The 128,203-nt window shown below is 41.3% G+C and overlaps 1 protein-coding gene and 2 long non-coding RNA genes across 4 annotated transcripts; 1 reads left to right on the top strand and 2 right to left on the bottom strand.

Moving 5' to 3' along the window:
* Positions 1–15,922: 15,922 nt before the first annotated feature.
* On the bottom strand, positions 15,923–69,943 carry LOC106613879 (uncharacterized). 2 transcript variants are annotated; one of them, XR_001330573.2, is made up of 6 exons: positions 69,634–69,943; positions 42,526–42,783; positions 34,741–34,847; positions 23,346–23,426; positions 19,700–19,784; positions 15,923–16,303 (listed from the first exon to the last, which is right to left on the bottom strand). It is a non-coding gene; the product is annotated as an uncharacterized lncRNA (long non-coding RNA). The 2 variants fall into 2 exon arrangements; XR_001330574.2 differs by lacking the exons at positions 19,700–19,784; positions 69,634–69,943 and having other exon boundaries at positions 42,526–42,864.
* On the bottom strand, positions 37,056–39,029 carry sox2 (SRY-box transcription factor 2). Its single transcript, NM_001141718.1, is given in 2 exon segments — positions 37,056–38,613; positions 38,615–39,029. Coding segments are annotated over 2 exon segments (948 nt in total). The 5' UTR covers positions 38,794–39,029; the 3' UTR covers positions 37,056–37,844.
* Positions 69,944–73,622: 3,679 nt separating the features above from the next.
* LOC106613880 (uncharacterized) lies at positions 73,623–80,679 on the top strand. Its single transcript, XR_001330575.2, has 2 exons — positions 73,623–73,731; positions 80,185–80,679. It is a non-coding gene; the product is annotated as an uncharacterized lncRNA (long non-coding RNA).
* The last annotated feature ends 47,524 nt before the right edge of the window (positions 80,680–128,203 follow it).

The following is a 128,203-nucleotide window of genomic DNA, read 5'->3' as shown; positions in this document are numbered from 1 at the left end:
CTCTTTCGTATCAACCAAGATCCACAAAGATTGGAAAGCTGCCGCGGTCATCCCCCTCTTCAAAGGGGGTGACACTCTAGACCCAAACTGTTACAGACCTATATCTATCCTGCCCTGCCTTTCTAAGGTCTTCGAAAGCCAAGTTAGTAAACAGATCACTGACCATTTAGAATTCTACCGTACCTTCTCCGCTGTGCAATCCGGTTTCCGAGCTGGTCACGGGTGCACCTCAGCCACGCTCAAGGTATTAAACGATATCATATCCGCCATCGAGAAAAGACAGTACTGTGCAGCCGTCTTCATCAACCTGGCCAAGGCTTTCGACTGTCAATCACCACATTCTTATCGGCAGAATCAACAGCCTTGGTTTCTCAAATGACTGCCTCACCTGGTTCACCAACTACTTCTCAGATAGAGTTCAGTGTGTCAAATCGGAGGGCCTGTTGTCCGGACCTCTGGCAGTCCCTTTGGGGGTACCATAGGGTTTAATTCTCGGGCCAACTTTTTTCTCTGTATATATCAATGATGTCGCTCTTTCTGCAGGTGATTCCCTGATCCACCTCTATGCAGACGACACCATTCTGTATACATCTGGCCCTTCTTTGGACACTGTGTTAACAAACCTCCAAATGAGCTTCAATGCCATACAACACTCCTTCCGTGGCCTCCAACTGCTCTTAAACACTAGTAAAACTGCTTTTCAACCGATCGCTGCCCGCACCCGCCCGCCCGACTAGCATCACTACTCTGGACGGTTCTGACTTAGAACATGTGGACAACTACAAATACCTAGGTGTCTGGCTAGACTGTAAACTCTCCTTCTAGACTCATATTAAATATCGCCAATCCAAAATTAAATCTAGAATCGGCTTCCTATTTCACAACAAAGCCTCCTTCGCTCACGCCGCCAAACATACCCTCGTAAAACTGACTTTCCTACCGATCCTCGACTTTGGCGATGTCATTTACAAAATAGCCTCCAACACTCTACTCAGCAAACTGTATGCAGTCTATCACAGTGCCGTCCGTTTTGTAACCAAAGCCCCATATACCACCCACCACTGCGACCTGTATGCTCTCGTTGGCTGGCTCTCGCTTCATATTCGTCGCCAGACCCACTGGCTCCAGGTCATCTATAAGTCTTTGCTAGGTAAAGCTCCACCTTAGCTCAGCTCACTGGTCACGATAACAACACCCAACCATTGCACGCGCTCCACCAGGTATATCTCACTGGTCATCCCCAAAGCCAGCACCTCTTTGGCCGCCTTTCCTTCCAGTTCTCTGCTGCCAATGACTGGAACTAATTGCAAAAGTCACAGGAGTTGGAGACTTATATCTCCCTCACTAACTTTAAACATCAGCTATCTGAGCAGCTAACTGACCACTGCACCTGTACACAGCCCATCTGTAAATAGCCCATCCAATCTACCTACCTCCATATTATTTTGATTTACTTTTTTGCTCTTTTGCACACCAGTATTTCTACTTGCACATCATCATCTGCACATCTATCACTCCAGTGTTAATTTGCTAAATTGCAATTACATCGCTTCTATGGCCTATTTATTGCCTTACCTCCTCACACCATTTGCACACACTGTACATAGATTTTTCTATTGTGTTATTGACTGTACATTTGTTTATGTGTAACTCTATGTTGTTGTTTGTTGCACTGCTTTGCTTTGTCTTGGCCAGGTCGTAGTTGTAAATGAGAACTTGTTCTCAACTGGCCTACCTGGTTAAATAAAGTTGAAATAAAAAATAAAATAAAAAAACATAAAGGTTGCACGTTTGAATCTCATCATGGACAACTTTAGCATTTTAGCGAATTTGAAACTACTTACTACTTTTTAGCTACTACTTAGCATGTTAGCTAACCCTTCCCCTAACTTTAACCCTTTAACCTAATTCCTAACCTTAACCCCTAACCCCTGTCCTAGCTAACATAAGCAACCTAGCTAACGTTAGTGTTAGCCACCTAGCTAAAGTTAGCCACAACAAATTGGAATTTGTAACATATATTAAGTTTAGCAAATTTCTAACATATTGTACGAATTGCAATTCGTAACATATCATACGAATTGTAATTTGCACAATATCATAAGAAAACGATAATGGAAATCTACAAATTAATACATACCATATGAAATGAAACATATCATACTATACTGAACAAAAATATACAGTGCATTCGGAAAGTATTCAGACTTTTTCCACATTCTGTTACGTAACAGCCTTACTCTAAAATTGCTTAAATAGTATTTTTCCATTTATAACTAAAATCACAATTACATAAGTATTCAGACACTTTACTCAGTACTTTGTAGAAGCACCTTTGGCAGCGATTACCGCCTCAAGTCTGGCTATGACGCAACAAGCTTGGCACAACTGTATTTGGGGAGTTTATCCCATTCTTCTCTGCAGATCCTCTCAAGCTCATCAAGGTTTGATGGGAAGCGTTGCTGCACAGCTATTTTCAGGTCTCTCCAGAGATGTTTGATCGGGTTCAAGTCCGGGCTCTTGCTGGGCCACACAAGGACATTCAGAGACTTGTCCTGAAAGCCAATCTTGTGTTGTATTGGCTGTGTGCTTCGGGTCATTGTCCTTTTGGAAGGTGAACCTTCGCCCCAGTCTGAGGTCCTGAGCGCTCTGGAGCAGGTTTCCATCAAGGATCTCTCTGTACTTTGCTCCGTTCACCCAAACATGCTGAATGGGTGACAAGTCTGTTTTGTATGCAGGCCATGGAAGAACTGGGGCATTTTCAGCTTCCAGGAATTGTATACAGATCCTTGCAACATGGGGCCGTGGATTATCATGCTGAAACATGAGGTTATGACGGCAGATGAATGGCACGACACTGGACCTCAGGATCTCGTTGCGTAATCTCTGTGCATTCCAGTTGCCATCGATAAAATGCAATTGTGTTCATTGTCCGTAGCTTATGCCTGCCCATACCATAACCCCACCGCCACCATGGGCACTCTGTTCACAAGTTGACATCAACAAACCTCTCGCCCACACAACGCTATACACGTGGTCTGCGCTTGTGAGGCTGGTTAAACGCACTTAAAAATTATTTAAAACAACGTTGGAGGCGGCTTATGTTAGAGAAATGAACATGAAATGATCTGTCAACAGCTCTGGTAGACATTCCTGCAGTCAGTATGACAATCGCACGCTTCCTCAAAGAGAAATAAGCTTTTTGTGCGTGTGGAACATTTCTGGGATCTTTTATTTTAGCTCATGAAACATGGGACCAACACTTTACATATTGTGTTTATATTTTTGTTCAGTGTAGTTAGTGTCCCAGATTTACATTTATTATGTTAGTTGTACCTCGTGAGTCCAGGTTGCATCCTGCCAAGAGGCAACACATTTATTCCCCTTTCTATCAAATTAGTTAGGAGAAAAACATCCTAGTGTTGAGCAGAGACCCCGTTCTGACATAGCTTTTCAACGAGATAAGATCTGAGTCAGAATAAAAGCGAGGGGAAAGGCCAATCCCTCACAGTCATCTTGCTGCGATTAACATCAGGATAATTATAAGTTGTATAGCTGGGGGAAATTGGTTCTAACTAAGGGGCCAGCGTTAACAGTACTAAGTGTCTTGTCCATTTGGATTTTAATTGCCAATACTGAGTGTTTCTTTTTTTTCCACACAGACATTCCGAGCCTCTTCAAATTTTGGACCACTCAAGTAAAGTGATACATTTTCAAACTGTAATTCTTCTCTGGGATTTATTGCCCCCCCCCCCTTCCATTCGTGCGTGTGTAATGTAGAAAGGAGCACATGTAATGAGCTTGGGAACTGGTTTTGGTAGTTTTTTGAGAAGTAGGGAAGAGGAGACGATCATGACAGGCTTACTGTGCACACAAGCTACACGTCCGCTGGAGTTTTCCAGCAATCTCCACTAATCTGATGAAACAATGCGGTGAGGTCTACATACTGGCTCTGTTAGGGGGGGCTTCCATGGCACCATTTCAGGGGTGAAAGGTCATTAAAAAACCATGGAACTGTCATGCTCCATTACTACCTACAATGACAGAGGAGTGCGGGATAAAAAAAAAAAAATCTAACTACCCCCTTCCTGCAAATCCACCCCACCCCCCAGTTGCTAATCTAGTTTTGACCCATTACAAAAGATAGTACTCCCAAATTGTAAATATACACTTTACAAAGCTACAAAGTACTATCAATCATTAAGGTTGCTGGATAGATTGAGGGGCATTATAAAGCTTTGCTTACGTTCTATGTAGCTTTCATATTATGCTTATTTATTGCTCATAAATGAGTTTTATGTAGTTAACAGTAACATTAAAAAGCGACTGAATTCACCGATACGTCATGTGTTTCTCTGTTGTTCATTAATAAAAACAAGGTTTCAGCAAGTCACTTTACAAATGACCTCTACTAACCTGTACCCCGCACATTGACTCGGGTACTGGTACCCCCTGTATATAGCCTCATTATTGTTATGTCATTTTCTTGTGTTACTTATTTATTAAAAAAAATTATGGTTTATTTAGTAAATATTTTCTTAACTCTCTTGAACGGCATTGTTGGTTAAGGATTGTAAGTAAGCATTTCACGGTAAGGTCTACCTACACCTGTTGTATTCGGCGCATGTGACAAATAACATTTGATTTGATTCGGGGTGTGGTTCGATGCAACAGTTACTGATGTTTGTCCCCAATGACAAGTCAGAAACAAAGCCAGTATCACATCCTTAAAATAGTCTGAATGAATCTAAGATATCTAGCTATTGTGTTTGCTACAGTATTTCTTGAGTAAACGTGTTGTGGCGTGTTGTCTTATGTAAACAAAGTCAGGTCCTCTGTGCTGATGGGCAGGTCTGTCTCACTGTCTGTGTGTTCTGCGGAAGGATTGGATAGAGCGCAATCACCACAGCTGTGTATCCCATGTTACTGGGCAAGGGAGCACTGTCAAAATCAAAACCCAAGTAAGTCATGACAAAGTCACTTTATGACAAAATTATCCTATTTACACTTTGTAGTTTGTATCAGAGAAGCTATTGTCTACAGTATGGGTTAGAATAATTAAGAGACCCAGACAGGTGCATACACACACAGACCCAAGTTTCACACCTTTCCACACCCTATCAATCACCATAACAGGCCTTGTTGCTTAATGTCTTGCTAGTCCATGAGAATATGGTGATGTGACGTGTAGTCATGGTGTTCAGGTCTCAGGCCTGGAGGAAGACAGCTGGGGTTGCTTTAGACTACAAGGTGGATCCCTCACCCAGCTACTGTCTCCTTGGGGGAAGACACCTTACCTCTCTTGTTCTTGAAATGGATCCAGCTGTGTCATTGGGTCACAGAAAGATGGCAGAAGAATTTTAATGCTCAGATGAGTCTGCTGGAATGCATGCTAAGCACGCAGCTGATCTGATTCTCTGATGAGTGATTGACACTGTAATTGACACAATGAAAGGGGGATAAACACTGTGTTAACTGTAGAGGAGTGAACCCAGGGCTTGACTGGAGGAACACTGTCTGTGGTACTGTACGTCTTGTAGCATCTTGTCATTACAGTCGTTTCATGAGCCTGCATCGAGCATGGTGGTATCCAGATAAAGCGATTGCATGCAAAAACACACAGGCGGATAGTGGGCCCCCTGTGATAAAATGGTAGCCAGTGGGTGGGTGTTCTGTGGCATGATCTCTTGTTTGGTCCTGGTCTGCTGCTAAAGCTCCAGTGAGTAACTGGCTGGACCAGTCCCACTACTTCTGGGCTGTCTGAAGCTTTTGTAGCACAGCAGCACTCCCCTCCACGTGGGCCACTTGTCACGCTGCTCCGGGCCTGCCTGCCTGGGGAAAAACATCTCATCATTCACAAAAACACAGCTGAAGATAAGGCGCAGCTCGAGAGAACTGTGTGTGTGTGAGCGTCAATGTTTTCTGTCGAGAATGATTTATTCTAAAATGTTACAAGATCGTTCATTACTCGGTTTTGTGCAGATGTTGTGCTTTTTATTAGAACAGACAAACTTTGGACTGGCCCAAATGGTTTGATTAACTAGCAGATTGTCCTCTTGTCTAAAGCAGTTCACATCTATTTAAGGTGGCTGAATTTATAGCCCAGTTAAGAATTCAATTAAGCAATGACAATCTGCTGTAGAATGAAATCACAGGAATGCGACCATCTCATCCAAAGTTCAGATTTAAGCACTTGACTGAGCGGGCAGTGTCAATGTAGTGTCTGTGTGCCTCGCTCAGGCGTTCCGCTGCCTGGGGGGGGTGTGTGTGCGACAAGTGTGTGTGCGGTATACCTGGATGGGCCGGGTGTCTGCTCAGACAGACAGCAGGTGGAGGTGAATATGTGTCTGGGAGTTCCTCGTCCAGACAGACAGATGCATTCAGCACTCTTTTCGGGGCAGCAGGCTATCACAAGGCAGGGAGGTACATGTGTTTCCAACTAGCAGCAGTAAGCCTCTTCAGGTAACCATGTGAGAGGACAGAGGAGTAGACTGAGAGGACATGGTATTACCCACTGTTTGGGGGATTTGATTTGTGTGACTATGAGTTGTTACTGTGTGAGAGGACTACAACTTCCGCTGTGCTGATGACAGTCACCACACAGGCTGAGACAGTGATACTTTGTCACCCAAAGCCTTTAATTGTGTCAAATCAATTCAGTCATGTCTGCTTCTCATTATTAAAACCCTACTATAGCATTTGAGTTACCAGCCAACCGTTTTTGGCTCACATTTCATCTGCAATCGCTTACACAAAATAAAAATAATTTGGCCTCTAGTGGCCGTTATAGTGTAGTCATTTGGCCTAGTGATTGATCCATTAGCTGGAATTCACTGTTTACCTTTTGGATTGTAATCGGTGCTCAGGCTCTACCTGTGATTTCTCCTCTGATTGTGCAAACGTCTAGTATTTTCAGTGCTTTTAAGCTTTCTGTCTCTCTGCCCAGCGTATTAGCTCTAACATTCCATAAACATAAACATTGTGCCCAGTGTTGCCCAAGCAGGATTTTTTCTGTTTGAAATCTGAGTGTCCACAGCTTCTTACTGCAAGTTGTAATGCTGGAGTTAGAGTGTAGTAGACGTGTGACATTGAACATGATATCCAAGACTTTGATCTATCCTCTTAAGACTGAATTTTTCACACATTAATTTCATAGATGTCACAAATTAGAAATAAACATGTGCTTTAGCCGTGTAATTGTGCAGTACATAATTTCAGAGGTTTGTTTTAGGTTATTATTTGAAGATGATATCCGTTGATAAATGAACCTCTATAAATATAAAGTTAGTGAATCATTTAAATGCATGTAAATATTCCCCCAAAATCCCTTTAAAGTAATCCGAACCATGCCAAATGAAAAGATTCATTATAAAATGATCAGCTTTAGAACATTCTAGGATTTTTTACTTTGCGTGTGTAAGAGAGTGCGTGTCAGTGTGTGTCTGTTGGAGTGTGTGTTATTTATGTAAATCGACATGCCATTTTTTATTTCAGTAAAACTGACATCATTAAGAAAGCTGTAATCCTGGAGAAAAAAAATCTACAGATATTGGCTCCATTAAGGAGTGTAAATGTGTGAAGTGCGTTGTGGAGGAGGGATGAGACACTTTTTTAAACTCCCAGAGCAAATGAGCTGGCCAGATAATTCAGTTAAGGGAGATATAATTACTTCTGGTTTCCTGCGAGGCAGAATGGAGTTGATGCAGAGAGATGGAGGCCAGGGTTGCATTTCAGGCCCAGCAGCCAGCCAGTCAGTGTGTCCCGGGGACTGGGCCCAGCGCTTGTTTGAGGAAAGATTATCTTGACAAATTGGATAAACATCTTGTGCATGACAGGATGCTGACGGAGGGTCGGCTCTACGTGCACACCTGGGGAGAGTTTGCTTAGTGTGTGACCAGGGTGTGCAGCTCAGCTCACCCAGCCTGCTGCTGTTTATCCCAGACAGGTAACAACAGGCTCAAGGGCCCAGGCCTCTCCAGAAACACTCTATGCAGATTTCAGATATATCTCTCTCATTCTCACTCTCTCTCTTTCCCTCTCTCTCTTTCCCTCTTGCTCCCCCTCCTCCCTCTGTGTTTTTAGCTGCATCTGAGAGGGACTGCAGACTGCAGCTTAAAGAGACAAAGAGAAGAGAGCAGGCAGCCTATGCTGTGTTCTGTTGCAGACAGGGCCAGCCATGTGAGGCAGAGAGCAGTAGGTAGATGGATCAGGGTTTGAGCAGAGAGCAGGTTAACACAGTGACTGACTGGCTGGATGGTCCCTTTCCCCTCACATGTCCCACCTCTGCCCGGGCCGTCTTCCGCGGCCGTCAGTCAGCGTAGGTGAACTCAGCGAACATGTGAAACTTTATCGCAGGACTGAGTGTGTTGAAAATCAGCCACTCAGTGACCACAAGCTCCAGAACAGAACACCTTTTCACTGTGACCCCCAGGGCTCTGCTACTGAGAAAACACACAGCGGGATGAACATGCTAGAAAAACACACACAAAACTCCCCCATCAAATATGGTTATGTTGTGAATTATTTATTGACATGTTATAAATTATAGACCATGGTTTTTGGCACCGCTCATGGTTCACCATCACTTCTGAAAAGTACAATTATTAGTCATTTAAAATGGAGCAAAAACACAGTAATGATAGTAATAATTGTAGATTTATTTCTGTGAGAAAACAGTGGCAGTGAAATGGATAAAAGTGGAGATGACACTGTCTCTCTCTCTCTCTTTACTCCCAGGCAGCCTGACGGTTAGACTGTGTTGAAGAGTGTGGTAATGAGACAGGTGTAATATCCTTACGATTCTGTCCTGGGGGAACTGTCTGAGTATGATTGATCAGATTCATGGAGAAGGGGCCTCACACCTGAGATCATCTCTCTCTTTGTAATCCAGAAACCTTGCAAGGATATTCTATTACCTGCTAACCCAGGAAATCTCTCTCTGTGTCTCACTCTCTCTCTCTCACTCTCTTACTCCCCCCCTCTCTCTCTCTTACCCCCCTCTCTCTCTCTTACCCCCCCCCCCTCTCTCTCTCTAACTCTCTCTGTACAGTATGTAGAGCTGGCTGTCCTAACCACACATCCCCTTCTGGAGTCGTGTGGAGGTTAATTTATCTAATGCCATTCTCGTAGGCGCCAGACTCCGTTTTTGACAGGTCCATCTTTTTATAATTTTACACAGGATTTAGTGATTTCCTATCTCCCAATGTTATTTCCACTGTCTCTATGGGGGGTAACTTGACTTAGCGGATTTAGAGCCAAGTTTTCTTAATTAACTATGTAACCTACTTTGCCATGTGTACAGCCAGTCCTTTGGCTCTCAGATCAGTTCAAGGAACACATTACTCTTACTCTTTGGCACTACAAGGTCAGCTGCTTCAGTGGAGATGACAACATGAAGACCAGTGGGCTCTTGCTCATCATGTGTGCCCAACAGCCACACCAGCTTCATGTCACTTTTAGCTTTCAACTAACTGTGCTCTCTCAGTATAATTATTGTCATTGCTGTGCCCTCCCCCATCAGTGGTCCTCTGTTAAGAAAGTAGAAGCACCACTGTCACAGACCAGCCAAGCATGCATTATAGAGTCTGTGTTTTCCCAACTGGAAGACACCATTCAGATAGGCAATCAATTCCAATCCCCTAACCATACAACCCCTACACCACCATCACCACCACTACCACCATTACCACCACCCAATACAATGAGGGCAGTCTGTGCTTTACTAAAAATAATCTATAAGCAAATAGCTCTCTTTCTGCATGTGAGAATGTGTGAAAGGGCCCACTAATCAAGTTATAAAAGAGTTGGAAAACAAGTGCAGAGGAAATAGAAGGCAGGCCTCATAAAAGAGCTTTGTGTGGCGCTCTGTTTCCCTTCTATCCTCTGAGTGTATCATAGCTGACATTTCCACTCTCATTAGTGGGATTCCATGAATGGGACCTCAAGGACGCGGTCGCTCAATGAGGGGGGAAGGATGGCAGGCTCTTTCCCCTGCATGTTTTATCTCATACCAACCCCCAGCCACATTCCACTCTAATGGACCTGAAAGTTCTGTCCTGGTCTGTCCTTGTCTGCTCTGTTCTGTTCCCAACCCCAGCCCCAACCAACCAGGCCTCTGGGTTCCGGGTTCCATGTCTCGGTCACATTGTTTCCTTCAAATGGTTAAAAATCCCCAAGAAAAGTGCCTGTCTTTTCCCACTGGCATTCGAGGGCTAATTTCCAGATTAGGAACAGGAAATGTATTTAATCCCTCCCGGCTTCATTCAATTCAAGAGGGTCTTGTTCTTCATGCTTAAACGCTTGCTAACCAAAGCTTTATTTTAAAAAGTCAATCGTAAAGGACAACCAATCGAACATTATTAGGTCCCAAAAATATAATGGATGACATAAAAAAAAAAAGAAGGTTTGACTTACCATAATATTTGATGGTCTGTTGTTTTTTCGGTCGGTGATAATTAGAGCCTACCCTGATTAACACAGATGGCTATAAAAATAGTGACCGTGTATAAGCTTTCTAAAAAATTAGAACTCTAGAAAAAATACAAGAAGCAGAATTTCATTTAAATATTATGGTTATTTAAATATTATTCCAAGAGCAGCTTGGACACAAGTGGCGTGAGAGAAGAAAAAAAACTCTCCCTCCATTTCCATCATAGATTGCTGGGAATGGGATGAGCAGAGGGCCGAGGTGCTTGTGTGGCCTTATGCCATGTGCCATTTAATTTTCTCCCCTGTGCTCATTCTTTATAATCTTGGCTTGGCCCGCGCTAGAACCCAGTCCCCAAGTATCCAAAAACACGGCCTGGCAGGCTCCAGTTCTCTTTAGTCATCACTTTCAAAGGCCCAGTCTCAACTGGGAAATCATCTCTGATTGTGTGGCAGAGAGATGGAGAGCGATATACACTGAGTACAAAACATTAACAACACCTGCTCTTTCCATGACATAGACTGACCAGGTGAAAGCTTTGATCCCTTATTGATGTCACTTGTTAAATCCACTTCCATCAGTGTAGATGAAGGGGAGGAGACAGGTTTAAGAAGGATTTTTAAGCCTTAAGACAACTGAGACATGGATGGTGCATGTGTGCCATTCAGAGGGTGAATGGGCAAGACAACATTTTTAAGTGCCTTTGAATGGGGTATGATAGTACAGTAGGTGCCAGGCGCACCGGTTTGTGTCAAGAACTGCAACGCTGCTGGGTTTTTCACGCTCAACAGTTTCCCGTGTGTATCAAGAATGGTCCACCACCCAAAGGACATCTAGACAACTTGACACAACCGTGGGAAGCATTAGCGTCAACATGGGCCAGCATCCATGAGGAACGCTTTTGACAACTTGTAGAGTCCATGTCCTGACAAATTGAGGCTGTTCTGAGGGCAAAATGGGGGGGTGCAACACAGTATTAGGAATATACAGTATATATTATAAGAGGAAAAGGCAGAGAGGTTGTCCAGTGAAGACATGGTTGTTCTGTGTTGGAACAGGTTGGTGTCCCCAGACATGTAGTGATCTGGTAGACGAGCACGTTTGAAGTGAACCCCTGATACTGCTGTACGGTACCAATCACTCTATTAATCACCAAACCCATGGTGATTAAAAATCACCATTAATTACTAGATTGAATTAGTCAACTTCCCTCTCAGATACTCTTCTCTATTTATAAAACTGTTTTTATGAATCACTGTGAACAACTCAACTTTACTAAACACAATAAAAGCAGGATCATAGTCAAATATGATTTTTTTAAATTAAATAGTCAACCACTCAGAATAAGGATAAAAATACATTTGTAGCATAATTTAGTGAAATGTATACATGAATCCTTTTATATGCTTTTTACTGGGTTTGCAATGTAGCCATAATCTATTTTTGTGTAGTGTATGATATAATACATATTGCTTGAATATGATTATGGTTTATGTTTATTCAACAGTACAATAGGTGTTGGTAAATGTTGTTGTGATGACTTTATAGGTTATCTCAGGCTCCTATGAGATGGATGGCCATCTTTGTTTTATTGACTTTTGTGAATTTTGAAATGTAAAACATTGGGACAAAGATGTATTTCAGAGCTCTGTATCCTGGGCCCAGTTTGGCACAGTTGTGATGAATGTTTGGAGTAAGGGACTAGCCGGTTCCCATTCATTCAGTTTGTATGCAGCACCAGAAAGCAAGTAGCGCTGGGGTCTGAGTATGATCTGTTGACTACAAAGATTCTTGTCACACGCTACACAAGGCCCCTGACAAGCCGATTTCGCCGAGCACTCAGTTCTATGTCAACATGAGGACAACTGTGGAGGGAAGCTTTCACTTCTTCTTTTGTTTATGCATGATTACACTCACACATTTTAATGAGTCCATTTAAGAATGTTAACAAATGTTTCATTAGGTAAAGCATTTGCCGTACATGATCAGGTTTTCAAGTGGGAACAATGATACAATATTTAATAACTCAGACGTTTTCTTGTTATGTTGAGAAACCATTGTGTGTATCCCAATCCTTACACAAAAGGTTTCAACCCCTCTGGACAACTGTACTATAACCAGTACAAACCAGTAAGTCAAAAGATGGTGTTTGTTGTTGCAGCTGAACAAAAAAAGTGGTTCTAAGTGATTGGCTGATCCTTGTGTCCCATGCAGGACAATCGTCCAGTCAAAAAGAGAACACAGTCGGCCTGTGTTGGCCCTAGTAGTGAAGATCCTACTCTGTTCACCCTTGCCTGGCTGCCCGCTGCATGGACCCACCGCACTCAGAAGAATGTGTCCAGTCATCTCGCCACTGAAAAGGCCACATGTGCAACTATCAAGATTCCTTAATACAGTCAGAAGAAATGTCACTATTATGCAAACATATTGCTTCTTTATGGACTACTGGCTGAACTGTACAGTACACTGTCTAGCTTATGTTGATGCAATAATGTGTTGATTTTTACAAATGTATTTCTGAATTGTGTTATGATTCTTAAAGGTCCACTTCAGCCATTTTTATCTCAATATCAAATCCTTCCTGGGTAACAATTAAGTACCTTACTGTGATTTGTTTTAAATTAAAATGGTCAAAAATAAACAAAAATGGCTTCTTCGCAAAGAGAAATTTCTCAAGCAAGAATTTTGTTAGGACTGTCTGGGAGTGGTCTGGGTGGGAGAGAGAGAGAGGTTTGGCAGAGAGGTTTGGAACTCTCTTTCTTATTGGTCTATTAACTAATTTACCGCCTGGTGATGTTAGCAGGCAGGCCAAAATGCCATCCCACCAAAACATGATTCAATTTCAGGCAGTCTTTTCAAACAGCTTACACTAAAAGGGCATTATCATAATTGTCACAATTTCACACTATTATTCCAACCTCAGTGTGGAAATATATATAAAACACAGGACAATAAATTTTTAAAGGCCCAGAGCAGTCAAAAACATAAGTTACTTTGTGTTATTTTGACACAATTCACTCTTAATGTATCTGTTGTATCTAATATCACCTTTAAAAACAGTTGTAATTTAAAACTGGTCGTGTAAAACTATAACTATCCCAGTGACTTTCTAACATATTCTGAGCTTTTGCATATCCATCTCCTTTGTTGTCCTCTGTGAAAGTTATGCGTGTTCTTACTGCTTACTGGTGGGCTAGTATTTCTACACATTTTATAGCATATTCTGGTTAATGTATGTGTGTGGAAGAGGGCCCAGAAATGGCAGGCAAAGCTACTGGGCTGATGATGATTTAAGTGTTACACCCTCTTGTTGATTCTTACCTAAATGAAAAGTGCTGTGAATTGATCCCCTAAAAACTAGAATTGGCCTGTTGTAGTTTTGGCTGGAGGCTGTCTGGAGGAAGGTAGGGAGCACAGAGGGAGCACATAGGGAGCACAGAGGACCTGGTGCTGCTGGGAGAGAGAGGGGAGCAGTTTGTGGTTCTGAGGCCAGTGTGCCCAGGGACCCTACTGGGGAACCATACACCTGTCTGTCTGTTCTCAACTCATTTGTATAATGCTGGATCATGGATGAAATTGAGTGTTCGGCAGTGGGATTGAAGTTTTAATTCTGGCTGTGCGCTTTGGGGCAGCTGTTCTGCCTTTCCCCTTCCAATCAATTAGGGCAGAGACAGCAGAGCCATGCTGGAGAAAAGGCCTGCTTTAGCTGTGGCTGGCTGTCATCTAGCTACCTGGGAGAAGTACTGCTGCCACCATGCTGAATAGGAATAAAACAAAGGATACCGTCCAGTTGAGCTAGCTACTGTTTGTCCTCTAATCAATAAATATGTTGTGATTATACGCTCGAGTGGACAGAGGAGGAATGTCAGTGAAACGAGGCAAAGCAGCCAAGTCTTGAGAAATTATAGAATGTGATTGCACTGTGCAACAATAATATTGTAATAGGCGTTCATGACTCGAGGGAGGTCATTTTTCAATTAGCAGTATCTGTAGCCTGCAGCTAAAGGATCAGATGTTTTTACAACATGCCACTGTTCCACCAGGCATCTGTCAGGTGGAAATGTAAACGCCTACAACAGCCGAGCGATTGGCTTCACATGCAAGGAGACTGACATGCTGCAGAGAGGAAAAGAAGCATGCAGACTAGACCGCACAAAGCAATCCTGATGGGTGGTCTGAGTGTATGCCCAAGCAGGCCCCACAGGAACCAAACCCACTCCTCTGACTCACTCTGTACTCTGTACTCTCATTCCAACTCTCCACCTCAGCCAGGTATGGATGTGGGAATGGGGAGTGGAGTCACCTCCGGCTCACACACTTTGCACAGATGAAATAGGAGTATTTAGGTGTATGTCGTTCATGCTTAATGTCTCCAATATGCACCAGTCCAACAGATTCAGGCCAACGGATGAGTCACAAAGGCTTTGATGCCGCCAGTGTCACAACCACCGCATGGTAATACCCCTCTTTGTTTTGTAAGTGCTGCCCTGGTCAGAACTGGCTGTGTGTGTGCCTGGTTTGTGACTATGTTTGACCTCTCTTTGGGCCGTGGCTAATGCAGAGTTTGGGCTCCTGAATGGGGCCGGGGTCAGTGCCCAGTGACACATGACCTGCCACGGTTAATTCCAGCAGAACAATAGGCCCGGCCCCAGCCCACATCTCATCCCATTACACCTCCATGCCAAATGAATTGTTTGTTTTTGTGGGCTGCTCTCTCCTGACCTTTCGGCCCACTTGTTTTAATAACGTTCAGTTTAAACCTGGAAACACAGGATTCACTCTGTGCTGAACACAGATGGGCCTTCGATTGGTTCTCAAGGGTCTTCCTTAGTGTCATGATGCTGACCATCTCCTGGGCTTGACTTGACACCCCCAGAGAGAACGCTTCCTGCTTGGGTTCTTCTCAGAGGATATTCAAGTGTGAGTGAGGAGGTATATCCACTTACTGTGTGGTTCCTGTTTGCTGATGTACACAGTAAATACTTGAGAGAGATATCTGTGAATGATATGGCTAATCAATAAGCCTAAATGGCCACACATACCCACTCTAGTTGGCAGTGATGAATGACCGGTAGGCAGTGGAACGTGTGTGTTTTAAATAAAGGGGATGAATATCCATGGCTGAAAGCTGTCCTGGGAGCTTGGAGAAAAAGGAGAGCGAGAGAGGGCAGACCGTTTCATCACCTGAGGGTTGCAGTGATACAACATGAACAATATACGATAACACACACCATACTGGAGGATAGAGTTACCCCACAATGTCCTGAATTTAGATAAATTATGACCAGAAATGGTGTTATCATTTACACGGTAGAGGCTAGCCTTATTCAGATATTTACAGAGGCCATCTGTAGATCTCTAAACCTACAGCGGCAAATGGTGTGTGTAGGGGGGTATTCTCTGTCCTGGAGGGCTGGAACAAAAACCTGCAATTACCTTCCCCAGCTCTGGTTGTGAACTCCCTACCCCAGTTTCCAAATATTGTAATGCTCAATATTTCTACCAAATACACCAATACATTTATTGAAGATATGTAACATCATGAAATATAATACATCAACGGACGATACAGTTCATATCATAAGCAGCGTAACCTCTATTGGTAAAACGTTTCACTGTTTCAGTTTAACCGTTTCAAAATGAACCATATGATCTGAGAATTGCACAACAGGTACATAGTTTTTGTCTTCACAGAGACAGATCATGCCATCATGTTTGCAGCAGAAGCAGTGGTGTCTAGATGGGTTTCATTTGACTCATCTTTCCTTAGGTCCTGTCTTTGGAGCGGTCATTATGCTCTGGAGGTCAGGGTTACAGCAGAGGGACCTCCATCACCCACTCATCATTGGATGTGCATCAAGAATGTCAGAAAGACACCTGGGAAAGAGACATGTTACAGGTATACTGCACCATAGGATTTCATGGTTGAGGTCTTGATGCCCTCCAAGTAAAAGCAATGTACAGTCATTAATTTATCTGGATAAAAGGGATTCATTGCCTGTCCTTATATTTTACCTTGTGTAAATTCATGTTTTTCCCCACTTTATGTGCTGGTTACCATAATGCCTTTCAGATGTACTTTTAGTGATGAGTAATTTTTATTTCCCTTTTCTTGTGTTTTCTTTTTTAGTGTAAAGCGGTGGCAGGTAGCCTAGTGGTTAGAGCGTTGGACTTGTAACTGAAAGGTTGCAAGATCGAATCCCCGAGCTGACAAGGTAAAAATCTGTTGTTTTGCCCCTGAACAAGGCAGTTAACTCACTGTTCCTAGGCTGTCATTGAAAATAAGAATTTGTTCTTAGCTGACTTGCCTAGTTAAATAAAGGTAAAAAAAAAAAAGCCCTCGCTTTGTATGAAATGTGTTATAGAAAAAAATATTTAATTGATTGATAGGGACAGCAAGCAGTGGGTTTGCCCCACCAGCAGACGGCGTATCATCACATGGCACATGCTGCCTCACCGATGGATCATGCTTGGCACGGGGCAGGGTGGGTGAGTGGGTGGGTGAGGTGGGTGGGGGAGGGGGTGTGTGTGGGGGGGGGGGGGGGCGGGTCCGGGTGCACAAAGAGGCCAGGTCCCCAGGTGTGAGTAATCACCTGTCTCCCAAGTCAAACACTGATTGGGAATTTGAGAGCCTCTTAGAGAGAGAGGTGTTATCTCTGTCTGACCCACTGGCCGACTGGGGACCACAAACACAAATGCACAAACCAGTCATATCCTTCCTGCAATGATGGGGAAATGACTGATTTACAGACCCTGGTTGTGTCTACATTCAGGCCTGCCTTCAGCACACATATTGTACTGTATGGTTTATTCTGCCAGTCATTATTTGAGTTGGCCTTATATACATAAGGGAATATAATGAATATAAACCTTTCCCTGCAGACAATTGGATAAATAGTAGTTCATGAAGTGGCACTACAGTTTGTAGTACTACACGTTACTGTACAACATACAAAACACTTCTACTGTAATTCACAGCACTTCAGCAGCCCTCACTGAGGGGAATACTGTTCAACATCTAGTCAAATATGCCCGGCTTAAAGACGCTCTCTGGAGTGTGTTTAGAAAATTAAGGGCCTGGATTTTTTCATAATTGTCCATTTTATCATTTTATTACAGCTAGCTTACTGTGATGGGCTCCTATTATCATTTATGAAATACAATTAAAGCGTGACTTATTTCAGGCCCCACTACAGTGAACTGCATGTGTCGGCTCTGCTATATTTAAATAGCATTAAGTAATTGGAAAAACACAAGAAGGGATGGCAGAACATGTAACCAAATGGCAAAATTGTCTTTCTGGATTTATTTTCCCCTCCATAAATATTCCAGAGGTTCCTCTATCACACCCAAGTTTAAAGCAGAGAGGAAATAGTCTTTAACTGATACAGAAACTAATTTAGGACAGCTTTTCCAAAGAGATATGCTTTCCACTGAGAATGAACATTTGGTCAAAGCCGGCACCTTCAGTACAAAAAAATGCTAATGAAGTTGATCTCTTAGCCATTCTAAACTAATTGCATAGTCGAGATTACAAAGCATTCAGTCAGTAAAAAAGGGGTTATTAATTGAAATGGTACCATATAATGCTCATATTCTCCATAAATATGTAGATGGTAATCGGTGGAGGTTGGCTGGGTTTAAATGACACTCACTAGCTGTCGGAACAACCCTCATTCACTAGGCCCCTATGAGGGGATGTAGCTAGGTCTCACTGCACATAGCAGGCCTATGTAGGCAAATAGATAGGCTTCATTTGCATGAGGAAATGACTAATGGTGCAACTGCTTTTTTTAGCATGCTATAAATATAATTTAAACATCATTACATAAGCTGTAGTCCAAACGCCAACTTTACACCCCACTTTTTTAACAGGAACTAATAGCATGTGCTGCCTATGGACATAAATGGCCTCATGGATGCCAAAGTATTGACAATAGTGACAATAAGTATTCAAAGTATCGCATCTTTCCTCTAAACAAATAAAACAAAGCATTACAAAACTACAGTCTTGTTCACTTTCCCCCCCTCCATTCTCTTTCGCTCGCTCTCTCATTTTCTCTCCCCTCAAAAAAATACAGAGACAACGCCTTGAAGCTCTCTAGTCACTATTGTGAGTGCCTGTGAGTTCTGTTTGGCCTCATTGTTCTCAGTTAATCAGCCGTGGTAAATGTGGAGCCCTCCAGCTCATTAGGATTCTCAGTCCCTCGGAGCAGAGCGGAGGTGACCATGGGAAGTTCCTGCTGGCTGGGTCCAGCCTATCCTGGAGAGAGAGAATGGCCTGATGAATTACCTGCCTCGGCCCGGACACCTTGTGAGTCCACCCCCCCCCCATGGTTCAAGAGCTCCAACTCTCCCTTTGACTGTCTGTGGACAAGCCCTGTCTGTTCATCGCTCATCCCCGCTCAGTCACAGCTCAGTCCTCGGGTTTCTCTGTGGGACCGTGAGCAGAGGAGAGCACACCCCAGCACTCCCCTCCTGTCTCTGCATCCCCCCTGTCACGCACTGTTTACAAACACTCACTATCTACTCCCATCTTGGCCCAGCACAGTGTGGGCGGAAGAAGAACACAGCGTGTTCTCTACTTATTTCCCATGCAAATATGTTTTCTTATATGTTCAGAGTTGTTTTTGGAGACGGAAGTGAGTTTATAATGTTCATGGTTTGTCTAAGTGTAGAAACAAATTTTCCTAATTTTCGCAATCTCTGAGTAAACTGTCAACTTCAGTACCTGCTGATGTGAATGGGACAGAAACTCCACAATTGAAGGCCTCCTCGAGCATACCTGTCACGTTCTTCAAAAGGACGGGACCAAAGCGCAGCGTGCATATAGTTCCACATATTTTATTTGAAAGTGAAACTTAAAAGAGGTTAACAAAACAACAAAGACCAAAATGACCATGCCGTTCATAGCACACAAATGCACTAAACAAAACAATATCCCACAAAACACAGGTGGGGAAAAACGCTACCTAAATATGATCCCCAATTAGAGGCAATGATTACCAGCTGCCTCTAATTGGGAACCATACAACTCACCAACATAGAAATACAATGACTAGAACACCCCCCTAGTCACGCTCTGACCAAAACACCATAGAGAACCAAGGACTCTCTATGGTCAGCGCGTGACACTTCCTCTCCATAGCTTGGCTGTTCTGAGACAGTAAACCAGTTCTGTTGGTATGAGGTGAATGGGAGAGCAGCGACCGGGCTACTATACTATAGAGAGAGGGGGTTGAGGCTGCTTGACAATAATTAGAGTTGACTCACCCTTTCCCTGGTTATAATCCGCTGGATATACTGCACTCATACAGGTGTCCAGAAAATCCAATTATCACAACTATGGCAGGGAAAACTAGAGGGGAAAGACAGGAGACAATCTGAACTAGAGATGTCATAGCCTTTTATTTAAAAATATATATATAAAAAACAAATACTTTTGATTAAACTGCCTGGCTGCACATAAGGCATTATTTTATATATCTTATCTTGGATGTGTGTGTGTATGTGGGTGTTTCATGTCCATACAAGAGCATCAAAAGTATTTAAAGTAAGAGAGGAGGAACCAATCTCCTTGCAAGATTCAGTAAATACAATAATAGTAGAGGGTAGACTTGCAAGCATGTAATGTGCTTTCCCCCTGCTGTCGTTAGAAGAGGAGGAGGGTATATGTGCTTCCTTCCCTGCAGGGTCCCAGTATTCCCCCACTCCCCCATCCTCTCATCCCCCCAGTGACAAAGGCCTGGAGCCCGGGCCACTCCTCCAGCTACCGGCCTCCAGGAGCACCATGCTGGGGTCTGTGGGAGGAAGCCAGAGTGCCCCCCTACCCCCTCTGTCCCCCCCTGTCCCTCTCTGCTCTGTCCTCCCAACCTCGTGGCCCAAACATGTGGGCTCAAATCCCGTCAGTGCGGCCAGGCGCACGGCTGGAACAAACTCTCCCGACAGATGGAGTTGGCCTCTCCTCCACCACATTCTCCTTTAGAAGTCCTGCATCTCCTCTCTGACCTGAGTGATGGCTGCCCTGTGAGAGGCAGATGTGTTCCCATACTACCAACGTTGTTTTGAAGTCAAGAAAGATCCCAGATCACTACATTCCTGCACAACAACATTGACAATGTCTACACTTAGTTTGATACATCATGGTTTTCCTCCCAATGACTTGTCTCTATGAGGGCTGTAGGTTACAGTATTAGGAATTAGTTAAAGCCTTTTCAATACTATATTACAATCCAAAGTACATAGATGTTTAATCAATCATCTGAAGACAATGGGATGTGTGAGCAGTAAAACGTTAATCTTCAAACATGACAAGTGGACAAAGCGCCATGTGTGTGAGCGTAATGAGTCTCGACATACCCATCCGGAGTTTGGTCAATAAAACCAAGCATCCCAATGGGACTTCACTCTATTTGAATTTCAACAACCGTTGAACAAAGCAAATATGAAACTCCAATATTCAATCATTGCACTACTTGAGCAAAAGTAACAAATCCTGGTTATCCCTTTCTGGAAGCAGCCTTCATAAAGCCATCTTCCTACCATCACAACAATGTCGTGACAATGTAATGTAGACTTTTTAACTGAAGATTCCATAATGGGTTTCACGTCTCCAGCTTGTGTCCTTAACTAACATAAATAGACTAGGTTTTGCCAATTCCACTGTGTCCCTTAAGATGCTCTCATTAATTTTAGATTGGGTCTAAATTGAGTCTTACTCTTTGTGACCAAGGTTTTAAAATTAGATTAATTTCTATTCAAATTGTGACTTGTCCTGAAATAACCATCCTAATAAGAGATTGATTATTTCCATTTCAGATATGGTGATATTCCACTGTGCTTTACAGTAAATCACCTCGTATTGGATCCGCTCTGCCCCCATGTTGCCCCATCAAACTGAAAGACTGGAGAAGGCAAGTGCTTCACAGTTAACGTGGCTGGTGACACAGACACATTAGGTTGTTGACTTGAAATAGACATATTTTACGGGCCTTAAACCTAAAGAATGTCATTGTTCCTGAGCACAGGCCAGCTGCAGCAGAGGACCAACACTGCGCCACCACCGAGGAGGTGTGAAAAAAGGAAACTTTGTGTTTCCACCACACAAAACTCTTATGACAAAGCAGGAAATAGTTCACAGAGACATGCCACATTCCACAAGGGCCCAATGCGTCTTTCTCTCGGCACTGTGTGTGACAGAAGTAGGGGTGGAGGGACGCTTTCACAATGCCTGGGGACATTAAGGGACTGAGAACTGGGATGTGTCCCCGTCTGAAACGTCACTACCAGAATAGGGTTCAGTAATGTACACTGGTTTTCTTTACATATGTAGAGAAAGTAGGGTGGACGTAGGAACTCAGTGGTTCCATGATGTGTTGTACCGGTTTGTTAATGAGGGAAATCCAAGCCAGGTGCACAAGAATAGAATGGGCACCAGGCTTGAGGATACTAAAAAGTGACAGATACTGTAAATAATTTTTAAATGATCGAATAGACATGGATTAGGATCAGATCTGGGCCCAGTTTCCCAAAAGCATCTTAAGGCTAAATTCATCGATAGAACCTTCTTAGGAGCATTGTTAAATCGGCAAACTATTCTCCTAAACCATCGTTGTTAACTTTGCACTTGAAAACGCTCGTAATCTAATGCCTGCCTCAGACCACTCCTAGAACAGAGAAGTGCGTCGTAAGTGATGCTTTTTTGCCCTCACTTTGTACACAGAAGATGTCCGCGAAACATAGAATCACATGGTTAAGCCATCTCTCTGTGACCGCCAATAACTTCAGAAAAAAGTTGACTACAAATACAGTCTTTGCAATTGATACAAACAAGCGACGTATAAAACGATGCTTCAAACGAAAACAGAGATGACTGGATTCAAATATAAACCGTAAACTATAGGCCTATTTCAATCATATTGAAATACATTTCATGTTCAATCAATTGAGCTCTATTTTGCTACTTTTAGTCTACTGTCTGTAATTTGTCTCAATATATTCCATGATGTGTAGTCATGCGCAGTGATGTGCCAAATCTGTGATTTTATGCATTTTTAATGAGAAGCATTAGAATAAGCCACCTCAATATTTGCAGCCGTAGGCGGTAATATCTTTCTAGTAGCTGATCCGTCGTCAGTATTGTGAAATAATTATAATAAGGTAAAATTTCAATGGAGAAAGCTGAACCGAGAGCAGCTCTTTCTCTCTTTCCATCCCATCAGTATCGACACATGCTCCAACAACGCACTTAGCGACCGTTCTCTCTGTGTGGTGTTTTGGGAAACGCATGTTACATCTTCGGCCGTTGTAGGTAAGATGCATTGTTAAAACACGTGTAACACGAAGCTTCATTGCTATCGGGAAACCGGGCACTGATGTGTAAATTGATCAGTAGACTTTCTTCGGTCTCTTTCCGGCTGCGTTTACACAGGAAACCCAATTCTGATATTTTTTTCACTAATTGGTGTTTTGACCAATCAGATCAGCTCTGAAAAAAATCTGACGTGAACAAATCTGTAATTGGTCAAAAGACCAATTAGTGGAAAAAATATCAGTATTGGGCTGCCTGTCTAAACGCAGCCTCTCTCTGAGTAATTACCACTCAGCTGTTCTGAAGAACAACCAATGGCAGTCTTCCAATGACTGTTCATATTCTTTGTGCCACGCTCAATTTGGAATAGTGATTGTTGGGTCTGCCACCCTCTCAGGGCATTGGAGAATGCAACCAACCAGGAAAAACAAGCATGGCCAGGCTTCTCAGAGGTAATGGGAAAAGTCTGAATATTTCTCAATGAAGGAAGAGAACACTTATTTTTAGAGGGGAGGAGTATTAGTAATAGTAGCTGTGAGCAATAAGGTGTACCAAGGTGTAGCAATGGATGACATGCAACCGGTCTCTTCTCTTCAGCCCCAAACCTACCATATCTGGTGAGGTATCCGTCTCCTGGACAGACAGGTGTGTCTTGGTCATATGGATTTCAGCAACCTCCTCTCACCTTTTCTGTAACAAAATAAAGCACATAAACAAATTCTTGTTTACTATGTGTTACATATGTATTTAGAACACCATGCATTGTATCTGGGAGCCTTTAGATCGAGGAAATATATTTTTCAGGCAAATCAAATCTAATTTTATTTGTCACATGCACCGAATACAACAATATTACAGTGAAATGCTTACTTACAAGCCCTTAACCAACAATGCTGTTTTTAAGAAACAATAAGATTTAAAAAAATATTTTGTAAATAAAATAACGTTTTTAAAAAAGTAACATAAAATAATAATGAGGCTATATACAGGGAGTACGGTACTGAGTCAATGTGCGGGGTTACAGGTTAGTCGAGGTAATTGAGGTAATATGTACATGTAGGTAGGGGAAAAGTGACTATGCATAGATAATAAACAACGAGTAGCAGAAGTGTAACAAAAAAAGGGGGGGGGGGGTCATTTGATGAAATGTTCAGCAGTCTTATGGCTTGGGGGTAGAAGCTGTTAAGGAGCCTTTTGGACCTAGACTTGGCGCTCCGGTACAGCTTGCTGTGCGGTAACAGAGAGAACAGTCTATGACTAGGGTGGCTATATACAAATTAATCACTTTAGGGTTGCCATTCCAACATGAAGTCCCCATTTATCTAGTCAAAAGGAAACCATTGTTTCCGCACCAAACACTGAAAACAAATCTCTGTAGAAAGTTTTTGAGCGAGCTTGTATAATCACACAGAGGGTACGAGAGACAGACAGGCCTGTACCAAGACAGACAGTAGGGAGCAGAAAAGAAAGTGTTGCCTTGTGTTGGACTACATACTGCAGCTGCCTCGCGTTCTTCCAGTGGTTTAATACACATGGGCATGTAATGAATGGGGGCCGCTGTGTTACTGTATGTTACTGTAGGCATCTCGCTCCTATAACCCCACTACAGGCTGATCTGAGGGCTCCACTGCGAGGAATAGCAATCATAATTCTTCCCCATCATAAAGAGGACTTGTTGGGGATCCGTGTGGTCTGTCTGTCTCTTACAATACCCTGCCTTCAGGGCCTGCCCATGGCCAATGCCAGCCAGACCACGGTGTGTTCTTTAGCTTGGCAGTGTCTCTGAAACACAGACTGTTCACTCTCCTTGGAGTGGCTCAGAGGAACTTTATTGAAGATGTAGATAAATAGGTTCAAGAAGGTTAAACTTTTTAATGGTAATAATGCCAGGGATGAAGAATATCCTTATTGCAATGTCCCCAATTCCTTTCCAATGCAAAATGTTTAGAAATATACAGAATTGTACTTTTGTTATTAGCTCCAGACCAACAAGGATTTAAACTATATGCTGAATTATGAAATCCTTTGACTTTTAAGTAGATTTCCCAGAATGCATACAGACATGGTTAACATGTTTTCTTTGAGTGCTTCTGCTTCAGACAGCATGCTAGTTATTATTGTGCCAACATGACTACTGAAATCACCATATGTAATTCTAACTTGCAAGGAGAACTGCAGGTGGCTTTACAGTGACTTAGCCAAAGCATTAACCAAACAGAGGTGTGTGTCTACTTTGAATATCAGTTTTTCTGTTACAGTTGGAGCACAAGTGGCGAATCACAAGGCTCATATAAGATTTTCAGGAAGTCACAGCTCTGAACGTGACCGATGAAAATGAGTATGGTATTTTCAAGATTTACCCAGTTTGAGCCACTTGATCACTGTTTGTATACAATGTACCCATAGAATATCACATTTTTTTCATACAAACGCATAGGCCCTATACTGATTTTGTGTGTTGGATTGGAAGTGTCAGCGAATTGACCATAACACTATCAAAAACCAACTTCCTTATCATTAACATTTCTCCCAAATATTCTCCTCATATAGGTAAAGCCTATGTATTTGAGTGTGGAGGAGATGATGAATAAACAGGGTTGAAAAGCAGAAGTCCTGTTGTGTGTGTGCACTGCACTCTGTGATGGTGCTCTAGTATGTTTGTTCCAGTGAAAGAGGGGCCATGTTCAGCCCAGACTGGGCCCCCATAATGCTGCAAACGCCATGGATTTGGAGCTGTCCTTTGTTGTCCCGGCATGCTGACATCACATACTGCTGATGGGCCGAAATCCCTCTTTCTCCAGCACCAGCACTTTTGAAACAAAACTGCCATGACACTGATGAGCAATGCCAACTTGCCAAAAAATCCCTCATTAAATCACACACACTGGCACCCAGTCACCTACACACATGCACGCGTGCGCGTGCGCATACTCACACAGACACATACACACACACACACACACACTACGCCCAATAAATCCAAAAGGTAATCAGAAATATATTGCTGCTGCCACAAAAAAATTGTTCATTAAGCCTCTACAAGTGGATCTGGTACTTACTCTGTTGTCGCTGATGCCAACTCTGTTTCTGCACACTACCCTGTCCTTCACCAAACAAACATCAGCAGGAAGAAGTGAATGTGTAAAATCGCTTTTTCACATTTTAACAAACAAATACTGAAGCATTACTACAAACAATGTCTAGTGGCAGATATTATGTTGAAGACATAAATGCTTTGTATGCTTGTGGCCATATTGGTATATGAATGTGATAGCAGAGAGAAAATGTTAGGTTAGCCATTTGCATGGAGTTATAAGACACAGAGAATGTAAGGATAGCTCTGTGCTTACCATGCAGTGTTTACAGAAACATTTGCATAGGAACACACATGACGTAGTTCTCTTGAAGGGAAGATTGATTAGATATGAGGCTAAATAAAGCAAGAGAGATTCTCCCTCTCGACTGAGTTCAAGTTTACACCTATTGCTGAATCCATTCAGTTTGAAAATAATAGTGAAACACGTCCATTGTGCTAACACAGGATCACTCCATGAATGTCATCTCCAAATAACAGAGCGAGCGTTTTTCCAGTTATACGAATGGCATGCACCTTGCAGCACTCTCTTCCCTATGGGTACAGGAAAACGGCTGGGATGATACAAGCTCTCAGAAGCATCGCATAGGTCCCACTCAAACACAATCAAATACAATCAATCACAATAGCATCCTCAGGCACTCAGACTAGTGTCCTCCCTCTTTCTATCTCTCTCTCACTCACATTCACACACACACACACACACACTCGCGCACACACACACACTCTCTCACACACAGAACACCCTCTAGAGAGTAGCAGTCTGTTTAACGTGACAAATAGCATCATTTGGGAGCCCATGGGGCATATCCAGGACCAAAGAGACAGCAGATTGAAATATCCTGTGAAGAGCTGCCCTTTATTCACACATGCTCCTGTGGGACTCGCCTTGACAATTTCAAAATCACTGATAAAGTTGACACATATTTGCAGGGCCATGAGCACCTTCACCCTTCACCCAGGGAGGTAAGCCATATCCTCAATCCACATGGAATGACATGTAAGCAAGCTAAACTTTGTCATGGAAAAGCAATGGTTTCAAAGTCATAAGCATACGTGACCATTCTAAAAACATTAAGTATTAGCAAAGGTTGGATATCTGTATTTCACTAACTTATGTAAACTTTAGTTATCATTCAATATAGACATGTATCAATGTAATTGATCTACTAGACAACTCAATATGAAAACAATTACTGGGGGGGGGTATTTTTGTGGTTTACTATTTTTTGTGGGGTTTTTTATCAAGTAAAGGGGAAAATGGGGACTTTCAGAACTGCATGAACACCCTGACAACTCTCAATCAAACATCACTACTAAAAAATACTGTAAATCCTCCCAGTAGATCGGTGAACTCCAGTGACATGTAATGCAACAAACCGACACAATCTTGAGCTGATTAAATAGAACAGCCGCTCTGTGCTGCACACACACACACACACACACACACACACACACACACACACACACACACACACACACACACACACACACACACACACACACACACACACACACACACACACACACACACACACACACACACACACACACACACACACACACACCAACTCTCTCCTAACTGCTGTTCTGAAATCTTTTAATGGACACTTCTAGCACACACCCATCGCTGAAGAGCAGTTTTAAGGCCTCCCTTACTGAAATCTGTGGAGATCTGTCAGTGCCAACTAAATTCTCACCCAAGTTGTCAACCATGCCTCTGCTAGACAGGGTCACAGGGTTAAAATCGATTTCACAGGCCACCTGGAGAGCCTAGGCTGCAAACTGACTCAAAAAATGTGTATCAGACTTGCTTACCACCCAGGGCTAGGCCAGGGCTAACACGCCCACTAAAAAAGTCCCCAGCCCAACAGAAGTTGGCACAGGCAGAGGCTGGAGCTGTTGACCCTGCAAGCTGACCTCCTCAAACTTCAACTGAATTGTTCTGGCAGTTTCCACGGTGACGAGGCACTCCAAGCTTTATCCTACTTACTGAAACAAGAGGGACTGTAATCTACTGGGCAAAAAAGTTGCATCTCCTTATTTTCAATGAATGCCCATTTTATACGGTACCTTTTGCAGTTTATTTTGTTAATAGTTTGGATTTCTTCAACTGTCTTATATTGACAATCATTTATTATTTACAAGATTATAATTTATATATTTATAATAATGATAAAAGTCTTGTAATAATGGCTGTTGTTGTGGAGGAGTAGGCAGTTTTTGTGCTTTTTCTTGTAGTGTCAATGTGGTCAAGTCCCTCTCTGCCTCCCCTCCCCATGTATGAATAACTGTTATTAAATTCCATTGCAGTCTTTCAATTTGTACTGTCTAAATGTCAATAAATGTAGGCTGAATAAAAAGCTATCTGAGTCACCCAAATCTTTGTGTTTACTGATTGTTCCTGTCCAAGATTCCAAACACAATTTCCACTCACACTACTTCAACGAACTGGGGTATCAAAAGGGGAATTTACAAATACAGATTTATGCAATCACACTAATCTGAAAGAACATCAGTGTTGCTCTCTTATTAAAACCACAATTTCATATAATTTCCACTTATGTAGACTTATTCCACCTGTGTGCTACTTTTGGACAACAATGTTTGAGATCAATTCATTTTTAAAGTATTGTTTTGTATGAGGAGTTTTCAATTCATGAATTAAAGTTAAATTCCCTTTCTGAATTGAAAACTGAATTGACCCCAAACCTGATAGACAATACTCTATTTCCAAATGTTGTGTGTGTATTTTTTATGAGACCTTATAGAAAGCGAGGACTGAACTGGTTTATTATTGAGCAGCCCTCTCAAACTTTTTACTCAGAATTTCAGAATAAAAAGTGGTTTGATACTTTACTGTATCCCATGGAATGCAACAGAAATCGCCCAAGGGTCATCCTTTGAGCTGCTTCTTACACAGGCCTAGAGTTCAAGACAATCAGAAATATTGTACTGAAAGATAGGCTTAGTCCTAAACAAGATGACTATTAATCAAAAACTGCACTTTTCAAATGTTACCTTTTCCATTCCCTGTCACCAAGTTGTGATTCGATCGATTGATCCATTTAATTAATTTTCCCTTTCTCCTCTCGCCTGGGGCAACTGTGTGATGGAGTGATGTTCTGATTGCGGGTTTGGATGCACGCGCAGTAGAAGGTACTCATGGTTTAGATGTCCCGCTTATCATCAAGCAAAACGTCACATAATCGATAAGAGCGTTCTAGCTGTCTGGGATCTTCATCTCTTCTTGAAGTCGTAACTTGGTCTGACACCCTGCCAACTGTGTGGCCTCGCTTCATATGGCCATACACTTCATCAGTTAAGCAATGAGCCATGGAAATATAGGGCATTACTTCCTTATGTAGACCAACAACTATGGAAGGTTATACAACAATATGTTTACTCTCTCTCTGAAAAATGTATCTTGAAGCAGACGATATGTTTTTACTTGTGGTAGGCTAGGCTACATAACTCGTTTCACTGCGTTATGCTAATGATTGGGGCCTATAGCGCAGAGACAGTGAAATCTCATCCAGGCGCTTTTCTGAGGGAGATGTCATTTCGCAGGGAGGACACAATGACGAGCTCGGGAGTGACAGAGCTCTGATCTCCGCGATAGGGAGATAGCCACCTGATTTAAAATGGTTCGCTTGTTCCCCTCAGTCACTCGATCAGCGTGTGAACTCTTCTTATTTACAATCAAATGCAGTGCAGAACAGCATACCTCCAACCCCCTCTGTCTCTTTGCCCTATATTTAACTAAACCCCGCAACAGGTGCAGCTCCCAAAACCCAATAGTGTAGACTTTTATAACAAATAAAATAATTGTTCATTATTATTCACTGTCTTTTGAGTAAAACGTAATGTTGCGTTTGCAACAGTGGACGTTTAATAAGAAACGGAAAAAATGCATTATGAGAAATATATGAATAGCCTAATGTTTCCCAGAAGTGAGTGTCATCCTCTCCCAACCAGGGCGCTGTTTACCCCATGCAGACAGACTCTTGTCGCATCTGAGTCATGCCTCATTATCAGTCACAGAAAAACGCCTTGGATGGTCTCTAGAGACTTTTTTTAATAGACCCACTTTTCCATTCCAGAACGGTTTCGGCAGAACGGCATGAGAGAGACCATTCAAAAACGGAGAGCCACAGAGCAGTCTTGAGTATTATAATTAGGGTGATGCAATCCATGGAAATGTATGGATTCAACATAATCGACTTTCCAGTACTGGTGGTAGTGATAGAATAGGCAAGCAGTTGGAGGATATAATTTACTGTTGGAGGGAAGTCATCCGTAATTTAGTATATTTAACACAACCATTTTGAATGATCAATGATTAACCGTGAACTCATTACATTTTTCAGTCTCTGCTTTATATTTTTTTGTACTTATAGAGGCGCAAGTTATAGAGGATATTTGTTCGATTGTGTCATACACTCACATAATCTCACACTGGGAGGAATAATTCTGCTGTTGTTTATTATTAAGACCAACAAGATGTCATTTTTATGTCAGAGCAGGCCTATTTAATTGAGTTTTAATTAACACATTTATGTCTCTAACTCCACTGAATAGGCTAGGCCTACTTAAATCATGGTATCCAATATTCTCGTTTTCCTATCGGGAAAATGTGTGCGTTTTTTAAATATGTAGATATGTGATCATTTTATTTATTTTGTCAACAAACCCACGTGCTCAATGCGTGTAGTTCTCCAACTTCCATTGAAATGACTCGGGCATCATGTCTATGGAAATATAAAGGGCCGTTGTGGGGCCCTTTCAGTGCTCAGACAAACTTTGTATACCCTTTATTCTAAAGCATACAGGAAATGAGCCGCTAGCAAACGAGCTGCTGTCGTAGATTTATTTCCAGAAACAATCTCGATCTGACACAGGAATAAACAACATATTGATAAAGTTGGACAAGGCTAAACTTTTCTAGGCCTACAGTTCAAACTGTTTGCCTAGCTACATGTCTATATGCTTATATTGAATGATTGAAATACTGTATCTAATGATTCTACTTTTTTTGAATTTGTTATTGACTTGTCTAAAATCCCGAAATGGTCTTTCCCAGGTGTTTATAATGTGATCGTTGATCAATATGAGGTGCATGAAGCCTGAAATCGTGAAGGAATTAAGTAAACAATGAGTCCTGCTGTTGGGGAAGTCAGTGCATTGTTGTCGACAGAGGGTTATATAATACCAAATAAGTTAACAGGTTAGTCAAATTTGTCACCATTTGATGCTTGTTGGCTAAACCTGTGCTTAAAAGGGGCTAAATTGAAGATATTAGGGGTACCCCCCCCCCACACCCACCCACCCACAAACACACACACACAGTTCTTAGAAAGTGGTATGTCAAAAGATAACTTACAAATGAAAAGTGAACAAAGTACTTTTTTGTTGTAAGATTTAATCATGCATAGTGTTCAGCAATGATATTTATTAGGCAAAAGCAAAACCTAATCACAACTGTGTTTGGTTAAAGGCCTGAAGGGAAGCATCAACACAGCAGCACAACTATTAAAAGCTGTCTGAAACAGACGTTCTGCTCACCACCCCGTGCACTCAGCTCCTCGCCTAGTTTTTATCCCAGGCTGTCAGTGGTCCATAAAGCTCGAGCTTGATCTGCATCTTACTGCACACCCCTGCTGGCTGCACCGCTGCATCAAAGCATATATTGTTTTAGGCATAGGGTGAACAGACCAATAACTGTGGAAACGCAGAAACACTTGTCCGACTATTGTTGCATTTTTTACATTTTACATTTTAGTCATTTAGCAGACGCTCTTATCCAGAGCGACTTACAGTAGTGAATGCATACATTTCATACAATTTCATACATTTTTTTTTTTTTTTTTTTCTGTGCTGGCCCCCCGTGGGAATCGAACCCACAACCCTGGCGTTGCAAACACCATGCTCTACCAACTGAGCTACAGGGAAGGCTGCGCATGGGTAAACTTTGTTTCCGCACAATAACAGCCTAACCAATAAAGTGCTACGCTTTCACTTTTCGACACGATTAAAATGTATTCAGCCTATCGTGTAGTATTCCGTCATCACTGGTTGCCTGACAGACTGCTGTATACATGTGTCAGTAAAAACCAGTAGCCAGACAGATACAATGTCCCTGAAATGAAAGTATTCCAAGTCCGCTCAGCCTTATTTTCCTTGACACAATGACAATGTTGACAAACAAGATATATATTTTTTTACTTTAGCTATAGGCAACCTTTTAAAGTTTTCGTTTAGACTCTTTGAATGGGAAGGAGGCAGTGGGCAGAACAATGCAAATAATGTTAACGTTTCCCTTCCTAGAATAAAGGAATTCGAGTCACAAATGGTGAAGGCTAGAACGGACAGTGGACGTGTCTTCTGCTCTACTAAGTTCAATATCTTTGCTGTTCACTTGTAGTGACCATGCAGCTATTGAAATCTCCACAATTAGATGTGCATTGTTCCCTTCCCAACAACACTGCACAGAGAAAAGGTATTCACTGTCGGAGCCAATCCAGCGAAGCGTTTGACGTTATTAAAAAATAAAGAGATGGTGATTTATATTGTTGTTCAGTAAAAGGGCCAATTATCAGCTTATATCCCGTCATTGCAAGTGTATTAACTTGAATTAGTTATAAAAAAACTATGTATATTTAAGTTTGAGATGCCACTTTTAGCATGTCCCTCTCTAAAACCGGCCCCATAAATGGTATTTAAACTATGACATGCTTTTCATCATAAAAAGCATAATCTTCCAATATTACAGCAGTTCGTTTTTTTTTTTTTACTGCATCCCATCATTGGAAGAGCATGCAATATGCTGTTAATAACCTGATTAGTGCAGATATGTTCAATTCAACCAGCAACAAATACTCTCAACTTCTCTCTCAAAAGTGTTAGTTTGATCTTTTTTATATTAAAACACAAAACAACTGGAGTCACTGAAATAGTGAAACGTGAGAGACCAACTGTTGTATCTTATCAGAGCTACGTACCGCGGTTTGATTAGATTTATAGGCAAGTGCCAGCGGCCTCTATAGCAACTTGAGTACAGTGGTATATTGTATTTACTGGCACACTGGTAGGCTACTAATCCATTGAACTGTCGTCCCTGTTCTAATCCCGTCTCTCCTAGAAACCAGAATATGTAATGAGTTTAGGGCCACTGTTTTACAATTTAAAACCCACCATCAATCAAATTAGGGCGTGTCCACAATCGAAAACAACTAAATGGCCATGGTGATGATTATGAAAAAGAAGGTTCGACATTTTACTGTTATTAACATCCCACCGGGCACAGACATCAATTCAACGTCTAGTTTTGATTTACATTTGGTTGAGTTGTTAACTAATGTGAATTCAACGTGAAATCAACAAAGAATGTCACCATGTAATTGGATTTTGGTTGAAAGTTGGCTGAAAAGAAGACGAAATTCCGTTACATTGATTACTTTTTTCGAATCCAAATTAGTCTTCTACGTCGATTCAACGTCATCACATTGAATATTTTTGTTGTTAAAATGACGTGGAAACAACGTTGATTCAACCAGTTTTTGACCTGTGGGATAAGATCACACCACATCAATCACACGGAAATAACTTGAAGAATGTTTTAAAATAATGTATGATGTTTTCAAAGCACACATTTGCATATGGCTATAAACCTTTCATTATCAAACATGAGTGATAAAAACAGAAAAAGTGATCATTAACAATCTTGAGAGTAATTCGGTCCCGCACTTGTGTAGGCTATGTCGGTATATCTGCTGGCGAGCTGGTAAGGCCTGCACTGATATGAGAATGTATGAGAGGCGCAGAGATGATGGCATGCTGGCTGACAGTGTGTGGTCTATTGAACAGAATGCGCATTTTGGCCGCGCAGAGAGACCCCCATCCCCCTGCTTCCCTGCACCTGCACTGGATCAGGGAGCGACTGCCATTCACCCCACGAGAGACTTAAAATAGATGGCATATCTGACAGATTTCAATTCAACGAATCTCACAATGCTACATCCCCCCACAGAAAGCCGTCCACTACAACCCCCAACTCTTCAAACTACAGCAGAGAAAGCGAGAAAAGTAATTACTATAGAGAAAAGTAGTTTTCTTTGCAGTGTAGTTATTAGTTAGAACGTTATCAATGGATAGGCCCAATGATGTGAGTAACGAGACATAATATTTTCCAGCAGAAATAGCCTAATAAGTTCGTAAAAATATCAACAACAATACAACAACATCAACAATACTAATAAGTAATCCAATATAATCTTTCAAAATCTATTATGCCACCAATCGAAATAAAGGTGTAGGCAAATAGTAATAATCGTAGGCCTATTCTTGTTGTCTATGCAATTACTTTAATCCAGATGTTTTATTCAATACATAATATGTTATAAGGACACACTCTCGCACGTGGTGTCCAACAAAATATTACCCAAGGAGAAAATGAAATACTCTATTTACCATAGTACATCTGACGTCATTGCTCCGTACTATCAGTAGGTTAAATCTGGTGACTGATTAGGGGTTGGATTAGTAGCCTAGTTGGCGACCATTACTTGTGCGCATATTCCACTACCTCTGGACCAGAGAACACTATGGGACACACCTCTCACGTTTGTATATAATTTATCAAACGATACACATTTTATTAACTACAAAAGTTGTATAGCCCTACAAATATTACATAGCCTATTTCTTATTAAAATTGAGGTCTCTTGCCGTAGGCTATATCTTGCTACCCATATGAATGAGATCTGGACACTAGAGATTAACATGTGTTTATACACGTTGGGCCCTCATATGTTATGATAATTACTTTCCAGGAAGAGCGTGTCATTTCACAAAGATATCAAAAGATAATATCTGAGGGGTTTTACTATGAGCAAAACATAGCGCGCTTACCACCTGTTGCTGTCCAAATAGCTGCGGCAGACTCTGGGCGGACGGCGGAAGAGCAACACCAGGCCTTTTGGAACCATTGGGTCCTCTTCTTATACAGTGCTGTTATCCTAAATCACACAAAACGATATATTTAGTTGTCAATGTTTTATGAGTGCCTATATCCAAGCATATGGGAGCCTACGTCCAAGCATTCAAAACATGAAAGGATTGAACACAAACCAGCAGTTTTAATATAGGCACGCCATTGAGCGCTTTGAGATTAAATCACGCAATTGAAAATAATTTTAAACACTCCTCTTTTATACTTTCCTCCTACTGTGGTGAGCCAACAGGGGGATTCCTTGACTGATTACTGCTCCTCCAGGGAATAGAAAAAGCATTATATCCCTTATTCAACGTGTAGAAGACGAGAGTCTCTCAATGGAAGTCCAACACAAAAGTCTCAAGTTCAATAGGTCCAGTAGCCTAATAGAATTGCTAGTTCATGCCCTGTACCTTATCACAACTACTGGGAATATAGTCGACACCTCTCTACGAAAACGTGCTCCGTTTATATTTTCATGCATGTTTTTCACTTACGTGTTTGCAATAGACTTTAAAGGTAAAATGCATATAGGCTATCAAATGTGTATTTTCTCCCATTCCCCCCCCCCCCCCCAAAACACTAATGAAACTACAGCTAAACGCTCATACTTCAATATTTCACATATGATGACATGGGCCAATCCTGCTTCCATTAAATTTAAATAAAAACCCTTACACACTCGACCTTTAAAAATCCTAGTTTATGAAACATGTTCAGCTATTACAACCAATTCTACTGCTTGTATAAATAATTAATTGAACCACTGCTCCCTGACCCCTTGAAAGTCCGGTAGGGACACGTTTTGTCGAATAATACTTTGAAATGAGCCCTCGTCAAATATTCATTTAGCGGTTAATGTGAGCTTCTCTCCCCTGAGACCTAGTGTAATAGAAGCTTCCCAGCCTTGGCAAGCAACACTGCAAATCTACCTCTACAGTTCAGGAGGAAAAAAATGGTTTAACATCCCCAGATTTAAAACGTTGTTATATTCAACGCATAACCTCATCTAAGGCTTTTTTTAAACAACAGATGACAGTGCGAACACTTCAGGCAGGATTTTTTTAAAGGTTTGCCCATCGACCCATGGACATGAACTGTGTGAACCCTGGTTATCTTAAAAGTATTATTTGGAATAAACAGTGAATTCAATGGCCACTCGAAGATGGAGCTGCAGTATTTAGGCCTCTGAGTGAAAATTATTTGAGCTGTTTGGGTCTTTTGATTCTTTGCAGAAATACTTTCCATTTGATTTAATCATTAAACAGGCTACATTTAGTGTAAGACAGTCGAGCAATTTGATACTAAACGAATAATCAAATGAATATGGAGCGACATGAAAAATGGTGTTGATGTGGTGCATGCATGCTTTCAAGACAAGTAGGCCTATAGGCTTGTAACAATATTCCTATCTGTAATATAACATATTTATTTCGTTGTTGCTCAGTGGGTCTATCTATGTTCATATATCAAGAGCCTTTAATATTATTACATTTTAAATTATTGATACTACAAACATGCCTTTATGTTGTCACATTCAAACTTTGTTTTCTGATCCATGAGAGGTAAACCTATTTCAAATCAGTATAGGCCTGTTTTAAATAATATGCATGCCCCGAACAAACCTGTTCTCAATTTGAATTAGAATTAAAATAAATCAAATGATGAGTGTTTTGATTATGGAAAAATATAAAATGAACGAATACCTTGGTGAGAATCTTGAACATTTTGGGCGAATAATCTTCACCTCAAAGCATTGGTTTACAGGCAACAAACTTTGCACGATAGTCCTTCGTAATCCTTAGGCGCATAGCTCCTTTCACAAAAAAATGAAAACGTCGTTAACCTGAGTCTTTATCATCTAAAGATTTAAAATGACAATGGCATGCATGCGTGCACATGGACACAGAAGCAACCACACAATAAAATTATTTGCTATGATTTTGTCTTTGTTGATAGTTATGATGAAATATGATTTCAGATTTAGCACATTATAGCTTTATTTTATTCCTGTGTTTCCTTGGATTGTAAAAAAAACCAAAATATAATAAATATGACAGAATATGAAAGGCTATCAAGTTCTTACATATTATGTGATTAATAAATATTGACGCAACATGAATAACATAAATGCAATACAAAACATGGACAATCCACAACAAATTGAGCGTGGATGACAATCTTAGCTAATGAATTAAATGATAAATAAAATCAAAACTCATACAATTTCAAGTATCCAAATTTCAAAAATTTATTCATTTCAAACTGCATATTGAAAAAACTCAGCTGAAATTGTAACTGTTATAATGATGATATTAGTTCGAATATATATACATGAAGTGTTGGCAGCTGCGTACAGGCCAACATTTAAAATACAACTACGGGAATGAAATTTGAAATAAAAACTTAAAATATCACAGTAAATATACATAAATCGTACAAATCATTAGAAAATAAAGAACACAAACTTTATACCTCTAACAGATGAAAAGTGGGAGACAAAATATAAATTAACAATTATGCTTAACCTGCAAGGAAAGGTTTCTGCTTCTTCTTTTTTTAAGGAAATGAAAATGGTTTAGTACTAATGACCCTCAAGGAGAAACATTTACCTGCTTTGCTTTTACTACCGCTATTCCAATGTTTGCAGTTTTAGAAGCATCTTGAACTCAATTTCAATTCTGCCATTTTCTTTGCTGCAGACTTTGTGATTATAAAAATGTAACCTCTTGTAGTTTACAAACATTACATCTGATTGTTATGTTTCTTTGATAAATACTGTACAAAAGGTGATTGCAATAATAAAACATCTGATTGAGACTCTCCCACTTTCTACTTTCCAAACTTATACATCATTGAAAAACTTTTGCAGAGTTCCTACCGTTCCTCTAGAACTTATCTTTAGAATAGAAAGACAAAAAAGTTTTATGTTCTTTCCTTGAGTTCTATACAACATTTCCCACCCCAAATTTTCTGTACAAAAATAGTCCAGAGTAGTCCAGTTTCTCTTATAAAAGTTAATTTACATATGTGATAATGGGAGTGTGCCATTAATCGTCGTGCCGGGTACAGGTGCGCTCTGGTAATGTTGGGACATGTGGAGTCTGCTTTGAGCAGTTTGCTCCGGCACCTCAGCGCCCGGTAAGTACATACTGATCATGTCCCGTAGGTCTCCTGTCTGACATGGAGCACCCCTGGAGTGAGACGACGACGTGACTACGGGGGGACTGGAACTGGACTCTGACTTGACCACCGAACCCATGGAGCCCAGAGTCATTCCAGGAGTGCTCTGCTGTGAGTAGGACATGCTATACGTGGGTGATCCGTTCATGTAGGTCTGGGAGTTAGTCATGGAGTTGTACTGAAGTGCGCTCATGTCATAGCGGTGCATTTGCTGCATCTGCGCGTTGTTGTGAGCGTTTAAACCAGGGTGCTGCCCGTAGCCAAGCTGCTCCTGCATCATGCCATAACCTCCATTTGTCCAGCCGTTCATATGTGCGTAACTGTCCATCCTTTGATTAACCCCGCCGCCCAAGCCTCCCCCTACACCCACTCCCGCGCCCATGCCATTGCCGCCCGGTGCAAGAAGCCCACCTGGCAGAGTGTACTTGTCCTTCTTCATCAGCGTCTTGGTTTTCCTCCGGGGTCTGTATTTGTAATCCGGATGTTCCTTCATGTGGAGAGCCCGGAGACGCTTCGCTTCGTCAATGAAAGGTCGCTTTTCGCTCTCAGATAGAAGCTTCCACTCGGCCCCAAGTCTTTTGCTTATTTCCGAATTGTGCATTTTTGGGGTTTTCCTGTGCCATCTTTCTTCGTTGTCCCCTCGACCAAACCATGAAGGCATTCATGGGTCTTTTGACTCGGTCCGGACTGTTTTTCTGGTTGTTTCCAGATGAATTTGAATTCCCAGTACCCCCAGAATTTGTCTGGGGTGCGGGGGGTTTCAGTTCAGTTTCCATCATGTTATACATTATTAACAGATTTTTATTAAATTTGCCCGACCAATTGAAAAAGTCCAACTCAAAAGGTAGTTAGCTGGAGTTACCTTGTCGTTTTCAGTAACTTTGTAGAAATAGTAAACGTCTTTTTGCTTTGAGCCAGTAGGTCCTGTTGTGTCCACAAACTTCTCTCTTGGTCTCAAAGAATCAACAAACTACTTTTCCCTCTTCGCCAGAGCCTTGACAACTCCTGATACTTTTTGAACAAGTTAATAGACAACCATTCATGTGATGAGGGCTGTCAGGGAATAAATGCCTTTTTACCTGACCAATCACAGAGCGACTGTTCCCTCGGCCAGGATTGTGTCTTTTATTTAGCATAAAGGGGCGGGGTTACTTGCGGTCAGTGGTGGAGCACTGAGGCAGAATCTGCTGTTATCAACCAATAGGCCTAAGCTATATATTTATTATTGCAAGTGCTTTAAGTGGAAACATTTCACTAGGATGGCAAACTTTAAGTGCTTCCTACTGAAAATCGAAGGATTACAAGATCCAGAAATTATACAGTAGGATACATTTAATTATGTTGTTAGGTAAACAGCATATTGGACCAATTCAGCTGTTTCAATTTATATAGGCTATTATTTTTAGCCAACATTCAAAAGTTGCTGAGAATAATAAATAACATTTTAAACTTAATTAGATATTACATCTTTACTGAATCAAATGTAAATATCTTTATATCATGTTTTCTCTTTGTAGGCTATATCCTGATATAAAAAAAATGTTCAACGACTAAACAGGGGCAAAGCAAATGGGGGCATAAATCAATCAAAACTTAAACATACAAATATCCTAGCCTATATTATTCTATCAAGTTTGCTTAGAACAATCACTTTATTACCATTAGGCCATAGTAACAGTTGTAGTAATAGTTGTAAATATAGAGGTCTAGTTGTAGAGGCTATAGCCATAAGGGTGATGTTATTCCTTTTCTGTTAGTAATTACAAGTAGTGTAGCAATCCATGAAATAAATATTAGTGTTTTCAGTTAAGTTAACATAAAAGGAACCGATCAGCAAGTTCAGCTCGGTTTTTACATTGAAAAGGGGATAGGTAAGCTTAGCTGTTTCCCCATTGTTGAAAAGGATGAGCTTCACTTGAACTGAAGTTGAATGCTAAAAAGAAAACGGAGACAAATAAGTTGCCTAGTTTTGTTTCGGGTGTTGTCAGTACATTTGTTGTTGAAATTCACTTAGTCGTAGGACATTTGAGTAAACAAAAAAAGTTCACTCACTAACAATATGACCAAGAGTGGTCACTACTTTAATGACAGGCCAAAATAACATGCACTTTTGCCCATAGGTTTTCAACCCATAACATCAACAATTGGCATTGTTAAAACTCCTATAGGATAGATACATGTTTTAAATAGGCCTATACAATTGTTTTTATTTGTTAATGATCTGATGGTTAATTTACATTGTAGATGTGAGCTACGAAAGATGATAGAATATGAGAAGCAAAATACAGTAACAAGCCGCTATGTATCCAGTAAAAGCACGTGTTTATACATATATAAATTCACACATAGGCTATATCCAAAAGGTTAGGTATGAGCCACACAGACGTTGTTACATGCCTTCAGCGCCGTCTGCTGGCGAAATAGACAATAGCAAAAACACATTTATGAACCTGAAAGGCGTCATGGAACACTGTTATTGCCTAATACACTCATTTATTCTGTTGTGCACTGTAATAATATAACTTGTATAAGCTACCAACTACATGTTTAGTATACTCATTTGTAGGCTACATTCCCGCTTATGGTAGAACATTTGGCTATGAATGACGCTGTAGACCCTGGAAAAGCATCAAATAGGCCAATACATAAATGTATCGAGAATCTGGACACTGTATAGACTGTATTTTTAGGACACATTCTTATGTCTTAAACATTTCTTAAACATTTCAGTGATATGCATCTACAATGCTTAACATATAATATTACATAAAATTATATTTTAAATACAATAATTATAGGCCTATTTTGTATATTTCATCAAACCAAACATCACTACTTATTTAAATTATATAGACATTGGTACATAGTTTATTACCACAATATTGAAAAGTTTAACATTTGAGTAATTGGGTGAGATGTGGCGATAGGTAGGCCTAGGCTACAGCAGAGCAGGCCATTATAATGCAAGTTAGAAATAGCCCTCTCTATCTGCATATGGGTGTGTTCCCCGCTATTTGTAATCTGCTTATGATAATGTGAAAGAAACAGCGGGAGTCTGAAACATCATGAAGAATACTTAACAGGAGTTTCCCTGCATTTGTAAAAAGCAAACCGACAACTAAGAGAATTGCGGGCAAACACCATTTGACCACTCTTGAGACCAAACCAACCTCTACTTCTGTTTGCAGCATATAAACCATATTTGTAATGAAGGCTGGACGGAGCAAAAGGCACGATAACAAATGTATAGGGTATTTTATTTATGTATAAACTAAAAAAGAAAAGCACTGCAATTCATGGCAAATTAATTTCGTCATTTTTAGTAAGAGCAAACATTAAATTCAGGCCCATCCCTATCAACTCTTGAACATAATGAGTGTGAAAATGTCTTAAAGGGGGAATTTGTTATAGATCGTTTTTTTAAAGCCTCCCCTTCTCAAAAATGTAGTCACTATTGCTCCCTTTGGACACCTCACCCGATAATAAACCAAGCCTGCCATAATAACCCTTAGGCCTATAGCCTAACTCATTACGCAATCTCCCATCACACTTTCTCCTTAAAAATCAATATTTACTCAATATAATCCAACATAACCAAACCAGCCCTGATATTGCTAATTGGATGTAATATGTTTATTTAATAAATGGGTTTAGTTTTTCAACAGATCCTTCCTTTTCTCAGCGAGCGAGAGAGCGGAAGAGAGAGAGACTTCAGGTAAGAAAATATATAGAATTATGAATCTCCAAGCTTCATATTATTGTCCACTAGGGGCCGTGCCAGTGATTGGAGAGCAGTACACCACAGAAAATATTACCTATTGAGCACTCAATACATACAGCCTATGAAATACCAAAGGGACAGGGAGTGGACGTTAAAGAGTGCAATTTTGAAACTAATATTCTTCGACTTGCTTAGCTTAAGCAAAACAATTATTTTAATGATTTTTCTCTAATTTCGTATATTTTTCCTTAACTCCAAACTCGAAATCAGTATTGTAGGTATAGAGTCAGAAATTTATAAATATATTTTAAACATTTACTTTGGACCAACCCTGTTTCAATAGGCCTATTTATGATTGACAGCCTAATCTCAGCAAGTTGGCCAGAATAGTTCAAATCCAAATGAAACATTCTTGAAAATTATTGAGATTAGTTTTTAGGCTAAAGATCAAACATTACTTCTGCTGAGAAATAAGGAGAATTTCAAACAAAATGTCCCAAAAATATAATTGGAACATTCTAAACCAGTCTACAAAAACAAAACAAAGCCAGTAGCCTACAAAAGAAACAAACCAAAAAACACTTACACGTTGCATAGTTAGAATATAATAGAAAATCTACTTAAAATCTAATGTTTGCGAGTGTTGAGCAAGCTTTAAATTATGTCCGATACATCAATGGAAAAAGAACCCACGAACCACTGAAGCTCATAATGCGATACTCTCACACTGCTGTGCACTGCATTCGCGCATGCTGCTTTTCACTGTCCACGGACCACTCTAGACTGCAATGCTACTTACGTGCCAGTTTGGGTGTTGTCCTCATCTTTGGGTGATTGGCAGAAAAGAGGATGGAACATCATCTGTCCGATTCAAGAACCACTCTTCAGCCGCCGGAGAACTCGCTCTCGCTCGACCGAAACAGCTGTATGCTCTCTGGGCATCTCTCCCTCTTTACTAGCCCCCTAGTCCGCAGATTTTTCACAAGAGCTAGTGCTCCTACTTCAGCGTACTGCCGCTCATGCTCCTCGCTGAACGCTGGTCCTTTGCTCGCTACCCCTGTAAGAAGAAAAGCCGTTTATGGCTACACACAATCTGAAAGGGGCCGATTTAAAACGAGAAGAATGCATCAAGAACAACAAAAGTCAGTTATACCAAGTCTGCTTCACCCCCCCCCCCCGGTACACCGCACATAATGAGAAGCTAAAGCTTTATATTTTTTCAGTGGGTATTCAGAGATAATTTGAAGCCATTGTTTCTGGTACAGATGGTTCTTTTTAATACAATAACACTGCTCTTTGTGAATTCTACCCACTATAAAAATCTAAAGCGTTCTCCTGAATAACCATTTTGTTCTCGCTTGTATAGGGCCAACAAAAGCTGCCGTGAGGTAATGGGCTTGGTTTATTGAAAGGCATAGAATAGGGATTTGATAAAGATTTTTTTTCTTTGCAGGAAGTAGGCTTCATTGCAATGTCAAGAGAAACTAGTTGAAGAAAATGTTAGCTATAGGTTGGTTATTATTATTATTAACATACATTCCCCAAAACGACCATTCACAAGCTGAATCCTTAAACTGCACAGAAAACGGATGAGAGTGATTTTTTTTGTTGAGAGATAGGCTACAATAGACAATGATAAAATGAACTGTGGTTAAGGATTTTGAATTAAGCTTAAAAGTTGCATATATCAGTGGGTTTAAAATCTCAATAGTATTCTTACCATGGATTTCACATAGCATCATTTTTTGTGTGAAGTGAAATGATTGAATTTAGCATTCAGGGAGCATAAGAAGGTATCTATAGCCATTTAAAGTAACAGTATTCAATCTGCAGTTGATGCCATTTGTAATTAAGCTATAGGTAATCAATAAAGTGCTTAAGGAGTTACAAAGGGAGCACCGAAGTTTAGCCAAACAAAACATATTGCATATCACCAATTGTTAGCGCTGGAATTACTCTCTATGTCACCTAGGCTTTGGCTTTGGCCTGACTCAAGGTCTTTATCACTCCTGACAGGGAGCTGGGGGAGAAAGGAGGAATCTCAAGACAAAAGGTCTCAGCAGGGAAAGTTGTTAGTCAGTGGCTCTACGTTTGTCTACTTTTCTATAGGAATTACTGGCTTCCTCTACCTTCCTATAGCTCTATACTGACAGTAATCCACTCCAGTGGCAGCAAGGGCTTTGTCTTCTCATATAACATGGTTCACCATTAATCTCTAAGGTGCTGCTACAAAGGGGTGAGCAATAATGACTTCAATCAAAATTCTACCCCTGTTAATTAGCTTGCAAGGTGCACCCAAGAAGAGGGAGGGAGTTGAACAGATTATGTAGGGGACGTCTAATAACAACAACAAAAACAGTAATCGGGTGATAGGATTATTATGGAGGAGTTGAGTGACAAAATGTTCCACTGCCTCCGCCTCATTTTAAATCAGTGCAGCTAACAGTAATCTGAAAATGTTTCATGTCTTTCTCAAAACTCACTTTCAAAGCACTTTCCTTACTCCCCATTGAGAGTCAAGGAAAAGTATCTTGGCTTTAAGTATTATTGTCAAGCGGATTAACAGATTTACTGTTAGTAATGTGCTTTGCCATAGATCGCATTATTAACTTTTATCTCCAAGTTAGAATCAAAGTCAAATGAGTCATACAATGGATGTCTTTGGATGATTTTAATTGAAACTATTTGAGATAAAAATGATACAATGCAACAGCTCGTTGTTTTCTAGGCAGAGTCTAATAACAGCTGGGCTGAGAGAGTTCACTTAGATAGTGTTTTGAGCATCACAGATTGCTAATGCATTTCAGATGAAAAACTGGGCATTCATATCTGCAACATGGGCTTTTCATTTCCATATGCATGAGGCCACATTTGCGGCGCCTGTTTGTGTGCGTTTATTTTACACAACTACAGCCTAATGGGAGGATGACACTCAAGACCCCATGCTTTTCTCTTTACGCGAGACACTGAATCTGTAATCAATGAGAGAGTAGTCCTCCAAAAGCACACAAGGCCAGAGACCTGTCAGTCATGTGTCACATTGATCCCTCATGTGAACTACCATGGCAATGAATAGAGAGTGTAAACCCATGCACACTCATTCACTATCATACTCACAGGGACCAGTTCACTGTGGACAGCTCTCATCACATCAGGGGCTAGCTACTCAGTGCTCACTGCATGAAATAACTCCAATGTGATTAAGGTAGCATAATCAATAATTGGTTGATAGGCAATATGATGGTTTGAAAAACCAGATGATCTTTGACATGAAATGCTAAAGCTCTAGAAACTCTAATCTGCTTGTCATACAGAGCAGATATACAATTGTGTAATGTTAATGCACTACTCAAGGAAAATGTGGAGAGAAGATGCATTTTTCCTCTCACTTACCAAGGAACACCAATGGGACCCTTCTCATTCACAAATACATGTTTTTAATTTGTATATAATCTATATGATACACATATCTACATATTTGATATGGCTCTTTCCCTTCTAAAGGGGACACACACACACACACACACACACGCACGCACGCACGCACGCACGCACACACACACACACACACACACACACACACACACACACACACACACACACACACACACACACACACACACACACACACACACACACACACACACACACACACACACACACCAGCTGAAAGGAGAGGATTTCAAGACAAAGTAAACCCACCTCGCACAACCCTCTGCCAAAAACCACTGACATACACGTCAACTGTGAAAGTCTGAGCACAACACAAGTAAAACAACACTGGTAACTATTCACAGGAAGTGCTCTAATGCATAGCACAGTAATAACCTAGTGACAAAACACCTGTCATAATATGCTGTGACAGACTATAATAATAGTCATAAGCATTATGAATAATAACCTAATCCTATTAAGTTGAAGATGTGTGATACTTATGAATTGTCATGAGTTATGACCCGGTATAATTTCTATGACAGTGCTATGGTTGCACTGTCAAGTCATATCATCAGATAATCTGCATTTTCCCAGGTATAGAAACCAATGCTGTACATATGCAATGTCAAAAATCTCAACTAAATGAAGCATGGTAATTGCCATAGTCATATCAACAGCTACACTATGTGACACAGAGTACATAGACAGAGTGATAATCACCTGACAATAGGGTCGAACCGGCTTGAACCTAAGAGTAATTTTTTTTTAGCAACAACCCACATGGAAAACAGTAGTGTAGCAACAATAGCAGAGAATAGGTGGCGGTCCCATCAGATAACAAAAGTCCGCACTGTAAAACACACATAATAGATCCAGCTAAGTGGCAGAAGTGACGATACGCTACCACAGCGCTTACTACACAGTTACTCTCACCATCAGACTACCATTGGTTTTGTTTACTGGCCAATTTGAGTTAAAATAAAGCTTTGCTTCTGCTGACTGCACATCATTATCCATGAGACTATAATCCCAGCAGCAAATCCTATAGCTTCCAGAGCCAGGGCCCTTTGTTTGGGATTACTGACAGTTTAGCCTATAACAAAGAGAAATGAGGCGTTCACCTCATCCTCTGTAATTAAGTGTGGAGAGTAATTTAGGTGGCAAACCAAGACACCCAAGGCAGCATAGGATGATACAGTTTAGACGCTGGCCACATCATGTCACACAGACAGTGATACCAAGCAGAGTACAGCAAAAATGAATGAAATGAAATGTATGTATTCACTACTGTAAGTCGCTCTGGATAAGAGCGTCTGCTAAATGACAAAAAAATGTTTAAAAAAATGTAAAGAAGATAGCAGACCCACTGGACTGGACTGGATTTACAGTGCATTCAGAAAGTATTCAGACCCCTTGACTTTTTTCACATTTTGTTACGTTACAGCCTTATTCTAAAATGTATTATTTAAATGTTTTTCCTCATCAATCTACACACAAAACCCCATAAAGACAAAGCGAAAACAGGTTTTTCAATTTCATTTGAAATTTATTGAAAATAAAAAACAAAAATACCGTATTTATATAAGTATTCAGACCCTTTGCTATGATACTCGACATTGACCTCAGGAGTATCCTGTATCCATTTATCCATTTATGTTTCTACAACTTGATTGGAGTGCACCTGTGGACAATTCAATTGATTTGACATGATTTGGAAAGGCACACACCTGTTTTTATAAGGTCCCACAGTTGACAGTGCATGTCAGAGCAAAAACAAAGCCATCAGGTCGAAGGAATTGTCCGTAGAGCTCCGAGACCGGATTGTGTCGAGGCACAGAACTGGGGAAGGGTACCAAAACATTTCTGGAGCATTGAAGGTCCCCAAGAACACAGTGGCCTCCATCATTCTTAAATGGAAAAAGTTCGGAACCACCAAGACTCTTCCTAGAGCTGGACGCCCGGCCTAACCGAGCAATCGGGGGAGGTGACTAAGAACCCGATGGTCACTCTAACAGAGCTCCAGTTCCTCTGCGGAGATGATAGAACCTTCCAGAAGGACAACCATTTCTGCTGCATTCCACCAATCAGGGCTTTATGGTAGAATGGCCAGACAGAAGCCACTCCTCAGTAAAAGGCACATGAGAGTCCGCTTGGAGTTTGCCAAAAGGCACCTAAAAGAACTCTCAGAACATTAGAAACAAGATTCTCTGGTCTGATGAAACCAAGATGGAACTCTTTGGCCTGAATGCCAAGTGAGGGATCGAGGGAAAGATGAACGTAGCAAAGTACAGAGAGATCCTTGATGAAAACCTGCTCCAGACCACTCAGGACCTCAGACTGGGGTGAAGGTTTACCTGCCAACAGGACAACGACCCTAAGCACACAGCCAAGACAACGCAGGAGTGGCTCCGGGACAAGTCTCTGAATGTCCTCTGAGTGGCCCAGCCAGAGCCCGGACTTGAACCCAATCAAACATCTCTGGAGAGACCTGAAAATAGCTGTGCACCGACACTCCCCATCCAACCTGACAGAGCTTGAGAGGATCTGCAGAGAAGAATGGGAGAAACTCCCCAAATACAGGTGTGCCACGCTTGTAGCGTCATACCCAAGAAGACCCCAGGATGTAATCACTGCCAAAGGTGCTTCAACAAAGTACTGAATAAAAGGGTCTGAAAACTTATGAAAATGTGATATTTTTAATTTGATTTTTAATACATATACAACCCAAAAAATCTAAAAAACTGTTTTTGCTTTGTCATTATGGGGTATTGTGTGTCGATTGATGAGGGAAAAAAGATTGAAGGCTGTAGCGTAACAAAATGTGGAAAAAGTCCAGGGGTCTGAACACTTTCCAAATGCACTGTAAACTACTGTACAACCCCACATCTTTAAACCAGTTATCCATTTAGTTCCAGATATCATCACACGACAACAATTAAAAAACACATTCTGGGACAGACAGAAGATCAAGATGTGTATGATATTGAATATTTTAATTAAAGCGTCAACTAATTTGTCTTACACTTTAGAGGTGAACAGGCAGGTGCTTCAGATGTATCAATACAAGGCAGAATTAATGGGATTCTTTTCCTACATTGGTTTACCATTTGTTTGTTCATTATGACATGTATATACTTTTCCCACTTTAAGCCATGTAACAAAACATCCCCAACACATCCATGAAAACACAGCATAGTTTGCCAGTAGGATTTCCACAGGCCAGTGGGACCTCAAGTGGTGTCCATCTAAGCTGTTGACCGTATCCTCCATCCATTTGGGAAGAGCTCCAGACAGCCTGAGGAGATGGGGCTGGGGGCTGGCGACTGGCAGCTGGCTGAAGATGCCGGGGTGGGGAAAGGCACTAGCCAGTCATAGGCGGGACAGACATAGCTCCCTCCACTCAAGTCGGCAGGCCTAGCTGGCGCCAGGCATGGAGCGTTAAGCGAAGTCCGGGCCGGGATAGGATAGGCCTCTCTGCTGCTCAGGCCAGGAACATGCAGATACAAGTATGCTCCAGACACAAGGCTGGACCGCCATCTGACAGGGCTGAGCTGCCTTTGATAGAGGTGGAAAGCTTTGTTTTGATGGCCGTCCAGGGCTCTGAGTCAAAATGGCTATCTTGTGGTGGACTTTGTGAAAGCCGGGGAAATCTGGTAAAAATAAAGACTATTCCCTTGCTACTGCACACACACAAAAATAATGTTTTGTGGTAAGTGGCTGGACAAAGAGAGCCTTTAAAGGCATTTAGTATCCATCTGCAGAAAAATACCAATGCTCACTATCACTCATCTACTGCAAATTCTCTATTTCAATTATGAAATAGTTCAAAGTGCCTAAATGAAATGTTTATTTTGGTGTCCCCTCAAAAATTGGTTCAATTGTCATTTATAAAAATGCCCACATGTGCTGAAGATATCTATTGATATAAAAAAAAAGGTTACTTCATGGGGTACTTTTTATATGAGGTTACACCGAATTACAGATATTATCAGTTTTCTTACAAAAACATATGATGTCATAGGAGCCTGAATAAAGAAGAAAAATGAATGCATCCACATACAACCACCTCATCTACACTTTCCTGGAAATTCAAAATCATATACAAAGAAAATGGTGAATGAAACTTGCATATGTGATGTGAGTTGAATGAGGGCCACCCTGCCCTGCAGTATGAGTCCAGTAGTAGCCTACAGACAGGGCCAGAGAGAGAGAAAGATTTGTTTGTTTCTTAAGCGTCTAAAGGCAGGTTTATACTCCGGTGGAATGTCTGTAGACTGTCCCTGCGACTGTCTGTTTCCTTGTTGCACAGACATGAAAAAAGTTCAACTTTGACCCTGTCGCTGCCTCCGTTGTCATGGGTACATGGGACAGGCTGTGCACAGGCTGTGGCTGGAGCCACTGGAGCTACGTAACCATGACAACGAATCTAACCTTTTCAATCAAACGCCTGGTTAACAGGTAGCTGGTTAACATTAGCATACTACATAGCTAAAATACAGAATACCTACAGAATACATATAAACATACATTTAACATTATGTAGGACTGTATTTTTGTAGAACGGCTGTTAAATGCAGTTATGGCACATCCTTGTCTCTATGCAGTTGAGACAAATTACTATAAAGATGCTCGGAAAGAAGTTAACTCCTGGCTAGCAATTACTAGCCAGATTAATTCAGCCCATAAGTAAACTGACGTTAGCCGAGCTAGCTAGATAGTGAAGCCAATTCTTGACTACTTAATCTATGACGCATCAAACAAACAAACAAATATATGTTTAAATAAAAATTGATTGCTCTAGCCATTCACATCCGCATACAGTTGAAGTCGGAAGTTTACATACACCTTAGCCATTTAAACTCCGTTTTTCACAATTCCTGACATATTATCCTAGTAAAAAAACCTTGTCTTAGGTCAGTTAGGATCACCACTTAATTTCAAGAATGTGAAATGTCAGAATAATAGTAGAGAGAATGATTTATTTCAGCTTTTATTTCTTTTATCACATTCCCTGTGGGTCAGAAGTTTTCATACACTCAATTAGTATTTGGTAGCATTGCCTTTAAATTGTTTAACTTGGGTCAAACGTTTCGGATAGCGTTCCACAAGCTTCCCACAATAAGTTGGGTGAATTTTGGCCCATTCCTCCTGACAGAGCTGGTGTAACTGAGTCAGGTTTGTAGGCCTCCTTGCTTGCACACATTTTTCAGTTCTCCTCACAAATTTTCTATAGGATTGAGGTCAGGGCTTTGTGATGGCCACTCCAATACCTTGACTTTGTTGTCCTTAAGCCATTTTGCCACAACTATGGAAGTATGCTTGGGGTCATTGTCCATTTGGAAGACCCATTTAGATAGATACTTCTGTACCTGTTTCCTCCAGCATCTTCACAAGGTCCTTTGCTGTTGTTCTGGGATTGATTTGCGCTTTTCGCACCAAAGTACACGCATCTCTAGGAGACAGAATGCATCTCCTTCCTGAGCGGTATGATGGCTTTGTGGTCCCATGGTGTTTATACTTGCGTAGTATTGTTTGTACAAATGAACTTGGTACCTTCATGCATTTGGAAATTGCTCCCAAGGATGAACCAGACTTGTGGATGCCTACAATTCTTTTTCTGAGATCTTGGCTGATTTCTTTTGATTTTCCCATGATGTCAAGCAAAGAGGCACTGAGTTTGAAGGTTGGCCTTGAAATACATCCACAGGTACACCTCCAATTGACTCAAATGATGTCAATTAGCCTATCAGAAGCTTCTAAAGCCATGACATCATTTTCTGGAATTTTCCAAGCTGTTTAAAGGCACAGTCAACTTCATCTATGTTAACTTCTGACCCACTGGAATTGTGATACAGTGAATTATAAGTGAAATAATCTGTCTGTAAACAATTGTTGGAAAATTACTTGTGTCATGCACAAAGTAGATGTCCTCACCGACTTGCCAAAACTATAGTTTCAAGAAATTGTGAAGTGGTTGAAAAACGAGTTTTAACGACTCCAACCTAAGTGTATGTAAACTTCTGATAACTGTATGTTACAAAATCCACCACCACAAACTAATCTAGCCCATAACAGCTGCAGCCTACCTCAACAAGATTAACCCGCTAACTGGTGAATTGCATTGCCTTTACTTTTTATCAATGAGTCTAGCCTGTTACTAACTGTAGGGTCAGAGTCAGTCTTTCCCCTGCTTTCCCATTGGTAGGCAATTCGTTTTTTGATTATTGGGGATGGCAGGTAGCCTAGTGGTTAGAGCATTGGACTAGTAACTGAAAGGTTGCAAGATCGAATCCCCAACGTAAAAATCTGTTGTTCTGCTCCTGAACAAGGCAGTTAACCCCTACTTAAATAAAGGTCAAATACATTTTTTTTTTAAATGATGTAGGAAGGGAGTACAAAAAGTGATTGGAGCCTGTCGAATGTTGCCGGTGGCATTTGTAGGTAATGCGAGAAGAGTACATGAGTGTCTGTTTTCATCTCCCTAACGAGAGTCTGGTATTCTCCACGTTGCTGTCTGCAACTGTTAAAAATTATATATATATATCATAAGGAATAACGTTTTGAAGTGTCAGGAAATATATATACACATTGTAGAATAATAGTGAAGACATCAAAACTATGAAATAACGCATGTGGAATCATATAATAACCAAAAAAGTCTTAAACAAATCAAAATATATTTTATATTTGAGATTCTTCAAAGTAGTCACCCATTGCCTTGATGACAGCTTTGCACACTCTTGGCATTCTCTTAACCAGCTTCATGAGGTAGTCACCTGAAATGCATTTCAATTAACAGGTGTGCCTGGTTAAAAGTACATTTGTGGAATGTCTTTCCTTCTTAATGCATTTGAGCCAATCAGTTGTGTAGTGACCAGGTAGGGTTGGTATACAGAAGATAGCCCTATTTGGTAAAAGACCAAGTCCATATGGCAAGAACAGCTCAAATAAGCAAAGAGAAACAACAGTCCATCATTACTTTAAGACATGAAGGTCAGTCAATACAGAACATTTCAAGAACCTTGAAAGTTTTTTCAAGTGCAGTCGCAAAAACCAGCAAGAGCTATAATGAAACTGGCTCTCATTAAGACCACCACAGGAAAGGATAAGCTAAGAGAAAGGATAAGAGGATAAGCTCATTAGAGTTAACAGATTGCAGGCCAAATAAAAGTAACAGACACATGTCAACATGTGTGAATCAGGCCTTCATGGTTGAATTGCTGCAAAGAAACCACTACTAAAGGACACCAATAATAAGAAGAGACTTGCTTGGGCCAAGAAACATGAGCAATGGACATCAGACTGGTGGAAATCTGTCCTTTGATCTGATGAGTCCAAATGTGAGATTTTTGGTTCAAACTGCCGTGTCTTTGTGAGACACAGAGAAGGTGAACAGATTATCTTTGCATGTGTGGTTTCCACCATGAAGCATGGAGGAGGAGGTGTTTATTTATTTTTATTTCACCGTTATTTAACCAGGTAGGCCAGTTGAGAACAAGTTCTCATTTACAACTCCTTTTTTCTTTTTTTTTTTAAACTTATATTTAACCTGTTAGGGCTAGGGGGCAGTATTTACACGGCCGGATAAAAAACGTACCCGATTTAATCTGGTTATTACTACTGCCCAGTAACTAGAATATGCATATAATTATTGGCTTTGGATAGAAAACACCCTAAAGTTTCTAAAACTGTTTGAATGGTGTCTGTGAGTATAACAGAACTCATATGGCAGGCAAAAACCTGAGAAGATTCTGTACAGGAAGTACCCTCTCTGACCATTCCTTGGGCTTCTTGGCTCTGTTTATTGAAAACTTAGGATGTTTGCTGTAACGTGACACTTCCTACGGCTCCCATAGGCTCTCAGAACCCGGGAAAAAGCTGAATGATGTAATTCCAGCCGCTGGCTGAAAAACTTTAGTGCCTTTGGTTAAGTGGTCTATCAGAGGACAATGAGCTGAGGCGCGTGCACGGGGTGACACCAGGTTTTTATTTTCTCTCTCTTTGTACTAAAACACGATTTCCCGGTCGGAATATTATCGCTTTTTTACGAGAAAAATGGCATAAAAATTGATTTTAAACAGCGGTTGACATGCTTCGAAGTACGGTAATGGAATATTTAGAATTTTTTGGTCACGAAACGTGTCGTGCGCATCACCCTTCTTTACCCTTTCGGATAGTGTCTTGAATGCACGAACAAAACGCCGCTATTTGGATATAACTATGGATTATTTTGAACCAAACCAACATTTGTTATTGAAGTAGAAGTCCTGGGAGTGCATTCTGACGAAGAACAGCAAAGGTAATAACATTTTTCTTATAGTAAATCTGACTTTGGTGAGGGCTAAACTTGTTGGGTGTCTTAATAGCTAGCCCTGTGATGCCGGGCTATCTACTTAGAATATTGCAAAATGTGCTTTCACCGAAAAGCTATTTTAAAATCTGACATAGCGAGTGCATAGAGGAGTTCTGTATCTATAATTCTTAAAATAATTGTTATGTTTTTTGTGAACGTTTATCGTGAGTAATTTAGTAAATTCACCGGAAGTTTGCGGGGGGTATGCTAGTTCTGAACGTCACATGCTAATGTAAAAAGCTGGTTTTTGATATAAATATGAACTTGATTGAACAAAACATGCATGTATTGTATAACATAATGTCCTAAGATTGTCATCTGATGAAGATCATCAAAGGTTAGTGCTGCATTTAGCTGTGATTTGGGTTTATGTGACATTATATGCTAGCTTGAAAAATGGGTGTCTGATTATTTCTGGTTGGGTACTCTGCTGACATAATCTAATGTTTTGCTTTCGTTGTAAAGCCTTTTTGAAATCGGACAGTGTGGTTAGATGAACGAGAGTCTTGTCTTTAAAATGGTGTAAAATAGTCATATGTTTGAGAAATTGAAGTAATAGCATTTCTAAGGTATTTGAATAACGCGCCACGGGATTCCACTGGCTGTTACGTAGGTGGGACGAAATCGTCCCACTGGCCCTAGAGAAGTTAACCCCTTTTTTTGGGTAGGCACAAACATTTTTTTAAGATGGAATTGTTTGAAGATTGTCATACCATGGATCATTTAGCTATTTGTTTTTGAATTTAAGGACACCTTTAGGTATAAAAAAAAGATATATAAAAAATTATTGATAAAATAATTGATAAAATATTGAATTTGGCCTTTACTACTTTAGCCCATAGAAACAATTTTGAAGCTTCAGGAAATATATATATATATATATAAAAAATTGCTTTTCAAATCAAATCAAATCAAATTGTATTTGTCAAATGCGCCGAATACAACAGGTATTTACAGACCTTACAGTGAAATGCTTACTTACAAGCCCTTAACCAACAATGTGGTTTAATAAAAATAAAAGTAACAAATAATTAAAGAGCAGCAGTAAAATAACAATAGCGAGGCTATATACAGGGGTACCGGTACAGAGTCAATGTGCGGGGGCACCGGTTAGTCGAGGTGTAATTGAGGTAATATGTAAATGTAGGTAGAGTTATTAAAGTGACTTATGCATAGATAATAACAGAGAGTAGCAGCAGCGTAAAAGGGGGGGGGGGGAGACAATGCAAATAGTCTGGGTAGCCATTTGATTTGATGTTCAGGAGTCTTATGGCTTGGGGGTAGAAGCTGTTTAGAAGCCTCTTGGACCTAGACTTGGCGCTTTGGTACCGCTTGCCATGCAGTAGCAGAGAGAACAGTCTATGACTAGCGTGGCTGGAGTCTGACAATTTTTAGGGCCTTCCTCTGACACCGCCTGGTATAGAGGTCCTGGATGGCAGAAAGCTTGGCCCCAGTGATGTACTGGGTCGTACCGGTATCTTTCCAACGAGTCCCGTGACACTTGTGAAAAACGGAGAACACCATCGTCTTAGCGAGAATCTTCCCTTTCTACAATGGGGTCACATCAGTTTATAGCCCAAACGGTTTTCGTGATAAGACTGATTTTCTGGATGTCTCATGGTTTGACAAACACTGCTGTTGCTCAGCAACCTTCTACCCCAGATGCGAAAGGCCGCCATAGGCAGATGTGGTAGATTGAGACGCAACCCATGCTGACAGGGATTTTTTTATTGACAGGGAGGGGGGAGAGATCACACCATGGAGTTAATGTGAGAAGACCAGAGAGACCTGAGACACAGTAGCCTCTACCATCAGACAAGCCGTGACTTGACACACATTTCTCATTTCCTTAGCTTTCTTACCCCTTCTTTAAACACTAGTTGTAGAATTTCACAACTAGCTCATAAAGGCCTGTGGCCCACGGGAAGATAAATCTTTGGCGTTTGCCTGTCTGTGAAAAGCAAAGAGAGCCTTTGACTTATGGAGGCTTACGACGTCCATTGTCACCATTAGGAATGGCAGGAACTCCATGGGAAAGATCCCAATGTGCTGTACACCAGCATAAAGAAAGGAGGGGAGGGGGGGAACTTGTGGCAAGTGCATGCAACAGTTTGCAACATCTGCCTTTCTGTGTGTGTGTGTGTGTGTGTGTGTGTGTGTGTGTGTGTGTGTGTGTGTGTGTGTGTGTGTGTGTGTGTGTGTGTGTGTGTGTGTGTGTGTGTGTGTGTCTGTGTGTGTGTGTGTGTGTGTGTATATGTGTGTGTGTGGTGTGTGTGTGTCTGTGTGTCTGTGTGTGTGTGTGTGTGTGTGTGTGTGTGTGTGTGTGTGTGTGTGTGTGTGTGTGTGTGTGTGTGTGTGTGTGTGTGTGTGTGTGTACGTGCTCCTGCCAGAGAGCACTTAATAGCTGTCAGCTCTTTACCTCCCACTGTTAACATCTGCTATGCTTAACGTTGCCATGTAACTCAGTAGTACAGCAGATACAGGCTAATAGAATCAAATGATCACACGCTGCCAACCCTTATCACGTTACACGCACACATTTCATTATGACGCAACAAGCAGATTTGTTGTTAGATGATTATCAATCTAGAGTAAGCTTGAGGCTGGCGTAAAACCTAAACATACTGCTCACGTAAGGCGTATAAGTAATCTACTTAAATCCCTATTTTCTTATCACATCACATTTATATTAAATTAGTAGCTAATAGCATGTAACAAGAGTTAGATACAGTTTATGGTGAATTCTTGCCGTTTAAGTATATCATTTCGGACATTCAATTCAAACGGCAATTCTTGGCTACATGTTGTTTCTGAAATTGTTCACTGTTGACAATGTTTTCAGCTGAAGTGAGTCTTTTTGATAATAACATTTTACTTCAATATATGCACATTACACATTTAGTTACCATTTGAGATTTTTCAGGTGCGGATTTTGAACAATGTCTAAGTATCTGCCATACTTTTAGCAGTAATGAACTGACTAGTCGACCAAGATACAAGACGCACCTCTGCTATAATGTACATTTAAAAAGAGCTCTGTTTCTAAGTGAGTGTGTCTGGGAGTGTGAAAGGCCAGGACAGAGGAACAATGACAGCTGTCTGTCTGTCTCTGGCATGGCATTGTTGCTCAGGCATTTGGGCCAGGACCTGACATACATCCAAGATGCAGACTCACTGGACGACCCCCAACTACCCCCAATTCCCCCATTGATGTTTGTTCAAAATCAATAAAAATGATCTTGGAGTCCATATGCCATTTGGCAGCTCCATCTTGTGGCGTCATCTTTAGAATATAGAGGCCATACTGTACAATGGAGTAGCCGAGCGCATGTAATTTGTCAGGCTAATCTCCAGCACTCTTACATTGATTTTTCCCCCTCTCCTGATTCCTTAGCCTCTAGTCATTATGAACACAAAAATGAACTTAATCATATAGTGTGTTAATGCATGGGTCACAATAACCTCCATGTTCTTGCCCTCTGGTAATTTCAGGCTTTCTTTATATTTTCTTCTGAAATCTTTTTACAGGTCACTGTCCTATTTTTGGAAAATGGAAAATGTACAGTTGCGCAAATGTTGGCCTAATCTTTTCTGAACTAGAATAGAAATGTATGTAAAATATCTTCTTCTCTCTCCTTGATGTTTTATAAACTGTATGTTTGATATGATCATACACAGGGAGTATTCTCTTCAAATGTATTTTATATACAGTGCCTTTAGAAAGTATTAACACCCCTTGACTTTTTCACATTTTGTTGTGTTACAATGTGGGATTAAAATGTATTTAATTCAGATTTTTTTTTTGTAAATGATTTACACAAAATACTTTGTAATGTCAAAGTGGAATAAAAATAAAAATATGAAAAATAAAACACGAAATTATCTTGATTTGATAAGTATTCAACCCCCTGAGTCAATACATGTTAGAATCCCCTTTGGCAGCGATTACAGCTGTGATTCTTTCTGGGTAAGTCTCTAAGAGCTTTCCACACCTGGACTGTGAAACATTTGCCCATTATTATTTTGAAAATTCTTCAAGCTCTGTCAAATTGGTTGTTGATTATTGCTAGACAACCTTTTTCAGGCCATAGATTTTCAAGCAGATTTAAGTCAAAACTGTAAATTGGCCACTCATGAAAATTCACTTTTTTCTTGGTATGCAACTCCAGTGTAGATTTGGCCTTGTGTTTTAGATTATTGTCCTGCTGAAAGGTGAATTAATCTCCTGGTGTCTGGTGGAAAGGAGACTGAATCAGGTTTTCCTCTAGGATTTTGCCCATGCTTAGCTCCATTGCATTTATTTTTCATCCTGAAAAACATTCCAGTCCTTAACGATTACAAGATTACCCATAACATGATGCAGCCACCACTATGCTTAAAAATATGGAATGTAGTACACGTTGTATTCAGAACCAAAATGTAATTGCTTTGCCACATTTTTACAGTATTGCTTTAGTGCCTTGTTGCAAACAGGATGCATGTTTTGTACAATTTTATTCTATACGGGCTTCCTTCTTTTCCCTCTGTCAATTAGGTTTGTGTTGTGGAATAACTACAATGCTGTTGATCCATCCTCAGTTTTCTCCTATCACAGCCATTAAACTATCTAACTGTTTTAAAGTCACCATTGGCCTCATGGTTTACTTCCTCTCCGGCAACTGAGTTAGGAAGGACACCTGTATCTTAGTAGTGACTGGGTGTATTGATACACCATACAAACTGTAATTAATAACTAAGACCATGCTCAAAAGGATATTAAATGTCTCTTTTTTACCCATCTACCTCCCTGATCTTTGTGGTTTATTCTGTGTTTGAAATTCACTGCTGGACTGAGGGACCTTACAGGTAATTGTATGTGTGGGGGTACAGAGATGAGGTAGTCATTCAAAAATTATGTTAAACACTATTATTGCACACAGAGTGAGTCCATGCAACTTATACTTGTTAAGTACATTTTTGCTCCTGCACTTATTTAGGCTTGCCATAACAAAGGGGTTGAATACTTATTGACTCAAGACATTTCAGCTTTTCATTTCTAATTAATTAGTAAACATTTCTAAAAACACAATTCCACTTTGACATTAGGTAGTGTGTGTAGGCCAGTGACACAAAACCTACATTTAACCAAGTTTAAATTCAGGCTGTAACAACAAAATATGGAAAAAGTAAAGGGATGTGAATACTTTATGAAGGCACTGTATGCCATTTGAGACAAAGATTGTGTTATTTTAATTATTTCATCGTTTGTGTTGTGAATAATCAAATCATAGTTGTCGAACCCTATTGAATTCTACAAAAAAATATTTATATGGCCTTGGTATAGCCCACCTGAGAATTCCTAACATCGGACACGTTGTATTAGAGCTAATAGACAAACCTAATTTCTCCATATATTAATGGTACTCCATCCTGAATAAAGTATAACATTCAAAGGAGCTTACTGGCTACCTCATGCCTGCATGAATAACTGTGATGGATTTAACCCTTCTACCATCAATCAGGCTGAGAGACTACTCTAGATGGCGGTGATGATAATGTTGTTGGTTGGTTTGTTTTTGGATTACAATCCACTCCAGAGCAGAGTTTGATTTTAAGTGGATGTCCTCTATATAGTAGCTGGTAAGACACACCACATACTGTTATACTCATGCCATTCAGAACAATGGTTCTCACGGAGCATGACAACGTGGCACAGCACTAAGCCTATTACTCTTTTCACCTTCCCAGTTGTCTACTCAAAATGCCACGTACCAATAGGGGTTGCTGTCACTATCGGGAACCTTATTAAATAATCCAAGCATATCCAGCACTATCACAAACAACACACTGTGAATCTGTATTTCTTGTGTTGTTTGCCAAAAGTATAATTTACACCAAAGCTCTTGAAAAAAAAAACTCTTGTGGCATCTGTGTCACCTACTCTCTTAAAGGCTTTACTCCTCATGTGCTTATCTGCTCCAGTCAAATGTATTTCTTATCGAAGAGAGTGAGGGGAGCCTTCTGACAATACTGCTGTTATCAAATTTCTTCAGCCGAGTCCCCATGTCATTCAGCAGTCAGATGGTCTCCAGTTTGATTGATGGATGGGCTTCCCAACAAATAAAAAGGGATCAACAGCTTTGCACCTCTCTCCCCATCGGAGACCCGAGTGAAACATTCCTCCGTAACAAAGGCGGGATTACGGATGCATTAGCTCTCCATCGACCACGGCCTCCTGCTCCTGTCAATACTTTGCACATAATAACCTGAAGCAACGATAAGGAAACAAAAGGCAGGCGAGATAGGAGCCGGATGGGAAGATAAATCAATAGGAGTGAGGGAAAGTTTTTTCAAAGACACACTGTCAGGCCTGGGGAAGAATTTCTTCGGACGAAGCGGTGGGATAATGGCCCCTGACACGAGGACAATGAGCCCTCCAGGCCCATCAGGGGACTGCCGGTTGGTCGGTCGGCTGGCCTCAATAGGACCAGGAAGATAAGAGGCACAGGGGACGGTCGGTGAGTCCACTCAGCCCCACTCACAGGGACACAACACAAGGGCTGTGCTGGACCCTCAGCCCTCTGGCATCCTCAATGCTCCTTCTGTTAGTTTCTATCGTTATGCAACATGTATTTCAATGAATCGCTGGTGCACTGAGAGAACAGTGTCCACATAGCTTTGCAGAGGCTCCTCATGAGTGTCTGTCTGAACATATCAAGGTTACATTCACATTTCCTATAGCCATTCCTGATCATTTTCACTTCTTCTCTGATAGGCCCAAGGAAACTAATGTGATTTATGGCTTTATGTGGACACATTTCTGGAATAGTATAAAGCCTTTCCATTTACCAACCCTGAGCGACTACTGGAAGTGTATAAGTGTCTCCAGTGACAAAGAAACATTTTGGAGGATTTGTTGGTTGACAAATCTGGGGAGGTTATACAGTACTAATAACTGGACGAGAGGAAATCAGGGTAATTGTTTCCCCATTCCTAATTAATTAATTTCCCTCCTGTTTCACTAACCCATCATATGTCTGGTGTTGGAAGGTGCAAGTAATAAAGAAAGAAAGAAAGAAAGAAAGAAAGAAAGAAAGAGAGAGAGAGAGAGAGAGAGAGAGAGAGAGGGAGAGAACTAGAGCTCTGGAAAATTAATGAGAAATGAGAAAAGAGGGCTATGCATGTTCTGTCTGCAGAAGGCTGTCACACAAAGACACAATAAACCCTCGGAACAAACAGGCACTTCAAAAAAAATAGCCCAGAAACAGTGAGCAAATTCAATTACAGAAGTAATTAGAAGATATAGGGCAAGGCTGCCTTTTGGGACTGTGCCAGAAAACATGAATTAATAGGAGTGAATAGGAGGAGGTTGCGCTGGTAATTAAGAGGCAATCACCTATGTCAATGAATACCTTAAAAAAAACACAGAATGGAAACTATTAATTCAGTGATCAAAAATATTTTGAAGATGATTAATACAGCAAATTCATTTTCAAAGACTCATTTCTGGAAAGATAGCAAGACAATTGCACATAATGTGCTCCTTCTGGCATTTATATTGCTAATTAAATTTTGATAATTTGCAGAGGCATTTGAGAATTATCTGTAAAACAGCAAAGGCAGCATTTGGCAAATATTGTCTTTACTGTTTAACAGTGCTTTCAGTTCTTTCACCGGCAGAGATCTGATAAAAGCCAGTCTTCAAACTGAGACCTTTCAAAGCAAACTGAGCAAAAACTTACAATTTCACTTCAACTTCTCTTATCATTCATTAGTGCCTCCTCCTCCTTGAGACAATAGCAAAATAGCAGCAATTAAATTACCAGATAAGAATAAAATAAATAATAACTTTGCTGATTTACCTCCCATGGGGGAAGCTATCGTTTCTGCCTGATGAATTTTGTATAACCACACACTGTGTTTGTAAACTAATTAATCCATTGACAAAATCCCGAAAGATGAAAAGCTTGAGCTCCATAAAGAGGTAACAGATAGAGAGGATTAAAGCGAGTTGCAGATTAAAAGAGTGTTGGAGTAAATAAACAACAAGCCACTTTGCAATGTGAAAAATAGTTTTGTGTCGCCTACGCAGCACATACACTGAGTGTACAAAACATTAAGAACACCTTCATAATATTGAGTTGTGCTCAGTCAGAACAGTTTCCCTCAGAACAGCCTCAATTCATCAGGACATGGACTCTACAAGTTGTCGAAAGCGTTCCATAGGGATGCTGACCCATGTTGACTCTAATGCTTCCTACAGTTGTGTCAAGTGTGTCAAGTTGGCTGGATGTCCTTTGGGTGGTGGATCATTCTTGATACACACGGGAAACTGTTGAGCGTGAAAAACCCAGCTGCGTTGCCGTTCTTGACACGGTGCGCCTGGCACATTCTACCATACCCCGTTCAAAGGCACTTCAATATTTTGTCTTGTCCATTCACCCTCTGAATGGCACACACACACAATCCATGTCTGAATTGTCTCAAGGCTTAAAAATCCTTCTTTAATCTGTCTCCTCCCCTTCATCTACACTGATTGAAGTGGATTTAACAGGTGACATCAATAAGGGATCAAAGCTTTCATCTGGATTCACCTGGTCAGTCTAGGTCTATGTATTGGAATGTATGTTTCATGCAGTCAGTGTATATGGTATTCTTCTCATCCAATGGTTCTCAATCATAATCATTCTTATTAATCATTCCGCTCTAAATAATGATATGTGATAAAGAGTGTGTGCAGTTCTGGAACACTACTGGTAAGACATGGTACATGGTACAGAGCATGGGAGAATTGGTATAGACTGAAAACCTAAACTTTGAGCTCTATTCATTCATAAGTCCTTGATACTGAAGCACATAAACGGACAGAAAACACCTACTGTAGCAATGAAGGTGCTCCTTATACCCTGAGTACAATTCATTTAAGATCAAGCTCTAGTCTTATAATACTCATCATATCTATCTTTTGAAGGAAAGAAATGGGGACCAAGCAGGGGGCTCCAATGAGATGAATTTTAAGTTCAAGATCTTTGAGGATTAGCCTTTTTTTTGTAAAATAGGAGATTTCCATACACAATATTTCCATATTCATACGTGTTAGCATTTAGAGCCACTTTATGACTGATATGAGAGGAAAATTCCACTTAATATTATCAACAGTGACGATCTGGGGTCATAAAAGCCCAATACCCTGAAGGGGATGGATAACACTAATATGCTTTCACATTTCAATGGGGAACTAGTCCCTTATTTACAGCAGAAAGTATATCATTTACTGCAGAGTGTAGAGAGAAAAGTGGATGGACATAGACTGACTGGCCCTCAGAGTTTATCATCATCGCCAAGAGATGAATTCTGAAAGACCAATTATCACTTAAATGGAATTAAGCCCAAAGATGGACTGTCATGGTCAACATTCTATTTTCCCAGTCAAGTCTTGAGGGAGCATCGCTCTGAACCAAAGACCCAAAACAAACTTAACTGGAAATGTGATTAGTGTTTAAAGTATCCAAATCATTAATGATCAAACACGGCACTCCATTTCAGCACGGTCATGTGAGGCAGAGATTATACATGTGATCTGGAGGCTTAAACGATTTAGTCAATTATGAACGTTATCTAAAACGCTTTAATTTCCTATTCAGCCCTTCCATAGGAGCGTCATATTTGTCAATGATGCGTGATTAAACACAGATTGCAACAACATGAGATCTGTCACATCTGGTGGCAGAGGGACCTGAGATCTTAACGAAGGAATGAGGGAGGATTCAAACTTTCCCTCTTCAGCCTTGGCATCCGATTAACACCAGGCTTTGGTGGGATGCCAGCGATGAGGCCATCTGTGTCCCTTAACCCTCAAGATGGCAGATGTAGAAGCAGATTGATTTTCGATTCAGCTGGATACACAATCACTGCTTCATGAACGTCAAGTGCGAGCTGTGACTTGCTACCGTTTCCTGTCATTTTCAGCCAACTCAAATGAGGCAATAAATCACATCTGTACCGAAATTAAATAATTTTCACTCTATACAGGAGGGAGAATTTACCTACAATAGAGACTATGGTAATTACTTATCCGAATAGCTAACTTTAAAAAAGTTTTTTTTTGTATCCTTTGATTCACACTAGATGTCATCGCCTCGTGATTTTCAACTATCCATAACAAATCTTCAACAATGTTTCCATTTAGCAATGACAATGTGACATTACTATGGGTTTACATGATATCAGATGGAACCATGTCAGAGGTAAGGGTGGCCAGGTCTTCTCCACAGTCAGGTGGCCAGTCTCAGTCAAGCCAGGTAAATTGCAGCCTCCCCATTGCCTTTTCTTTTGTAATATTGAGCTCCGTATCTTAGCCCCTGCCTGCACCTCACTGACTTCCATTCAATATCCAAATAACCGTGTTTTTGTGGTGGTAATTACTCTCGTTTTCTCAGCGCCCCACAGTGGTTTCACTTCTTACCAGCCTGTGAGTGTGGAGTCTCCTGTGGCCCCAGTCTGTGAGTGGTGGAGACTCCTGTGGCCCCAGTCTGTGAGTGGTGGAGAGTCATCTGTCCCCAGACTGTGAGTGGTGGAGATATCTCTGCCCCCAGTCTGTGAGTGGTGGAGACTCCTCTGGCCCCAGTCTGTGAGTGGTGGAGACTCCTCTGGCCCCAGTCTGTGAGTGGTGGAGACTCCTGTGGCCCCAGTCTGTGAGTGGTGGAGACTCCTGTGGCCCCAGTCTGTGAGTGGTGGAGACTCCTCTGGCCCCCGTCTGTGAGTGGTGGAGACTCCTCTGGCCCCCGTCTGTGAGTGGTGGAGACTCCTCTGGCCCCAGTCTGTGAGTGATGGACACTCATTTGGCCCCAGTCTGTGAGTGGTGGAGACTCCTCTGGCCCCAGACTGTGAGTGGTTGAGACCTTTCTGGCCCCAGTCTGTGAGTGGTGGAGACTCCTCTGGCCCCCGTCTGTGAGTGGTGGAGACTCCTCTGGCCCCAGTCTGTGAGTGATGGACACTCATTTGGCCCCAGTCTGTGAGTGGTGGAGACTCCTCTGGCCCCAGACTGTGAGTGGTTGAGACCTTTCTGGCCCCAGTCTGTGAGTGGTGGAGACTCCTCTGTTCCCAGTCTGTGAGTGGTGGAGACTCCTGTGGCCCCAGTCTGTGAGTGGTGGAGAGTCATCTGTCCTCAGACTGTGAGTGGTGGAGATATCTCTGCCCCCAGTCTGTGAGTGGTGGAGACTCCTCTGGCCCCAGTCTGTGAGTGGTGGAGACTCCTCTGGCCCCAGTCTGTGAGTGGTGGAGACTCCTGTGGCCCCAGTCTGTGAGTGGTGGAGACTCCTGTGGCCCCAGTCTGTGAGTGATGGAGACTCCTCTGGCCCCAGTCTGTGAGTGGTGGAGACTTCTGTGGTCCCAGTCTATGAGTGGTGGAGATTCATCTGGCCCCAGTCTGTGAGTGGTGGAGACTCCTCTGGCCCCCGTCTGTGAGTGGTGGAGACTCCTCGGGCCCCAGTCTGTGAGTGATGGACACTCATTTGGCCCAAGTCTGTGAGTGGTGGAGACTCCTCTGGCCCCAGAGAGAGGACTCGTGGTGGGATAGTGTGTTCTGTGGGCTAATAAGACTCTTCTCAGCTCTGCAACCCATCTTCTCCAACACACATATAAGCACACAGCCAATGACACCTGACACCCTCATGCCATACATAGGTTTCTATAAGAGATGGTGACAGCAGAGGTCTTCCACACCTTTTCAATCCACAGCAGTCCGAGCTACAGTCCCACTGTAACGTGTTTCATTGACTGGCTTAATATCATCCAAATTGGTAATTATGATGTGGAAAAACAGAATCAAACAAAATATTTCATTTTGAGGGGGCAACTGCAAAACAGCTGAGTAGCTAGTAAAAATGTTATTCCCTTATGTTTCTCCCACCATGGGAAAGATCTGACCCAGCTGAAATTCCCCAAAACTCCATCAGAAGTTGAAAATTGAAAATCCATTGATCTTTATTTTGAGACAGTCCAGCCCTTTGTGATTTGAGCAACACAGCCACCCTTTTTCCATGTGGGAAAGGAGAAGTGTCCTGCCTGCTGTTGATCTCCAGTCTCTGGGAACACCCTGCCTGGTCTTCTTGCCTGACATCTATCCCCCGGAGACAGGCCAGACAGAACTACAAGGCTCCCTCTGGACTGTCCAGGAATCTCAGTAATCCAACATGTAGCATAGCACACCAACAGTCATGCACACCCCCACACACACACACGCACACAGGCAGGTAGACAAATGCACGCACACACTCAAGCACACAAACACACACGTCACAGTGTGTTTGACTTTCTGCATATAGAAAGAGATTTCCAGTGACACTGATCCCACATTTCAATCATCTGTGTTATCTCAGTACAGTTAGCGGCAGACAAAATCTGCTATTCAAAAAGTATTATTGTTCATCTAACTGGCCATTTGATTTCCCTCTAATCTTATTTCCCTCATATCCCTTTTTTGAACAGGGAACAGTTTCAAGTACTGACCAACATGCAAGCTGAATTCCTATGACGCCCATGAGCTGCTGGGCCTGGCTGACTGGGCGTGCAGGTCTGCCACATACAGATCATGTCTAAACACTGTATTGTCCACTACCGGGAAAAACAATCCCCTCTCTGACATTCCCAGCATGAACTGGAAACTGGAAAGTAGTCCAAACTGAGGAAATTGTTTTATTTGAAAAGAGTCAACTTTACCAGTCACATGTATTTAGGTTTGCAAACTAAACCTTGAAAAAAACATAAATGGCACACATTTCCGCTTGGACAAGTTGTTTTGACTGTTCATGTAGCTCCCTACTTTCTTCCAGGAGCACACACTTCCATGATTAGTTTTCCAACAATCGTGATAGCGATTCACTGATCTACGAGATCAGACATCACACGAGCATTTGGCGCTTCATGCGGAGAGGCTGCTGTGGTGCTCTTTGTGGACTGAGGGGGAAAGAGGCTTAATTCCTCCAATGTTAATGTAGAGTAAATTCCTTGTTGGGATGTGGCGGCTGTCGGAAGCTGCCGATGGCCGGTGTGAGCCAGGGTCAGGGCCGCTGCTGGAGATTAGATTCTCTCTCTGCCTGTCCAGAGAGGGAGAGGAGCGCGACGCAATGAGGGGGATTTGCGCTCTCAACCTCGAGGATAGATGTTCACATCACAAAAAGCCCCACCGCAAATTGCACTTATTGAATAGCTAATTTGGCAGTCTCAGTTCAGCGGGGCTTAAGAGGAGAGAAGAGTGTGAGGAGGATGAACACAAAGCTGCAGAAAACAAAAGGCAGCAGCTCCTGCGAGGCTAGTCCTGGATGAGGAGAGCTGTGCCCGGCGAGAGGAGAGGAAGGAGAGAGGAGAGGGTGGGCTGGGGGGCTTCCTGGATGAGGGGCATGCAAGCAGCACACAGAGCATTAGTGAGGCTGCCCAGCCTGCACCCATTGTTTTCTGACTGGCCACTACCTTCATTAGCACTGGAGTAGCTAGTCGGCTGTAGGGCAGATAGTTAGTCATCTGTGTGTAACTCTCACTATATCTTCATCAGACTGTCACCATGGACAGCACAAAGTTACTCACAGCAGCCTCAACTTTTTAGCCATCGTTTGATATAAGAGCGTGCGATGCAACCCAGGTAAACAAAATACCTGCAAATATTTTCTATCCCAGCTGGGGAAGAGTTGCTTGCTACTTCAGCATAAATGACTACAACAAACATGCCCAAAATGAAGGCTTTTTCTTTTCACAAGACCTTAAAAGGCTTGGCATGTACACAAGATTAGTAAAGTTGTTTTGATGTCTCCTTGCAAATAAACTCAATTCCTGTGATCAAAGTGGATCTGTAACATGTTAAAGCTGATCAAAAGCACGACTGAGATTCTGAATCAGAAAACGACAGACTAGAAATTCCTAAACTCCGGAACCTAAGAACATAATACCCTTCAATTACCACAACAAAAGAACAACAGCAATAGTAACTACATTAAACATAACAATAATATTTGTTGAAGCCAAGCGTATCTGTATAATAAGCCACAGAGTTAAATCACAGTGTATGATGTTGATAGCCGACTGGTTTATTGACACAGTGCATCTGTTTAAAACATGTGTCGTCTTGATTGGATTTTTTTTTTAAATTGCCTATATGAAAAGAAAGAATGTTGCATTGCTATGGGTTAATAGTAATGTAGCACAACATCCACTTCTGCTGCTTATAAAGTTGAAAAGTTTGAGTGAGTGGAGCTGTTGCCAGCAGCCATATCTTTTCATAACTACTCATCTCCCTCCACTACACCCATCAGTCCCCATTAGCAACTTAATGTCCACCCTAAAACACCAGGCATGGAAACAGATGTGCTTTTTGGACTGAAACATACGTGGAACATAATGGAGAGCACATCCACTGTCCACCAGGCTTACCATCACCGGACCACATTAACGGTTATTCTCTTTTAAAAATGTCACTTTCTTGCACTGCCGACAACTTGGTCTTCTGTTAGCATGTACTCTCACTGAGTGCACGTAATGGCTGAAATGGATGATGAAGAGACAGAGGCAGGAAAAAAATACACACATACACAAAGGAGTCCTAAGAAAGGAGCCCTGTAATGTGGTACTCTGCTGCTCAGACCTGTAGGGGTAGGAGGCAGCATCTTTACGGTGTATCCAAGCAGCACTAAAATCCACTGTCCGTGCCCAATCAGGGCCATTTTTTCTAGCCGCAAGGGCTCCTGCATCCTTTACACTACACTGGAAACCCTTTGTACTAATTGCTAGATTGTACCAGATTTTCCAGTTCAATTCCACCCTATAATTGTCTGACAATGATGGGCAAGGAAGGGGAAAACTTCATGCTCCAGCACCGTGCGGGGCAGTGGATTGAAAATGACTCAAGGAAGTGGTGTGTGTGTGTGTGTGTGTGTGTGTGTGTGTGTGTGTGTGTGTGTGTGTGTGTGTGTGTGTGTGTGTGTGTGTGTGTGTGTGTGTGTGTGTGTGTGGTGTGTGTGTGTGTGTGTGTGTGTGTGTGTGTGTGTGTGTGTGTGTGGGGTTAAGCCAACCAACACCGTCTCAGTCCTCCCTTCAACTCTTGTTTCCGTGGATGCCGACTCCACTGAAGCCCACTCGCCAGCGAGCACAGCCGAGAGGAGAACCAAGCCTCCCTTCATCCCACCACCACCACCCTACTTCAAACACACATCCTCCTTGCACCTCTCCTTTCCTCCACCCCACACTGACACACCACCATTTAGAATGACTAGAATGACACGCTTACACCGTAATACTCTCAATCCTCTCACAAAATTAACTTTGCTGTGGTTAGAAAAACACTAATAACTGACAAGTAATACGTACATCAGTCATATATAAACAATACCCAAAACCACAGTAATAACCACATCATATAATATGAAAAATGTACAATATTCATTTGATTTCCGAGGAACTGCAATTCAGTCTGTCTTTTGCTTCAACAAATGATTTTAAGCTGCATGTTCAATTAGACCTTCCCTCGTGTCATCTAAGTGAGAAGTGGCCCACCCCCATTCAGGCAGGCTGGCTATGGTCTGTCACTCTGCAAACGTGCAGCTGAAGAAAGGATAAATAAAATAAAAAATAAGTAACATTATGTCTGTTTGACTTAAATGAATGTGCAGCGAGAGACATAACTATTTTACATGTGTGCTGGTGCAGGCACAGAGCACCTGCAATCAAAAAGGAAAAAGGTACCAGCATAGACCAGCCCTCTCGCTCTCGCCCCCTCCAGGTGCTAGTCTAGTCTACAAACAGCAGTGAAGTAACAGCGAGAGAGAGCACATACTGTAACACAGACCCACACACCCTGCCTGCCACGAGCTGCTCTTACCCGACTCTGCCCAGACCTGCACCAACACAGGAGGTATGGTTATTGATCGTCTGCATTCCAAATCAAAACAGCCAGCATGCTCGTCTTTAGTCGTTCCACACACTCCATACCTACATTTGCACCTGAGCACAAATTTCCTCACAGGGCCAAAGATCCAGAAAGAAAGAAAGAGGGAGAGGCAGAAAGAGATGGAAAGGGACAGAGGAAGAGAGAGACCAGCATACGGTAGCTTTACAAGAGGAGAAACAGCTGTGTAGTAGCAGTCAGCTTACCTTTCCCCCGCACTGCTCTTAGGGCCTAGACCTGCAGACACATCCATGGTGGTCTCCCCCTGAGCCCATACTGAGTGAAGCAGGGCCGCCTCATGACTCCCACAGCCCGGCAGCTCTGCGCTTTAGCAACTAGAAGAGCACAAGACTAACATGTCTTCCCCTCTGCCTCAGCCTGCTTTAGTGTAAGGGGAGCTAGGAATGCACTGGCTATAGACTTTTGTCCAAGCTGTAGGTCTTTTTTAGTGAAGCAAGATTAGTTCATACAAAACTCAACAATACAGCACCGAAACCCATTGTTGATATTCAACATTTTTCACATAGCGGGACAGAATAGACAATACGGTAGCTAGGAAACCATGGGCTGGATTACAAACTGATAATATCTCATCCTTTTGCAGGCCTGTAATCCTTTTCATTGAGCGGTGGACGGAGCAGACGTAAACCAAAATCAATATCGGTGGAACTGGACTGGGGGTGCGGGGGTGTCAGGACGTTTTCACATTGCTGCACCCTTCACAAGATGTTTATTGTTGTTGAGATTCAGACGGGCTTTACACTACAGATCTGCTCCGCTTGGAAACAGACCTGAATAGACACTTCTACATAAGCCAGTCTTAGCTTGCTTTCAAAATTATGACAATCACAAAATACTATACTGCTATAAAAAAAGAGTGTTTGTTACAGTACAATTTACAACTGAACAAATCAATGTGCAAAACTGCACTCTTCCCCCCCCTAACAAATAACAACCCAAACAATGTGTTTTATGTGAAATATGTTTCAGGAAAAATACAGAAACACTGACACCAATGTGCATTTTAATTGTAATATAATTGGAGTAATAATAATAAAGTATATTTGCACATGCATTTACATAATAATCCAAATGAACCTTTAAATGTTTGCTAATTTAGCATCAACATTACAGTTGTGAAACATATATTTAAACAGGTATGAATTATTCCAAGTTAAAAGCACAGAGGCAGGTGAAGAGCAAAAGGCTGATGAGAGATCTTACCATGGCTGCTGTACCTGTGTAACTGATCCACTCCCTGCTCTGCTCCAGCTGCCATGTTTTTCTAGGGCTCCTGAATCCTCTAGGGTAGCCACAGAGAAGGGATCGTTCAACCCCTTTCTTTTCACCACTTCTGCAATTGACCAATTGACAACTGATTGATGGTTATCTTTTCACAACGAAAAAGGGAGAAATTACCATCTCTAAAGCTATGTACAGTAAAAAGCCCCAAGAGTAAATTACATGTTGCTAAAATTCCTCCTTCACTCAGTCCTCACGATGGCAGGCAAACGAAAAAGTTTCCTTTTTGCCACTTCTGGGGCACTGTAGATTTGGCCTTCCCTGCCAACTGCACAGAGAACTTGACAGCTTCTTTAAATGGGGCAGCACAAAGGGCCTTGAATGAGGGATGGTACCATGCCGGACGGCCATTCTCCGGAAAGGCCCATTCTTTGCATTGAAAACAGAAGGCTTGTGAAAAAACAGATAAGCCATATCTGAATAAGAGCTGGGACACTGCTGCAAGTGACCTTGGGGAGGGGGAGATTCTATGTAGCTAAGCTTTTCAGATAAGCACAGTGCATTCTCTGCATCCAAATAAACAGGCCAAATAGAAGCAGCACAGTTGCTTATCAAATCTTTGCTTGGTTGAGTCACCTTTTCATGCATCCAGTGCTCACTGTGTTACATCAAGATCAGTCAAATAGAACAGTGAAATACATCAGGAGCACTCCTCTCATTAATACATCTACTACAACTAACCATGCACTACCCAATGCAATGACAGTGACTTATTATGCTTCAGCAATTATTTTTGCCCCTGACGGTCTACATAGCACATACCCCCCCATCTCTGAGCATCCTGAATGGCCTGAGAGTAAAGAAAGGAGAAAGGAGGGATGAAGGGGGGCTGAGGAGGAGGATGTCTGGGGGCCAGTGATGCAGGCAGCCCCAGCCCAGAACACTCAGCTGCCAACAGGGGCCAGGGCTCGCCTCTCCTCTTTGTATGGAAGCACAATCCTCAAACCCCCCTTTTCCTTTTCACAGCCTCTCAATCAGAGCAGATGGGACCCAACCAAGAAGACATCAACTTTGGAGGAGGAGAGTCCTCTATTCAAGGACCCCAGTTAGAGAGAAGCTTCTCTGTCAAACAGACCAGTGTTTAAGCATGTTTCTCCAAACATAACGCCCTAATGTGTGGACCATAATATGTAATAGGTAAATATTATTTACAACCGAACCCAATGTTATCTCTAGAAATTGACATACAGTTCTTCCCTACTCAAACAGAACGGAACATACTTCATCCTAATTCTTTTGATTTGTTTAATTTCAAATCCTCGATACATGATGCGTCAGCCATGTTTTATTAATGAACCGCTGTAGGGAAATCTCAAATTGATATAAACAAATTGATAACAGGAAAAGGGAAGCAAAGGGTGTAGATACTGGGACCATGCTGTTTTCCTCCACTTGGTACCAATCTGTTGGGTTTAATTGTTCATTCATGGTATGAATACTTAAATAGGTGGCTCAGCATCAGGTCAGGATAATGACTCTATCCTTAGCTACTGAACCCAAATTGCTACTCGTTTCATGTTACCATGGAAATATTCCACAATGTCTATGATTACACTTCGGTGTTACATATTGAGGCATACTGTAGTTCGCAATGAAGACATCTCCACACACACTTCCATTCTCTCTCCTTTCTCCTTCCCTCTTCCTCTTTCATACACACAGGCTTGTTTCCTTTACTGTATGTCTTGATATAATTGGTGACATTTTAAAATGACATTAAAATAGGGGTCAAATCAGGGATACATGTGGCCTAAAACCAAATAAATCTAGTGAAGTCAAACCAAATTGAAAGATAACATTTTCAGTTCAACAGTCTTGGCTGTCTGATCCTGTGTGTTGTGGTCCTCAGGTCAGAGCCACTGATCGACCGGAGTACTGAACAAAGCAGTGATGGACAGTTGGACACACAAGGTCAGGAACATCTCAGCCTTTACACACTATCTATCACACATCAGGCCTGGCGTAAACACAAGCTGGGCTCTCACTACGTCTCTCAGCATCGATCGCTTCCTGCCACAACATCCACAGCAACACAGAGTAAAAACGTACAGACGTATCATTTTATTTTCTCTCTACTCCGTTTTTTACGAAATTAGCTTTAGCAGAGAAAGGTAAAACAAGACAATAAATAAGACATGAATAAGACATTGCCATAAATATAGAATATTTGTCATTTATACATATGCGTTTTACCATTTTGGTGTGGTTTGTGTGGGTGCAACATCCGTGACGGAGCCTATAGAAAATGCTGGATGAAGAGCCTGCCTGTGCCAGTGCCAGCCCCTGGGGCCTCTGTCCCCTGCCTCTGTGGCTCTCCCTCCATGGGGAAATGTGATTACATGTGTATGAGTGGTAGGTGCTGAGCAGAGAGCGGCTGACACCCGGGAGGCACACTTTGCCACCTCCATGTAAGCCTCTTGTCCAAACAAGTCAGATCTGGGGTTGAGGCAAGACACCCCAAATTGTCTCTCTCAGTGTGACCCTGTCAATCAATGAGGATGTCGGTTACCTCCGGAGTAACAACACAGAAATAGCCATCATTACAAAGAGGAGAAAATTACAAAGAGGAGAAAAATACAACCATGATATGATTTGGGCAGAACAGAACATCAGATTCCTCAGTGGGCTATAGAGGCATTCTCTTACATTCATGTTGCTGCTGACAGAGAGAGAATGCCAGAAGCAGAAGCCTTGTGTTTTCCTATGACTCAGTGGTTGTTAGGTTTGAAAACATTTCATTAGAGAGAGGATCTTTGTCAACACTGCCCGGCTGATGTCATATCTCCAATGACACTGTACACGTCACTACACTCAATTGGGAAAATGACAATGGGAGCATAGGGGTGCAGTATAACTACATGGACTGCTCCACTGCAGCATGAGAGACTGGGAGGTAACCTGATCCAGTCTCTGGTCTTCTTGCACTGCCAAGCAGATATTACTCTGTCTACAGTTGACGGCCAGCCCATCCCCACCTGGCTGAATCTACACTACTCGTTACGGTTAGATCTCTTTACTCTTATCTATTTCACAATTTGTTGCGTTACAAAGTGGGATTGAAAAATATTTTATTGTGATTTTTTGTTTGTTATTGATCTACACAAAATACTCCATAATGTCAAAATGAAAAGCATATTCTACACATCTTTACAAATTAATACATTTTTTATAACAAAAATATAGTCGTTGCATAAGTATTCACCCCCTGTGTATAGGCGAGCCTAAATTAATTCAGGAGTCAAATTTGGCTTAACAAATCACATAATAAGTTACATGGACTCTACCCTGTCCTCTGTACATCCATACATACAACATCTGTAAGGTCCCTCAGTCAAGTATTGAATTTCAAGCACAGATTCAACTACAAAGACCAGGGAGCTTTTCGAAAGCCTCAAAAAGTGGCAGTGATTGGTAGATGGGTAACATGAACAAATCAGTCATTGAATTTCTCTTTAAGCATGGTCAAGTTAATAATTATACTGTTGATGATGTATTAAACCACCCAGACACATTAAAGATACAATTGAATGATCAGCTATGAAAAGCCAACTGACATTTACTCCTGAGGTGCTGACCTGTTGCACCCTCTACAACCACTGTGATTATTATTATCTGACCCTGCTGGTCATCTATGAACGTTTGAACATCTTGGCCATGTTCTGTTATAATCTCCACCTGGCACAGCCAGAAGAGAACTGACCACCCCTCAGAGCCTGGCTCCTCTCTAGGTTTCTTCCTAGGTTCTGGCCTTTCTAGGGAGTTTTTCCTAGCCACCGTGCTTCTACATCTGCATTGCTTGCTGTTTGGGGTTTTAGGCTGGGTTTCTGTACAGCACTTTGTGACATCGGCTGATGTAAAAAGGGATTTATAAATACATTTCATTGATTGATTGAATTGTCTTGAACTGAGCTGAAGGACAGGAAGGAAACTGCTCAGGGATGTCACCATGAGGCAATTGGTGACATCCTGAGTATGGCGTTCAATGGCTGTGATGGGAGAAAACTGTGGATGGATCAACAGCATTGCAGTGACTCCACAAAAATTTCCCAAATGACAGAGTGAAAAGAAGTATAAAGTAATACCGCAAAAAATACGGTAAAGGAATACTTTCTGGCATAAATGCAAAGCTTTATGTTTGGGGTGAATCCAACAAAACATATCACTGAGAAACTGCCTCCTTATTTTCAAGCATGGTGGAGGCTGCATCCTGGTATGGGTATGCTTGACATCAACAAAGACTGGGGAGTTTTTCAGGATGAAAAGAAACTGGATGGAGCTAAGCACAGGCAAAATCCAAGAGGAAAATCTGCTTCAGTCTGCTTTACACAGACACTGAGGGAGGAATTCACAATTTAACAGGATAATGACCTGCAACACTGTCTTACCAAAAAGACAATGAATATTCCTGAGTGGAAGTTACAGTTTTGACTTAAATCTGCTGGAAAAACTATGGCGGACTTAAAAATTGCTGTCTAGCCATAATCCCCAACACCTTGACAGAATGTTAAAAAGAATAATGCGCAAATATTGCACAAGCCATGTGTGCAAAACTCAACCCAGTGTGGTCAAAAATGTATATATATTTCCACACTATGAGGTTGGAATAATGCTGTGAAATTGTGAAAATGATGATAATGCCCTTTTAGTGTAAAAGTTGTTTGAAAAGACCGCCTGAAATTTCAGCCTGTTTTGGTATGATGAAGTTTTGGCTGTAAATTAGTTAATAATAGACCAATAAGAAAGATAGTTCCAAATCTCTCTATCAATAATAGCTAGTTTTCAGTTTTCCCTCCCAAATCAAACCACTCCCAGACAGTCCAAATAAAATTCTTGCTTGAGAAATTGCTCTTTGCTAAGAAGCTATTTTTGTTTCTTTTTGACCATTTTAATTGAAAACAAGTAAGGTACTTAATTGGTACCCAGAAATGATTTGATATTGAGATAAAAACGGCTGCATTCGACCTTTAAGGTTCAGACACAAGGAGAAATCTGACAGTGATAGGTACTTAGCACCTCTGCCCAGAGTGTCAGCAGTTAACTTTTTGTTGTTCACATATAACAGTTTTATCTCCGAAGCAGCTGCCTGTTAGCTGTCCAGAGTCAGTGGAGAAAAAAAAGATGTATCATGCAGCTTTATTGTTTAAGTCAGAACAATTCTGATGAAAAGGGGGTGGATTACAGCAGGAAAAGTTCCCTATTTTTTCCTTGTCACTTCTGTGATTGGCTCAAAGTCATGTTCTCGGTCACTGACGAGCATTGAAATTTTACCAGTAGAAATGGCAGGTTCGTTGGTACCAGGACAACATAAAATGTGAAGAAATCAAAGGGGGTGAATAGTTATAATACACACTGTACTCTTTACAGTTAGATCTCTATACTCGTACTCTTTACAGTTACATTTAGACATCAGGAGGGAACAGGGATTTCAAATAATGTTTAAGTCAAAGATTTGCATCATACTTAACATTGTTTAAGTGCAAGGTCCTTGACAGGCCCCCTGAGATCTGGGCTTTGGAAAGTCCTCTCTCTGTCACACAATAAAATGAATATCTTACACACTGTTTTAGAAGATTTCTATGGGCCATTGGTAAATAGGCCTAGGTACACCCCAAATGCTACAGTTGTGTGAGTGAGTGAGTGAGTGAGTGAGTGAGTGAGTGAGTGAGTGAGTGAGTGAGTGAGTGAGTGAGTGAGTGAGTGAGTGAGTGAGTGAGTGAGTGAGTGAGTGATAAACAGAAGCTCCAGTGTGGAGGTGAGCCTTTTCACACCCTGGTGAGTGAACATCAACACTAAACCCTGAGGGGAAGGTGTGAGCTAGGCCAGGGGACTGTTCTCTCAGAAGGCTTGAGGGATGTGAGCATTTCTGTGCTCACACCTGGAGGACAACCTGGTGGTAAGGAGCCACTAATGGCCTGGGACCTGTAGCGGCATCCTCTGGGTTACTGGCATGGTGTTACTACGTTAATAAACATAGTGGTAGAGTGGTTTCAAGGTTGGAGTGAAATAGTGGAAGCATAGATCCACAAAACTAGGCATGATGTTGGCTGATGACTTATTCCACAACCACCATCATAAAGAAGAAAGACGAATAAAGTAAAAAACACCAACTCTGACGTACATACATTTCGACAAACATGAATGACATCATACTTGCTCAGACCTACATGTTGCCACACTATTAACACGTATCTTATTTGTTCTCATAATCAACTTTTTTTCTCCATCTTTTCAGCCATTGGTTGTTTCTAGTGCTTGTAAGATTTTAGCCCACATGTCTTCAAAACATTTAGTTTTTGTTTCTTTCTGTAGCAAATTTCTTTCCAAGGTTAAGATAATAGAGCATTTGATTCTTCCACTGTCTTAAAGATGGAGGATCATTCAATTTCCAGTGTTTAAGCAAAAGCCTTTTCAATTTGCTTGAAGAGAAAAAGATTGTCCAACCCATTGGGTATCTCATCACATCTCCATATGCCACCTCTTAAAATTTCCAGAGAGATGGAATAAAGATCAATTTAAAGTGTAACATTTCTGATAGCCAACTTTCTAACTCTGACCATAACTTTTGGACTTTATGGCACTCCCAGAAGGCATGAATTACTGAGTCATTGTTTGATTTACACTTAAGACATGACTCTGCCATTGTGTTGTAGAATTTGTGAATTTGGTCTCTTGTATAATAACTTCTGTACATTCATTTATACTGGATTAAGCGCCATCTTGTTCCATTATCAGTTCTTTTAGGTCTTGGTTCCAAAAGTTGCTATTTTTTTCCAAGAGATTGTCAGTTAGATAGGCTTTCTGCAAGGCTTTCTTCAGTGAAGATTTTATGGAGTGAACATTTCGACACATAGAGGTGACAATACAGTACATATTTTGATACAAGGTTAAATATGACCCGATCCTGTAGGTTCATGCTCTACAACATTCGCAGAGTACGACCCTGCCTCACACAGGAAGCGGCGCAGGTCCTAATCCAGGCACTTGTCATCTCCCGTCTGGATTACTGCAACTCGCTGTTGGCTGGGCTCCCTGCCTGTGCCATTAAACTCCTACAACTCATCCAGAACGCCGCAGCCCGTCTGGTGTTCAACCTTCCCAAGTTCTCTCACGTCACCCCGCTCCTCCGCTCTCTCCACTGGCTTCCAGTTGAAGCTCGCATCCGCTACAAGACCATGGTGATTGCCTACGGAGCTGTGAAGGGAACGGCACCTCCATACCTTCAGGCTCTGATCAGGCCCTACACCCAAACAAGGGCACTGCGTTCATCCACCTCTGGCCTGCTGGCCCCCCTACCTCTGAGGAAGCACAGTTCCCGCTCAGCCCAGTCAAAACTGTTCGCTGCTCTGGCACCCCAATGGTGGAACAAGCTCCCTCACGACGCCAGGACAGCGGAGTCAATCACCACCTTCCGGAGACACCTGAAACCCCACCTCTTTAAGGAATACCTAGGATAGGATAAAGTAATCCTTCTAACCCCCCCCCCCCCTTAAAAGATTTAGATGCACTATTGTAAAGTGGTTGTTCCACTGGATATCATAAGGTGAATGCACCAATTTGTAAGTCGCTCTGGATAAGAGTGTCTGCTAAATGACTTAAATGTAATGTAATGTAAATGTAAATACATGCTTTGATAGACAACACTTCAGAATAAAACCATAGGATATACCACATCTTCTTGATGTAATGTATAGTAGATTTAGATCCAAATTGATTAACATTGTGCTGATAACTATAAAGTAACTACCTGGAAATCTCCAGGTAGGAAAGGCCATTTCCTATTCCAAACCACCCTTAATTATATATACTGACGATTTTGAGTTTGGTCTTTGTATCCGACAAATGAGTACAAATTCTGGCCCGGCTAAGTCACTGCTTAACCTGCCTAATACTTCCTAATCTCTTCCAGTGTCAAGCAATTAGCAGAATCCCCCCCCCCCCGAGCTCCATGTTTAAAACAAAGACACAGTGTTTAGGGGAGGAGACAGTCGTTTCCACAGATCTGCATGACAGTTTGGCCTCGCATGCACACAGCCAGAACCCCCTGGAACAACCATTGTTGGCCGCTGGGGAGAAAGGCCTTTGTGCGAGGCTATCTGAAAGGCATTGTCAAGTAGTTGGCACCTTTTTAGTGAATATGCTGCTGCTATCGCCGCCTCTGTAATTCCGCATCACAATAAAATATGTGTACGCTACCTTTTGTGGGCTGAAGAATCTAGCACATTTAACAGGCCTTGTTGTCGAACAAAGCTGAGCTTAACACCCACTAAAACATTAACATTAACAGTCAAACAGGTGGGTAGCAGAGCAGGGCGACCTCTCACACTGGGCTTAGAATAACTTACATGTTTTATACAGTAATGACAAGATCACCCAATTCATTTGACTCAAAATACCAGGTTCAGTTTGACAAATTCTACCTCAGAAGTTAGCATGACAAATGAACATCATCATTCTTGTCTAAAAAAGAGGCTAAAATAGCAGACCCGTATATGGTAAAGTACACTGCCTAAAAACCTGACGATAACAACCAGCCCCCATTGACCTGCCCAGATCTCAGTCCACACTCATTCATTCTTTCAATTAGTGATGTGTAAAACAAGGGAGCATCATAGTGTGGAGGAATCCAAAGGTGTTCTGTCAGCTCACATCTCACATGAAGCAGACAGGAGTGGGTTCACTTCAAAGCCCCTCTCTCATGTCATCATGTCACAGAGGCATGATATTGTGACTATGAGATGACCGAGCTCCATGGACCGTGGCTCCCGGATCCCTGTGTCTGACAGGTTACACCAAGGTTAGACATGTACAATACGGCTGATTGTAGCAAACACACACAGCCATCTGATCAAAGCCCAGCTCCCATCACAGAGGCAATCAAGTGAAAACAACACAGGGGTCTGTGGCTCCTTGTTTTAAGCCTATCCCAAACCTTAACCTTTACCTTAACCATTCAGAGTTAATGCCTAACCTTAAGATTTCGGAGTTAATGTCTAAATTTAACCTTAAACACATCGAAATTTGACGTTTGCAACAACTTTGAAATTTGACGTTTGAGAAACATGTATGAATGTCTAATTCTGAAGTGAGGCTATGAGAGCTAATAGTTACAGACACCTCTATATGTCTGAAATTAAACAAAATTAATTCATGAAGTTAGAGGTATGCTTTAATCTTGACAAACCACTTTATTGCAATCAAAACCAAACAGATACCAACTGTTGAGAAAGGAGAGACAAGCCATTCTTGACCAGGTCAGAATGATTGAGGACAACAGATGTGGTCATGAGAACATGGGATCTGCTTACAGTGTTCTTCGATAATCAATCTGATTATTGATTATCCTAATGAGGATCAATCACACGCTTTGCAGCTCTGACTGGTCCGAGTGGGGGACACTATAACCAGTAAAACCACTCCACCAAAACACTATCTTGGTTTTTCCTGTCACACCGAAGGTTATCTCAGCGGGCAGCGGAGCGGGGACGTCAGCTGACAGCCATTTCCCATGATGCCCCAGGAGGAGCCGTCAAGCTGTCCATCCAACTGTCAGGTGACCAGTGGTTCCCATGGTTCCCCCCTCTGCCACTCCATTGAGCTGAAAGGCTCTATTATCTGTGCGTGTTGGAGAGGGACTGCTCAGGCTTTGATAAGCTATCACTGGTCCCAGGTGAGCGCTGCCTAACAGCACATCACATCAGGACAAAACGACCCAGTGATACCTGGCAACCAAACACACCCAGTTTTATCACATGTCCTCAACACTCAGCAGCACACAGGCTTGTGGTTATAAAAGTACCTTGGTGAGTGCTTTATAAACATACAGAATCCTTCTGGAAAGTAAACAAACAATGCGTTTATTTATATCTTCCTGATAAAAACATTTGAATCAAAATCTGTGGTGACAAAATATATAATTTCTGCCAAATAAATGTCACAACTTTCACAAAGGAGTGTTAGAAACACCAGTGTCAATATATTTGTATTCCATAGGTCTCTTTGCAAATTTCCAATCCAGTTGGTAGTACGCTAAGTTATAATTGCATATATTTAGCAAGTAATACAACATAAAATGCAGAGCTACTCAACTAATCTTAATTTGCTTTAGTATTCATAGTTTCCAATTAGAGAAGAAGAATAGTGTAGCTACCACCACCTTGTGTACAAACACTTCCCTGCACATCAAATCATGTATTATAGTATCTGGGAAATGAAACATGACAGTAAAACCATGCTGCTGTGGGTGGTGTGCTGTGTTTACTTCACTCACCCAGAGAGAAACACATACCCAATCAGGTTGAGATATCCCACGGTGCATAGCCTCAGACACGGCTCCCTGTTCAACGCTTGTTGGGTACACAGTTTCATTACCTGAGCTGCCACAGAGCATCACCACAAAGCCAAATGTCAGGGTGTTTTACTATCTCCCTCTGCATTTCAGGCTAAAATAATTCACATCATTGTCTAATGCAACTTTGTGATTGCTTCTGCATTACAACATTGCTATTTTTCTGATCATTACAAAAGTGATGGAAGTCAAATTGCTTTTGACAAATTTGTGGATGAAGCCAACCAAAACCGTGAGAGATAGCAAACACCATCAGCAACAACGGCTGTGCTGCTCTTGAGGAACGACACAAAATAAACAAGCTTCTAAATGAGCAGAAAAGATAGCAGAGGGGTGGGGTGGACAAACGCAATTCTCATTCAATTGAACATAATGTTTTTTTCCCCCTCCTATACAGGATACCATGGAGAGAAAGAAAATGGAATAATTGATTTTTTTTCTGTTTTCCTCCAGTGTAACATTTCCTTTTCCTATCATCAAATCTAGTCATATCTTTCCACAGCCTGAATGACACTTTTCCCATCCCGGTAAGGCAGTGAAAGGTTGTTTGTTCTGCTAATTAACTTTATTACCCTGATAGCTCCCCACAGTCTTTGACGAAAACAATTACCATCCTTTTTTTCACTGGCAAAAAAACTATTAATTAGAAATGGGGCCTGGTCCCTGCCATGTTAGCCTGCCATGTTCCCAAGCCCTCGAGCAGGATAGCATTACATTGTCAGTAGTAATTTAGCTCTCATCTGTCTCTGCTAATTATTGTCATATTCATCAAATTCATCAAGGAAAGTGCTCTCAGAAGGATTGCATATTTGCAGTTAATATAGCATAAACTGGTATTACCCATCACCACATTTGTGATGATGAGAGGGACACAACTTATTCATCCCTAATTAGAGCAAGCTGGGTAATTAATTATACATTCCGCCTTATTACTTCAGAGTCCCAGATATTGTTTGTAGAAAACCTGGAGAGGGAGAAAGGGGAAAGAGCAGGAGAAGCCAGGAACCAGAGGGAAAAAGGAGGGGTGACGTGTTTTGTAATATGCGCTTTGCTGTAATTCCCACCTGACAAAAGACTCAGAATCAGATGGGAAATTGCAACTTGTCATCCGCCAAATAAACTGCGGTAATAACTGATTAATGATTAGCACCTGTGACAGGTGCAATGCAGAGACATGCTTCAAATAAATAGAAAAAACTATAATATATCACTCATGTAGATCTCAAAATTCACCAACAAATTGCATTTTTAAGACCGCCCATCTCATAAGAAAGTATAAAACATAACTAAATACTTTGGTATGAAAAATATTAGAATTTCCATAAAATATATTTAACACAGTGTGACTTTTTCCATGACATGATATTGAAAGACCAATTTCTTCACTGTAAATAGTCCCTTTGTCAATCAAGCAGAATTTCCTATATGCACTATCTATACTGCCTTCAGAAAGTATTCATACCCCTTGTCTTATTTCAGATTTTGTTGTGTTACAGCCTGAATTCAAAATGGATTGAATATACTTTTTTTCTCACCCATCTACACACAATACCACACAATGACAAAGCGAAAAAAACATGTTTTTAGAAATTGTTGCAAATTTAGTGGAAATGAAAACAGAAATAAGTCATTTGCATAAGTATTCACACCCCTAAGTTAATACTTTGCAGAAACACATTTGGCAGCGATTACAGCTGTGAGTCTATCTGGGTAAATCTCTAAGAGCTTTCCACAAATGGATTGTGCAACATTTGCCCATTATTCTTTTCAGAATTCTTCAAGCTCTGTCAAATTGGTTGTTAGCCATTGCTAGACAGCCATTTTCAGGTCTTGTTGTAGATTTTCAAATAGATTTAAGTCAAACCTGTAACTCGGCTACTCCGGAACATTCACTGTCTTATTGGTAAGCAACTCCACTGTAGATTAGGCCTTGTGTTTTAGGTTATTGTCCTGCTGAAAGTTGAATAGATCTCCCAGTGTCTGGTGGAAAGCAGATTGAACCAGGTTTTCCTCTGGGATTTTGCCTGTGCATAGCTCCATTCCGATTACAAGCATACACATAACATGATGCAGGCACCACGATGCTTGAAAATATGGAGAATGGTACTCAGTCATGTGTTGTTTTGGATTTATCCCAAACACATCACTTTGTATTCAGGACAAACAGTTAATTGCTTTGCCCAATTTTTCACAGTATTACTTTAGTGCCTTGTTGCAAACAGGATGCATGTTTTGGAATATTTGTATTTTGTACATGCTTCCTTCTTTTCACTCTGTCAATTAAGTTAATATTGTGGAGTAACTACAATGTTGTTGATCCATCCTCAGTTTTCTCTTATTAATTAATTTGTAAAATTGTCGAAAAACATAATTCCACTTTAACATTATGAGGTATTGTGTGTAGGCTAGTGACCAAAAAAAATCAGAATTTAATTAATTTAAAATTCAGGCTGTAACACAGCAAAATGTGGAAAAAGTCAAGAGGTGTGAATACTTTCTGAAGGCACTGTATGTATGATCAATCTCACTTGAAAGTACTCCATATTTACATGTGTGAGGACTGCATAAGCGCATAAGGTTGAGCCTGCTTTCCTCCCCAGCTGTGTTGGTCCCTCCACCCCCACCATCTCTACAGGGACTTCTCATTGTGACATATTTAATCAAAGCATTCAATGAAGCCAGGGAGAATCAGCTCCTATCCCTGCATCACTTAGCTGACTGGGACTGTGTTAATGATAAGCCCTGTCCATCTCAGGCCAACGCTCAGGTAATACTCAGACCAGGTGACATCCAGAACAACTTTAATGATTTTGAGTTAGGCTCTAGAAATGTCATCTTTAAGGATTTTTCAATTTGGTTGGCTTTCTTTGAAGATCCCTGTTGTTGAAGTAATAGAAAATGCATTTTGCTCAACATTTACATGTACCGACCAATAGCAGCCTTGATAATCCTATCTATCGGGCTCATAATCCATTTTCCAATTAATAGCTAAACATACCCTCATAGCTTTCTTCCCTGGTGGACTATAGTTAACATGGACTTGCTGTAAAAAAAGATAAACAGCCCTACCCATTACCTTATAGCCTTAACTAACCTGAGGTTACAACCCATTGCTGCAAAAACAGTGTAATTACAGATGGATGGATATTTCTATATAAATGTGGAGATTACATCTTCCCAAAGCTGGTAATGATGCAAGAGCAGCTCCACAACTCTGGGAAGGAAGAGTGGCCTGTCAGAGTCCTGGAGTATGTCAGATTAAACTAACATGTGCCAGTCAAAATTGGTACACAGTGACCCGGGGTACCTTTGAAGCAAAACCATTAAGTCCAACATTTCCCCCTGAAAGTGTTTATCTGTATGGATGGCTTACATGTCCTCTGAAGCAGATATTGAAAATGATTGGACAATGGTAAAATACCAGACAGGGGACCATAAGGACGACCTCAGCAAAAGGGAGAAAAAATCTTAATCTGCAACACAATGGTGCTCTCTTGAAACCCTATCATTTCCACTTCCAGTGGGTCCGCTGTCTGACTGTGAATGAAGTGAAAGGAACGGATAGTGTCGAAAATTGGATCAGAGCTAACATTCGCTCATTTTTATCAGCAGCTGCCAAAGGTCATCTGACATAATAGCTGATGAATTTAAACCCAGCGGATTTCATTTGCTATTTTCAATTTAGCAAGGCCTCCGAACCCCACTGCGATAAGAGCATTCTCCTATCGTGGCCTGTCACAAACATCAAGGATCTGGGGGAACTCACAGGAAGGGAAGAGGAGAAAGCTGCATAAGAATAAAAGATAAGGTTGGTAGGAAGAAGAGGGTGTTGCCATGTGCAAAAGTTGAGAAGGAAGCATCATGTGGGTAAGTTAAGTAAATAGCATTTATAAGAGGCTACAATAAGCAGACCAACTTGTCTAGTTTCAGGTAGTGCTCGAAGACTGCATGCTCTGAGCTACTGCAAAAATAGACACAGCTGGCTAATTAGTATACAGGTGAAACTGCTCTTCCTTGTCAGTACAAACAATGTACAGTATGACATGGTGGAGTCTTTATCTATTTAGTAGAGTCTGTATCCCTTATATAGAAGTAATCTTAGCATTAGCGGTTAGTCACACCATAGTTTTGATTTTCAGTATTATAGTATTAGGCCCTCAGCATAACACGACTGATCATAGAAAACGGATGTACTGTATATCAAATACTGTATATAACTAATGTGATGAATATGGTTTGAAGTTACTTTGAGGTGATTTAGGCATGTTATTTGGAGCAGGTTAGCGCTTTCACTGTTTTGAACTCAACAATGCTTTATTCTAAGCTGTAGCCAAGTAAACAAAACCAAATCTTGAGCTTAAGACTCGCTATGTCCATTGACTCCAGGGATGTTCTATGTTATCCATAAGAAAAGGTCAAAATGTATTGCGGGTGAAAAGTAATATTATAGCTTCATAATATTACATGATATTCTTATTCTTCACTAAACCTTAATGCAGTGTAACATGGAGCCATTTATTACCCAGACATATTATCCTGAACGAGGAGCTCTGCCAAGGAATCCAAACAAAATACTCCCATCAAATTCTATTCAAAGCTGGTAAGGGACACCTGACTATCCTAGAGATGAGGAAGCAATCCGGCAGGAGGCTGAGTGAATAGGAGAGAGCCACTCATAGACACTTGGCAGAGATGCCGGGCCTAGGAAGGGATGGAAATCGTAGAGAACAGCTGTGACTAATACTGTCTTGTAAGTGCTAGACCCAAAGAAAATGTAGAGTGCTTCAGAACAATTCGGTATAAAAAAGAAAGAAGGGAAAAAAAGATTTCCCCAAAAGCTAAATGATAGACCATTTCTCTAACAGGAAAAATATGTACAATTATGGGCCTGATTGAACTCTACTTTGGATTTAATGGCTGCCAAATAGTACCAGAGTGGCTTAGGATGTTGAAGTCGGCATTAAAGCAAAGGGATTCACTCAACTACTATTCAATGTAGTATGATGTACTGTAAAGGGTAGATGATAAATGTCCAAAGCTCCAATAATATGATCACAACACTAATGCATTATAGTCCAGTACAAGAGAAGTAACTGAGCAGTAATACGTCTTCATTAAGCCAATACAATGCCGAAATGCATTCAATCATATACTGTATCATACGGTAACAGTGCTCTATCTTCAATGTAATCCACTACTTAAATGTCAAAAAGACCTCAGGAGAATTAAAGGGGAAAAGACATAATGACCTTCTTTCCCCTGTGTTTGTCAAATTATCACAGGAGAGTTCTCTCTGTGTGTGTGTGTGTGTGTGTGTGTGTGTGTGTGTGTGTGTGCGTGCGTGCGTGCGTGTGTGCGTGTGTGTGTGTGTGTGTGTGTGGCTCTCCTTTCCTAAAAAGGTGCCTCATCTTGCCCGAGCCAGGGACAACGTGGTTGGATGCAGCAAAAAAACTGGGACGCGTGACAAGTGTCTTCATCTTGCATTAATTGCTCAAATTGAAGCTTTGCCACATCTCTCCAAGCTAGACGTTGCTGCGAGGTCCCTTTGATATGATAATGGCATGCTTCTTAGCGGAGGAAAAATGCAAATTGCAGGCGGTAATTTGGTGGCATGCACCTGCCGACACGAGACTCTTCTCCTCCTTGCCATGGCCGAAGTTCCAGCCACACACAAAAGCAGCCCACTGGTGAAATTACACTCATTCACTTAGGCCCGTGTCTCCAACAGATGCTCTGTCTCCCTGTATAGAACACCAGCTCTGGTCTACATTTAGATGCACATATTCAGTCAACAATATTAAACCAGTACACACTGTCACAAATTGCTAAAAATGTGTCATGACATTTAATGGTATATTTGTAATACTGTGAATGTAGTCTTTATTTCAACGTCCAGTGAGATGTTGTGCACTGTAGTAAATACTCAGAGCTGAGGTTGCTCCATGGTCATCTCCAGACAGGAAACCCACATGGTTCACTCCAACCTCTAAAAAACCTTCTAGCTGCTACATCTAAATGCAAACACGTTGTTCAAGTGCCATATTGCCAAGCTCATCCTCGACAAAGGTCATTCTCAGCCAAAGTGTTGTGGTTCTTGTGCTAGATACTAGCCTAATGTTTGATGTCTGAAAATGCATGAATAGGCAATACTCATAGTACTCAGCATGCTTCCCTCTAAACACATCACAGTCATATGATGTCAATGGCTGTTCTGACTCTCTACTCTGACTCATACTCATGTGCACCAGAAACAAAAACGTTGGTTAATCTCTGACAACACTGAGTTCATCTCTGCCTCATTGAGTCTCAGCATTAAGGAATGCTAGCCGTAGCCACAATTTGGCTCTTATTCTGAAAACACAACTAATTTAAGCATTTGCCATAAAAGGCATCTCCAGTGAAACTGTATATTACACATTTAGTCAAACATCACTGGTCATCCAAGCCATCTCAGGCCAATTTTCTAATGTCATAGATTAGTTAGGTGATTGTGCCAGAACACCTACGAGTGTTCCTGGGAATCTGGTTAACTGGGACAGTTACTGGAACTGCAGCTGAGTCATTTCCCCCTCGCAGCCCCTGAAGGTGGGAAGAAGAGAAAGAGGGACTGTGACTGACAAAGACTGTCTTCATGTGTCATCTCTTCACCCCGCTGCCCCACAACCCACCCACAGACATCCTCATTCAGTCCTGAAGCCAAGTCTGTGACCTTAAACACCCCCCCCTCCCTCCAGAACCCCCCAGTCTCCCTGCCTCCTATTTGTCCATATTGACCACCCCTGTCAACACAAGTAAAGCCAGTAACACACTGGGCCACCAGAACACACATGACTGGTGTTCACCCGACTGTCACCACACCTGGCACAGATAACCCACTCAGCTTGGCATATCAATGCAATGTCAAAAGAACAGATAGCAGCACACATAACATGGCCATTACTCCAGGGCAACTCTGAGATTATCATTTATGCAGGTACCTTACACAAATGTGTAAGTATGGGCAGTTACACAGTTACTTGCCATGTACTGTACAGGGTTGTATTTTTCTGCATAGAAATAATAATAGAATATGTTTCTAAACACTTCTACATTAATGTGCATGCTACCATGATTACGGATAATCCGGATACAATTGTAAGGTCACAGACACACAAATATCATACCCCCCAAAAAATGCTAACCTCCCCATTAATTGTAATGGTGAGTGGTTAGCATGTCTTGGGGTATGATATTTGTGTGTTTGTAACTTTCTCACTCATCATTATTCACTATTCATCAGGATTATCCATAATCATGGTAGCATCCACATTGATGTAGAAGAGTTTAGAAACATATTCTATTCTTATTTACAATAAAATGACACAATACATTATTTTCCATTCATTTCTATTGGGCACAAAATAATCTGAAACACAACCAAAACAAACAGCAAATGCATCCAACAAATTTGGACTAACAAACTTAATGTAGTCATTGCGTGCTATGAATATGGGACCAAATACTTAACTTTTTACTTGAATACACTTACAAATTAATTTGTCCCAAAACTTTTGGTCCCCTAAAATGGGGGGACTATGTCCAAAACATGCTGTAATTTCTAAATGGTTCACCTGATATGGATGGAAAAATTTAAAAATTAAAGCGAACAATATGCCGTTTAACCTCATAGTCTTTGTATCATTTCAAAGTGCTGGAGTACATACTTTTATAACTCACTTTATATATATCTTGTATATGTTATATATTTATATATATTCGGGGGCAAAACTCGGGGGCCAAATTTTGATTAGTGTAAACTTAAAGGACTAAAACCAGACATAAAGTATGTAGAAAAGATAACACTCTTGGCATTCTCTCAACCAGCTTCATGAGGTAGTCACATAAAATGCATTTCAATGAACAGTTGAGCCTTGTTAAAATGTAATTGTGGAATTTCTTTCCTTCTTAATGCGTTTGAGCCAATCAGTTGTGTTGTGATAAGGTAGGGGTGGTATACAGAAGATAGCCCTATTTGGTAAAAGACCAAGTCCATATTATGGCAAGAACAGTTCAAATAAGCAAAGAGAAATGACAGTCAATCATTACTTTAAGACATGAACTTTGAAAGGTTCTTCAAGTGCAGTCGCAATGAGGAACGCCACAGGAAAGGAAGACCCAGATTTACCTTGGCTGCAGAGAATAAGTTCATTAGAGTTAACTGCACCTCAGATTGCAGCCCAAATAAATGCTTCACAGAGTTCAAGTAACAGACATATCTCAACATCAACTGTTCAGAGAAGACTGAGTAAATCAGGTCGAATTTCTGCAAAGAAATCAAGTGCTCAGCATATGTGGGAACTCCTTCAAGACTGTTGGAAAAGCATTCCAGGTGAAGCTGGTTGAGAGAATGCCAAGAGTGTGCAAAGCTGTCATCAAGGCAAAGGGTGGCTACTTTGAAGAATCTAAAATCTAAAATACATGTAGATTGTTTTAACACTTCTTTGGTTACTACGTGATTCCATATGTGTTATTTCATAGTTTTGATGTCTTCCCTATTATTCTACAATATAGAAAATAGTAAAATAAAGAAGAACCCTTGAATAAGTAGGTGTGTCCAAACTTTTGACTGGTACTGTATGTTTTTTACATAAGATCATCTTTGAGGACTAACAATCACCAAAATAAAAAGCTAGGCAGTCAGGGATAATCTTACATTTTCCAATTTTTGTCATTGAATGGGGCCTCCATTGATGTTGTTATAATGTCGTCCAAATAGCATAAGCCATGGCAAGTTGTGTGGAATAGCAGGAAATGTGCTTTAAAAATGCAAATTCTTCTCTCTGTCTCATGGCAAAACGTGTAGAATTTTAGGAATTTTGCTTTAAAACAGCTACATTTTGTCAGCCAACAGGAAGGCCTCTAAAATGTTTGGTTAGCATCCGCACCATGGGCCACGCCCTTGCCATGCCCTCCACCTAAACCCCATTTTAATGAAAAAACCTTGCCGTACATTCTGTTTGTCTGGAAAACACAAACATGTGAGTGTAAAGAACTTGGAAGTAAAAAGTGGAGTAAACCACTGTCAGTGTCATGAACTATTAACACTGGATCAGTGTTGAATGATGTCATAATGAGTCTTCCCTGTGGAGGGGGGTTGAGCATGGGGACCCTCTCTGCTGCCAAAACACCATTGTCAACTTCGGGAGCAAAACAATGTCCACCAGTCAGGCCTGGCTCACACAGAGCAGCCACACAAACAGGAGGCCCCATGCATATTAATGGGACTCTAACTATGCCATAGGTCAGGCCAGTGATTCAGACACGGCCTGATCATTATCTAAGCAGTGCACCTGTCCTTTTGCAACATTTTCTTTCAGGAAGCTGAAGACATTGGCACGCTATAAGCTACACAACAGCGTATAAACGACATGCCCCCACTGATGACAATTTGTAGGACAATACTTCTTACTCTGGCAGGTGAGAGTGAAGAAAGCATGTTTTTAAATGACAAATGGTCCTCATCTCTCTAGGTCTGCCTTGATTAACAAGATAGCATTCATGAGTCTGCAGAACACAAAATGCCTCTCACAGCCAATGGCATCATTTCCCTCCATTTCAAATCAAATCACATTTTATTTGTCACATGTGCCAAATACAACAAGTGTAGACCTTACCGTGAAATGCTTACTTACAAGCCCTTAACCAACAGTGCACTTCAAGAAAGAATATTTACCAAATAAACTAAAGTAAAAAAGAATAAAAAGTAACACAATAAAATGACAATAACAATATATAGAGGTTATCTATATACAGGGGGTACGGGTATCGAGTCAATGTGCGGGGGTACAGGTTAGTCGAGGTAATTTTTACATGTAGGTAGGGGTGAAGTGACTATGCATAGATAATAAACAGCGAGTAGCAGCAGTGTACAAAACAAATGGAGGAAGGGGTGGTATCAATGTAAATAGTCTGGTGGCCATTTGATTAGCTTGCCGTGCGGTAGCAGAGAAAACAGTTTATGACTTGGTATATAGGTCCTGGATGGCAGGAGGCTTGGCCCCAGTGATGTACTGGGCGGTACGCACTACCCTCTGTAGCCCCTTACAGTCAGATGCCGAGCAGTTGCCATACCAGGCGGTGATGCAACCGGTCAGGATGCTCTCGATGGTGCAGCTGTAGAACTTTTTGAGGATCTGGGGAACCATGCTAAATCTTTTCAGTCTCCTGAGGGGGAAAAGTTGTTGTCGTGCCCTCTTCACGACTGTCTTGGTGTGTTTGAACCATGATAGTCATTGATGATGTGGACACCAAGGAGGTTGAAACTCTTGACCCGTTCCACTACAGCCCCGTCGATGTTAATGAGGGCCTGTTCGGCCCACCTTTTCCTGTAGTCCACAATCAGCTCCTTTGTCTTGCTCACATTGAGGGAGAGGTTGTTGTCCTGGCACCACACTGCCAGGTCTCTGACCTCCCCCTATAGACTGTCTCTGGAGTCGTGCTTGGCCACGTAGTCGTGGGTGAACAGGGAGTACAGGAGGGGCCTAAGTACACACCCCTGAGGGGCCCCAGTGTTAAGGATCAGCGTGGCAGACATGCTGTTGCCTACCCTTACCACCTGGGAGTGGCCTGTCAGGAAGTCCAGGATCCAGTTGCAGAGGGAGGTGTATAGTCCCAGGGTCCTTAGCTTACTGATGAACTTCGTGGGCACTATGGTGTTGAACGCTGAGCTGTAATCAATGAACAGCATTCTCACATAGGTGTTCCTTTTGTCCAAGTGGAAAAGGGCAGTGTGGAGTGCGATTGAGATTGCGTCATCTGTGGATCTGCTGGGGTGGTATGCGAATTGGAGTGGGTCTTGGGTATCCAGGAGGATGCTGTTGATGTGAACCATGACCATCCTTTCAAAGCACTTCATGGCTACCGACGTGGGTGCTACGGGGAGGTAATCATTTAGGCAGGTTAGCTTCGCTTCCTTGGGCACAGGGACTATGGTGGCCTGCTTGAAACCTGTAGGTATTACAGACTTGGTCAGGGAGAGATTGAAAATGTCAGTGAAGACACTTGCCAGTTGGTCCACGCGTGCTTTGAGTACACGTCCTGGTAATCCGTCTGGCCCTACGGTTTTGTGAATTTTGACCTGTTTAAAAGTCTTTCCCACATCGGCTACCGAGAGCATTATCGTCCGAAACAGCTGGTGCTCTCATGCATGCTTCAGTGTTGGTTGCCTCGAAGCGAGCACAAAAGGCATTTTGCTCGTCTGGTAGACTCTCATCACTGGGCAGCTTGTGTCTGGGTTTCCCTTTGTAGTCCGTAATAGTTTTCAAGCTCTGCCACATCCGTCGAGCGTCAGAGCCGGTGTAGTAGGATTCAATCTTAATCCTGTATTGACGCTTTGCTTGTTTGATGGTTCGTCTGTGGGCATAGTAGGATTTTTTATAAGCGTCCGTTAGTGTCCCGCTCCTTGAAAGCAGCAGCTCTAGCCTTTAGCTCAATGCGGATGTTGCCTGTAATCTATGGCTTCTGGTTGGGATATGTACGTATCATCACTGAGGGGACGATGTCGTCGATGCATTTATTGATGAAGCTGATGACTGAGGTGGTGTACTCCTCACTGCCATTGGATGAATCCCGGAAGATATTCCAGTCTGTGCTAGCAAAACAGTTCTTTAGCGTAACATCCACATCATGTGACCACTTCCGTATTGAGCGGGTCACTGGTACATCCTGCTTTAGTTTTTTCTTGTAAGCAGGAATTAGGAGGATAGAATTATGGTCAGATTTGCAAAATGAAGGGCAGGGGAGAGCTTGGTATGCATCTCTGTGTGTGGAGGTGAGGTGGTCTAGAGTTTTTTCCCCTCTGGTTGCACATGTGACATGCTGGTAGAAATTAGGTAAAACGGATTTAAGGATGCTTGCATCAAAGTCCCCGGCCACTAGGAGCGTCGCTTCTGGATGAGCATTTTCTTGTTTGCTTATGGACTTATAGAGTTGGTTGAGTGCGGTCTTAGTGCCAGCATTGGTTTGTGGTGGTAAATAGACAGCCATGAATAATATAGATGAGAACTCTTTTGGTAGATAGTGTGGTCTACAGCTTATCATAAGGTACTCTACCTCAGGCGAGCAATACCTCAAGACTTCTTTAATATTAGACATTGCTCACCAGCTTTTATTGACAAATAGACACACACCCCCACCCCTCTTCTTACCAGACGTAGCTTCTCTCTCCTGCTGGGGCATGGAAAATCCCGCCAGCTCTATATTATCCATGTTGTCGTTCAGCCACGACTCGGTGAAACATAAGATATTACAGTTTTTAATGTCCCGTTGGTAGGATAAATTACAATGATAGCACGTTGGGCAATAAAACAGATGGCAGTGAGAGATGACTAGCTTGCCTACGAATTCTTAGAAGGCAGCCTGACCTCCGCCCCCTTTTTCTCTGTCTTTCCTTCACGCAAATGACGGGGATTTGTGTCTGTTCCCGAGAAAACAGTATTCAGTATCCTTTGCGCCGGACTCGTTGGACTCGTTAAAGGAAAAAGCTTCTTCCAGTTCGAGGTGAGCAATCGCTGTTCTGATGTCCAGAAGTTATTTTCAGTCAAAAGAGACGGTAGCAGCAACATTATGTAAAAAATAAGTAAAAAACTAAGTTGCAAACAACGCAAAAAACTAACAAAATAGCACTTTTGGTTAGGAGCACATAAAACGTCAGCCATCCTCTCCAGTGCAATTCCACTCACTTAATGGTGTTATGAAAAGAACCATCAAGGCACATCTGTAGAGATAGGATATGTTGCTTTATTGTTCCTACAGTAAAGTATTTGACAGGCTGTTCCCATGTTTGTGCTCTGGCAGACTCACCACAACAAAGACAGACAAACAAATTGACAGACATCTTTTTGCAGAGATAATGGTGTAGTAAAAGGTTCTCTCGCTATCGCAATGTTGTCCTGCAAAAATAATACTCAACCAGGGTTTGGACTGCTATTTTTATGGCACATGCTTATACCGAGTGATTCTGTCATGATAAATGGTATGAAATAGACCTGCATTTCAAAATAATTGATTTTTTTGGTTGTTTATTTTGTTGACACACTCAAAGAAAATGCTTCTGTAAATACAGGTCAAAGACTTCTACTCGGGTGGCCTTATGCTTCAGTAAGACGCAGGATGCAAAAGAGACGGGGTTAAACCTACAGAGTTGAAATATTCACATGACGCCAGCGGTTCCCAGTCATAGCAACAGTGGCGGTTATTTTGGCAGCCCAGAGTGACATTAACTGAAGTCACAACCCAACGGTGGATTAATGGCCTGAGTGATGAAGCTTGGGAGCAGACTGATGATGCTGGCATGCTGCCCTTTCCTTGCCCACATAGGCGACGACAGGGTCATTCCTGTCCCACTACCCTGAATGAAAGGGCCTCTTCTTACTTGACTGCAGTGGTTGGCATGCTGCCCCTTTCAGGGCCCAAAGCTGCCTGTCTGTTTGGATGCAACAAATTGGTACATTCTCAGAATAATAATTAGTGCAGCCATGAACATGTCATTGTCTAACATGCATAATGAAGGAACTGCCTTCTGGCCATCTGACTGACTTCTGACACCTTAAATGTTATTGACTGACCGTAAATTAAAGGCAACCGTCGCTTTCCAGAAATGTTATAACAATTGTAAGATGCCCATTACTATTATTCCACATATTACGGCCACTAGACAGAATTGTTTTGAATCGCAACCATATATTGATGTCTCTATTTTCAGTCACAGATTTTTCTGCAGTTCTTATCACTGTTTCAGCTCAACTACGGTCCTTTATATGTCTGAATGGAAGTACGAAGCCCTTTAATTGAGGTTCAAAGCAATGAGAAAAGTCTCCCTGAAGCTCTACATTTCCCTTCATACTGTAGCATTCAGATCAACAAGTCAATAGTCAAAGGAAACATAGGAGAGCTGAAGGTGATAGCTTAGAATAATCCTCTTACTGGGTTTCTGTGGAGGTAAAGAAATGGTCCTGGTTAGAATAATCAATCTGGGAGGGCAATTATCTAGAAATGTGCCATGGAATCTATCTGGCCAGTTCTTAGGGATATTTCAATAATACATACTTTAGGAAATGCAATGCTTCATTCTTACAGATGACTGATAGACAGTATGTTAGAGGTACAGTATAAGTAATGAGGTTGTATTTCCACTCATGCTATACAATTCATACTGCGATGCATAAGAGTCTATGATCTAACTGTGTACACAATTCAGTCCACAATCCAAGTGTATTATTCCGATGTACTAGATTATACAAAATAGCTATTGTTAAGGAGACAAGTGGCCTGCCACCCGAATAAAAAAGTATTCTCCCCGGATGGGATTCTCCTAACTTTAATGTGTTTTAGAAGACCCATTTCAAGCCATGGTAAGTGTTGTTTGTTTCTGTGTTTGACAACATCATACTGTATCAAGAGCTCTTATAAGAGATTCTCCAGTACTTTTGTATACTTTTTAGCATGTAGCCCTCACGAGCCAAAAGTGGTCCCTGAAAATTGCAAACTATATTACATATATGCAGCCACCTCATTGCTCTGTCTCTCTCTCTCTCATTCTACTATGTGTGCATCTTGCAAGCTGTCACTAAAATGGCGAGGGGCTGAAGCTCATTGGCTAGAACTCGAATTGCTAGGGGGCTGGCACATGTGGGGGAAAATGTAGTGAAAATTGCTCAGCATACCTTCCAGAAAAACTGTTGCTTTCAAACTAGAGATTTTGTAATTAATTGAGACGAGACAGTAATTCTGCTCATAGATTATGTGTGTATGAACTACACATTGACACATACAGCCCAAAGCAGGAGGTTAGAAAAATATTTAGTAGTCGCCAAAGTTCGACTATGGAGCATGTCCTATGTTTATGCGTTTTTGCCAATCAGCATACTGTACGAAGAGCTGTTACAATGTAGCTGTGGTACACAACCATATTGAATTTGCCTTCAATCACTTGAATGATTCAGCCAGTACTAAACATGATGTTAATTCTTTTATTAAGTGTCAATGCTTTCAGCATTTCGATTTTCAGAATTCTGTATCTTATTGTGTTTTTCAGATTAAAACATATTTAAAGTAGCCTCATCAACTGAGAAACATTTAACTTAATTCTTTCAAAAACTGAAACTTTTTCTTCTTGTCATTTTCTTTGTCAAACAGACAACAGCTGTAGGAGGCGAACATCATTACTCATGAATGACACTGAACCTGTTTCCATGGTAATACAATTCCTTTGCTTTCTTCCTAGAAACTCTGAACAGTGTCTGAACCCCAAACACATTTTCAACACAGGCTTTGACTAACGCTTTGTGTTGGAGAATGGAACCTCATGCATGTACATGAGGTTCTGCTGCTCCAGTTTTAACTGTTCTGCCTGCGGCTATGGAACCCTGACCTGTTCACCGGACGTGCTTGTTGCACCCTCGACAACTACTATGATTATTATTATTTGACCATGCTGGTCATTTATGAACATTTTAACATATTGACCATGTTCTGTTATAATATCCACCCTGCACAGCCAGAAGAGGACTGGCCACCCCTCATAGCCTGGTTCCTCTCTAGGTTTCTTCCTAGGTCTTTGGCCTTTCTAGGGAGTTTTTCCTAGGGAGTTTTTCCTAGCCACCGTGCTTCTTTCACATGCATTGCTTGCTGTTTGGGGGTTTAGGCTGGGTTTCTGTACAGCACTTTGAGATATCAGCTGATGTACGAAGGGCTATATAAATACATTTGATTTGATTTGATGATGTACAACCCAAATCAATCATACCCAACATGTATTAAAAGTTTAATTATCTTCGCATTTAAAGAAAGTTTTGACCTATAACAATTGAGGGTAATATAAAATGGAATTAAGTGCAACGTGTCCACATATCAAGGAATCAATTAATGAATTGTCAATATCAGCACAACTTTCTACTTTGCTGTAGAAGGACACATACTTCATGTCTTCATAGAGGTGTGATATACCACTGATAACATGATCTGGCTTTGTAGCCTAAAGCCAGCACACAGCCATGCCCACACAATATAATCACAACTGTTATGGATATACATAATAGCCATAGCAAACCCATTTGCTATGTTCTCTAATGGTGACAAACTGCCAGTAATTACTGATTAAACCCCCAGCCCATCACTCCTTCCTGGTCTGCTATCTGAGGGGGGTTGGAGGAACGGTTGTGGCAGCCCCATGACAGAGTGCCCCCTTCTGGTGCTAGGTAGAGCGAGCAAATACACAGGAGCTTATTTGATCATCTTACATAACACACCATGTAGCAATATTCCTCTGTTGCCTTCATCTAACAGGATTCAATAGGATTGACTGAGCTCCAGGATATCTCTCTAACACCAACAAACAGCCCACCACAGAAATTAACATTGATATTAGTAGGCATGTGTCACTTCTACTCTCATCTGGTAACTTTGGGCTAGTTCAGTTGAATGATCCCTATTAGGATATGATCATAAATATTACACCATATATTTTGTTTAATGCCATCTTACCATTCTCTTACCAAATACCATCAAAATCTATTGAATTGTACAGTATCTGCTAGGCATAATTCTTTATCTGGGCCCAATATTCCACTCTCATTTGAGGATATTGTAAACCTATTATGAAAATAGTTTTTCCCATAAGGGGTGCAGGAGTTCATGGAAGAAGCAACTATTCTCTTTATTTTGTGATAGGCTGTCTCAGCTGTCTGTGTCCTGTCATTCTGACATCTGGTATAAAAGACAAGCAAGCGGTTTGCGACATCACAAGCCACAAAAAAAGAATATAAAAAAGCACCTTTAAAAAAATCAAGAGTTTATGGGGCAGAGATCAGAAATAAGTGCTGCTCTACAACATGCTGAGCGTCGAAAAAAAATCATTTAACATTCTTTAATTTTCTGAGTAAAATGGACAGCCATTTCAGGTCGAATAATTGTTTGAACCAAGGATTTTATCATTAATCCAGGAGGGCTGGCAGATCTAGGGTCACACTGGGGGTTGATTAGGTACGAGGCGCACAAAGCTCTCTTCAGTCGATGCCATTGAAAAGAAGCAAGTAATTTAGATTCAGAATTGGTCTAGGACTGTGAAGCTCGCTCCATTACCGAACATTTTCAATTTCAGCCTCACAATAAACATCAAGCTTGCCAAGGAAATTATAGCATTTGGTAATGTACTGGAGCAGATAGGTGGGTATTGACAAGAGGACACAACCCAAGGCATCAGCAAAATAAATCCTTGAGATATGGGGTCTCTTTTTTGACTTGGGTGGACTCTCTGTTTTCTTAAGATGTGTTCCTGAGCTTACCAACATGCATACAAAAATGTTTTTTTTTGCCCAAACTAAATATGCCACAAAAGAAAATGTAAAACCATTAAATCAAAACTTGTACACATCTTTGCTTGCCTTTTTGAGTGCTTATAACACTTACATTCTGAGATTGAAAACAAACTGAAGACCTTGAACAGTAGAACTTATACAATGGACTACATTTAACAATATACTTCATCCAATACAAAGACCTCATAATATGCCATGTTTACATCCATGCATGTGCCATTCTTCCCTAGTTTAATTAAATTCCTCTATTATTTAATAACGGGGCAGATGAGAAATTAGTTCCCATTTACAATGCCATTGTTTATCTACAAGAATGAAACCCAAATGCTGACACCAAACTATTCTGGAACTAATGGGGGATATTATTTAGGACAACATTGTGTTCCAAGAAATGATTGGTCAACCATTTTCCTTTGATGGAATGTTCTGTTCATTGCTTGCTTGGGATTGTAATGAGAAACATTTAAACACACAATTCTTCCACTTTTTGTCCTATAATTACAAAGTTGGGGTGCATAGTTCAAACCCCCTAGTTTTCAAAAGGAAGCCTAAACAAAACCAAGATTGAGCATTTTTACATTGGATTTCAGTATATTAAGTAATAACTTGTATCGGTAGCATAAAATCAATGAGAGGTGTATTCAGCAGACAGTTCGGAGCTAATTTTCCCCTGCATTTTCACTGCATCTTAATCCCAGGGGAAGGAGAAAGCCAGGAAGCAAAGAAGAAAAGGATGGGGATCTTCCACCTAAATGAATATTATCAGCATGAAAACAAAGTGACTACCTGAACAAAGTCCATTTTACACCCACACTTCAATAGATTTCACCCCTGGAGGCAATATCCATTGAGCCAGACATGGCTAATAGGCCTCTACTCTTCTTGACTGTGCAGTCACATTGGACGCATAACACTGGGGTTCCACTTGCACACGGTAACCATGAGAAAACTGAACCAAGAAGGTTGCCTCACAAAAACGATTTGAGACCATTCACTCACAAAAAGATTTCCCAATATGTTTCAAAGGACCTTCGCAAACTGCAATTTGCCATAGTTGCACTCAAATACAGTACTGCTGAAACAGAGCTGCTGTTTTAAGGTGAGAGTAAACATTTTGCGAAAAATCGCAAGAGATCTCCCGTAATTTACAAAAATGAAATATACCCCTGGATTTAGACGAATATGACAGATAATTGCATTTGCGGGTAACTGTTATCAGAATGCTTAACCTGAGGAAAACATGAGCATTTTGAGAGTGAACTGCAGCACAATGAAAATAAATGAAATGCAGATTTGGTGCAGGGTTGTGATAACAATTTCCCCAAGGGGACTGAGTTGGCAGACGTGCTGCTTTACAATTAAGGAAATTAAGCAAGGGTGGAATCTGCAGTGATTGAGTTATAGAGTCACGGTACATGCCCCATCACACCAAGCAAATAACATCCGACTTTTAACTGCAATTGATACAACCATATGAATTCCTCTGTTAAAGCATCTGACAACATGTGGCAGATTGGAAAGCTGGTACAACGTTTCCTTGCTCTGTTTGCTTTGCTTTTTCTCTGTCATGGAGAGACGATTTCATTTCCACTAACAGAAATGTGTTGGCCTCTCTACACTATTCCTGATTGGATAGAAATGTACATGGCAGCAGACAAGGAAAGCCATGCTGATATCTAGGTAGATCACATTCCCAGAAATTACATATCCAACCTTGCTTTCGCAATACAAACAGATTTCTTCTACCCTTAGCCTGGATGGTAGTTGGCATTTTTGTACTTCCAAATACCTCTTGCCCCTCTCTAGCATACATGGGTATAGGTTAAGTCCAGGAGTCAGCAGTCTCCATTGAGTGACTATAGCTATGATTCATGAATACATCAATGAAAAGACAAGGAGGGAGAGACAGAAAGTTAAGGTCACCAAAGTAGGAATTGGAGACCAAGAGGTGTTGGGCAAACGCATATCAACATAATCAATGTCTTAAACTTCCTTGACTCTTGGCCATAGCCCTCCAGTGTATCCAATTCCACTTTGAGCCCAGAGAATCTCCCATGGAAAGTTAAAGCCCCAGACGCCAGCCCCTTTGATGGACAGCTGAATTGAAGGCAGCCACTTCTTCCAGATCACTGCCTCCAATTTTCTAAAGGTGGTAAACTTAGGAGATAGTGTCACCACCAAGTTATATGAGGATGTAGCTCAGAAGAGACACAACAACTTAACACAAACACCCTGCTTCCCCAGATATGAAATGAATTATTGACTTGATGAAGGTGTAGGGTGTTAAGATAGATCATGGATCATGGCAACAAAGGGCCAGCATAATCAGGAAGAGACAGTGCAGAAGACTTCAGGGTCAGCCAATTTCCCAGGGGAGGATAGAACGTTCCTGAACCCTGGTCTAACCTCCGGACAACTCACAGCAAAACACTCATCCTCTCAATGTGAGGGAGTGCAGTGATGACATCAAAGATGAAGGCATACTTCACCTAAGAGCCTATCATTACTGTGATAAGACTGTGACAGATATACCTTCAAACACCATTTTTACAGATTGAAAGACGAACAGAAGGTAAAATAATTTTTCAGACACTTCTGATACATGGTTAGCAATTACTGTATACCTTACTCAATTTTAGTTTCATAGTAAAATGGATTCGTTGTGTACATACTTTTCACATCCATCAGTGAAGTGCTCTTATATAACTTTAAAGGATGTTTGCACAATGTTTGTAATGAACACCACCAACCACACCATAAATGACAGAAACTGAACTGCATGTCCATCCACTACTTTAATCTGTATCTTATTGGAAGGGAAATGTTTGACTTCTGCAACCCTTTTTGAGTTTTGAAAGTTTGTATCATTATCGCTCAATTGACGCTCCTATGGGAAAAGAACACTCAATCATTTACTATTTTTGATTGAAACAGCTCCTTTCATCTTACCTTCGGTTTGAGGGAAAAGTAACCCTTCAACACTTTATCAGAAATATACATATTTCACAAAACTCTCCAAATCTGGCAAAGCAACAAAAGGGCTTTTTCAATAGAGGTAATGCATACAGCAGATGGCTTCTTCTCATCAGATTGTCTGTGATTGTTTCAGTCCGTTCTAGGATAGTTTTTTGTTGTTGTTTTTTTCCCTCTCATTACATTCACATCTGTGTGAGACTAACAGGTGTGGGGTTAAAGAGAGATACGCGACAGAAAATTGTGAGGGCTTGGAAAACCTAGCCCACGTAACACTATAGTAGATGAATTAGAAAGAAAATCAAACCATTTCCCGCCCACTTAAAGATGATTCTAGGCTGTCAGGGAGGGCACAGCAAATCTTTCTCCATAGTATGTGTGAAGCACGTCAACAAATGTTTTTAATATCAATACAGACAAAATCAGGACCGTGTGCGTAAAAAGGCAAATTTCACCGTCATCAGCACTGTTTTGCTCATTGAAACTGTTCAACGGAATACACAATGCTTAGAGAGTTGCCAGCTATGCTCCATGCAACTATGCACTACAATATTACAGAAAAGAATTGCTTTTAAATAGCTATGGCGCCTGTCTAGCCATTAACATTTCGGGGAAAAAACAAAAACATTGTCTGTTCTCTTCTCCTTGTGTGCCAGGGCGGCCACACAGCGAAAACTAGGAAGAGGATGAAAGTTTTCATTTAATGTCACCCACTAACTGTCCCCACACCCCTCATCCCCAGTGCAACCCTCAAGGGCACCCTGCTCATACAATGTGAAGGAGATTACCACAGTAGCTAAGTGCTGTCAATGGTACACCAGAAAAGCAGAGACTTCATCTATCGTAGCAAGCTGGGTTAAAACTAAGATGTTTAATTTCTTACTTTTTATCATGACCATGCAGGCCACTGCTTCAGTTTCAAACTAGTTATTTTCACCATTCAAGTTCCAACATAAAATCTCAAGCTCCCCCAAATCTTTACTGTCTGAGTCCCAAGATGTCCCAAAAATCTGGATATTTCCAATCTTGGCTTGATGGGGTGCATGGAATTAAGAGAGGCAATTACAGAAAAATGAAATCTTGTGTTTTCTATACAAATGTGAACCAAGGGAAAGCAGATTACGATAAATCCAAACTGCCTGTGAATTCATGGGGTCCCTGAATGACAGAACTTGTTATTACTGTATGTAAACACTGCCAAGCTGATGATATTGTGGTAAAACACATCGTACATAAAACATCTCTGGACATGTTCAATTACCCAAAGCACATTAAGAGCCTCATGAACAGCAGTCAAGATTTTGGGGGATGTAATCATCTTTATACAATTATGAACAAATGCTGAAAGAATTTTGGTGATGCCAGTTTGGACAGTAAATAAGTTTGAACAATTTGAAGACCGCAGGGGCCCTTTATCAAAATCTAACATTCTTTTATTTACATATTTTTGTTTTTAAATGACCACATACTCTGCAAAACTGATATTTTACAGGCTTGCATATCGATTTTGATGGTTTTCGTCAAAGCCCGTGAATTTGCCACTAAATCATACAACTGGCATATTATCTATCACATACGATACATAATGAGTAAAATTACTTTTTGCCAAACCAAAGCCCATTTACCAGATTTTTTGGGGTGCAAATATAATTTTCTAGGTCTCATTATTCCTTTTCGCAGCACTGTCTCGGCAATGCAGGTTATTCTCACCATCTGCATTGGCAGATTAAGCTAAGGAAGCCTTCATTACCCAGCCACAGACAACGCATCATTTCTATGCGTTTCAGGCTCTGGTTGGTAGGAAGAGATTTAACCCTCCCCCCTCAACATATCAACTTGGAAGGCCATTAAAGCCTAACCATGTGAATACCACCTATTCAGGGAGAACTCATTGTTCACGCCAAGGTAAGTGAGCAAATCTTTAGACTATAATCACTACTGCACACGATACACACTGATTTGAAAAGAGGAGAGGGAGAAATTGAGAAAATAAATATTAAGATACAGAGGCCGGTCCTTCGGCTTGTGGAGATAGTGTGTGCACAGGAGCAAGTCTAATTCTCTTTCCATCTGAACCAAATTAGAAAGTATGCCAAGCAAAACGTGTAAACCTATTGATGCCTCTGGATGTATGCATGCAACCACAAAATATCCACTCTACCATTACCAAAGGATGGCGAGGAAGGCTTGAGTCAATGAAACCCTATAGGATGAAAATAGCAAAGAACAAACAAACCCACTGGGAGAACACAAGAGGATCTCCAGCATCTATCACACATCCTGATTATGAGGCTGCAGTGATATGGGTCAAACGTTGCTCAGCAAACATTAATAAATCCCTCTAAATGGACCAGCACAATGGCCACTAGCTATGGTTTTACATTGTGTGTGTTTTAGAGACAGCCTCGCGTGTCTAAGGAGAAAGGGGTCAGCCAGTCAAATCTAATGGGTAAATATGCTATGCGACTGCATCCCCCTGCGCAGTATTGCTAATTTATCTGTCAACAATATTAATTGGGATTTTAATTTCAGTCACTTTATCAGAACAAATATGTCAAGTAATTTTAATATCCTAACATGTTGGGTCAAAGTGATCACACAGCCAACAATACGTTTAATCCAAATAATCTTGGTAAACTCATTACAACAATACAACATTTCTAAAATGTTCTGTTAAATTGTCATTTTATTGTGCACATTTGAACAGGTATTGGCAATAAAGACCACTGAGCAAACATGAGTTTGACTTTCAAAATGAAGGCCCTGTTTGGCTGAACTGTTCTTGTCTTCCATATGCACTACGTAAAATTGTGTGAAATTAGATGGTCATGATACATCGATACATTGTGGACAATTGTCCTTCATAGAACTCACAGGTAGCATCATTTCCCCTCCAGCTAAAAGGACCACTGTCAGTCAGCCGGTGGATATGATGTTGGTGTGCATTTTTACAAGCAAAAATTGTTTTCTGGCATTTCATGGGTGATAAATTATGTTAATCCTTAAGGGGCACTGGGGTGGAAATGAATGAAGTGAGAGAGAAGGCGAGATTAGCATATCCTAAATCCATTTACAGACTGGCAGTGTTTGGAGCAGGGCTCCAGTTTCACCCGTTATTATTCCATCATCGATGCTTCATTTCATCCCCACAACCACCCTCCAACCCAACCCCCAACCTCCATCCCCCCAAAACCCGTTCCCAGCCTCCACTTAAACCAGCACGCTTATTTGCTCAATATTTGTTGGATTAGTGTGAGACCTGAGGTTAGAGATTATTTGAGAATGTGACAGGAGTTCTAAAAGTATGGACATGAACTGTGCAAAACAACAGGACACAACAAAGGACTGGATCAGAAAAACACAAATGGACAACACTTGACTTGACACAACCTGACATAAAGCCTACATAATGTTATTATCAATGTAACATAAGACCAGTCATAACAGTTCATTACAGACCTAATGACAACCATACTCGTGCTAAGTGTCAACCAAATTATCATGCATGGGTTGCAAAGATACCGGTAATCTACCAAAGTTACCGGAATCTTCTATATGTTTGGTAATTAGCAGGTAATCTATGGCAATCTATGGTAATTTAGGTAATTTATACTTTAATAGCTTTAAAAAAATGTATTCATATATAGTATTCATTTTTATATCTGTGTCCATATTGTCTTTGAGTTTCAAGTAGATAGACCACATGGTTAAAGAGAAAATACAATAATGAATGAAAAAAGCATCTAATCAACAATGGAATTATTTTCAATTCTCTTCCAACTATTGTCTTTTTTCACAACTGCCACCAGTTTGGCCCCAAAACATTTACAACAAAGACCTATTGACATAGTACAATAAATGAAAGCGTGTAAAACAAATATTTATATATAAAGGATAATTCATGCTGAAACCCTCATATTAAACACCAATGTTATTCACTATGTTGAGGTTTAAATTTAGGATAATATTTTACAACTTTGTCATTCTATTTTGTATCTTAAAATCATCTTGTTTGGTTTTTTAAATATATTTTACATGTGATACCTGAAGTACCCAAAAAGGCCACAAGATGTCATCTGATAAAATTTCATATATTCCTTGAAAGATTCCAAAATTCAGGTATTTTACTGGTAAACTTAGAAAGTTTCCAGTATATCCTCCCTTTGCAACCCTACATGCATGTAACAGTTCAACCAAGACACAATATCCATGTTCATCAACTTCATAAAGTGATTCCCTATTATGGCAAATATTGTGATATACTGTATGTAAGCTATCCTCTTCTAAAAATTGCACAAAAATGTTTCCATATTCAAGCCTGGGCCTTTGATGCTGCACAACTGAGTGAAAGACAAAAACCTCTTTATGTTGGAAACACATTAGAACACTACCCAGGATGAAATAGGGGCTTCAGCACCAGCAACCTCAGAGCCTGACAGAGATCAGGATGGGAGAGAAAGGAGAGAGGCACCTCTAAAAGCAAGGTGTTTCATAGGCTGGATGCCCTTATTTAGAGGCTTGTGTGAATCCATAGTCAAAAGTAATCAGCCGCGTCCCCAGACTGCTCCTCTCTTTTCCGAGGCACACAGCCAGCGAAAACATATTTCCATTTTAACGCCTTCTGATGATCAAAGCATCAGCTTAATATAATCAGCTCAAACCCATTTACTGGCGAGCCCCACCGCTGCGTCTGGGGAGCGCTTCCCTTCCCAGCCCTATCTATTCTAAAACAGGTGCTATAATAGTAAATTAATTAGGCTGAGGAGATGCACCTTGTACTCGGCTGCCGCCAGCCCCTTGTGGGTCACAGCCTCCAGGAAAATGCCATCTGGGCTGCGTTTCCCCAGGGAGGCCCGAGGGGAGGGGGGATGTTGGGGGGCACACTGCCACTGACTGGACCTGCGCTTGACTGTGGAGGTTTTTACATGACAATTAACCCTATTAGCCTTTCGCTTACTGTGTATTTGCTTCTGTATTATTTTATCCTTGAGGGGGGTGTTGGTGGTGGTGGTGGTGAAGGGGGAGGGGGGTGTTATAGCACCTCAACATGTCGGCTTCCGCAAATGTTTACAGATTGTGGCAGCTGCTACGCATGAGAATGCCAGAGGGGCAGCGACCTTGGCTGTACGATTGACATCTTGCAAAGTAACTGCAACCTCTCATACAGCTAATTTATTCCCACAGAGGGTTCAGTCTGCTACAGTGGGAGAAGATCACCATTGTCCAGAGGGGAAGATATTACAGTGCCACAAAAGAGAGTCGGGAGGTCGAAGAGCCTTATTTACCAACCAACCTGCGCCTGTGCTCAGGCTGCCCATCACATATCCCACTAGCCGATAAACCTCAAGGTTATTTAGGCAGATGAAAACAAGAGTCAAGGGTGCTCCATGGCACATTCGCATGAGGACAGCTTTTAATTGCCTAAAAGATCTCTTCGGCTCCAGAGACGGATGTGGATGTGGCAACCGTCTGATCTTAAAGCACCCACGCAGCTCTGCTCCGCTGAGGCTGGCTAAGCTAATAGCATGTAGCACTGGAAAATGTGAGGAAGGGTTTGACTCCTGAGCCTGAAATCTGAGCGTCAGGTTGTTTTCAAGTCCCTATCTCCCCATGAAATAGGGAAAAAATGAGAAAACCCTGCTTAATGAGGTAAAAAGCCGTTAAAATTTATGCTTACAGGATTGCCCGGTGACTTTTGATGTAATTACTTGGGGAGCCAAGGGCCCCCGAGGAAACGGAGGCAAGGTGCTGACGGTAAAGATGAGACTGTGAGAGGAGGGGAAGATTAATTAAAATGCAAAACAAGTTGAAATAACTTAAAAATAAAGAAAAACCCCACCAAGTGGTGAAGACAGAGATGTGAGATCACAGTCTCATTACTTTAAAACACAATGGAGCACTGAAAGCTAAAGCGATTAGCTGTGCATTTTGTTTTCCTCTTCCCTCCGCCCCCTCCTCCTCTCTAAGGATGGGAGTCCCCATCGTTTGCCACACAGATTTTGTGATTAATCAAACGTGTGGGGGAAAGGGAGCTGGAGAGTGAGCTGGAGAAGGAGTAGGGCCAACAGAGGGCCCCAGCCAGAGCAGTGCGCCTGAGGGGCTCTGGGAACCCCTCGTCTCCGGGCCTCGGGTCCTGGGATCAGCTTCCACAAATATTGGGATTTGATGGGAAGCTGGGCGGTAAGCCCCGAGCAGATGGTCCATGATGTTCAGTTAAGACAGCAATTGATTTGAGGAAACAGATATCCCCCCCTCCTCGTTAAGTTGAAAGTACCTCTGGGACGGCAGTCAAGTGCTTTTCTAACCTCTGCCGTCAAAACCAGAGAGCGGCAAACAGACAAGCAGCAACTCGCCAACTCTCCAGCAGGGAGAGCAGGGAGAGGGGCTGCTCAACCCCCTGATCCCCTTAATAATGGGGGCCTGGCAGAGGGTGGAAATTACCCCTCTCCAAGAGGAGCCAGACAGATTCAGCCAAACGGGGTTAATCTGGAGAAGAGTGTAGTTGCTTGACCTTATCTTAACCTGGTTCATGGAAGTTCCAACTTGAACTTGAAAGAGTTACATGGCTACTGCGATGAGGGGAATCGGGGGGATCAATTGAATTCAAATCAACAAAAGTGTCTCTCCAGTCATGGTTACAGATAAACCCATAATGTAGGCGATCAGATAAGAGCACAGATGAGAATCACCAGAGATGTTCTCTTGCATGTAGCATATGTTAAGGGCTCAGCTCAGTTCAGAGTTTTGAAATAGAATATGCAACAGAGGCATTTGAAGTATAATACAGTAATACATGGTGCTATATAGATAAATGAAATGACTGAAATTAAATAAACTGAATCAACCACTACCAAGAACAAGTAAAATGATAACGACTGTATAATCAACAGAACTATCCTTATTATCTGTGCAATACAACTCCAACTTTGACTTAGAATAAGAGGCACTTTTTTGTCCTAAAATATAAACACCAACGTTTTAAAGTGGATATAGCAAAATTATAATTATGGTGATATTTGCAAATATTATTCCTCACTGTGTTTCTGGGCACACATACTGCAGCTTGTCAAGATCAATTAATCACAATCACTATCTGAAAGAATTATATTAATAAAAAAACAAACAAACAATCATTTAAGAATAAGAATAAAAAACATCTTTACAGTGTACAGGTGAACTGGAAAGCTACAGTGAAAGGTAACAATAAGAGGCAGAGCTGGTCAGAAACCATGTGCTGAGAGCCGGCTGCAGGGCGGCTGTACACTGAGGCCTCTCCGCTCATTGTTCACAGGATCTGCTGCTCTCTCACTGTCTATGGCACACCTCTGGAAAAGCCGCCGGCACATCCGGCTGGAGAACCCTGAAGCACTGGAATGGGGTAAGAAATTATGCATTTTTCTCTACACTGTTAGATTTGGATTTAGTACTTTTGCTTGAGTGTACGACTTGACTGGGAGTGGAAATAAAATGTAGAGAAATCAAAAATTCAACATTCAACTGGAGGATACATATTTTTCTAACTGGATTGTTATTTGAGACAGTCACTCCACCTTGACAATAAGCAAGAAATTAAAAAGAAAATAAGTTTACAATGTGTTTTAATACCTTTAACAAAAACAATGTTATTACATTTTCGGGTCTTTTTAAGCTTTCAAGGTAAATCTATTTATAGAAGCACTGCAATATGCATAACAAAGTATTCTAATTAAAATAGTGAAGGGTAATATACTAAAATCTATAAAACTAGTATTATCTATAAACACGTATATTAATTTATGCATGGTAAGTAACCCATACATGGAGCAGTGTGCCTTGGTGGCACTGCTGACTGACAGCCCTGCTACAATGATTCTGAGGCTCTCCTAAATTTGCAGTCTTGATTTAAAATATATATTTGTGTTAATAATCAGAGAGATGATCTTTCGAGAGGTGCATGGATATTAAAAGCTGCCGTTTTAAGAAGGAGCAGGTTGGTCTATAATCAATGATCTTTCTGGAGCCACACATTATTAATTGCCTAAAATGATAGGCTTCCATCAATACATCCTTATATTAAAACATCTTTTGGTGCCACTTTCTTCTCTTCTTCTATTCAATCAAATCATCTCAACAGCTGCCCTCCTTCGGGAGTTATTGTGGTAAGTCTTTTGTGTTTCAATGTTACAAATTAGACTTCAAGCTTAATTTTGAAGAAAGCTCAAAAACTTGAGGCACAGAGAGTCCCCATTGTTCTACAGTAGATCTGAAGATTATCACTGAGCAAAGTTACACATTTCAAAAGCACGGAATATAATATTTTCTTGTAGATATAAAATAATATTGTAGATACTACAATATCAGTATTTATAGTCTCTTTAAAAAAAGATGAAAAAATGTTATATAATTCAACATATATACATATTAAGGGTCTCCTACAATTATATTGACAGTACATCATAGAGATTAGTATATATGCCTACAGTATACAATAAGTATAACTATCTTTCATAGTGTTACAATTATATACATTTTTAACTTAATCATTCAAGTCAACCCTGTATTTGTCTACAAAAACATTATGCCAATTCAACCTAGACAACTCTTAATATAAAGGAAAATACAGGAGATACACAACTGTGGGGAGTTTAGTCCTTTATCGGGAAACAGAGTAAAAGGACTAGAAGGGCCGGTTTGTTATACAGACAAGAGATGGAAATTGCCACTGGAGAAAATGAGGGTTATTCAGTGTTCCAATAAGCACCTATTTTCTCCTGGTCCTATAGCGGCCTTCTCACACGTCCTAAATCATCATTTAATTACAGTGTGAGGGGTGACTGTCAAAGGGTGCCTGTAGGAAGGAGCATGCTACTGCCCAGTACAAAGCCAGACATTACAAAGGTTTGAAAAGGTCCAAAGTCAGTATGTAAGATGAACCCCTCTTTAATTGTAGAAAATAAAGTGTGATATTATTCAGATAACTTAATATTGATATATTTCTAGGTCATCAATATTATCCCTTACATTAAATGTCTTGTTCAATAAATCAAATGACAGAGAGATATGATTAAGTATGATCAATCAAATAATGGGATACAATGAGACTTAGCGCCATAGAACAATTTACGGCACGTTTTCCCAGTCATGATATATTTTGTCTCACGATGTCCAGTTCTTTGAAGACAACTGAGTGATGCTAGTGCATAAGGAAAAGTTTTCTCTTCAAATGAAATATTTCTAGAGGATATAATTAGATAGTGCCTCTTCTTAGAACATTTTGCACACAATTAAATATTTTTTGTTGTTAGAAAGATCATATCAAAAGATATGACTTGGTACATTAAGGTGTTTGCCTACATGAATACAAATATTGCTTACTCTTTTGCTTAGGATATATATTTTTTGTCAATACTGAAGAAAAAAAAAATTATCCATTAAAAGAATGTCAAAAACAAATGAGACATATTCTGCACTATCTTGACGTGAACTGTTCTGTATTGCAGATTGGGGGGACTAGTGATGAAGACTACAGGATGCCTATCCACCGTGGCCTAGTGTTTTGATGCCATCTATTGGAATAATTGACCAATTTATCAAGGGGAGTATACAGAGTGACTACCAACTGAAATGCTTTCTATCCTCATAATAGAAGTGGTCAATTATAAATATATCAGTTACAATTACTAAATTCTACCCAACAAACATTGAGTAAACATTCAGCTAATTTTGATATCAGAATGATTATATCTCAACTACTTCTACCAAGTCAAATTTCAAATGATGAAATGGTGATATGATCGTGAACTAGAGATATCTTGATTTTGCATGATGCCAGGTGTTTTTATAAAGTAAAACAATAGTTTGGATCAATACAAAGCATATCTCTTTTCTCCCAAACATTGGAAATCACGGAGAACGAAAATGAAATACAAAGTGGATGGTTTCCTGTATTAAACAAAGGTTGAACTTTTTATAAATGTAAACATGATATGAATAATGTAATAACAATAAAGATACTGTAAATTTGAACGATATCACAAGATACTTCAATTCTTTATGCACATATATGTCGCTCCAACAAATTGGGTCAACTCTTGGGTTCACCAGTATACGGTCTATAGTTTACCCACCACTGTTGAACAGCACATAATACTTAATGTATCATTGTTTTAGAAATCTTATCTCCCTCTACTCTAATCTTACTGCAGGGGGCACTGCATCCAAACAAATACACAGCACTCAACTCATCCCACTCACTTCAATTACTCCTGATTAAACACATCTGTTCCCTGGGAAAGCCCTTCTATCAGTCCAAACAGGAACCATGGGACAAACTCATTGGAATGCCTTCGAAAACCAATGTAAGAGTTAAGTCAAGATCAAGGCGAAGAAGAACTTGCTCAGATTTATGGAAATATCTGACATGCCATTTGTGGATGATCGCAGCACATATGGGAAGGATGAGGTTTTCTATGCAACAATTGTGTGCAAATAAACCACCCATGGACATCAGTAGAATTGTTACTGCCGGGTGGAATGTTGCACTCACATTTAATAGCAGTGGTTCTGATGACCCTCTTGGTCTGGAGAAGGCCATGAGCAAGGAAGGCTTCACTACGTTCTCCCTGTCCCTGTACACACACTCTTTCCATCATCACACCTTCTCAATGGCCTAACAGGGGCCACACAGGGCAAAGGGTTCATTTGATAATTGACTAAATCCTAGGACTAATTCCAGGGAATCTCTCTTCTGCCACTGGGATCGATCTGACCTCAAATCGTGGGGAGGATCTGGCCTCCATCAGAAGGACATTTTCCATCCATCACATGCTGATAGAGGCTTGACATTAATTGGACTAAAAAGCAGCCGAGCTCTGGGGGAGGCTGCTACTGTGCTGCTACACAGCCATGTGTGAAGTGGGCCACTCTGAAGTGGCCTTGAGAGGGTGACAGAGAGACAGCAAATTACAGTCTACTGATTCAGCCCAAGAGGACATCATAAAACAAGTCTGTCAGTTAGCCTGTTAGTGCCTGCAACAATGAACGTGTCTACAGACTTCTAGGGCTGGAATTTAAATGGAAACCACCATAGCAATGCGTACACAGTGTCTTTGTTTACAAACTACTGCCCATGAACACATCTGATGCCTCTTCTCCAAATTTCCAAATACATGATTGGGACTTCTGGTAAGATACTCTTACTGTACCTGTGTGATTGCAGCATAACAATCTAAATCCTTCATTGTTTGTAAGAACAATGTACAAAACAAAAACATAACTGAGAAAGAAGAATCCTTTAGTTGATGTTTAATCATTTGACCAAAGTCCATTTAAAGCGGCAATCCACAGATGCTGCATCCATTTTTGGACTTATAAATGAATGATAAGTTCTCATTGATTCTTGATGAATATAAACACCTCATGAACTTAGTTTAACTGTCTTACCCCATTAGAACCCAAAATATCTGCTTGTTTTACTCCAATGTTTGTAAACAATGCAAATGTAAACAAACATAGCATAGTCTCAAGACATGGTTAAAAGTGTCATTTTGATATCATATATGGTCAGTCCTTGTGTCCACAGCTCTGTCTATGAATTTGAGTGGTTACATTTCTCCAGCCTAATTCTTCAGCTTTTTACCGAAACAGTGGTGGGGAATACATTATTGTTATTGTTTCAACTGCAGATTGCCCCTTTAAGTGGATTCTGTCATCTTTTCAGCACCCCCAAATGACAAAGTGGATTTTTTTGTATTTTCTCACTTCAGCACTTACTTTAGAAAGTACATCTTAAAGTGGTTAGAGAGAAATCATGTAACTCTTCCTAGATGTAGCCATCCACAGTCATCTAAAAAGGTCTTAACGATCAATGTAAGCAAAAAGTACGTTCACATTCCTGCAGCCGATGTGAAAGCCTGTCCACAATATTGAGACACATCCAAGTGCATTTCGACATAGCAGATATTCATCTTTTTCCCTCAAACAGATGGCTGTGCTCATTGTGCTGCTGTCACCAGCGACTAAGATTTATGACAGACAATTACAGCGTCTGCCGTTAGCAGCCTCATAATCAGCGCTATTATTTATAGATTGGAGCAATAAATTGACTGCTACTGCTGTTTATTGGATGTAAGGCCTTTTGGACAAATGCTCCCCTTGCTGTCTTCACTCAGTATGGCAGCTCTTAATGGCTTGGAACTGTGACCTCTCAGAGGGGGAAAACACGATGGGAGGATACAGTAAAAAGCAAAAGTGACCAATTATTCATGAGTGATGCCTTCCCATTTTCAGCTGTCAGTTTGTACACATTACGTCTGGATCTATTCTTCTCCTCTCTAAATAACAGGCTGATGTTCGTCAGTCACAGTATGCAAAGACCACAGAAAGCAGAGCAGTTTAAGATAACTAGCGACATCCAGCTGAATGGGGGGAAACAGTGCATTACATTCACAAAAATATGTTTGTTGTTGTCTGGGATCATAACGGCACAGCCAGCAAAGGTGCTACAATTTTAAAAAACACAGACACAAATAAAAGATAGAACAGAAAGAGCTCTGGGTTTTCAGGGGATAATAACTCCAATTTCCCCTGTGGGCCCCTATGGCACAGCGTTTACATGTGGTAGATAAGTGTCAGTCAGCACCCCTGAGTTGTTAATGGCCTCGTTTGACCACCTGCAATGATCTGCTGTGCCAGAGCAGATTGGCAGAAAGAATAAGCTAGCTCACATATCCTGCTTTCACAGGATTCAGCACCTGCCATGACACACACGCGTGCACGCCAAACGCATACACATTCTCACAGCTTCAGCACCCAAACTAGTTTTTAGAGACAAGGAAAAAGGAAACTTTGTAAGACTACTGGGGGGAGGGATCTGTTGTGTACAATGAAAAGGGCCAGAGAAGTATTGGACAAAAGCAGCTGTATGAGCTAATTATAAAAAGCAGCCATGGTCCTGCGAACAGTTTTTATTTTATTTAATTTTTGTACTTTTGCAATACTGTGGATGATTGCCCTCTTCACAATGAGGCTGGATTAGAACCCAAAATATATGCTTGTTTTATTCCAATGTTTGTAAACAATGCAAATGTAAACAAACACAGCATAGTCTCAAGACATGGTTAAAAGTATAATTTTGATATCATGGATGGCCAGTCCTTGCGTCCACAGCTCTGTCTATGAATTTGAGTGGTTACATTTCTCAAGACCCATTCCTAAGCTTTTTACCCAAACAGTGGCGGGGAGGGCACATTGTTATTGTTTCAGCTGCAGATTGCAGTCATGGCCCTGCAAATAGTTTTATTTTATTTATTTTTGCACTTTTGCAATACTGTGGATGATTGCCCTCTTCACAATGAGACTGGATTATTTTTTCACATACCAATAAAATTGTAAAAATCCAGCTCTTAACAGTAGTTCGTTTTGACTGTGTGGGAATATCTTATATGGGTAACCCAGTGCAGTTCCACGAAATCAACAGTGGCCAACCTTTTGTAGGAATTACTATGGTACTTTAAGGCAAGTCTTCTAAGGCTCTAGTCAACAGCAGCGTATGTTTCCCTGGACAGCTCACAATCTAACTTTCTGGTTCTGTTTTACTATGGTGGAAATCCTGTCCTGTGGAGTCATAGGCCCTCTATCAGCCTTGGCTGAAGCCTGCTGGAAAACCTAGATTGAGGTCTTAATTCTCAAGTGTCTCCTCGACATCTGGTAATATAGTTTTTAAATCCTTCATTTACATTAGAAGATTAAGACAAGACAGACTTTTGAGAGGTCTTTAACCATATTAGTTGCAGCTTTCTCTGGCGCAAGATGGAGTTGCTGACTTTAAAATCAAGTTTTGGGTCTCCTTTGCTTGGGTTTGTCCATAAACCGTTTTAATTTCCTGTATCAGAACTAGCAGGTGTTTAAGACTTCATTATTCCACCAAGCTTTTAAGACAAAGTGGTCTCATGTTAATCCTACATGGAAATTAAACCCATTAAGATATTCAAATGAAGGAATACCAGCTATGATAACCCTGCCCACATATTAACACATACATGCACAGTGTGCGCAAAGTTCACTGTTCTCCATTGCATGTCACCTCGCCCTATTAACACCACCGGGAAGGGCAGTCATATTCACACGCAGTTCAGTCACTCGTTGCATGTCATTAATTGCACTGGTTAGTGCAGCGTATGGGTGACTCCCTCTCTGAGTGCCCAGGGGTCAGTTAGCTAACTACAGGCCTGTCTCCGCCTCAGAGTTGGCCTAATGACAGGGTCTGTGGGTACCAGGGTGGAAGAGCGGCCCTATCATCTCTGACTGGCAGGCCCCCAGCTCAATGGACTCTAATTGCCGGTCAGCGTCGCCCCTCCACTCCTCCAGCTCAGCAGCAAGTCCTCCTCCCACTTTACCACGCCATTAAGTTCCTCTTGTTGGAGGGCCTGAGGAAAGCTCATACACCCAGCATAATGGAGACAGATTTATCCCTCAACCTTATTTCTGATGTATTCCAGTATAATTACAAAGACTTAGGTAATTGCTTGCAAAGCATCAAACTGACCACATTAATATGATCATTTGTACAGTAAAGAGGTTACGTTTTATCACATTACGCAAGTAAGTGACCACCCAAAAAATACTATTCCTCCATAATCTTATCTGTTTTGACAGAAAAGTACAAGGTATGAATGAAACTCCATTTACTCCCTCACAGGAACACTGGCTGTTATAGAATACTACCAAATCTATGCTAACACCCCCAAAACCTACATATCTCTAATATAAAACACTGGAAATGACCCACACAGTAAGCATACACATAACATAGTATTATGTCAACTGAACAGAAAACTATTCCAGAAAAAAACGATGCTTAAAAAATTTTGAAGACAGGGCTTCAAAATAGACGTGTATCATGTCATAATACAGACAAAATGCAGTGGTATTTAATCCCTGCTATAACCTACATATGGCTGCTCACAGTCACACACAAGCCTAAATGGGAAGTCTAGTAACAATCAATGCAGCGATGCATACTGGCTGCCTGACTGACTTCTTTCCCCAAAGACTGTAAGATTCCCTTGCTAGTATTGGTTGACTGATTAAATATTCTTTTGAAATTGAATTTTACCAAGTTTTTTGTTCCAGTGCAAATTCTGACATTTCAATCTGCCAAGTGAGAAATCAACTCATTTGAATATTACTCGCTTGTCTATTGTCAACTGAGAATATAGAGGTGGAAATTACACATATGAAACCCTTTGCAGATATGAGAAAATAGTTTCTCAAAAAGTTTCCAACTTTTTGAACATGAAAATACTCAAGAAATGCTGTGTGCATAGGCATATGATTAACACATTTGTTCATGTCTTGAGAAGACACTTGAGCCAATTCACTTGAGGGAAGCTGAAAGGCAGCACCATAAGAAACAAAACAGACAGTTGGACACCTGGACAGTATCCGACAACCACAACAATCTCAGACTAATTGTCAAAGAAGACTGCTAAAACAATAATAGTGTTCATTTTACATTATTCATATACAATTTAATTTGTGACATTCCTTGATATCTTTATAGAATGATATGTCATTATATCTTTACAAAATCACAGAAGCTATATCATCAACTTTCACACAGGTGAGTCTTCTATAAACTATTTGTGTTTCTCCTCTCATCGGTTAGTAACAAGGATGCTAATTACATCATTACAACTCATTTGTAAGTGCTGCAGTGATTTTGTGCCTTGCCCCTGAGACAGCAGGCTAGCATGCCCTGGGGGGCTTGCCTTAACTTGCCTTCATCTGCCTCCATTCACATTTCCATGAAGATACTTAAAGCCTATAGACCTTGTACAGAAGAAGCCTATATTATGTTCTGAGTTTCAGGCATCAACTCAGTTCCATACTTTACATTATGGACCTCGCTCATTGTCTAATACCTGTACTGTGCAGTGAAAAGAGCCCAGAAGCTTTAAAAATTAAAAAGTAATATCCCTGTCAGTCAATGTAAATAGCTACAAAACTAAGGATGCCCAGAAAGATGCATAGCAAGCAGGGAAAGAGGACAACTCACCTTCTGAGAGGTATTCCATTGCCTGGCGACTGAAGGAAAAACAACCGGGGAACTCCAGTCTTCAGTGAAAGCTCCTCATCATACCAAGCAGAATAAGAGAACCATGCTCCACTCCCACTTCTTCTGTGGCGGATTGAGCATGACACAAGGGCCGCCTAGAGAGAGAAAGTAGAAAAATTAAAGCCGGGGCTATTCGCACTACCTGGAACTCGTCTTCACCATTTCACCCCGAAGATGGTAGACTGTGGATGCCTGGCTTGGCACTCCACACAAAACAAACACACAGGGTTTTCAGCACTGTAACCCTGAGTCGGGCCCTGCCTTTGAAATGCTTTCTACCCCACAACACAAGGCGGCTTTCATTATCTTCGCAGTCACAGCAAGGCCTAGCTTTAAAAGCTACTGATTTCTTTTTTCCTTTAGCCTCCCACACAAAGGAAGGGCATTTTGTAAATGACTTGCTCGTTTCAGACCAACAAAAGGTACTTTCATTGAAAACCCCCCATTTGATTTTGCTCAAATTTGATTACAAGGATTGAAAAACTAGAAGAAAAAGGAGGAAATAAAAAAACAGATGGCGTCCTCATTCAGCGCTCTGAAAGGATTTATCTGTGTGCCTTTATAAACTGTGGCAATACAAAGCGTTTCAGTTGGCTAAAAAAAGATCTTGACAAAATTATTGGTTTGCTGACATGAGCAACTCAAATAAAATACTTTTTCTCTCCCACTGTCTTTCAGTGAATCGCCTTCCTAGATCAAAATAATGGAGATTAGGTATTTCATTAGAAATTATAGTTGGATATGAAGTAGGCTGTCATATTAATAGCAACCTGCCCATGGCCTTCAGTGTGTGCTATTCACCTAGACAATAGAGAGAGAGGGGGGCATGTATTGAGCCTCTCATTCAAGCCTGATCAATTTTCCATCATCAAGACAGGAGGGGATTTAACAAAGAAATACACACAGGACTGGTCTGCAGAGCACCCCCACTCTTACCCACACACTACAAAACAGTTCAAACGAAACACACAAAAAACATTTCATAACACAAAAAGATGCATTCTTCCATGAGAGAAAGAAGAAGAGATGGGCTGTATAATTCCTTTTCTATGGCCACAATAGGCATTTCAGCCTGTACTTGTTTTTCCTTTGTGGGTAATTACAGGGTTAAGAAAGAGTGGGAGCAAACAAGAGAACTTAGAAATGTTGTTCATCTCCAGATGGCTGAAAGATGGTTGATGTGTCAATCAGTTGTTGAACCTGAAAAGAAGTACCTACTTTAGTGTCGGATAGCCACAATTGATCACACATCACACATCACACATTCACACATTTTCTCAAATCAGGTAGGCTGCTATGCATTATTAGCTACAGAATTGTAGCATGATATGTAATGCTCCATAGCTTAGCTAATGGAAAGCCCTGGCACCCATTTTTCAACTAACCTTTTCTTGACGATACTTTCTTAATTCTTGATGAAGAAACCTGTCTTTTATAAATGTCTGTGTCCAGTTGCAGGTTGTTCTCCAAAAAACAGAGAAAATGCAAAAAAAAAAAAATCCACTTTTTGCACTGCCATCTTAGCTGCCGCACATCTCGCATTTCCCAACATCTTTGCAGGAACTTGTCGCTTCTATGCGACGCCATGTGTAGAAGTAGATGAGTGTGTCACACAGTGCGACCAAAACAAAGATCTACACACATGCAAGAGGCATTTCTCACTCCAAACAAAAAGTGGATTTAATATTTTAATGGAAGTTTCTTCCGAATCGAGAATGAAGAAAGTATCGCCACGAAAAGGTTAGTTGAAAAATGGGTGCCAGGTCCTGTAATGGATATGGAGCATCACATCACGTTACATTTCTAGAGCTAATGCATTATTTGTTTTGACAAGGAGCACTGATGCTCAGGTGCGTCATGCACCCAATATTTTAGAGAATGGATGTGAGGATGGATGGGGGGTGGTCTTGAGGAGGGCTGCATTTTTCAAACACCTGAAACTGCTTTTTTACTGAAATCCTGGGCCATAATCATTATGCCTAATTTTATGTTAAAAATATGTATATTTCTCTGCATAGGTTATCTAAGCATACCTCTTTACCTGTTCAATTGTCATTTTAATTAATGATGCGCATTGATTCTTTAAGAACTTGTATGACTTAGGAGTTTAGTACAACTGCCACACTGGTATATACAGTAGTAATATATGCACAACCCAAGAATTAAAGCAATTCTAGTATTTTCTAAAGTCTAGCAACCTAGTCAGCAGGCACGCCAGCTAAGATACGTAGACAAGCTACTTTAACTTGAATGATAGCATGAAATGTCTTGGTAGCTATATCAAAATATACATATAAAATATATATTTGTGGATGCATTTTTGTATACATGTGAAATAGAAAAAAATTGGCCAAATAATGTATTTTTTTATACATTTTGAAATTAATTTTAATGCATGACATACATTTGAAAATGTATTTGGAATACATACATTTGAATGCAAATATATTATTTGTAATTTTTTTAATATTTCACATGTATTTAACAAATTTCAACAACAGCAAATTGGCAGGGGTTGGGAGAATGGGAACCTGTCTAGCTGGCTAGATAAAGCCAACTTCATAAAATTGCTAGGTGGCTAGTATTACAGAGAAACAACAAAACATTTTTGCTTTATTTATTCATCAACAAGGAATCAATAGGCTACATACACTACTGTTCAAAAGTTTGGGGTCACTTAGAAATGTCCTTGTTTTTGAAAGAAACACACATTTTTTGTCCATTAAAATAACATAAAATTGATCATAAATACAGTGTAGACATTGTTAATGTTGTAAATGACTATTGTAGCTGGAAACGGCTGATTTTTAATGGAATATCTACATAGGCGTACAAAGTACCATTATCAGCAACCATCACTCCTGTGTTCCAATGGCATGTTGTGTTAGCTAATCCAAGTTTATCATTTTAAAAGGCTAATTGATCATTAGAAAACCCTTTTGCAATTATGTTAGCACAGCTGAAAAATGTTGTTCTGATTAAAGAAGAAATAAAACTGGCCTTCTTTAGACTAGTTGAGTATCCGGAGCATCAGCATGTGTGGGTTCGATTACAGGCTCAAAATGTCCAGAAACAAAGAACTTTCTTCTGAAAGTCGTCAGTCTATTCTTATTCTGAGAAATGAAGGCTATTCCATGCGAGAAATTGCCAAGAAATTCTCGTACAACGCTGTGTACTACTCCCGTCACAGAACAGTGCAAACTGGCTCTAACCAGAATAGAAAGAGAAGTGGGAGGCCCCGGTGCACAACTGAGTAAGAGGACAAGTACATTAGAGTGTCTAGTTTGAGAAACAGACACCTCACAAGTCCTCAACTGGGAGCTTCATTAAATTGTACCTGCAAAACACCAGTCTCAACGTCAAGAGTGAAGAGGCGACTCCGGGATGCTGGCCTTCTAGGCAGAGTTGCAAAGAAAAAGCCATATCTCAGACTGGCCAATAAAAATAAAAGATTAAGATGGGCAAAATAACACTGGACAGAGGAGCTCTGCCTAGAAGGCCATCATCCCGGAGTCGCTTCTTCACTTCTTCAATGATGACCACTGGGGGCCATGATGAGACACCACCCGCAAGCATAGCCATTTGTCTATCGTTATGATAGATAGCCCACAATTACCCATTTAGGTGGAATTGAATATTGCATTGATTAATATTAATGTTGCAAATGTGTTTTAAACCAATATATCAATGCATGCTTTATGATTTGTCATATTAGTTGACCTGCTCTTGAGTCTCAGGGCCTACCTGTTCCAGTAGGCTAGCCTTTCACATGCCAGTTCAGAGCAACAGGTGGAAAGCAGAGCCAGATCGCGCTGGTGGAAAGTGTCAAATCAAATCAAATGAAATGTACTTTATCACATACACGTGTTTAGCAGATGTTTGTGTTTCTATCTCTAACAGTGCAGTAATATCCAACAGTAATATCTAACAATTTCACAACAATACATACAAATCTAAAGTAAAGGAATGGAATTAAGAATATATAAATATTGGGCGAGCAATGTCAGAGCGGCATAGACTAAGATACAGTAGAATAGAATACAGTATGTACATATGAGATGAGTAATGCAAATTATGTAAACATTATTAAAGTGACTAGTGTTCCATTATTAACCTCTACGGCAGTGGTTCCCACACTTTTTATAGTCCTGTATCCCTTCAAACATTCAACCTCCAGCTGCGAACCCCCTCTAGCACCAGGGTCAGCGCACTCTCAAATGTTTTTTTTGCCATTATTGTAAGCCTGCCACACATTTACTAAACATAAGAATGAATGTGAGTTTCTGTCACAACCCGGCTCGTGGGAAGTGACAAAGAGCTCTTATAGCTCTTTAATAATGATATAATAATATCAATAATTTTGCTTTTATTTAACCATCTTACATATAAAACCTTATTTGTTCATCGAATATTGTGAATAACTCACCACAGGTTAATGAGAAGGGTGTGCTTGAAAGGATGCCCATAACTCTGCATTGTTGGGTTGTATTGGAGAGAGTCTTAAATCATTTTCCACACACAGTCTGTGTCTGTATTTAGTTTTCATGCTAGTGAGGGCCGAGAATCCACTCTCACATAGGTACGTGGTTGCAAAGGGCATCAGTGTCTTAGCGCGATTTGCCAGTGCAGGATACTCTGAGTGCAGCCCAATCCAGAAATCTGGCAGTGGCTTCTGATTAAATTACATTTTTACAGAACCACTTGTTGCAATTTCGATGAGGCTCTCTTGTTCAGATATCGGTAAGTGGACTGGAGGCAGGGCATGAAAGGGATAACAAATCCAGTTGTTTGTGTAATCCGTTTCGGGAAAATACCTGCGTAATTGCGCACCTAATTCACACAGGTGCTTCACTATATCACATTTGACATTGTCCGTAAGCTACTTAAGTTAGTTAATTTGCACTCAAAAAATCATACAATGATGGAAAGACCTGTGTGTTATCCTTGTTAATGCAGACAGAGAAGAGCTCCAACTTCTTAACCATAGCCTCAATTTTGTACCTCACATTGAATATAGTTGCGGAGAGTCCCTGTAATCCTAGATTCAGATCCTTCAGGCGAGAAAAAACATCACCCAGATAGGCCAGTTGTGTGAGAAACTCGTTGTCATGCAAGCGGTCAGACAAGTGAAAATTATGGTCAGTAAAGAAAACTTTAAGCTCGTCTCTCAATTAAAAAAAAATGTGTCAATACTTTGCCCCTTGATAACCAGCGCACTTCTGTATGTTGTAAAAGCGTTACATGGTCTCTGCCCATATCATTGCATAGTGCAGAATATACACAACAATTCAGGGGCCTTGCTTTAACAAAGGTAACAATTTTCACTATAGTGTCCAAAACGTCTTTCAAGCTGTCAGGCATTCCCTTGGCAGCAAGAGCCTCTCGGTGGATGCTGCAGTGTACCCAAGTGGCATCGGGAGTAACTGCTTGCATGCACGTTACCACTCCACGATGTCTCCCTGTCATGGCTTTTGAGCCATCAGTACAGATACCAACACATCTTGACCAACAAAGTCCATTTGATGTCACAAAGCTGTACAGTACTTAAAAAATATCCTCTCCTGTTGTCCTGGTTTCCAGAAGAGAATGTGTTCCTTAATTGACGCCCCATAAACGTAACAGACATATACCAGGAGCTGTGCCAGGCCCGCCACGTCTGTTGACTCATACAGCTGTAACGCATAGAATTCACTGGCTTGTATGCAAAGCAGTAATTGTTTCATAACATCTCCTGCCATATCACTGATGCTTCGTGAAACAGTGTTTTTTTTTGCCTTTTCCCCCAGCATTGATCCACCCATATCCGCGGCAGCAGGAAGAATTAAGTCCTCCACAATAGTATGGGGCTTGCCTGTCCTTTATAAAGCGGCCAGTGATTCCAAGTCTATGTATATAGGTCAGCAGCCTCTAATGTGCTAGTGATGGCTATTTAACATATTTTAACAGTCTGATGGCCTATAGATAAAAACCGTTTTTCAGTCTCTCGGTCCCAGCTTTGATGTACCTGTACTGACCTTGCCTTCTGGATGATAGTGGGGTGAACAGGCAGTGGCTCGGGTGGTTGTTGTCCTTGATGATCTTTTTGGCCTTCCTGTGACATCGGGTGCTGTAGGAGTCCTGGAGGGCAGGTAGTTTACCCCCGGTGATGCATTGGGCAGACCGCACCACCCTCTGGAGAGCCCTGCTGTTGTGGGCGGGGCAGTTGTCGTACCAGGCGGGGATCCAGCCCGACAATTGTGCATCTGTAAAAGTTTGTGAGGGTTTTAGGTGCCAAGCCAAATTTATTCAGCCTCCTGAGGTTGAAGAGAAGCTGTTGCGCCTTCTTCACAACACTGTCTGTGTGGGTGGACCATTTCAGTTTGTCAGTGTTATGTACACCGAGGAACTTGAAGCTTTCCACCTTCTCCACTGCTGTCCTGTCAATGGGGGGGTGCTCCCTCTGTTGATTTCTGAAGTCCACTATCAACTCCTTTGTTTTGTTGACGTGGGTGAGAGGTTATTTTCCTGGCACCACACTTCCACCACACATTTAGGGGATTAGATTAAACTGGTCCAGTTCACCGGGTGTTGGAGTTTGTATGGAGTTCCTTTTGTGCCATTAATATCAAGTAAAACTTTTGAAGGTGAGAACAAAATTCTTAGTATTGCAAACAAAATAATGATATTGAAAGCAAAACATAAACCCAAAAGAATTGAGAGCAAAAATATTGCAAGGAAGTAATTTAGAAATGCCAGAACAAATGAATACAATATGAAATGAAATGAATACAGAATACAAATATGGAAATTTACATGGTTTTTAGAGTGAAGTACATCGGAAAAAAGCAAAAGAAAACTGCAAGACTGAATAGGAGAAAAAAACAAGCAACAAACAAAGAAGATAGGCTTTTGAAAAATAACTATTTTTCATAAAATTGTAGTTATCTTAGCTAGCTGAATTGTTTACCAGTTGCTAAGCAGTTGCTAGGGACTCTTTTGGAAGAAGCTAGCTAGCTAACGAAGAACAACAAAGAATATCTAGTTAACAGAAGAAAAGAAAGAGAAAATCAGGACAGAAGAAAAAGGATATCAAAGTGAAACAGTTCTCTAAAGACACAAGAGACAATAATACAAGAAACAACACTTCTGTAGCTTGTCAACTATGTGTCTGTCTATCCCTGTTCTCTCCTCTCTGCACAGGCCATACAAACGCTTCACACCGCGTGGCCGCTGCCACTCTAACCTGGTGGTCCCAGCGCGCACGACCCATGTGGAGTTCCAGGTCTCCGGCAGCCTCTGGAACTGCCGGTCTGCAGCCAACAAGGCTGAGTTCATCTCAGCCTATGCTACCCTCCAGTCCCTAGACTTCCTGGCGCTGACGGAAACATGGATTACCACAGATAACACTGCTACTCCTACTGCTCTCTCTTTGTCTGCCCACGTGTTCTCGCATACCCCTAGCGGGGTGGTGACACTGGAATCCTCATCTCTCCCAAGTGGACATTCTCTCTTTCTCCCCTGACCCATCTGTCTATCTCCTCATTTGAATTCCATGCTGTCACAGTTACCAGCCCTTTCAAGCTTAACATCCTTATCATTTATCGCCCTCCAGGTTCCCTTGGAGAGTTCATCAATGAGCTTGACGCCTTGATAAGTTCCTTTCCTGAGGATGGCTCACCTCTCACAGTTCTGGGTGACTTTAACCTCCCCACGTCTACCTTTGACTCATTCCTCTCTGCCTCCTTCTTTCCACTCCTCTCCTCTTTTGACCTCACCCTCTCACCTTCCCCCCCTACTCACAAGGCAGGCAATACGCTTGACCTCATCTTTACTAGATGCTGTTCTTCCACTAATCTCATTGCAACTCCCCTCCAAATCTCCGACCACTACCTTGTATCCTTTTCCCTCTTGCTCTCATCCAACACTTCTCACTCTGCCCCTACTCGGATGGTATTGCGCCGTCCCAACCTTCGCTCTCTCTCTCCCGCTACTCTCTCCTCTTCCATCCTATCATCTCTTCCCTCTGCTCAAACCTTCTCCAACCTATCTCCTGATTCTGCCTCCTCAACCCTCCTCTCCTCCCTTTCTGCATCCCTTGATTTTCTCTGTCCCCTATCCTCCAGGCCGGCTCGGTCCTCCCCTCCTGCTCCGTGGCTCGACGACTCACTACGAGCTCACAGAACAGGGCTCCGGGCAGCCGAGTGGAAATGGAGGAAAACTCGCCTCCCTGCGGACCTGGCATCCTTTCACTCCCTCCTCTCTACATTCTCCTCTTCTGTCTCTGCTGCTAAAGCCACTTTCTACCACTCTAAATTCCAAGCATCTGCCTCTAACCCTAGTAAGCTCTTTGCTACTTTCTCCTCCCGCCTGCCCCCTCCTCCCTCTCTGCGGATGACTTCGTCAACCATTTTGAAAAGAAGGTTGACGATATCCGATCCTCGTTTGCTAAGTCAAACGACACCGCTGGTCCTGCTCACACTGCCCTACCCTGTGCTTTGACCTCTTTCTCCCCTCTCTCTCCAGATGAAATCTCGCGTCTTGTGACGGCCGGCCACCCAACAACCTGCCCACTTGACCCTATCCCCTCCTCTCTTCTCCAGACCATTTCCGGAGACCTTCTCCCCTTCCTCACCTCGCTCATCAACTCATCCTTGACCGCTGGCTACGTCCCTTCCGTCTTCAAGAGAGCGAGAGTTGCACCCCTTCTGAAAAAACCTACACTCGAACCCTCCGATGTCAACAACTACAGACCAGTATCCCTTCTTTCTTTTCTCTCCAAAACTCTTGAACGTGCCGTCCTTGGCCAGCTCTCCTGCTATCTCTCTCAGAATGACCTTCTTGATCCTAATCAGTCAGGTTTCAAGACTGGGCATTCAACTGAGACTGCTCTTCTCTGTGTCACGGAGGCTCTCCGCACTGCTAAAGCTAACTCTCTCTCCTCTGCTCTCATCCTTCTAGACCTATCTGCTGCCTTTGATACTGTGAACCATCAGATCCTCCTCTCCACCCTCTCCGAGTTGGGCATCTCCGGCGCGGCCCACGCTTGGATTGCGTCCTACCTGACAGGTCGCTCCTACCAGGTGGCGTGGCGAGAATCTGTCTCCGCACCATGCGCTCTCACCACTGGTGTCCCCCAGGGCTCTGTTCTAGGCCCTCTCCTATTCTCGCTATACACCAAGTCACTTGGCTCTGTCATATCCTCACATGGTCTCTCCTATCATTGCTATGCAGACGACACACAATTAATCTTCTCCTTTCCCCCTTCTGATAACCAGGCGGCGAATCGCATCTCTGCATGTCTGTCAGACATATCAGTGTGGATGACGGATCACCAGCTCAAGCTGAACCTCGGCAAGACGGAGCTGCTCTTCCTCCCGGGGAAGGACTGCCCGTTCCATGATCTCGCCATCACGGTTGACAACTCCCTTGTGTCCTCCTCCCAGAGTGCTAAGAACCTTGGCGTGATCCTGGACAACACCCTGTCGTTCTCCACTAACATCAAGGTGGTGACCCGATCCTGTAGGTTCATGCTCTACAACATTCGCAGAGTACGACCCTGCCTCACACAGGAAGCGGCGCAGGTCCTAATCCAGGCACTTGTCATCTCCCGTCTGGATTACTGCAACTCGCTGTTGGCTGGGCTCCCTGCCTGTGCCATTAAACCCCTACAACTCATCCAGAACGCCGCAGCCCGTCTGGTGTTCAACCTTCCCAAGTTCTCTCACGTCACCCCGCTCCTCCGCTCTCTCCACTGGCTTCCAGTTGAAGCTCGCATCCGCTACAAGACCATGGTGATTGTCTACGGAGCTGTGAAGGGAACGGCACCTCCATACCTTCAGGCTCTGATCAGGCCCTACACCCAAACAAGGGCACTGCGTTCATCCACCTCTGGCCTTCTGGCCCCCCTACCTCTGAGGAAGCACAGTTCCCGCTCAGCCCAGTCAAAACTGTTCGCTGCTCTGGCACCCCAATGGTGGAACAAGCTCCCTCACGACGCCAGGACAGCGGAGTCAATCACCACCTTCCGGAGACACCTGAAACCCCACCTCTTTAAGGAATACCTAGGATAGGATAAAGTAATCCTTCTAACCCCCCCCTTAAAAGATTTAGATGCACTATTGTAAAGTGGTTGTTCCACTGGATATCATAAGGTGAATGCACCAATTTGTAAGTCGCTCTGGATAAGAGCGTCTGCTAAATGACTTAAATGTAAATGTAAATGTTAAATGTAAATGTATTGTAAATTGATGCCCCCCCCCCCCAATTTTTGTATTTATATGATAACGCGATTTAAGTAAACGCCCCCCTCTTTGCCTGCAAATGTTCCTAGCTTTTGTTACGTTACCCTGGTGTTTTCTTTAGTTTGTAAGTTGTGGTGTATTCATTCCAGTAGCATAGCAACCTGCATTCCACTGCTGGTTTGTCTCTAAAGCTAGGCAGTGTTGGTTCTGGTCAGTTCCTGGATGGGAGACCAGATGCTCCTGGAAGTAGTATTGGTGGGACAGTAGGGGGCACCCTTCCCTCTGGTTTCTTGGATGGCCTGTGGTCATTTAAAATCCCATGGCACTTATTGTAACATAAAGCTGAATTATCACAACAAAGCTGGTTGGCTAATGAAGATGCATTTATATGCTGTCCTCTAAACCCTACCTACATTGACTGATAGGATTTATATAGTGCCTTTCTACTTACACACTCAAATTGCCTTTTTACATAAGTAAGGGGGA

This window comes from Salmo salar, chromosome ssa10, assembly GCF_905237065.1.
Source record: "Salmo salar chromosome ssa10, Ssal_v3.1, whole genome shotgun sequence".
Taxonomy (NCBI): Eukaryota; Metazoa; Chordata; class Actinopteri; order Salmoniformes; family Salmonidae; genus Salmo; species Salmo salar.
Note: the sequence above shows the minus strand (reverse complement) of the source record. Positions and strands in the feature narration are given on the sequence as shown.